General features: G+C 43.9%; 2 protein-coding genes and 1 long non-coding RNA gene across 14 annotated transcripts in view; 1 reads left to right on the forward strand and 2 right to left on the reverse strand.

Moving 5' to 3' along the window:
* Positions 1-14728: 14728 nt before the first annotated feature.
* Positions 14729-26796, reverse strand: LOC309540940. The gene is made up of 2 exons (XR_014223549.1): positions 26732-26796; positions 14729-14955 (listed from the first exon to the last, which is right to left on the reverse strand). It is a non-coding gene; the product is annotated as an uncharacterized lncRNA (long non-coding RNA).
* On the forward strand, positions 14902-108043 carry RBM47 (RNA binding motif protein 47). 9 transcript variants are annotated; one of them, XM_082238196.1, is made up of 6 exons: positions 14902-15038; positions 16264-16379; positions 93262-94407; positions 97646-97846; positions 106475-106671; positions 107777-108043. In XM_082238196.1, exons 3-6 carry the CDS (start codon positions 93285-93287, stop codon positions 108020-108022), a joined length of 1767 nt encoding a protein of 588 aa, XP_082094322.1. In that variant the 5' UTR covers positions 14902-15038; positions 16264-16379; positions 93262-93284; the 3' UTR covers positions 108023-108043. The 9 variants fall into 9 exon arrangements, with proteins under 9 accessions (XP_082094322.1, XP_082094323.1, XP_082094315.1 ...); XM_082238192.1 differs by lacking the exons at positions 14902-15038; positions 16264-16379 and adding exons at positions 58599-58796; positions 87804-87893 and having other exon boundaries at positions 97646-97852; XM_082238197.1 differs by lacking the exon at positions 97646-97846.
* A 28253-nt stretch (positions 108044-136296) lies between these two features.
* Positions 136297-144179, reverse strand: part of CHRNA9 (cholinergic receptor nicotinic alpha 9 subunit) — a 14855-nt gene continuing 6972 nt past the window's right edge. For 3 of the 4 annotated variants that reach the window (XM_082238239.1, XM_082238237.1, XM_082238238.1), the window contains 3 exons: positions 141357-141511; positions 139295-139827; positions 136297-138487 (listed from right to left, as the gene is read on the reverse strand). In XM_082238239.1, coding sequence (XP_082094365.1) covers positions 137916-138487; positions 139295-139827; positions 141357-141511 — 1260 coding nt within the window. In that variant the 3' untranslated portion in view covers positions 136297-137915. The remainder of the gene's footprint in view (positions 138488-139294; positions 139828-141356; positions 141512-144179) is intronic. The other variant, XM_082238240.1, reaches the window with a different exon arrangement.

Below are 144179 nucleotides of genomic sequence, written 5' to 3' on the forward strand. Positions count from 1 at the left end.
AACAGCGCTTTCCTTACAATGTGATTTTTAAAGGCACTATGCACTTTAATTTTATCATACCATAAATATGCATGCCAACCAAATGCATTATTAAAACCTTCTAAGTCCAAGATATCTGTATTCTCGAGGAGCATCCACTCTTTCAACCAGCAGAATGCTGCTGCTTCATAATACAATTTTAAGTCCGGCAGGGCAAATCCCCCTCTTTCTTTTGCATCTGTTAATATTTTATATTTTATCCTGGGCTTTTTGCCCTGCCAGACAAATTTCGCGATATCTTTCTGCCACCTCTTGAAACAGTCCATCTTGTCAAGTATTTGCAAAGTTTGAAACAAAAATAACATTCTAGGCAATACATTCATCTTAATTACTGCAATTCGGCCTAACATTGATAATCTCAAGTTTGACCATATTTCTAGATCTTTTTTGATTTCTGTCCAACATTTTTCATAGTTGTCCTTATACAAATTCAAATTTTTAGATGTTAGGTTAACCCCTAGGTATTTCACCTTCTTAGTCACCGTCAAACCCGTCTCTTGCAGTATCGCAAGCCCTTCTCAAGATAAACCAATCCCTGGAGAATTTGACAAAGCAAACGGCAGAGAATACTAAGAAATTGACAGAGAATTCACAGAAATTGACAGACTTGACAGCTAGACTTGACTTGAACACAGAATCTATAAACAAGCTTACGCAAGAGAACTCTGCCACACGTCAAATTGCGGAGGAAGCTAGAACTATTGCTGGAGAGACGCAGGAAAAATTAGAACCGATTGCCAAAAAGGTTTATGATCACGACGAAACTCTGGCATTGTGGGAACTACAAAGAAAAGAAAGGAATTTGAAATTACGATCAATTCCAGAGGATGAAGGAGATAACCTTACAGACTTTTTAATGAAGGAGTTTGCAGATGCCTGGGAAGATCTAGAGGAAGACGAAATCCAAATTACAACGGCTTTCAGATTGGGCAGAAGACAAAATAGAAAGGTACCGAGAGACTGCTTGATTACCTTGAGATCAAAGGAGGAAAGAGATAAAATACTAAGACTGCATTTTGAAAAAGCCCTACAAATTGGAAATTCACCGATACAGATTTTTAAAGATATCCCCAAACATATCCTGGACTTGAGAGCTTTTTATAAGGACCTGGTCTACTTGCTCAAGAAGAACGATATTCGTTTTAGGTGGGAATTCCCACAGGGACTGTCCTTTGACTACAGGGGAAAGAAGGTTAAAATAAAGACGATACAGGATAAAGACAGGTTCTTGCATAAAAATCAAGAAGATTTACAGAAAGGAACTGTAGACCCAATTGCTGAGCAAAAGGGTGTAATAGACATCTTGAACCTTTCGTTTGGACAGAACCTTCCACTACCAACAGAGGAGGAACAACAATTGGGAGCAGTTGGAGGAATACCAGAAAAATAACAAGATGGCCCTGCAATTCCTCAGTTGGAATTGTAATGGGATGAACATACCTTTGAAGAGACGACAAGTATTCCATATTTTGTACAGAGAACAACTGGACGTGACTTGCTTACAGGAAACTCACATAACTAGAGCCCACAGGAGACTACTTATGAATAAAAAATTGGGACAAGAATTTATCTCGTCGGATAAAGTGAAAAAAAGAGGAGTTGTGATCTATGTAAAAGAGAAATGGGCTCCAAAAATGATTTTTAAAGATGAAGAGGGAAGATATTTAGCGGTGGAGATACAAGTACAAGGAGAAAAATTTTTGATAATTGGGATTTACGCACCAAATGAAGGTAAAGCGGAATTCTTTAAAAAACTTCATGAAACTTTGATGGACTATTTGGATTACAATATGATAATTATGGGAGATATGAATGGTGTAGTTTCTACAAATATGGACAAGACACAAAGACTGACACTCACTAAAGATGGGAGACTCCCTAAGACTTTTTTTGAAATGACCGAGAACATGGACCTAATAGACATTTGGAGAACAGGGAACCCTCTTGAAAGAGAGGGAACCTTTTTCTCCCAAGCACAGATGACCTGGACCAGAATTGATCAAATTTGGATCACTAGTGGAATGGCTCCGAGGATTAAGACGGTAGAGATCTGCCCAAAAACCTGCTCCGACCATAACGCCGTGAAGATGGAAATGAAACTTACAACAACTGGTCAGTTTAGGTGGAGAATGAATGACACCCTGTTTCGAGATAGAGAATTCCACTTGAAGGCCCAAAAAACTTTAAAGGACTATTTCGAAATCAATCTAAGGGGCAATGTGGAAAAAAGAGTGGTCTGGGACGCAAGCAAAGCTGTGATGCGAGGGTTTTTGATTCAACAAAACTCAATAAAGAGGAGAAGACAGAATGAGAAAAGAGAAAAAATTTTGGAAAAGATAAAAGAAGGAGAGAGAAAATTAAGGTCAAAACCAAAGTCCCAGGAGATTTTGAGGGAGATTAAATTATATCAAACACAATATATGGAATTGATGAACCAAGAGATAGAGTGGAAAATAAAGCAAATGAGACAAAAGTCATTTGAGTCGGCAGACAAATGTGGCAAGCTTTTGGCATGGCAACTTAAGAAAAGACAGAAATTAAATACAGTTACAAGTTTAGAAGTGGATGGAAGGACTATATCTAAACCAAATGAAATAAGAAACTGTTTCGTGAGTTATTTTAAAAAACTCTATTCTCAAGGAGCACAAAATGAAGAAGATATAGATAAATTCCTTAACAAATATGGATTACAAAAAATCTCCCCTCAAAGTAAGGTGGACTTAAACCAGAGAATATCAGAACAAGAGATAGAGGGTGCCATTCAGGACATGCAATTGGGCAAATCTCCAGGACCAGATGGCTTGACTTCCAGATATTACAAATCGCTAAAGGAATGGTTGATTCAACCGTTAAAGGACGTCTGTAATGAGATCTTAGAGGGAAAAAAGGCACCCGAATCGTGGAAGGAAGCATATATTTCACTCATACCAAAGACAGAGACTGAAAAGACTCAATTGAAGAACTACCGCCCAATCTCGTTACTCAATGTGGATTACAAAATTTTTGCAGACATTTTAGCAAAAAGATTTAAAAGAGTATTGATGGAAAAGATCCACAGAGACCAAGCAGGCTTTCTCCCAAAGAGACACCTCTCAGACAATGTTAGGATTATAATAGACATTTTGGAAAAGTTAGAGGTGAATATAAACACCAAAGCAGTTTTGATATTTGTGGACGCGGAGAAAGCCTTTGACAACATTTCTTGGAGTTTTATGAAAAAGAATCTTCATGGGATGGGGGTAGGACAAGGTTTTGAGAATGGTGTGGGTGCAATATACTCTGAACAAAAAGCTAAGTTGATTGTAAATAATGTGATAACGGAGGAACTTAAGATAGAAAAAGGAACACGACAGGGATGCCCAATTTCCCCATTGCTTTTTATTTCTGTCCTGGAGGTTTTGCTGAATATGATTAGAAATGACCAGCAGGTTAAAGGGGTACAGGTCGGAGCAAAACATTACAAGTTAAGGGCTTTCGCAGATGATTTAGTCCTGACTTTACAAGAGCCATACACTAGTACGAAAAAGGTGTTGGAGATAATCCAACAATTTGGCCAGGTAGCCGGATTTAAGTTGAATAAACAAAAAACTAAAGTCCTAGGGAAAAATTTGACAGATATAGAAAAGAATAAGTTTCAAGAAGAGACGGGTTTGACGGTGACTGGAATGCCAGTTTAAAAGGCATGTTTTTCCAGCCTACAGAACTGACAAATTGGTGCAGCTGAGAGATTGGAGCTCCTTGTGGCCCGCTGTCAAGATGTCTTAACTGGAAAGTCTGACTGTAGGCCTTCTTGGCCTAAAGGAGTGGTGAAAATAAAAACAAAGCCCTGCATGGCAAATGCCTATTCTGCCTCCGAGCAAAAGCCAGAAGTGGCATTTCTGGTTTCGCTAGAGCCTTGCTGGCGGTACTCCTTAGTAGGAAATTGATGTTGGTGGTTGCATCGTCAAATAGCAGCAACCGTTGCTCACAGCCTAAATGTGGTGCACTAATGCAAGGTACAATTTATATCAGTGCATCTCCTAAGATTTGATAAAATGTGCCAATTGTACGGCGTTTGGCATATTTACTGTGCAAAGACTTCAAAGATGTGCAGGTTAGATGCTTTTTGAGCACAGGGCTGGGACATGATAGTTCTCCAGATTATGCACATCCTCCAACATTTCTCCAATGAAAAAAGGGGTGCTCCATTCAATCAAAATACAGTGGTACCTCGGTTTTCGAACGTAATCCATTCCGGAAGACCATTCGTGTTCTGAAACGTTCAAAAACCAAAAGCTCAACAGCTGACGGCTAGGCCTCAGGACATTGCACTCAGTGGAAGCCATGAGGCGTGTTCAACTTCCGAGGCATGTTCGAAAACCGAAACATTTGCTTCCGGGTTTACGGTGTTCAAAAACCAAAATGTTCGTCAATGGAAACGTTCGAAAACCGAGATATCACTGTAATAATAATAATATTTATAAGCTGGGAGCCTTCGTTAAGACTTCATTAACTTCATTGGGTCCCGGCACTGAGGAGGATAAAATAAGATGTTCAAAAGCACAGCGAGATAATGAAAAGAAATAAAATCCAAAGGAAGGAGGGGAGTCGGCAACAAAGGGCATTTAGTTAAAAGAGTTCTTTGAGCTCCGATAAGAGCGTCTTACCTCGGCGCCATCTTGAACCATTTTCCACTTAAAGGTTGGATACTTAAACATAGCGCTAGCCCCTGGTTTGACGATGAATGTTTCCAGCTAAAAAGAAAACTGCGTCAAACATTTAAAAATAATCGCACTAAACTAGAGCCCTCTTATCTTGATGAAAAAAGAAAATATCATTACATTCTGGCCGAAAAGAAACAGAAATATGCAACCCAAAAATGGCTACAACTATTTGACTCAATTCAGAGTAAAAACAACAAAGCGTTCTGGAACCTAGTGTACGGAGGACTGAAAGCCGAAAATCAACTAACCCAACCACCAATTGCAGAATCCAAATGGTCCCAATACTTTACATCTGTATTTAACAATCTACACAGTGAACTTAAAGGAAATGAGACCGCTATAAATAAAATCAATAAACTCCAGGAGTGGCCAAGGGTAGAAGAAGTGGAAATTAGAGAGATAGTTAAAAATTTCAAATCGGGGAAATCGCCTGGGCCAGACGGTCTACCAATAGAATTATTTAAGACCTATATAGATTGGTGGGCAGAACCCCTAGCTCAATTGTTTACTCTCATAGACAAAGATGGGATCATACTGGAGATATGGTTAAGATCAATAATTATCCCAATCTTTAAAAATGGCGACCCAAAAGAACCAAAGAATTACAGACCGATAAGCTTACTATCAGTGATAGGGAAAATCTACGCTAAGCACCTCCTATCTAAACTCCTTATATGGATGAAAAATTTAAATTTACCAGGGAAAGAACAAATAGGTTTCTCTAAAGGTTGCTCTACATTAGACCACTGCCTTATACTTATGCATTTGGTTGAAAAATATAGATCCCAAAGGCAATCTAAGATATATGCTGCTTTTGTAGATTTTCGTGGTGCATTCGACTCAATTGACCGCCCAAAGCTGTGGAGGAAACTCGCAGAACTAAAAATTGATCAGCGCTTATTGATTCTAATACAAAATCTATACTCTTCCAATGTCTGTCAAGTCAAACTTAACACCATAGGTCATCTTTCATCAGACATCCCAATCTCGAAAGGGGTAAAACAAGGATGTATTCTTGCCCCCTTTCTATTTAACTTATTCTTATCAGACTTGCCAGATCACCTTCAAAAAATAGAATCACATGCCCCTAAACTTAATCAGAAACCAGTTCCTCTCTTATTATACGCAGACGATGCAGTCCTACTATCATTAACGAGCTTGGGTCTGAAACGTCTTATATCTTCTCTGACCCTTTACTGCGAATGTAATAAACTCTCTATAAATTACGAGAAGACAAAAATTTTGGTCTTCTCAAATGGTTGGAAACTAGAGAAATGGAAAATAAGAGGGCAAGAAATCCAACAAGTAAAAATCTATAGGTATCTGGGAATCTTATTCCAGAGCAATCTAGGGTGGGCAAGTCATCGCACAAATGCCATAAAACAGGCAAAGTGCACCTCATCAGCAGTTGCCCGTTTTTATTATCAGAAAGGTAATCAATTTATTCCTGCGGCCAATCAGATTTTTCAAACAAAAGTGCAAGCCCAGATATTCTATGGAATCCCGCTATGGATTCAAGCATATAACAGTGATTTAAATAAGATTCACTCCAGCTTTCTGAGACGTATTCTTGGACTCCCAGCTGCGATCAAATATGAAACAATGTGTGCAGAAATAGGCATACACACAATGGAATATTGGGCCTGGTCCACCTCAATAAAGTACTGGTTACGCTGCCATTTTCGCTGCTCTCCATCAAGCCTGCTCGCTGATCTGCTCAAAGACCCCTATAAATCAAGATGGTATCAGTACCTCGAAAAAAAGATTGAATCTTTAGGCATCGAGCTGGAGCCCCTGTATAATTCTAATGAGCAATACATTTTCCATAATATCCTAGCTAGACTAAAGGATGTGGAGAGACAAAATATTATGGCAGCTGTAAATAAAATTTGCTCCCCCATATTCTATGATTTAAATATCTTAGATAGCAGAGTCAATTACGTCACTAAATTAATAATCCCAGCCCAACGTAGGGCTTTTATGCTGGCCCGGTTGAATGTCTTTCCCTCAGCATTTGTCTGGGGAAGATATCAAAACATCCCTAGAAACAAGAGATTCTGCAGATGCTTTATGAATGTCCCGGACACTGTAGAGCATATTCTCTTTCATTGCCCATTGTACAGTACGCTCCGTCAACGCATGCTGTCCCCTCTTTTGGGTGGTCTGGAACCCCAGCAAGGTGAATGTGCGGGATTCTGCCTATCCGACGTTGACCAAAGGGTAACGGCGGGGGTAGCCGAGTTTTTGGCTGCAGTCCTCCAAGGAGCAGGATAACAAGGAAAACCACTGATTTTATATGTATATATATATATATGATTGTAGCCAACTGCTGCCTTTTTATATATATTTCAAGGCTTTTACATGTTATTTTCCTTCTTACGGTTTTTATTTGCATAATGCCTAATAAAGGTTTGATTTCATTTCAATATTTATAAGCCACCCATCTGATTGGGTTGCCCCGGCTATGCTGGGAACCTTCCAACATATATAAAAACGAAATAAAACATTTAAAAACTTCACTACGTAGGGCTGCCTTCAGGTGGTACAGGGGTTGGGCAATTCCATACCCTCCAACAGTTCTCTGATGAAAAGGGAGACGTCCTAAGGAGAAGCAGGAAATTCTTGGATCAGATCAGAAATGGGAACAGCTTCTGTAAATTCCAGTCCCTGGAAAATCAGGAGGCTCCTTCCTCTGTTAATCTCTCCTTATTTAATGACAGGTAAAGGCAAGTTGTTGGCTCAGTGGATCCTTGGACGCAAATCAAAATTGGCGTCATGTTTAGAATGTTAAGACAGCAACAGAAGAAATTGCCTTCTACTGAATTGGGCCATTGTCCAACTTCTTCTTTGGCGATCACTCGTAGCCAAATAAGATTGTCTTCCATAAGCACAGTTTTAAAAGTGAGTCCGTAAGTGACTGTGGAGACCAATTGTGGATACACACGTCCTTCCACAGTGGGGACATAGGCTTCCAGGCGGGAGTTGATCCTGGTGAGAGTTTGCCAAACATGCTTTCCTCTTAGCTTGTTTCTCCCTTTTGTCCTGAGTTCGAGTGTCTTCAAAGCCCATGACACCTTTGGTAAAAGGTGTTCTCCAATTGGAGCGCTCGCAGGCCAGTATTTCCCAGTTGTTGGTGTTTATACTACTTTTTTTTTAGATTTGCCTTGAGAGAGTCTTTAAACATCTTTTGTTGATCACCAGCATTATGCTTACCATTCCTAAGTTGGGAATAGAGTAGTTGCTCTGGAAGACGATCATCAGGCGTCCGAACAGCATGACCAGTCCAACAAATTTGATGTTGAAGAATTATTGCTTTGACACTGGGGATATTTGCTTCTTCCAGTACACTGGCATTAGTTTGCCAAGTGTCTTCCCAAGTGATGTATAAAATTTTTCAGAGACACTGCCAATGGAATCTTTCAAGGAGTTGGAGATGGTGTTTATAAGCGGTCCATGTTTCACAAGCGTACAGCAAGGTTGGTAGTGCAATAGCTTTGTGAACAAGCATTTTGGTTTCCCTGCAAATGTCCCGGTTCTCAAACACTCTGCACTTCAGTCGGGAGAAACCTGCACTCACAGAGCTCAGGCAATGCTGGATTTCAGCTCAGTGCTGTCTGTACTGACTTACTGGCAGCATCTGTCCAGGATTTCAGACCAGGTTTTCTTCCAGCCTGCCTGCAGATGCTGCAGGTTGAACCTGAGACCTTCTGCACAGAAAAAAGATGCTCTAGCCGCCAAGCTGAGGCTAAAGAGCCTGTTTCCTTACAGCTTCTTATTTTTACAATATGCAGCTCGCAAGGAGAATAATAGGCCAAGTTTTATAGGTCTTGTAATGTTTTTGTTTTATTGCATTGCATTAGAGCAACATCATAATTAGAGGCTTGTTATTGGTGTTACCAAGGTACTCTTGAATAGCTCCGCCTAATATAAGAACCGGTTTATCTCTGACATTTCTAAACTGCTCACCTGGAGCTGACATGATTACAGAAACATGCCCTCTAACTGTACCTAGAGGTTACAGTTTCATGTGGGTGGGGTAGAAAATGATGCCAAAGATAGTATTTAAACTTTGAGGACGGTCACATTCTTACAGTTTTCAAGGCGAGGCGAGGCTGCTTTACCTGTAAATATGAGGTGGCTGAGCAACCCCCTCTCTTTTATCTTTTTTTTTTACTTCCTTCTTTTAGCAAACAGTTTCCCGGAACATTCTGTCCAAGCAACTGGGCTATTGTGAGCGGCCAAAGCAGGGCATGAAATGGCAGCAATGCATTTGCGCTGGCAGCCCGGAAACGCTGTTCCAGCTATGTGATTGCACTCCGAACTTAAGCCTTAATGTTGTGCATTTCTTTTTATGTTGCAAACAGCTGCAGGTTACGATTTTGGATTAAAGTCTCCTTTTATTCCCTGTCGTCCATTGTAAAGGCCTTTGGCGATACACAGAAAAAATCGATTGATCTAGGAAATGCCCATCTCCTTATAGGGAAGCCACAGAGAATTGTGCTTGCACCAAGGGCAAGGTCTGTGCCCTGTCTCATCCAAACAGGGTGACTTTTAGAAAAGCAACAGCAGAGGGCTTGGGAATCTTGGACTGGTCATGTTGTTTGGATGTCTGATTATCGTCTTCCAAAGCAACTACTCTATTCCGAACTTAAAAATGGAAATCATAATGCTGGTGGTCAACAAAAGAGGTTTAAGGACTCTCTCAAAGCAATTCTTTAGAAATGTAACATAAGCACGGACAACTGGGAAACACTTGCCTGCAAGCGCTTCAATTGGAGAACAGCTTTTACCAAAGGTGTTGTGGGCTTTGAAGATGCTAGAACTGAGGACAAAAGGAGAAATGTGCTAAGAGGAAGACACGCTTAGCAAACCCTCACCGTGATCAACTCCTGCCTGGAAACCTATGTCCCCACTGTGGAAGAATGTGTGGATCCAGAATTGGCCCCCACAGTCACATACAGACTCACTCTTAAGACCGTGTTAATGGAAGACAATCTTACTCGGCTACGAGGGATCGCCAAAGAAGAAGACCTGCAGCCAATATCAAGGCATACCTCATAGCATTTGAATGAACAAATGGCTAAGGTGAGGTCAGATGTGATCTATGATCGGAGCCTGGAAGAAGCCCAGTGTAAAAATCAGGAGGACCCAGAGCTGTAGCTAGGGAGTGGGGCTAGCTGGGGTTTCTTTTGCCCCAGGTGAAGTCTCCAGAGGGGCTCCATTGAGGCTCCCAGCCTGCGCAGGTGTGTGCCAAACTGGATCTTTGACCCAAGTGAAATAAAGCCTCATTTTGCCCTGAGGAGGACCTATGCCTTGGATTCATGTTTTTGTGGCACCGTCTTCCTTCTCCACCCAAACGCTTTCTCAGAATCCCACGTGTGTTCCTCAAACTAGGACCCCTAGGCTGCCACCTAAGTCTACAATTTTCTGCTCAAATGCTTCCGTTGTACTGGGTCTCAGTTTCACTTCCCTAATGGAAGATATTACTCAGCAGGAGCTGCCAAACACAGAGGAGCATTAAATGCCCATTTCCCCCTCTGAACTGGCCAGACTTCTCTGTGGATTTCATTAGCAGGCTGCTGCACACCTGAAAAAGAATGCACTCAGAAGCCACCTCCTCCATAGAAGTCAATGGGTATTTCTGGTGCACAAAGATCTTCTGCATCAGTCTGAAAATGATTGCGGGAGAGACGGAGGGGTTTCCATTAGAAAAAAAGTATGAACATTGCTAAAGTGTAACCAGGCTGATTGCAGAATGGTTATTCCTAAATCTCAAACTGGAATGAAAACATGTTCAAAATACAATGGAGGAAATATGACTTTATATTAATTTGTACTCAAATCTGCCATCAGTTCAGAGAAACTAGATGTTAGGGAAAATCCTTGATGCCCTAGCCCAAACAATCGTTAATAGTTATTATTGCTAGTTGGTATTCCAACAATTTGTTATTAATCAATAAGTGGTTTCTTCAGTTTTGTACAGGAATCTTGGTTTCACTTTGGCTACCTCTGTCCTCAACGAAAATATATCAAATCCAAAGCGTTTCAATGCTATTCCAAGTCAAAAAAATAGAAAAGAGTAAGGAAGGCAAGGGTTGCTTCAGACCTCTTCATTGTTGCACAAATGTGCCCTTGCTGAAAACTTAATTCTCTGATTTCTCGTCTTTCACAGAGAGAAATGTTGTAATCTGCAAACTACCAGGGGCTTATCTGCATTACAGACTTAATCTGGTTCAACAGCTATGCCTTCTCCTCAAGGAGCAGTAGCTCTGGACAAGAGTCTAAAGATCTCTTGAACCCCTCTCACAAACTACAGTTCCCAGGATTCTTGGAGGGGGGGGAGCATATGTGTATGCAAACTACAGAAATTTTGAGCATAGCACACAGGCCCCTGCGCTCATACGAATGATAAAGCAATTTTATGTAATCTCTGCTCACTCAAAAATTCACTGCGGATTATTCCCAGGTAAATACAATCTCATGAATTTGTTGTAGGGATTACTATAGTAATATATGTGAAAGTCCTTGAACGCTCCAAAGTACCATACAGTACAATCCTATGCCACCTGGGATAGCTCACTCAGCAGAGCACAAGACCGTTATTCTCAGGGTAGTGAGTTTGAGACCCATGTTGGGCAAAAGATTCCTGCTTTGACGGGGGTTGGAATAGATGATCCTTACGATTCTTTCCAACTCTACAATCCTATGATTCCCCTGTATTCATAAGGAATCTGTACAGCTAACTGCGGAGTATATTAATAATAATAATAATAATAATAATAATAATAATAATAATAATAGCAACATCGTTATTGATGATGATGATGATGATATTCTTACAATTTCATATTGGGAAAGCAGGCAGAGTGGGGGGAGACTAAGGCTCCAGCTCAACGAGCTGCCTCCTCCTAAGGCTGCTTTGAGCCTGTTTCCTCTTTCCCTTACCAGATCATCTGGCAAAGTTCTCCTGAAGTTTAGGGGACTTTCAAAAGCAGCTTGCTGTTCAAAGCGGGTAGGCAGAGAGTCCGAGATCCCCACAGGCATGGCCAAACTTGCATGCCATACATCTGGGTCTCCCGGACATGTTCTGGAATCAGCCAGCAAAAGGGCGTCCGGGTGGATTTTCGGCAAAACGTCTGGGAAAACCTCAGACATATGGCAAGTAGGGTGATTTTTTTATTTTAAAATTCCCAAAGTCCCAAAATGATTTTTTGGGGGGAACTGTTCCCTCAAAAAAGCTCAACAACTTTTAGACCCCCCCAAAAAAGCACAACAATTTTGTCTGGATTTTCCCTTTGGGGAATATGGCAACCCTAGAAGACACTGAAAAGTCGCCCTATTGGTCCCCACTGATAGAACCAACCAATGCTTTTTTTCTGAGGGTACGCAGGGGTACGCATACCCCTAAACAGTTTGTGAATCTTTGTACTTTTGTCCATTTACTGTATTTATTTCCCCCGATGTGAACTATAAAATGGTGATTTTCTTGAGTCAAAATGAGAGCACTGTACCCCTAAACATTCTTTTAGAAAAAAGAACCAGAACCAGTCATTCAAAAGAATGAAGCCGTAGCATTTCTCCCTCCCCCCGGCCCTGACCTCCGTTGCATAATAATGCAAGCAGGAATTACTGCTTTCAGAAATATTTCTGATGGTGGCTGCTTCCTCTTCTGCAGCAGTTTTGGTTTTGAGTCACGGATTCCGTTGAACAAGATGCACGGGGCGGGATGTGATTTTGTGCTTTCCACAAACTCATCAGGTCAGATTCACCTCGAAACAGCGGGGTGGGTGGGTGTGTAATGTCAGATGGATGGAGTATACCTGGATTTCTATAACCCTCGGTGTTTTGTTTGGAGCTCTCCAAGCAACTGTCAAGGGAGATCAGAAGGACTTACTTATTGTTTCTCAACTAGTTTCCCTTTTTGTTTCTTTCCCCAAAAACTGGAAGTAGCTTTAGACTGAGGGGTGGGGTGCATTTATTTTTATTTAGCCAGATAAACAGTTGAAAGTGGACAGAAACAATCAAATTGTAACAATCTCTGCCCCAACCTCCAATGGCACCAATGACTTCAGATGTGCTATAACACCAGGTGAGTACAACAAAATCATTACCGCCCCCCGGGTTGGAATTCATGACATTCTAAGGGTGGGTACTCTAGATTGCATAGGTAAAAATGTGAAGGTGAAGGACCCCTGGACGGTTAAGTCCAGTCAAAGGTGACCATGGGGTTGCAGCGCTCATCTCGCTTTCAGGTTGAGGGAGCCGGCGTTTGTCCACAGACAGCTTTCCGGGTCATGTGGCCAGCATGACTAAATCACTTCTGGCGCAACGGAACACTGTGACAGAAGCCAGGGTGCATGGAAATGCCATTTACCTTCCCGCACTGGTGTGCTTTCAAACTGCTAGGTTGGCAGGAGCTGGGAAAGAGCAATGGGAGCTCACCCTGTCATGGAGATTTGAACCATCAACCTTCTGATCAGCAAACCCAAGAGGCTCAGTGGTTTGGACACAGTGCCACTCGTGCATAAAGTGAGCTTGTCAACAATCCTGGAAACCAGGGGTGCCAACTTGAATAAAATAAAATATTCAACTCCCCTTAATAATTTTATAGGGGGAGCTGAAGACACCTCAGCCCTTAGGAGTTGGCTCCTAGGCTGGCAGCAGTTCCCACTGAACTATCTGTGGCCATATTTCAAACAGTGAAAATCTAGACGGAAAAGTTGTTGAGCTTGCTTTGACAAAATCACAATAAAAAAAAATTGTCGTTACGTCCGGATTTTCCTGGACATTTTCCCACACAGACTAGACTATTTAACTACTCTACCTGCTTCACACATCCTGAGTGCAGACATTTAAGACCCTTATGTTGAATAACCTATATGCCTTTGCTACGGTCTGAGGTCGAACCTGCATTTGTGATTTCCCAGAATGCGAAAAGTGGCATGAAATTGTCGCAGTCAGGGTTGCCATATTTCGAAAACCAGGACGCCCCGAAAGTTGTCAAGCTTCTTTTAGGAGACCCCCAAAGTTGTCGAGCTTTTTTAAGGAGCAACGCCTTTTGGAAATCCATCCCCACCCCCGGATGTCAATTCCACCTTTGAAATCCTGATAATGTCCGAGGAAAGACATCCTCGCCCCCTCTCTGGTGCGTACAGGAAATAAAAAAAAGGCAATGAGAAACAGCGAGGGGAGCAATGACCTCACTGTGTTTTAAGCAGCTAAGGCATACATAGACCAAGATTTTTCACCAATTGCTACACACCGAATTCCCCATGCAGTGGTCAGGGATGATGCGAACTGTGGTCCAAAATATCTGGAATGCACCAGGTCGGGGAAACCTCTCATGGAAGCAAGGTCATGTGGAAAAGATCCTCAGAATATGCCCTTAGTATTCTGGTGTGTTCTTCTATGGTCCAAGTTTTATTTAATCTATATATCATCTATCTATCTATCTATCTATCTATCTATCTATCTATCTATCTATCTATCTATCTATCTATTATTAAGGGAAACCCCCAGAGTTTTTTTAGACAACCCCCAAAGTCATGGAGCTTTCTTTAGTACAAAAGCTTTCGAGTTACAGAGCTTTTCTTCTTCTGGCCTTTTTGGCACAATTGCCGCTTTCCCGGGACACTTGCCCGATTTCGGGGAAATTGTCCAGGACGCCGTTTTTGGGGACGTCTTCTGGAAAATAGGGATGCCCAGCAGCCCTAGTGCACGGTTATCTACCTCGCTGAAACAGCAAGGACGATAAACTGGCCTTCGGGCAGCTAGCCGAACAGGATAAAATTTCAGTTCAGATTTATGGGAAGTTGTTGTTGGGGGGGGGGGTGGAATCTGGTTTGGTGAGTTTGAAGGCTGGGAGTAGACAAGAGACAACCTCGCTACTGTGAAGAAAGGGAACTGTCGGGGCGGAGAAGGCCTGAGACCGACATTTCCCACAGCTTCAGCAAAAGAGGCAGAAGACTTAAGTTCTGGAAGCGGAATAGCTTAACTTTAAGGCTTTATGCCCAGTCAGGAATTTGGTCTAACCGATTAGCGCTCCTTTTCGCCTTTCTGGAATGCGTCTTTCAGGCCCATGAGAAGGGAGGGTGTTTTTTTTCCTTTTTGGGTTGGCTCATTACAACTTTTTCGCCTTTCCAGTCTCCAGAAAATTGCCAAAGGACGAGGCGAGTGGTATCTCAACACTTCTCGTCTGAACAGGCCAGCACACCTGCAAATGCAAAAAGATGCATTAACTCGCGGTCCAGATTTTCCGGATTCCTGCAAAGGCTGCTAAGCTGACTTTCCATGCAGGTAGGCAGACTTCTTGGTGCCGTTGTGTGGGCTTTGAGGCTCCTGTCTTCTCCTCAACCTACGCTTTCCATTCTTTTATTTTTAAGTTTCCAGTTTTGCATTCTTTTGCATTCTTCTGCAGCTGTTCTTTGAGACTTCCCTGACAGCTCTTTGGACATCTTGCTTAGCTGCATATACCTTAATTCCTTCCCCTTATTTCCCATGTTCCCGCAAGTTTAATATTATCAGCTGCTGGTCACAAGGTATCGTCTACCTGGAATTTGTATCCGAGATCAAATTTCTGCAAGGTATTCCCTCCTCGTCAGCTTGTCAGCTTGATTTCTTATTTTCGATGCCATACTTGCAAGCTCTGCATGTTCCGTTAGTCTGCTTCTTAAGCTATGTTATTGGGATGGTAAACTGCTTTTTCTTTTTTCTTTCTTTGTGTGTGTGTGAGAGAGAGAGAGAGAGAGAGAAGGTCGTGTTCTTTCTTTTGTTTTAAGAGCAGAATTGGCTGACCTGCTCGTCCAGTGGCGTAGCGTGGGTTGTCAGCACCCGGGGCAAGGCAAGTAATTTGCGCCCCCTAACCCGTGGATTTGCGCCCCCTAATCCTAACCCCCAGATGCTGCGCCCGGTGCGCCCGGCCCCCCCTGCACCCCCCACGCTTCGCCACTGTGCTCGTCTCAAACTTTAAGAATTCCTAAGTGAATAAACCCACCTTTGTGCCCTCCTCAGGAATAAAGGGTTGCTGTAGCTCAAAAAGTAAAAACCAGGACACCCCCAAAATGGTTGAGGTTTTTATTTTTTTGGAAACCACCAAAATTGTCGAGCTTCTTTTAGACAAACACCAAAGTTGCTGAGATTTATTTTTTTTAACAAAAATGACCAAAGTCCGGATGAGTAGCAACCTTAAATTAGATCTGAATGACAACGTATCTATAGCATTGTATTATAAGAAGAAAAACACCCCCCAAATTGTTGAGATTTTTTTTTTTTAAGGAAAACTCGCAATTTTCTGATTGGCTTGCCTGAGATCCAGGACAAAGCTCCGTAAATTCCCCCCATACGTCAATTGCACCTTTGAAATCTCGGTAATGTCCGGGAAAATCCGGACGTATGGCAGCCCAAACAAACAAACAAACAAAAACAAATCCCTTTAGATCAGTACTAAACCCCGATATTAAATCAACACTGAAAATAAAGTAATGCTTGGCATGTTAACAAGATAATGAATATCCTTTCTCAGGGTTAACAAAAGACTTAGCAGCGTGTTTCATAGAACAAAATAGCCTTGAAGCTTATCTGAGATCCTAAACCCAGCTTGGCTGCAACTATGCCCCATTGAATTCAACAGGACTGCATGTGAGTAAATGTGGTTATTAGTACTGCACTGTGATTTTAAAGGGGGGGTGGATTTTTTATTTTTTATTACCAGCGGGCTTGCTCTGACTGATCCATTTGGTTAGAAGTGACTTTGGCTGCAATCCTGCACAGTATTAGACTGTAATATTTCCATATTATGCAAGCTTATTACCAAGTAAATATTTATAGGATGGTCCTATAAAATCCCAAGGACTCCAGTGTGACCAGGGTAGGAACTGGGCTATCCTTATGTAGATGAATTGTATCATTTATTTCCAGTTTCCTGAATTAAAATCCTAACAGGAGGAAGGCAAGGCAATGATAAAATCTCAATAATGAGCATTATTTCATCTCAAAACATGCCCTTAATTCTACCCCATCTGTTAATTGAGGTCATCTAAGTGGTGTTTCTGTACAGAAATGTCGGCTCTAGGAATGTTTTGGATCTCATAGCAGAGTGAGCCTTCCTGCTTTCCCCCCTTTCTTTAAAGTTATCTTGGACAGTTGCACAGCAAGTGCCCTTTTTTTGTTTTAAAGAGAAGGAGACCGGCATTGAGCTTACTTGATTTCAAGGGGGAAAGAAAACTATTTGGTCTGTTGCAACAAATATGTAGCAAGTCGTTCTGCTGTTATGAGTCCTGTGATTTCCCGAGTTTTTGCAACCTTCTTTTCCCTTGGTATGCAAGTGTGGGATACAGGTGCCAGAATGCAAGGGTGGAAAGATCATGCGCGGTTTAAGCAGAAACTTAAAAACCAAATTCAGCTTACACTGTGGGAGAGGAAAACAAGATAAGAGCAGAAACATGCTGTTTCTTCTACTCCCCCCCCTTTCCTGGGAGAGCTTTATGGGCAAAATGAAAATGCTGTCTAATTATAAATGGAGAAGGAAATGTTCCTGTGTGTTTGTAATTCCCCCCACACACTCGTATTTTCCATACAAGTTAACACAGAAGTGGTAGCAGCAGCCCAATCTACCATCATTGTGTGATTTCAACCCACTGCACTTTTCACTTGTGATGAAAACATTACAAAAGTCATGCATTCGTCTCAATTTGGACAGGGTGCTGTTGACTAAGGCCGATTGGATTCTGGTTAAGTGTCCGCTTGTGAAAGCTTCTGCGTGCAATTGTTTCACCTCCTCAATATGACTTTGGGACTGTCTGTCTTGTGAACCAAAGAGGCTTTGGATTGAGCCCATTTTGTGGAGCGTATGCCTGGCGAATTTCTTAACAAGAAGTTCTGCGTGCGTCTCCGTGACCTTCTGGTGTGAGGCCGGGTCCTTGGAAAGGAGCCCGCTCACCCCAAGAGCAACGTCATGTGTTTGAAAAATGGCATGCAGAATGAGATGCCTTGATTCCTGTGTCCCGTGCAAAAAGGACAGAGTGTCCTTTGGGGTTTTCTAAATTGTGTTTCACAAAGCACTGCTGCAAAAACAGCTACTGCTTCTCCTCCGAAAAGTATTTTTGCTTAAAAACCCATTTTTTAATGGCGTGACCTCTCCCCCCCCCCAAATACCTAATAGATTAAAAATCTGATGGAAGATACACTCATTTCATGCATCTGGACTTCTTGCATATGTTTTTCCATACTCTGGCAAGTTTTAGAGACAATACCTGTGACCCCCTCTTTCCAGGCAATGATTTCAACAGCAGATTCACCTAAGAGTTTGTTCTGCCATGACCTGAGCAATCGTAGGAAGCCACGTTGTAGTACGAGATTGTTTTATTGGCTTTGGGTTTTCCAGTATCACATGGTCATATCATAGTGCTGCAAACCCATTAATCATTTTCAGCCTGTCATTATAAAAGATGTGGTTTTTATCATAATAAGGCTGAAATCAGTAGGCATTTCAAGTAAGACAAGGTTAGCCTCACATGTTTCTGGGATAAGGCCCCAATGAATATAGTGGAACATCTCGTGAGCAAGGGCAGAATTGCACTGCATATTAAAATGAAATCAATGCGACTTAATGTGATTAAAATATGTTTTATTAGTGGGTTGCGCCTCCCCCTCTGTGCTGAAAGCTTTCATCCATTTACAGCATTATCAATATGTGATTTTTATGTAGCAATAAGCCTGGAATCCTAAAGACACATATTAGGAAATAAATCCCCTATGCTCAGTCATGCTTAAGCACCCTTCATTCAGGCTGTAAGTCTGACAAGTCATTCAGGAGCTTATGAATGGCCTTTCTGCCATACTTTATGCTTGCATTTTATATCATAAGAGTCTGTATCTTTGTATTTGGATGCTCGCTTCACATTTTTCCATATACAACATGGGAAGAGGGACTGTCCTTTTATTGGTTTCCAGTCAAAAGGACTCTCTTAAGAATTTTTTTCCCCTTAGACTTTCTCCCCTTCCATAATAACATGGTTCATGGTACACCTAGCTCTTGCCAAGATCAAACACATCTTCTCAGTATCTTTGTCAAGATAAAGTCAGTTTTGTGTAGCTGGAACCTAAGTGGTTTGGGTGACACAACATCTTCAAACAAGCACAATAGCTTCTTATTAATTGCAAGGACAACAGACATGCTAAGATCTGGAGGTAGTTTTTATAAGAGTACAGTAAGCTCTCTTATTCAGTTTTCTTGATTATCTTAATTGATAGTGCCCTATCATGTTTATTTGTGTAACAATTCTAAGCCGTTTTTCATGCTGATGGATTCCAGGGAGATATACTGCAATCATCATCATCATACCATATAATAAATAATCATATCACACATCCTTCATAAAAATAAAACTGAGAAGTAATAAAACTATCAGTAAGGTGGAAGCTTACTGACAGATTGGGTTGGTCAGGGTTGGTTGAAAGACAGATCATTGGCCAATTCTCAGTCAATGATCAAAGATTGCTGGAATTTTTACTAACAATTTGCTAAGCAAGACCTTTCTTATTTTCTTCTGTATGAGGGGAGACCCAGGATCGCTTAATATGTGTGAGTTACGCCTTAAAACAATTTAGAGATCCTGCGGGTTTTCTTTTGTTTTGTTTTTGGTAAAATCAAATCACATTGGTAGATCATGGGATACTAGAAAATAACTAGAGCCTACAAGACTGAAATCACCACACATGTAGTGATTAGCTATTATTCTGCAAGCATTTTATCAGTCTCATTTTTGTATTTTAAACAGCTTTATTTGCATATAATTAGTAATGGACTTGCAACAATCCATGGCTGGTCTATTAAACAGAACTCCTGTTCATCCAGACTCCCAAAGAGCCAAATAATCTGTGTGTCTCCTTCTCCTACCCATCTCCCCTTACTTCAGTCCTGTGGTCGGAAAAGGTTGTACATCTTTCATTTTACCTTTGATCTGGCTGGGTGGGTGGCATGTTCTGCTGGAATTGTCCTGCCTCTGCTGGAGGCAGGAGAAAACCGATAAATTCCTCCCAGCTGCCCTGTTCTCCAGCTACAATGCAACCATCAGATAACAAACCCCTTAAATCTCTCCCCTTTCAGTTGTAATTTCAAGCCGGAGGTAGGCGGGTCTAGATCCTATTTACCAAACCCAACAGCATTCCAGCAGAAGCTCACCTTGCCAAATCGGCTCTGAGTCCTAAGTTATAATGTATAGAACTAACATTCCTTTAGAAACCGTAGAGGTGCATGGAGCTAAAATGGAATGTTAGTGCTCTTCAACATGCACAAGCAATGCTGCTTTAAGCTTGCTTGTAAAAGGTAAAAAAAGAAGAAGAGTTTGGATTTGATATCCCCCTTTATCACTACCCTAAGGAGTCTCAAAGCGGCTAACAATCTCCTTTTCCCTTCCTCCCCCACAACAAGCACTCTGTGAGGTGAGTGGGGCTGAGACTTCAGAGAAGTGTGACTAGCCCAAGGTCACCCAGCAGCTGCATGTGGAGGAGCGGGGACGTGAACCCGGTTCACCAGATTGTGAGTCCACTGCTCTTAACCACTACACCACACTGGCTAAAGGACTTGGACAGTTAAGTCCAATCAAAGGTGACTATGGGATTGCAGCGCTCATCTCGCTTTCAGGCCGAGGGAGCCAGTGTTTGTCCACAGACAGCTTTCCGGGTCATGTGGTCAGCATGACTAAACCGCTTCTGGCGCAACAGGACACCATGACGGAAGTCAGCGTGCACAGAAACACCATTTACCTTCCCGCTGCAGTGGTACCTATTTATTTACTTGCACTGGCATGCTTTCGAACTGCTAAGTTGGCAGGAGCTGGGACAGAGCAACGGGAGCTCACCCCATCGCAGGATTTTCAACCACCAACATTCTGATCAGCAAGCCCAAGAGGCTCAGTGGTTGAGACCACAGCGCCACCTGCTTGCCTGTATTACTTTGAGCCAATAGGGGATCCTGCAAAGCAGTTGGGGAGAGCAGAGTCTGTATAAACCAGGTCTTGTTCCCTTTCACCAGGTTTTGTGTAATCTGCGTGAGCGAGACACTTTTGGCACCTTTGTAAAAAGTACGGCAATCTGACACACTGACTACAAAATATAATTCGCAATCTAATTTAAAACAATGATGATAGCACCATGGAGGAAGTGAAAACTAGGAGGGAAACTTCCATTCCCATCAGAGAAGGAGGATTGTGCAAGCAGGGTGAAAGAATGCACTTGGTTTTCAGTTTCGTGGCCTCTAAATGAACTGCCCAGGGCGCATAATGCAAAGAAAAAAGCTGGAGGGTGGGGAAATGCAGAGTGAATCCTGAAGCACATGGAGATGGCACGCCTTCTTTCAGAACAGGTCTTTCTGACTCCTCTAGAGCTCCAAACTGGGTAGGAGACTCCTCCCAGTAGAGGCTAGTTTTTTGGGGCAAGCAGGCCACTACCCTCCCAGTTCAGTCTATCCTCCTACCAGCTTGTCTTTTTACCTACAACCAATCCAGAACAGGGCAACCTGCCAGCTACTCCCTCCTTAGGGTTGCCCTGTAGACTTCTTCTTCTTCTCTGGCGATCCCTCATAGCCGAGTAAGATTGTCTTCCATAAACACGGTCTTAACAGTGAGTCCGTAAGTGACTGTGGAGGCCAATTCTGGATTCACACATCCTTCCACAGTGGGGACATAGGTTTCCGGGTGGGAGTTGATCACGGTGAGGGTTTGCCAAAGGTGCCTTCCTCTTAGCTCATTTCTCCCTTTTGTCTTGAGTTTGAGCGTCTTCAAAGTCCATGACACCTTTAGTAAAGGCTGTTCTCTAACTGAAAAGCTCGCATGCCTGTGTTTCCCAGTTGTCGGTGTTCACACTACATTTTTTTAGATTTGCCTCGAGAGAGTCTTTAAACCTCTTTTGTTGACCACCAACATTACGCTTTCCATTTTTAAGTTCGGAATAGAGTAGTTGCTTTGGAAGACGATCAACAGGCATCCGAACAGCATGACCAGTCCAGCGAAGTGGATGTTGAAGAATCATTGCTTTGACACTGGTGATCTTTGCTTCTTCCAGTACACTGGCATTAGTTCGTCTGTCTTCCCAAGTGATGTGTAAAAATTTTTAGAGACACCCGTTGATGGAAGTAGTACTCATCAGGGAAGAAGATGGAGACAAAACTAGAATTAGCTGGCTCCTACCTATCCTCAGCTCTTGGGTCCACATACCGTTGGACTCCCTGGCTTCTGTCCCACCAGTGCCAAGCGGCATCAGCCACCACTGCCACCCCACCCATTTCTTTTCAAGTGGACATATCTGAGACTGTCCTCCGTTACAAGGGGTTGGACTCTTAAGGCCCTCGTGACCCCTTCTGACTGCATGATTCTACGATTCTGTGATTCCTCCCACTTTGAAACGATCTCCTTCTCCCCTCACACAGGTCACCGGTCTGTTCTCTGGGTAGAGTAAGTAAGGTCTGAGTTCAGGTTAGCACTCACTTAGAACAACTTCTAGAGCCTTGCATGGTAGAACCCTTTGCTCCCAGTGAGTATGGAGCACGGAAATAACCCTATCAGCACTTACCTGGAATTAAGACCAGTTGGTCCCATAGGGTTTACTTCTTAGCAGACATGTTTGGGATTGCCCTGTAAAAGGATGCTTACTGTCGTGCAATAAAATATCCCCTTCTCAAAGAACTCTGAACTGGTTGCAAGCCCAATACATACATACATACATACATACTATACCGCCCAATACCCTGGGGTCTCAGGGCGGTTCACAGAATAAAATCAAGATGTAAAACCACAAAATACATAATAAAAATAAAAACAACAACCCAATAGCCGCCCCCATAAAAACACATTTTAAAAGGGCATAGGATGTTGATAGGATCAACCAGGTTTGCCTGGTTAAAATGCAGCGTTTTGCACCTAAAGGTGTCTAATGAAGGCACCAGGCAAACTTCCCTGGGGAGAGCGTTCCACAGATGGGGGGGGGCACTGCAGAGAAGGCCTGTTCTCATGTTGCTACCCTCCAGACCTCTTGTGGAGGGGGTACATGAAGGAGAGCCTCAGAAGATGATCTCAGGGTCCGGGTAGGTTCATATGGAAAGAGGCGGTCCTAGAGGTATTGCGGTCTTGAGCCGTTTAAGGCTTTATAGGTCAAAACCAGCACATTGAATTGGGTCAGGAAACTAATTGGTGGCCCATGCAATTGGACCAGGATCGGTGTAATATGCTCAAACCATCTTGCTCCAGTGAGCAACCTGGCCGCTGAATTCTGCACCAGCTGAAGTTTCCGAACCGTCTTCAGAGGCAGCCCTACATATAACGCCTTGCAGTAATCTAACCTTGAGGTTTCTTTTACATGGGTTGCGGAATCTGCATTTAGAGCTGATGTAGTTTGCTTCATAGCAGATGCCCATTTCTTGTGGAAGGGGCTTCTTGCCGGGTAGGGGCAGAGCCACTGTGCTAGCTCCCCAGCAAGTAGGTTGGCATAGCTTCCCAGGAGGGGGCAGATGACGAGGAAGTTGGCGTGGTGCAAACACATTGCAGAGCCAATCTGGTGCTCCCGCTGGCACTTTTTCACCATGCCAACCTCCCTGCTCCCAGTCAGCTGCACTGACTCACCTGTAAGCTAGCGTAGCCGCTTCTGATTCTTGGGATATATTAAAATCTCTGAAGCACAATGATTTGTGGATTCTGCTCCTTCTCTTGTAGGGTTTGGTGCTTCTTCTACTTAGCTGCAATATTTTTGTACATTCGCTATTGTAATTTGGGGACCACTTGCCACTGTAGCTTCTCACTCACAAAACTTGCAGTTGGTTGCCTGTTGACCCATCTACCTGTCTGCCACAAGCTGCTTTCATGGTCTACTCTGCTGTGATTGCAAAGGGCTGAGAAATTAAATGGTTCAATACGGGTAATGATATATTTTTAACCGTTATTTTTTATTTTTAAGAGTTATTTTATTTTTAAGAGTTATTTTTCCAAATAATTATGGTTGTAATGGTTGGAGTCAGATGCCAAGGCTTGTCTGCTTCCCTGATTTCCAGTGTGCTTTAAAAGACAGCTGAAATATATTGCATACATTTCTAAGGTATTTCCCCATGTAAACTCCCACCATTATTCTTTGGCAAATAATAGGGGGTTTAAATGCTTTCAAAATGGAGAATAGGTTCTGTTTTCCTCCTGCTTAGTCAATGCAGTCGATGAGCCATTTGAGTCATGCCTGTACACATTTGAATAGTCTCTCCACAAAACCACGTTTTTATTTTTTGTTTTTAATTTCCTTTTGCTCTTAATTTATTCTTGACTTTTTATAATGTTATTGTTTGGTTTTATGTGCTTCTGTTGTTGTAAACCGCTATATTTTAATGATGTTGTTGTTTAGGCGTTTAGTTGTGTCCGACTCTTAGTGACCCTATGGACCAGAGCACGCCAGGCACTCCTATCTTCCACTGCCTCCCACAGTTTGGTCAAACTCATGTTCATAGCCATCTCGTCCTCTGTCGTCTCCTTCTCCTTGTACCCTCCATCTTTCCCAACATCAGGGTCTTTTCCAGGGAGTCTTCTCTTCTCTTGAGGTGGCCAAAGTATTGGAGCACTCAGGGCTGATTTCCTTCAGAATGGATAGGTTTGATCTTCTTGCAGTCCATGGGACTCTCAAGAGTTTCCTCCAGCACCATAATTCAAAAGCATCATTTCTTCGGCGATCAGCCTTCTTTATGGTCCAGCTCTCATTCCCATACACCACTACTGGGAAAACCATAGCTTTAACTATATGGACCTTTGTCGGCAAGGTGATGTCTCTGCTTTTTAAGATGCTGTCTAGGTTTGTCATTGCTTTTCCCCAAAGAAACAGGCATCTTTTAATTTTGTGACTGCTGTCACCATCTGCAGTGATCATGGAACCCAAGAAAGTAAAATCTCTCACTGCCTCCATTTCTTCCCCTTCTATTTGCCAGGAGGTGATGGGACCGGTGACCATGATCTTAGTTTTTATGATGTTGAGCTTCAGACCATATTTTGTGCTCTCCTCTTTCACCCTCATTAAAAGGTTCTTTAATTCCTCCTCACTTTCTGCTATCAAGGTTGTGTCATCTGCATATCTGAGGTTGTTGATATTTCTTCCGGCAATCTTAATTCCGTCTTGGGATTCATCCAGCCCAGCCTTTCGCATTATGAATTCTGCGTATAAGTTAAATAAACAGGGAGACAATATACAGCCTTATACTCATTTCTCAATTTTGAACCAATCAGTTGTTCCGTATTCAGTTCTAACTGTAGCTTATTGTTGCACATAGAGATTTCTCAGGAGACAGATGAGGTGATCAGGCACTCCCATTTCTTTAAGAACTTGCCATAGTTTGCTGTGGTCGACACAGTCAAAGGCTTTTGCGTAGTCAGTGAAGCAGAAGTAGATGTTTTTCTGGAACTCTCTAGCTTTCTCCATAATCCAGCACATGTCTCTGGTTCCTTTACCCCTTCGAAATCCAGCTTGCACTTCTGGGAGTTCTTGGTCCACATACTGCTTAAGCCTTCCTTGTAGAATTTTAAGCATAGCCTTGCTAGCATGTGAAATGAGAGCAATTGTGCGGTAGTTGGAGCATTCTTTAATGATACTGCAGTATATAAATATTTTTTTCTATAAATTAAAAAAATGGCTAAAGCTTGGAAGGGCTTTGCTTTCTGCCATTGCAGAGAATTTGAAGTTTTCCTGTACAGTATTTGTATCTAGCTCCAACTTCCATGGGAGAGTGGATAACCTGTTTCCATAAATGTTTTGAAATGCAGCCGTTTCTGAACTTCTCTCTGAAGACTGAACAATTTGACAGAAGCAAAGACAAACCAGCTCAAAGAGCTGTTAATGCCCTTGTCCCCATTTTTCGCTTTAAGAAATAGAAGCAAAACTTGTTTTCCACTTATATACTGGATCCCATCCAAGAGAAGCATCAGGTCTGCAGCTGCTGAGCTGTACCAATAATGTACCAATAATTCACCCGGGTTGCCCACTGGCCCGAAGATACTCTTTATTGAGCATTCGTCTTGACTGACTTTCAAGGAGATGGTTGGCTATTTAGTTCAGATTTAAATAGTGTGGCATCAAAGCAAATGTTCTCCCACCCTTTCCAGGGCATTTCCCTATCACTCTCCTTATTGCAAAAGGTCCATTGTTTGGGGTTTTTTTGGGTGTGTGTGTACATTTATTGCACAAGACTTCTAACCAACTATATCTGTGCAACCTGAATTTGTGACCCCATCCGAAAACTGAGACAGGCCAGAAGTGCCCACTTTGTTCTGCTTTGACCTCACTGCTCCGATGGCAATATAAGAGAGGAAAAATAAACAGAATCGAATAGAGTCGTTGAGCTGGAAGGGACCGCAGGGATCATCTAGTCCAGCCCCCTGCAATGCAGGGATCGTTTCCCAAATGCAGGGATCGAACTCACAGCCCTGAGATTAAGAGTCTCATGCTCTACTGACTGAGCTATCCCTGATGGAATGTGGAGGCATAGTTTTGCCTTTGGACTCATTTACAATTTAAGCAACTAAAAATATTCCAACATAATTGCCAACAAACCTAAGGTAAGACCTTATTCTCCATAATGCTTTTGCAGTACAAATCAGAAACCCCCATAGCTAGTCAAGAACTACTTTGAACTGAAGTACAGCATGCTTTTTCCTGAAGGGGACCTCTTGTTTTTGCTATTCCGTGGGGTGCTGGGAGCGAGACGGTGGGCCTATGCTCCAAAGTGGAACAGAAGCAATTTTAAAAATAATAAGCCTAGCGCTTGATTTAGTGACTGCCTTGGCAGGGAAATGATTGTGTCAGAAGAGATAGTACTCAAAGCTGCCCTTAACTCTGTAAGATTTGCATGGTTTCTTGGTACGAATAAGACTAACAAACAGGGAAGGGGGACTGGAATTAAATTCAGCATAACAACCCCCCACCAGACTAAAAAAAATAATTATCCATATACTAAGAATCTTAAAAATATTCACCGAATGGGAAGCATATCATATTCACTGCCTCCTGCAGCAGCAAAATTGCAAGTTTAGACTTTGGAGGCTTAGGAAACTTTGTTTTGCCTCATTAACCGTTCGACTTTGGAGTTTGTTCCTACCCTGTCGAGGAACATATGGGTATTTGTCTGGGTCTTAACACTGAGTACACTCACTGCTATTTACACTAGTATTAGAGCTCATGGTGGCTTATGCCAAGGTGCAGAATAATATAGATTTTAAAAGGGCCACGTTGTATTTGGACACAAGAATGGGTGGAGGGAGAAGGCAGGAGAAACCTTCCTGTATACTGAAAATGTTGGTGTTCAAAAAGAAAGAAAGGGAAAGTTTGCCTCCTCCGAAACAGGAGTCAAATCCACAACATACATTGAAAGCACATTCCGTGTGCATTCCTTCTCCTCAAAGAATCAAAGGAACTGTCATTTGTGCTGAGCAGGATCCTAGGATTCCTTGGGGTAAACCATGACTGCAAAAGTGATATAAATGTGTTTTAAAGCAGGCATCTTCAACCTTCTAAGACCCAGGACCCACTTTTAACCGAAATATACAATTGAGATCCGCTTCTTAAACTTTAACCCTACATTTGCACAGTGGCAGAGTTCCTGCTGCCACCCAGACTGGATCAGGCCGCAACACACTCGTAGCTTCTCCTGAGCCACCAGTTTATTATAAGAAAAGCTGCTCCCTTTCCCTTATGGGGTATTCCGGAGCCCGTATAGAGTCCTTAAGTAGGTTCCCTATCGGCAGGAGAAAGTAATAGAGGCCAACCAGAGTATATTGAGAAGCAAAGCAGCTAGTAAGCCTGATCTTTATCCAAGGAACTATTGCAACAGGGTCCCCACTCACCACACACAGCAGGGAGGAGAGAACCCTGAACAATGGTGTACAAGCCCTTATATATAGACTTTTGAAATTGCCCGCCCTGTAGCCCAAGGCTACCTCCGAAAACATCATACATACATCACAGAAGGAGGTGGCCTACAGCAGAAATCCTGTTTGCCAGGATGCCTGATAATGGTCACTGATTGCATTACCTGGGCAGCCTGGCCATTCTTATTACTTAGTTCCTGAGTCCAGGTCACAAGCTCACCCTATTCATACACAAACATGCCCTTAAGACAGGATTTGCAAGCAAAAAGACAATAGGAAGGCTTTCCCCATTTGCCCCACTTACTGCAGAGGAATATCTGAGGTCATTGGGAGAGTCAAAATGGCTTCAGGATTGCTCTCCCATGCTATTTCAGACACACATGGTTCATATATTTAGGTCTGTGTGCATTTATGAGCATTTATTCCATATTTGCGACCTTAAAATTCTTATAACAAGTTGAAGACCAGCGCTTTAAAGGTGGTGTGCATGGGACCTTGATCCATCCATAAGCATTTTGAGGGATGTGAAATGGCATCTGAGAACAGTCCCTGCGTTCAAAAAGAGCTGGGATGAGAAGTTGCGGTGAATGTGAGCATTTACCGCAGCTTCACATGCCAGCTTCATCTCTTAAAATGCTTACAGATGGATCAAGGTAGGTTGGTAGGTCAGCAGGTTGGCTTGCAAGCAAAGGGAGTCAACTCCAGAAATCCTGACCTATGCAAACCAAGTGTTTGAGAAGCAAGCAAACAAAATGTCTTAAAGTGTGTGTGTGTGTGTGTGTGTGTGTGTGTTTAGGGGCTTAGAAAATCAGAATTCTTTGTGCCCATACTCCTGGACATGCCGAGAAGGATAAACTGAATTCGAGAGTTACAGGAATGTGGAGGGGAAGGAAAAACACAAGAAACAAAAATGCTGGAAGCAATGTAGGAACTGCAAGTTTTTTAAAAATAAAAATATGCAAGTTGTGAAAGCTGGGGGTTCTGGGCTCAGAGCAGCTGGCATGAAGAGAGGAATTCACTATTTTCTTCCCTGCTTTGATTGCGAGGAAATCCCACCCGCAAAAGCTGGTTTGTGCATTGGGAAGAAATGCTGCTTTGGTTTGGCACCAAAAGAAGGGCCAAGTCTCAGGGGCAAAACACATCAGGCTCAATACTCTGATCTATATCCCTTTGAAACCCTAATGAGCCGCTGTTAGGGATTGTGGGATATTCACTTAAGTCAGTCAGGGATGTGATTTGGTATAAGGCAGCTTCCTGCACTCCCGAAAGATGGAGGGAAGTGTGCTAAAATATTACAGTGGGCATTTGAGGAGATGGAAAATTGCAACAACATGTTCTCCACCAAGGAACAGTGCAACTCGAGAAAAATAAACACAGTAAGAATGAGTGCTGAAATACAATAGCAGTGCAACCTTGCTTATTTTGAAGCAAGCTCCACGGATAATAAACAACCAGACTTCAGCATCATTAAAATTGCAACCTGACTGTCCAGCTTTTCCATGCCATGCTGAACTGGGTGTGAGAAGATTGTTAATGGCCATTTCTTTTTCTTTGGGGGGTAAATGCATTTTATTAACTTATTATTATAGCACATACACACATGACACTTAGAAAACAAACTACAAAAGAAAACACAAAACAAATGTTAAACATATATCCATAAATCTGCAAGCATCTGCATATGGACTTATGTTAATGGCTATGCCGCAGACTCGGTCAAAATATATCTCGTTGATGCACAGAATATAAAAAAAACCAAGCAGAATAAATCAAAGAAAGAGAAATGGGAAAAAAAATTAAAATGGCTCATCTAAGGAGGTTATAAAGCAATAACTTATTTCCATAAGAAGGCTTGCTGAAATAACCAAATCTTAAGTTGGTGCCTGACACTCATTGCAGATCATGCCAATTTGGTTTCACTAAATCAAGAGATTCGGGGCCACCACACTAAATGCACCATTTCTTGTTGAAGATAGTCTTAACAGTGCCAGGCTCCGTCAGACATGCCACAGTGGCGGATCACAAAGACTGGGCAGGGGTGTAAGGAATAAGGTGATCTTTTAAGTAAATGTTAACTCTCTATGCTAACAGTAGGACTATGAAGACAGACCAGTAGCATACCAAGGTGCTTTGTGTTGTCAGTGGCTAATGTCTGACAACACCCGTTCTCCAGAATTCTGTTCAAGGGCAGCCCCACATGGAGTCCATTGCAGCCATCTATTCTCAAGGATACTAGTAGTTGAACCACCCTAGACGAACTATCATGATCCAAGAACCGTGCAGCTGGCAAATGAGCTGCAACCGTGTTTAGCAGTGTCCGCATTATTCTGAGCATCGTCAGCAATTTTAGCAATTTTTGTGAATGCCTTTAGCAGATAGAATTTATGCTCTGCATCTTACATCCCAGACTCTGCCCATGTATGACTGCTTCTGTCTGTGCTTACGAAGGAAAAATTCAGCAGAACCATTTTACGGCTGTGCTTCCTTTTTTGTCTGAACTGCCTGGCCTTTTAATGAAGGCTTTCTTATAACCGTAAGCAAACCCATTGTCCTTTGCCAATTCTGAGCTGAAGGAGTTAAATGAAAACATGTCTAATCTCTTTATCCTTGTCACACCACTCTGCTATGCAGTAATACACCAAAGAATTTTTCAGAAAGCAAAGGTTGGGGACATGGAATTGCTCTCTCTGTGGCTAAGGGGAGAAAGAAAATATGGAACAAACGCCTGTCTAATTTCAGTGTTACCCAGTGAAGTATTTTAGGCTTACAGGGTTAGGCAGGGAGGGAGGCCAGCGTCTCAAAAACATCAGCAACTGATGGCTGATTCTGTATTGTCCATTTTTAAAAGACAGAACTGCGAGACAATTTAGGAGAACTAGTAACAGCTTCTTGCAAATCCTTGGCATGGTAGTAAACCTGTGCAAACAACAGCTGAACGGCTGCAAAACTTGCAGAAGGAGTTAATTGGGCAGGGCTTTTCAATTTCCTTATGCAATACCTGCAGAGACACAGTGACACGTAGCACAGAGATTTTGCTTTCAATATATGTTTGTTCCTGCTTTCTGCAAATAAATTCTCAGGTGTGTCAATGGCACTTTGCGAATGGATGGCTCTCAAATCCAGCCTGTGTTTTATTCTAGAACAAGGGTGGCTGACAACAATTTCATGTGGGTGGCCCTGCCAAATGATAAGTCAGAGTTTGGTGGTATAAACGCCTTATGATTTCACCTGTGGCAGAGCGCATGTGCGCAAAACCTGTGAAGCTCTTACTGCAAGGTGGAACCTGTTTGTTCTGGAGCATGATCCCTCTGGACCATGATGCGGGTGGTGCTGTGGTCTAAACCACAGAGCCTAGGACTTGCCGATCCGATCAGAAGGTCGGCGGTTCGAATCCCTGCGATGGGGTGAGCTCCCGTTGCTCAGTCCCTGCTCCTGCCAACCTAGCAGTTCGAAAGCATGTCAAAGTGCAAGTAGATAAATAGGTACTGCTCCGGTGGGAAGGTAAACGGTGTTTCTGTGCACTGCTCTGGTTCGCCAGAAGCGGCTTAGTCATGCTGGCCACATGGCCCAGAAGCTGTACGCCGGCTCCCTCGGCCAATAAAGTGAGATGAGCGCCACAACCCCAGAGTCGGTCACAAGTGGACCTAATGGTCAGCGGTCCCTTTACCTTTACCACTGTAGTGGCCACAGAAATTGATCACCCCTTGTCCTATAATTCAGTCCACTCTACAGCACCAATACAATGGTACCTTGGGTTAAGTACTTTATTCGTTCCGGAGGTCCGTTCTTAACCTAAAACTGTTCTAGACCTGAAGCACCACTTTAGCTAATGGGGCCTCCTGCTGCCGCCGCGCCGCCAGAGCACAATTTCTGTTCTCATCCTGAAGCAAAGTTCTTAACCTGAGGTACTATTTCTGGGTTAGTGGAGTCTGTAACCTGAAGCGTATGTAACCTGAAGCGTTTGTAACCTGAAGCGTATGTAACCTGAGGTACCACTGTAATAGTGAATGCAGGTATTGAGTGTTGGCAGAATTGCAGCCAGAATGAGGCAAAGAGCATGCTCAAGACTTTCCAAAGTGCAACATGTGGGGCTTACTCCACCCCAAAACCAGTCCACGCACATTAGCCACAGAATATTGAGTGCCAGTTATGGGGGAAATAGGGAAAGGTGTGGAAGGGTGAGTGGACAACAGAATCTCAGAGGATAGAATGGATGGCAGGAAGCCTGGACAGGACAGGATAGGATACACAGATGAATTTTGTTGCAAGCTCCATTTCCCCACTCTTAATTCAGAGTTCTGGAAACTCTGTCCCTGTAAGAGAAGTTTTTTCCATTAAAGTGTGAAACAAAAGGGTGTGAAGACTTATTTCCACATCTCTAGAGAGCTTCTATTTAAAGTTCCAGTTGTGGCGGATGACTAAGGTTTCTCAATCTTTTCAGCTATAGCATTATTTTACTCAAAAAGGAAACAGTTTGATTTTTCTGTGCGTTTCGGTGTCTGTCTTCGCAAGACTGCCAATTGGCAATTGTGGCGAGCTTTCCTCTTCCCTCCTTTAGCTTAAGGAGATATCATATAAATTTCTGGTTGCTGAATAATACTTTTCTTTTGGATTAAATGGGAGGCAGACTTCAAGGCCCCACCCCTGAGTCACTTCGCTGGGCCCACATCTTTTGAGGGCAGGTCATTGAAGTGCATCTATCTCTTGAGGAGTGGCCGATCCAATTGCACTTTCTGCAGGCAAGGCAGAACTATCCATTCCAGCAGACGCAGACTGGAAGGAGGCAAGATCAGAACAGTAAATCCCAGTGAGATACAGCAGGCGGCCTCCCCTGGGGTGTGTGTGTGTGTGCTGTGGGTACACAGAAAACAGACTTGTTAAAATCAATATATTTCGCATGGAACGTTATCTATTGTGTCCTATTGTGCCCAGAACCAAACTCTGAGAATGACTAGTCTATGGTTTGATGATGATGATTTCCCAGAAACAATTTAGAAGAGGAGGTCCACCATCATCCGTGTGGTTCATTCAGAAAAGGATTAGTTCATTTAAGAGAAGGAATGATGGGGGACATAATCCCATTTAGGTAGCAGCCGCACTCCTGTTGCCTTCAAAAGCTTCCCTGGATTTCCTGAGGTCTCCCCCTCCCCCAGTCCTTTATCTTGCAAGGAAACAAAAGGAAGTGGAAATAACTCTGAGCAGAAAGTAATGCTGGAATAAGACATGTGGGGCATCGTGGTTTTGTTAGTCATTGCCTGTAAAAAATAATAATTAATCACCACTTCAGGTTTTATAACTGCAGAGATACTTTTTAAATTGTCGGCTCAGTTCTTGCTCTTTGTTTGGAAGTGGGAAGGCAACCTTGTTTAGGGAAGTTTTTAATATTGGGTGTTTTAACGTGTTTTTAATATTCTGTTGCGAGCCGCCCAGAGTGACTGGGAAAACCCAGCCAGGTGGTTGGGGTATAAATAATAAATTGTTGTTGTTACAGTATTATTATTATGAGATAAATTAAAAGATGATATGCCAGTTGCGGAGATGTTCATTTGCAGCACAGTCCTGTGTATGTTTACTCGGCAGCAAGTTTGGCAACATTCAATGGGACCAATTATTACCAGGTAAATATGCATAGTATCACAACTTTCTTAGCACAGTGGTACCTTGGGTTACATACGCTTCAGGTTACATACGCTTCAGGTTCCAGACTCCGCTAACCCAGAAATAGTGCTTCAGGTTAAGAACTTTGCTTCAGGATAAGAACAGAAATCGGGCTCCGGTGGCGCGGTGGCAGCAGGAAGCCCAATTAGCTAAAGTGGTGCTTCAGGTTAAAACAGTTTCAGGTTAAGAACGGACCTCTGGAACAAATTAAGTACTTAACCCGAGGTACCACTGTATCTCCTGAGCTGCGGTTCTTTTAAAGCACTTATTCAAAATCATCTCTCTGTGTATACAATAGTTCCTCATGCTTTAGTGTAATCAACAGAACGCAGGGCAAGGCTATGCAGATAGAAGCATCCTTGACTCTTAGGGACACCAAGGGCAGGGAGCACATTGAATTCTTAGAAAAATAAAACACTGTACTTGGGGGATGATGTTGCACTGAGAACAAACTCTCCCGAATAATCAGTGACCCAGTAGGGAATGTAGGCCATTCCTTTCAGGGTTCCTTGCCATATACCTTCTGTAAATATATACATTTTGGGGACTGCATGCCCACAATTGGAAAACAGCCTTTACCAAAGGTTTCATGGGCTTTGAAGATGCTCGAACTCAGGACAAAAGGGAGAAATGTGCTAAGAGGAAGGCATGCTTGGCAAACCCTCACCGTGATCAACTCCCGCCTGGAAGCCTATGTCCCCACTGTGGAAGGACGTGTGGATCCAGAACTGGCCTCCACAGTCACTGACGGACTCACTGTTAAGACTGTGTTCGCAGAAGACAATCTTACTTGGCTACGAGGGATTGCCAAAGATGAAGAAGACTCCCCCCATTAACCTCCCAATTAATTTCCAAGGTGTCCCCTTTCTTCCCCATTCAACTACTAAACTCACTTTTCACCTTCCCAATCTCATTTTTAAGCCACCCCTCTCTTCTGTTTTCTCCTTCAGCCCCATGTCCATCACTCTTCATCCCCCTCCTGTTGTGCAACCCCAAACTTGCAACCCCAACCCCCCTCCATGGAAACATTCTGCATCTTCGTCCTCCCGTACTTTGCAAATACTAGGCATCCTTTTCACCTTTTGACCAATGATGCCCTCCTATTCTGCAAAACCCTGGCTTTCATCTCCCTCCTTTTCTGAAAACTCCTTTGCACCCCCATTTTCAGCTTCACTCTGTTTTCCCCTCCCCTCACAAGCAGATCAGCCCTGTTTTCATGTCTTCACCTCTGTCCGTTCTGTGAAGACAAAGGATGCAGACCCCTCAAATATTCCATCATATTTTACCCCAACCTCTGCCATCATTCAAAACCTCTGTTTTCCCGTTTCATTGAAACTTCTGCCATTGTTTTAAACCCCCCACTTTCCCCCTTTCTCACTTCTACTCTCTGGTCCCTGCTATTGTGTAACCAGCCATCGCTTTTGCTTCCCTACCTTGCTCAGATTTCATGCAAATTCAGGTTTGTTGATAAGGCACTACAGGGGTTAAATATACCAGTTGTGGGGAGGGAGGAGGGTCGCGACTCAGGCAGAGTCAAAGGGAATGTATGGTGTTATTACAATTTGTTGGGAAAGAATACGTAAGGAAAACAATAAAAATTTACTTTTTTTAAAAAAAAAGATAAGGCACTACAGATCTTCCAATGCTGCATGGTGACGTTCTTACTTTTTTATTATATAAACAGACAGGCACCTCCCATCATCGTAACAGGAGTGCTTGTGAATTTTCAGATATTTTAGCATGTTCACAACATTCCCACCAGGGTAGAGAAATTCCTGTTTCTGGTTTGCAGGATGGGGGTGGTGAAATAAATTGGCAGGCAGCCTGCAGTCCTCTCAAATTTAAATTGCCATTAGAGTAAGTGACTAATCCAAAGTTGTTTGGACAACCCTGGAATGCTTCCCAAAGTGAACATTTTATGTTCTGCATGCAAATGTGTGATACCAGAAGTATTAAGTAAAGAGCTTTGTTTTGAAAAATATACTACTTGATTTAGATATTAGCTTTGAAACAAGGGTGGCCTAGGATTCCATTGTGGGAATTCTTGTTTGACAACTTAATTAATTTCCAGCAAAAGTATTTTCTTACCTTTCTGTTCTGGAATTGAAAAGTTCCAATGCCAGCCATAACTAGTTTAATTAAACATAGAAATCTATAATCCTGGCTACAGTTTCCCAAAGCAAGCAAGGTGCTTGTATGTGGCTGTTGTTTCTTTTAAAGAAACTGCAAGATTAGTAGGCATGCATGTAAAATATTCACTTTAAAAACCTACAGAAAAACCTGTAAGACATCTTCCTCACTCATGTCCATTTTATGGCACTTTCTCTTAGGATCCCCACGTCAAAGGCTGTAGAACTGGAATCATGGAGAGCTATAAACTGCTAACCCAGTTTTTCCTGAAAAGTGGGCAACAATTTGTTGCAGTGGGGGGGTGTTCAATGTGAACAAACCTTTAGGCATTTCTTTTTAAATTCCATTCCCCTCAGGCACCTCTCAGTAAGCAGGGATAGAGACAACTGCAGGCTAGGTTGAATCCTGTTTGCTAGTACAGTGGTACCTTGGTTTGCAACCGCTTTGGATTGCAACTGTTTTGGATTACAACCACGTCAAACCCGGAAGTGCGTGTCCCTTTTTAAAAAAAATTACAACCAATTTTTTTTTGGAGGCCCCATTGGCGAAGGGGGGCTTGGGTTACAACCTGTTTTGGTTTACAACCGGACCTCTGTAACGGATTATGGTTGTAAACCAAGATACCACTGTATTGGACAAATGTGCATGCATAAATTGGCGATTTTGTGCCAGCTGCCTGTACACATCAGTTATGGGTGTTTTGTCACAGTAAAAAACAAAACTCAACAACTTGGGAGTTTGTAAAAAAAAAAAAAAAGCTCCACAGTTTCAGTAGTTTCCTTTTCCAATTACATCAACCCTAATAGCAGCTAATTTAACTTTTAGAAGGGCACCCCCATCACCTCACCAAAAGGCAAAACAAGGAAGTGTATTATGCCCCCAGTAAATGGAAAATATTAAAATCCATCATAAAGCCTTTTAAACTTAAAAATCATTGTAGATGTGTTGACCCATAAGAAAAGTGTCAGAATCTATACCTATATAAGCCCAACGAAAAGTCACAAAATAATGCGCAAGGTTTAATGTTCCACAGAAATATGCATAAAGCTAAAGGGTAAACAGAGTGGAGTGGAGACCGGGGAGAGCTAGTTTGCGGTAAAGATATATGTCTGCATCTTGCAAGAGTCTTAAGATGGTATGTGGGCAGAAGCTGCAGACATTCAAATGAGGTTTCCCCTGATTTTTCACCTACCAAGGAATCTGCCTGTTTTGCCTGAGGGTGGAGGCAAACTAGTCTGTCTGTATATTTCCAAGGATGAGCAATTTTCTTCCCCAAAGTGTAACTCGAAACCTCAAAAGCACCTGCAGAGTTTCATTGAGAGCCAGTGTGGTGTAGTGGTTAAGAGAGGTAGTCTCGTAATCTGGGGAACCAGGTTCGCATCTCTGCTCCTCCACATGCAGCTACTGGGTGACCTTGGGCCAGTCACACTTCTGTGAAGTCTCTCAGCCCCACTCACCTCACAGAGTGTTTGTTGTGGGGGAGGAAGGGAAAGGAGAATGTGAGCCGCTTTGAGACTCCTTAAAGGGAGTGAAAGGCGGGATATCAAATCCAAACTCTTCCTCTTCTTCTTCTTCATTTTAATGACTGCTACGTACTCTGATGTTACATCTTAAACAACCAAGAGTTTTGCGACATCTCAGCAGCTATGGGTTGCATGCAATGACTGTCCTCCTCAAAACAGATCTGTTGAAATTCATGTTAATGTCTAAAAAGGTAAAGGTAAAGGACTCCTGACAGTTAAGTTCAGTCGCAGACGACTCTGGGGTTGCGGCACTCATCTTGCTTTTTACAGGCCGAGGGAGCCGGCGTTTGTCTGCAGACAGTTTTTCCGGGTCATGTGGCCAGCATGACTAAGCCGCTTCTGGCGCAACGGAACACCAAAGCCAGAGCAGCGCACGGAAATGCCATTTACCTTCCCGTTGGAGTGGTACCTATTTATCTACTTGCACTGTTTGGTGTGCTTTCGAATTGCTAGGGTGGCAGGAGCTGGGACCAAGCAAAGGGAGCTCACCCCGTCGCGGGAATTTGAACCGCCAACCTTCTGATCGGCAAGCCCAAGAGGATCAGTGGTTTAGACCACAGCACCGCCCGCGTCCCTTTGTTAATGTCTAAGTACGTCTATTAATTTCAATGGGTCCATTCTGAATATCTTAGCTAGAAAACATCCCTAAAATAAGGTTTCATGGACTACAGTCTACTTCATCTGTTTCATGGTATATTTTAGGCAGAGTTACAGGTACATATATACAAATTTTGGAATACGGGTGACGCTGTGGGTTAAACCACAGAGCCTCGGGCTTGCTGATCAGAAGGTCGCGGTTCAAATCCCCGCGACGGGATGAGCTCCCGTTCCTCGGTCCCTTCTCCTGCCAACCTAGCAGTTCAAAAGGACGTCAAAGTGCAAGTAGATAAATAGGTACCGCTCCGGCGGGAAGGTAAACGGCATTTCCGTGCACTGCTCTGGTGTTTCCGTGCCCTGCTCTGGTTCGCCACATGACCCGGAAGCTGTACGCTGGCTCCCTCGGCCAATAAAGCGAGATGAGCGCTGCAACCCCAGAGTCGGCCACGACTGGGCCTAATGGTCAGGGGTCCCTTTACCTTTACCTATATACAAATTTAATCAATCAATTAGTAATACAAGGGGGAGGGGACCGGAAACAGTGAGGTAAGAAGGAAATGAAAGGCAGGGAAGTTCAGCTGGTGAGGGACATAGGTAGGGATTTCAAAGACAGAATTGACATATCCCAAATGTGGCGCTTTGTCCTGGATCATGGGCAAGTCAATCGGAAAAAAATCTCAGCGGTTTTTTTTTTGGCGTTTTCCCTAAAAATGTTCAACCCTAGACATAGTTTCCAACTCTATGGGGCTGAGGACAGAGCTCAGCCCCCCAAAGTGTGCAGGGACGGGGCTGAGTCCCCTCAATCGTGAGGGGGCTGGACCTTGGCGGGCCTTGCAGCTCCTTCCCAACACACATGACATCACATGTGTGTTGTGTCACATATATGATGTCACTTTTGTACAATGAGTCTTCCCAATGTTGGGTGGAATTCGTTGCCTCTGCCTGGTGATAATCACCTTTATTAAACTGTGACCATTCATGCAAAGAAGTTATTTATAACACAGACATCCTGGCATGGGCAAGCCATTAACATTCACCTTCAGATTTCAGCTCATTGCATTAAGAGGTTCAGTGCTGGTCTGAATAGGCACCATGGGTTTTAATCACACTAAATGTGTTAATTGACTTACCTAAGACAAAATGCATTGTGTTACCAGGGACTTTTCTGTATTTCATTTCCTTCTCTTCACTGTTTACACCACCCATTTAGGTATCTTTCATCTATCTATCATCTATCTATCTATCTATCTATCTATCTATCTATCTATCTATCTATCTATCATCTATCTATCATCTGTCTGTCTATCTATATCTATCTATCTATCTATCTATCTATCTATCTATCTATCTATCTATCGGGATGGAGGTAGTGCTGTGGTTTAAACCATTGAGTCTCTCGGGCTTGCCAAAAGGTTGGTGGTTTGAATCCCCGTGATGGGGTTAGTTCCTGTTGTTCTGTCCCAGCTCCTGCCAACCTAGCAGTTTGAAAGCACACTAGTGCAAGTAGAGAAATAGGTACCGCTGTGGCGGGAAGGTCAATGGTGTTTCCATGCACTCTGGCACTCGTCACAGTGTTCCATTGTGCCAGAAGCGGTTTAGTCATGCTGGCCACATGACCCGGAAAGCTGTCTGTGGGCAAACACCGGCTGCCTTGGCCTGAAAGCGAGATGAGCGCTGCAACCCCATAGCTACCTTTGACTGGACTTAACCGTCCAGGGGTACTTTTATCTTTTTTTTACATCTATCTATCTGTCTGTCTATATCTATCTATTATCTATCATCTATCTATCTATCTATCTATCTATCTATCTATCTATCTATCTATCTATCATCTATCTATCTATCTATCTATCTACCTATCTACCTATCTATCTATCTATCTATCATCTCACTCAGAATAACACTTCATGCATCTGATGAAGCTGGGCTGTAGCCCATTATTTATACCATAATGGGTTTTCTAGCCTTGAAGGTACCTCAAGACTATTTTGTTAGTCTCCACCAGGAACAAACAAACCTGGCTACCTCTCTCAAAATCCCATCTTCGGACCCTTACAAGATGCAGAGACTTATCTTGTCTTCCCAATCATGCGAGTGTTTTGCTTCTCCCTTCTGTTACTTTGTTTGCCATCTAGCCTGATTAAGAGTTCTAGAGATCTGGAAAGCTTGCAATCTATTAAACCCCTCAGATGTGGTTGTTCAAATGTGAATTATCTCCAAGGAGCTGAATGTTGAACCCAATACTACGCCATGCACTTTCCCCCTCTTTTTCTCTTAAAAAGTTGTGGCGGTCCTTTCAAAGCCCAGTAGTTCTGCTTGTACTCACAAAAAGCCACTTTATGGAACACAGCATTGACAACCCGCATGTTCTCAGTATAACTCTCCAGGTCTCTTCCAGAAAGCTGGTTTGCTTTCTTCTGACTTTGTTTTCCTACGTCTGACAACTCACGTTTGAACCAAGGTTGGGCGTTGAAATTTGCCACTGCCTGAAGCATAGGTATAACAATGAGAGGAACGTTCCTGGGAGATAATCCATTAAATTAGGGAGTACTGCAAATCCAATTTAACACTCATCGCTAGGAAGATGAAACAAATTGTGACAGCAAGGATGTGGCACTGGAATGGATACCAAAATTAACTGGAGATCAAAAAGCAAAACCCTGAAGATAGATTGATTGTCAACTCAATCCCCACATATAACATAACAAAAGCAAGTCTACCTGTGAGTTAGTAAAGTAAGAATTGCTTTGCAGTTACAAAAACAGTCTACAATGGTGATGGTGAATACCGTATTTATCGCTCTATAACACGCACCCAACCATAACACACACATAGTTTTTAGAGGAGGAAAACAAGAAAAAAAATATTCTAAACGAAACAGTGGATGTATGTTCTTTGTGGTTCATGCTGTGGCCACAGACATGTGATCTGACGGTGAGTTTGGGGTAGCTCAATGCAAAAATCCTGAGGATCCATGTGGATCCATGCTTTGTAACCACGTTTTTGCACCACTGCGGCCCCAGGCAACAGTGGGTGCGTGATTTTTTTGGTGCAAGCTGTAGCCATGGATATGCTATGTGATCTGATGGTGAATTTGGGGTGACCCAGTGCAAAAATCCTGAGGATCCATGTGGATCCGTGCTTTGTAACCATGTTTTAAGTGGGGAGGGAAGGAAAAGCACTCAAGGGAAAAGGAACACGTGTGGGGTGGGTGGAGAAGGATGCTGCTAATAATGAAGAAGAGGGGTATAAGAGGAGAAGGCTCCTCTCCTCTCCCGCTTTGCTCCTTTAAAGGCTCTGCTTCTCTCCCTCCTCCCCACTCAGCGACTCTTCTCCCGCTTTGCTGTTTCAAAGCAAGCCACGGAGGAGGGAAGGAAGGGGAACCATGGATCCTCTGCTCACGACTGCATTCGCTCCATAACACGCACAGACATTTCCCCTTACTTTCTCGGAGGAAAAAAGTGAGTGTTATGGTGCAAAAAATACGGTACATTCCTAAATGGTGAAGGGGGGTACTGAGGTGACTACTAGCCAATATGCCTATGTCCTGTGGAGGGGAAATCGATCTGACGTGTGTGCGTGAATTCAAAAATGGCCTGGATTCAAAATGCAGGGCTTTGCACACCTTCCAGTAGGAGAGAGCCCCCAGGAGAATTCAAAACACCCTCTAATAATAATAATAATATAATAATAATTTATTATTTATACCCCGCCCATCTGGCTGGGTTTCCCCAGCCACTCTGGGCGGCTTCTAACTGAATATTAAAAACAGTACAGCATCAGACATTAAAAACTTCCCTAAAGAGGGCTGCCTTCAGTTGTCTTTTAAAAGTAAAATAGTTATTTATTGCTTTGACATCTGCTGGGAGGGCGTTCCACAGGGCGGGCGCCACTACCGAGAAGGCCCTCTGCCTGGTTCCCTGTAACCTTACTTCTCGCAATGAGGGAACCGCCAGAAGGCCCTCGGTGCTGGATCTCAGTGTCTGGGCTGAACGATGGGGGTGGAGACGCTCCTTCAGGTATACAGGACCGAGGCCGTTTAGGGCTTTAAAGGTCAGCACCAACACTTTGAATTGTGCTCGGAAACGTACTGGGAGCCAATGCAGATCTCTCAGAACCGGTGTTATGTGGTCCCGGCGGCCACTCCCAGTCACCAGTCTAGCTGCCGCATTCTGGATTAATTGCAGTTTCCGGGTCACCTTCAAAGGTAGCCCCACGTAGAGCGTGTTGCAGTAGTCCAAGCGGGAGATAACTAGAGCATGCACCACTCTGGCAAGACAGTCCACGGCAGGTAGGGACTTAGCCTGCGTACCAGGTGGAGCTGGTAGACAGCTGCCCTGGACACAGAGTTAACCTGCGCCTCCATGGACAGCTGTGAGTCCAAAACAACTCCCAGGCTACGCACCTGGTCCTTCAGGGGCACAGTCACCCCATTCAGGACCAGGGAATCCCCCACACCCACCCGCCCCCTGTCCCCCCAAAACAGTACTTCTGTCTTGTCAGGATTCAACCTCAATCTGTTAGCCGCCATCCATCCTCCAACAGCCTCCAGGCACTCACACAGGACCTTCACCTCCTTCACTGGTTCTGATTTAAAGGAGAGGTAGAGCTGGGTATCATCCGCATACTGATAAACCCCCAGCCCAAACCCCCTGATGATCTCTCCCAGCGGCTTCATATAGATATTAAAAAGCATGGGCGAGAGGACGGAACCCTGAGGCACCCCACAAGTGAGAGCCCAGGGGTCTGAACACTCATCCCCCCCCCACTTTCTGGACACGGCCCAGTAGAAAGGAGCGGAACCACTGTATGACAGTGCCCCCAGCTCCCAGCCCCTCAAGACGGTCCAGAAGGATGTTATGGTCGATGGTGTCAAAGGCCGCTAAGAGATCCAGCAGAACTAGGAAACAGTTCTCACCTTTGTCCCTAGCCCGCCAGAGATCATCAACCAGCGCGACCAAGGCAGTTTCAGTCCCATGGTGAGGCCTGAATCCCGATTGGAAGGGATCCAAATGGTCCGCATCCTCCAGGCGTGCTTGGAGTTGTTTGGCAACCACCCGCTCAATCACCTTGCCCAAGAATGATAAATTTGAGACTGGGCGATAGTTGGCCAAATTGGCTGGGTCTAAAGATGTTTTTTAAGAAGCGGTTTAATGACCGCCTCTTTCAGCGAGTCTGGGAAGGCTCCCTCACAGAGGGAAGCATTCACCACCCCGCAGAGCCCATCGCCCAGCCCTTCCCGGCTCGCTTTTATCAGTCAGGATGGGCAAGGATCAAGGAGACAGGTGGTCGGTTTCACTTGTCCAAGCAGCCTGTCCACATCCTCGGAGGCAACAGATTGAAATTGATCCCATGTAACAGGACTAGACAGAACTCTAGCACTCTCCCACCCTGGCCCTGCTCCCACGGTGGAGTCTACCTCCCTCTGAATCTGAGCGACTTTATCTGCAAAAAACTTTGCAAAAGCATTGCAGGAGATCTTGGGGTCCCTACCAGGCCCCGGTGGTGCAGGTGGTTCTGATAGATTGTGAACCACCTGAAAAAGTCTCCTGCTGCTGTTTTCTGCAGATGCAATGGAGGCGGTGAAGAAGGCCCTCTTCGCCATCGCCATCGCCACTTGTTAGGCTCGATGTTGAGCTCTAACCTGTGTCCGGTCTGATTCAGAATGAGTTTTCCGCCACCGGCGCTCTAACCGTCTCAACGATTGTTTCATCACCCTCAGCTCTGGGGAAAACCACGGGGCTGTCCAGGCTCCATGCAATCGGAGAGGGCGCTTCAGAGCCAGACAGTCAATAGCCCTGGTTAACTCCGCATTCCAGCGGGCCACCAGGGAATCAGCTGAAAGGCCATCAACTTGGGATAAAACATCCCCTACCACTCTCTGGAAGCCAATTGGATCCATTAAGTGGCGGGGGCGGATCATCCGAATCGGTCCCACCTCCCTGCAAAGGGGATGGGTCGCAGAGAAGTCCAGTTGCACCAGGAAGTGATCTGACCATGGCACTTCTTTTGTTTCGCTTTTAGTTAATGTCAGATCACCAACATCCGTAGAGGTAAACACCAAGTCTAAGGCATGTCCGCGGCTATGAGTTGGGCCAAACCTATTCAGGGACAGCCCCATGGAGGCCATGCTTTCCAGGAAGTCCCGAGCGGCCTCTTGTAAGGTTGTGTCGGCATAGATGTTAAAATCCCCTAGGACGACCAAACTAGGTGTCTCCAGGAGGACATCCGCCACGACCTGAAGCAGCTCAGGCAGGGAATCCTTGGTGCAGCGGGGAGGTCGGTACACCAATAGGAATCCTGTACTGCCCCTATTGCCCAACTTCCAGAACATGCACTCAGAAAACTGAGTCTTCCCAATAGGACGCCTGGTGCAGACTAATGACTTCCTAAAAATCATTGCAACCCCCCCTCCCCGCCCACATGACCTGGGTTGCTGTGTGTAAGAGAAACCTGGTGGGCAAGCAGTGGCAAGGACAGGCCCATCTGCTTCATCCAACCAGGTCTCTGTCACACATGCCAGGTCAAATCCTCCATCCATGATCAGGTCGTGGATGGCAGTGGTTTTATTCATCATTTACCTGGCATTGCACAGCAACACTTTCAGGTCATGTGGGTATCCCTTGCTGATTCCAGTATCCTTCCGGTCAGGACCAGACCTGGAGGCAGGGATAGTCCTCAAACAACGACTAAACCTGCCTCCTCAGTAATGACATGGTCTGGTCTTAGCGTAACTCCTCCTCCTGCCCGTGATCACTGAGATCGGGTGTCCCAACACATTCCCTCCTGTGGAACCTGCTCCAGCCATTCTATTGGCTGAGGCCCACTCCCAGGCAGCCCTGACCATTCCCCTTAAAAGGCAAAATATAAACTATATAATAACTTAACAGAATAATAAAAATAGAAGCACAGCAAAAAACAATAGTGCTAAAATTAAACTACTCCCCACCCTAACTAAATACTTAACCAACCACAAGCAGAAATAAAATTATAAAATTATAAAACATTATAAAAAACAACAACCACCATTTAAGGTGCAGCAAATTAAAAGCAGTTATAACATTTAAATCATTTTGTCACTTGCTGCAGGTAGCTTGCTCAGGCCTCTAAACTGTAGTGGTAAGTGCAGGCCCCGCCCCCTAGGCCAGATGGAATTGGCAGGAGAGGGAGCGGCCCTCCCAACACTCACGCAGGCAGCAACAGCAGTTAGCCAGCAACAAAGCAACAAAGCTCTGAGTTAGCCAGCAACAAAGCATGGAATATAAGTTCCATTTTGCATATCCCATTTAGTCTGTCTCAAAACACTTCCCCCCACCCTCTAGTAACGAACTTACCACACACTGTTAAGTAAGTTTAAAATGCTTTACTTACTAAATCCAAAGGTCTGTTTCATGTGTTATTCTATGCAGCAGCAAGGAGAACACAGGTCAATTGCTCCTGGGTGCAGAATACATCATATAGTTTCAAATATATGGTTTTATGGTTTTATATCTTGATTTTATTCTGTGAACAGCTCTGAGACCCCCAGGTAAAGGGTGGTATATAAATTCAATAAATAAATAAATAAATCAAATAAGTGATCTGAATTTTAAGCAAGTTCAGACACGTCCGTCCTGGTGCGAAGAGAAAGAAAGGAAAAGAAGCATCTTCACTTCCTCTCTCGTGGAAGCAAGGGGCCGTGGCCTTGCCGAGTTTAGGAACAGAACTTTGTGGTCTTAACTGTTTCACACTCTAACTAGGAGCAATTTCCCACATGTCCTGCCCTCCCTTGTCAGTGGCCTCTGTTTATCAGTTGAGTGGAGTCACCAGTGGGGAGAATAGAGGGGTCATCTATAGGGGATTCCCATAGGCTTCTGGTAGACCCCTATTGAGAACAGGATGCCAGCCTATATGGGCCATTGGTCCAATCCAGAAGGGCTTTTCTTATTGTCTTAAAGTGGTGGACAATCCACCATTTGCAACACCCCTCTGGGAACAAAGGGAAATTGGATCCAGTCGATCAGAGGCCATCTTAGTTCATGCCTGCCGTGCCCTCAGAACACCCTGGTTCAGGGCCAAACACTTGCTGCTACAGGTTTGACCGTCACAGGTTTCTAAAGTATAGGTAAAAGGTAGAGGATCCCTGAATGGTTAGGTCCAGTCAAAGGTGACTATGGGGTTGCAGCGCTCATCAGACCCAATGGAACGTGGGTACTGCTGTGGTCTAAACCACTGAGCCTCTTGGGCTTGCCAATCAGAAGGTCGGTGGTTCAAATCCCCGCGACGGTGTTGAGCTCCCATAGCTATGTCCCAGCTCCTGCCAACCTAGCAGTTCAAAAGCACACCAATGCAAGTAGATAAATAGGTACCACTGTGGCGGGGAGATAAACGGTGTTTCCATGCACTCTGGTTTCTGTCATGGTGTTCCGTTGCGCCAGAAGCGGTTTAGTCATGCTACCACATGACCCGGAAAGCTGTCTGTGGACAAAATGCCAGCTCTTTCGGCTTGAAAAGTGAGATGAGCGCCGCAACCTCATAGTCACCTTTGACTGGACTTAACCGTCCTGGGGTTCTTTACCTTTTTTCTAAAGTATAGCAGGGCTTCTATGGGAGCCAGAGGGTTTCCATGGCCTAACAAAACTCTAATCCATCAGCAGAGAGGAATTTCATTCCTAGCCACTTCCAGACAGTAGATTTGGACATGAGGATTTCTCAGTGTGTGTCCCTGCGCCCAATATTGATCCCTTTTCTTTGTTACTAAGTGGAAGAGCTAGTTGTTAGAAGGGTTTGTGGCTCGACTCCGGATAACAGACAGGCTTCTAAAACACCTTGGGTATAGAAAAGGGTGTGTCATTGTTTTTGCATTGCAATTATCTGTGATAATTGGGAAGCTTTAGATTGCAGGAGTGATGTGATTTAGAACATGTGTTTCAATGAACTCCAAGTACTAAGCTCTGGTGCTGTTTACTCAGAGACATTATGATTGACAGCTCAGAGCTGCTTACCTTGACAAGGTGAGAACTGGCAAAGGCACATCTCACGTTTTCCTACTGGAGAGACTTATGGATGCATGAAATGGGGCTTCTATTCCAGTCAAGTTACTTCATAGTGGAATTCACAAGACATAAAATCTATCAACCATCCCAACCACCGACAGTCACATCCTTTACTGCCAACCTGACTGCTCTTAGCTGTCAATCACCATCACTCTGAGTAATGCATTATACGTAGGGCTGCCTCTGAAGATGGATTGGAAACTTCAGCTAGTGCAGAATTCAGCGGCCAGGTTGCTCACCAGAGCAAGACAGTTTGAGCATATTACACCCATCCTGGTCTGACTGCACTGGCTACCAATTAGTTTCCAGGCCCAATTCAAAGTGCTGGTTTTGACCTATAAAGCCTTAAACGGCTCAGGACTGCAATACCTCAAGGACCGCCTCTTTCCATATGAACCTACCCGGACCCTAAGATCATCTTTTGAGGCCCTTCTTCATATGCCTCCTCCTCAAGAGGTCCAGAGGGTGGCAACACGAGAACGGGGCCTTCTCTGCAGTGGCTCCCCGTCTGTGGAATGCTCTCCCCAGGGAAGTTCACCTGGTGCCTTCATTATGCACCTTTAGGCGCCAGGCAAAAACACTCTGTTTTAACCAGGCCTTTGTTGATCCGATTTACATCCTATGCCCTATGCGGTATATTATTATTATTATTATTATTATTATTATTATTATTATTATTAATAATAACAACAACAGCGTGGGAGCTTGGAGTTGCCAGAGGGTAGAAAGCTCAGTAGATAGCTCAGGTCCCAGCTTCAGCCCCCTAAAGTCTGTTGTGAAAATCCTTGAAGAACCGCTGTCAATTAGTGTAGAAAATACAGAGTCCAGAAAAGTCTGTCTCTGTATTAAGGCCAGCTTCTGCCCATTCTCAGACGCACTTCACCTCAGGTGTCAAAGGTTTCAAAACCCAAAGTTGTCAACCCTAGACTCTATTAATTTTTTTTATTTTTTTTTAAAGAACATCAAATTAAATGACTCTAAGCCACGACTCATAAGTGTAACTGATACCTTGGGTTTCTTGCTATAGAATTAAGAACCGGTTTTGTGGCATATTTGATAGGCACATGTGATACACCCTCTTACCGGGTGCTTTTATTGGTCTTCAGCTTTCCCTTTTGCATGGAAAGTTTTTAATAAGGCTGCTCTGGGCAGAGCCTCTCTTAATAAACAGCAAAAAGAGTCCACATTGTTCTCCTGGGCGGGGGGAGGAGGAAGGCTCCCTTTTATTCAGCGAAGAAGCAAACAATGTTTTGGTCTCTTCTGCAAGTCTGTCTTGCGGTTGCCAGACCTCAGGCCCGGGAACCTGTCTCAGGCTGTCTCAGTTCCACCGTGGCAACTCTAGCATATGCCACACCAATTCCACCCGGTCATTTTGATACATTGGCACCCTATTTGCAAAATTTAACCATTCCCAAATACAGACGCGCTTTCACTTACGTGAGATTGAATATGCGACCTTCGGCTGTACTTGAGGGTCGATTTCCAAAAATCTCGCTGGGAAAACACTTCTGTCCATGTGGAGATGGCAGCATTAAATCGGTAGCCCATTTGCTTCTAGCTTGCACTCTTTATAAAGATTTGAGGAGTGAGGTTACAGTGGTACCTCGGGTTAAGTACTTAATTCGTTCCGGAGGTCCGTTCTTAACCTGAAATGGTTCTTAACCTGAAGCACCTCTTAAGCTAATGGGGCCTCCCGCTGCTGTCGTGCCGCAAGAGCACGATTTCTGTTCTCATCCTGAAGCAAAGTTCTTAACCAGAGGTACTATTTCTGGGTTAGAGGAATCTGTAACCTGAAGCGTATGTAACCTGAAGCGTATGTAACCCGAGGTGCCACTGTATTATTACTTCTCTACTACTGTCCATAGGGACACGGGTGGCGCTGTGGGTTAAACCACAGAGCCTAGGACTTGCCGATCAGAAGGTCGGCAGTTCAAATCCCCACGACGGGGTGAACTCCCGTTGCTCGGTCCCTGCTCCAGCCAACCTAGCAGTTCGAAAGCACGTCAAAGTGCAAGTAGATAAATAGGTACCACTCTGGCGGGAAGGTAAACGGCGTTTCCATGTGCTGCTCTGGTTTGCCAGAAGCGGCTTAGTCATGCTGGCCACATGACCCGGAAGCTGTACGCTAGCTCCCTCGGCCAATAAAGCGAGATGAGCACCGCAACCCCAGAGTCAGTCATGACTGGACCTGATGGTCAGTGGTCACTTTACCCTTTACTACCCTTTACTACTGTCCATGCCGGGTCGCTCAGCCATTGCTATTGTGTCCTTCCTTCTGGCAGATCAAGATAACCAGGCAACAGCAAAAACTGCAAAAATTTTAGTAGGGGCAATCAGAACAAGATCTATTAACCGGTTATTGATGTAAACCTTCAGAGTGCATTTTGCATAGTAAAGTTTTTACCTCTATCTTCAGCACATTGTATTTTATTTTATTCCCAGGGCTAGGGACTGGTGCAAATAAAGATTCTTCCAATTCTGCTACATCCATCCCAGTCGTGCCCCCCAGCAGCTGCTATTTGCACACATATATGTTTAAGACATATTCAATGTGACCATGCTTTTAACATAATGGGTAGAAGAGGCCCTTTTAGAAGGAGAGAGGTGCACCACACCTCTGCAATCCTTGGACTTGCTAATCTCCAGGGGACCAAAACTTCTTTTAAGAATTTTCACCTAGCAGGCAGAGCTGGGAACAACCTCTGCATCCCCTTCCTCTGGAGACAAGTATGGTTCAGCAGAAACTTTCATGCATCCTTGCAAAACACACAGGCGCAAATACTCTACCCCCTAAAGTGTTAATCTTCAAAACAGAAATATTTCTTTTCTCCTATGGTTAAGTTATGACAACTTGCTGAGGCAGGCAACATTATGGTACGAGAGAATTACAAATGTTTGACAAAGAGCAGCTAGCATGTAACCTTTAGGCATCTAAGGAATTTGCTGTTTCCAGTTTACACTTTCTAAATCGGTGGGGTCTAGTCGCACTTTCTGCACATCGGGGTATCAAAATTAAATGAGGTTGTATTCAGACTGGTGGCACAATCTCAACCATGTCTGCTCATCTTGGTTGCTCCCAGAGCATCTTGGTTGCTGCAGAGCACCATTATTATTATTATTATTATTATTATTATTATTATTATTATTATTATTATACCACCCTACACCTGGGGGTCTCAGGGCAGTTCACAGAATAAAATCAAGATATAAAACCACAAAATACATGTGGGATGGGAGAGCCATCCTGTGGCCAGCTCATACAACATATTCCCTAAGCTCAGATCCACGCCACTATCTAAATGCCTTGCAATCTATCCTCCCTTCTGCCATATAGTGGTATCTCTGGTCTTGGCAATGGAAACTACAAGTAAGTCAACGATTCTGAAATCATAGAGTTTAATATTTCTGTTTCTGTCCAGAGGAACATTAGGGGGTTTAATATCTCTGTGAAGGATTTTCAAGTTTTCTTTTGTGTAGTGCTTTTGAAGTTGTTAAAGTGATTTTGCCAAGAATGCTAGACTGACAATTCATCCTAATACACTATGTATATCTTTTCAAACTCTAGCAAACAGGTAGCTATGAGCTCCATACACAAGAGTGCTCTATAAAATTGAACGATAGACAGCCACAACTTTGCAAAACTACATCCAAATCTATTAAAACTCTTTCTATTCCCTTTTCATTGGCTGTTAATTGCATTCTTCTAATGACCCTAATTTTGCCCACTTTGAAACTTTTACAGGACAGCCAGGAGCCTTAGTTATAAAAGGGGTGCACTTTTTCATAACCTACGGCAACTTTTAATAGCTACGCTGGAGCATTAACAAGCAATGCACACATTAGGTATCATTCAGTTCCAAGTTAATAAAAAGAGAGTGTGGAAATAACCATGTATTCCCAAAAGGCAAGGTTCTAGATAAAATTATTGGGACGAATATTACAATTTTGGGGGCGAAGCAATTTTCTTCATTTTGTCTGAGCAACCTGTATCATCTGGATTTGGCAAATTTTAGAAAATCCATTTTTAAATTTCCAATTCTTCCTTTCTGCTTCCAGTGAAAATACTCTTGGCAATTCATGTTCCATTCTGATTGTTCTTAAAGTTAAGCCTATCCAAACACCCTTTCCTAATCTATTTAGGAATCCCTGAAAGCTTGTCATTGACACCCAAGCATGGCTTCCAGACTGTCACTATTTTGGGGTGGGATTCAATCAATCACGTACCTATACCAGGAAATTCAGACTGTGCAATTACAGTTGGTTGGGACAACAAGCTCTTGCGCAACAAACTCGTTTCATCCAGAAGATCGAACTTTTTTGTGATAAGGAGAGAGATTGGGGAATACACTGGGAATTGTAGATAGATAGCACTTGCTTTGAGGCAATGGTGTCTAGCCTTCTTGCAAACAAGTCAAGACGAATGCTCAATAAACATGTCTCCTGGAAGCACCCAAAATGTGTGGCAGAAGATTCTGGGGCATGATCTGGAGCACTCACTATAAATAAAAACTTAGTAAGCTTTTGTCTGTGCTGCAGTGGTATTCCCAAGTGCACCTCTGGCTTTCTCCAATATATTTTAAAGGTAAAAAGGTAAACGACCCCTGGACGGTTAAGTCCAATCAAAGGCGACTATGGGGTTGTGGTGCTCATCTTGCTTTCAGGCAGAGGGACAACTTTCACAGACAGCTTTCCAGGTCATCGCTTCTGGTGCAAAGAGACACCGTGACAGAAACCAGAGCACACGGAAACGCTGTTTACCTTCCCACTGCAGTGGTACCTATTTATCTACTTGCACTGGCGTGCTTTCGAACTGCTAGGTTGGCAGGAGCTGGGACAGAGGAATGGGAGCTCACTCTGTTGTGGGGATTCGAACGGCTGACCTTCTGATCAGCAAGCCCAAGAGACTCTGTGGTTTAGACCACAGTGTTGCAATGAACCCGGCAGAAAAAATGCAAAGCATTTGCACGGGGGCAAAACCTGATCATTGCCAACAGAAGCTGTTAGGTGGACTGCAACATGCCTCTGTATACAAGAAGCCAAAGACCACTGTTCATTCCTCTGCAATGTAAGACACTTCCCATTAGCGCCTCCCACTTGAGCATTTTGCTAGAAATGCAACATTTCTGCATGCTCAAAAACTTTAGCATTTTCTCCACATAGCACAGTGGGGTGCCCGAGTGAATGTCTTGACTGAGGGCCATTTGATGAATTCAAATGTCCAAGTCTCTTAACAAGTATGCTGCACCAGCTCCATACTGATCAATGTGTAATCTAAGCATCGTTTGGGGATGCGGGTGGCGCTGTGGTCTAATCCACTGAGCCTCTTGGGCTTGCTGATCAGAAGGTCCGTGGTTCGGATCCCCATGACAGGGTGAGCTTCTGTTGCTCTGTCCCAGCTCCTGCCAACCTAGCAGTTCGAAAGCATACCAGTGCAAGTAGATAGATAAGGTACCGTTGTGGCGGGAAGGTAAACAGCATTTCTGTGCGCTCTGGTTTCTGTCACGGTGTCCTGTTGCCCCAGAAGCAGTTTAGCCATGCTGGCCACATGACCTGGAAAGCTGTCTGCAGACAAACGCTGGCTCCCTCGACCTAAAAAGCGAGATGAGTGCAGCAACCCATAGTTACCTTTGACTGGACTTAACCACCTAGGGGTCCTTTTTTACCAGAAGCGGTTTAGTCATACTGGTCACACGACCTCAAAAGCTGTCTGTGAAAGCTGTCCCTCTGCCTGAAAGCAAGATGAGCGCCACAACCCCATAGTCGCCTTTGACCGGACTTAACCGTCCAGGGGGTCCTTTGCCTTTTTACCTAAGCATTGTTTATATATTCAACCACACAAAAATGTAGTTGTGCATGTGTTTCCCCCCTCCTCCCGTTTTTAAAAGCCCGTGTGCACCACAAAAAATACAGCAAGCCCATTGTATCAGTTTAAATAGACAATCTTAAAAGTGTTCACCTTGGGGAAAGCAGTAAGTGGCATTTGTTGCCATAATACTTCCCAAACTAGAAACAACACTGTTACTGTGCCCTTCGTGCCTCCCAGGCAACCTGGGCTTGGCAAGCTATAAACTCTCCTGGAAACTCAAAGGTGTTCTCCCCTCACCCACCCCCAAGTTCCTTTACTTCCAGGTTGTGATCTTCCAATAAGGAACCGCTGCTCTAAATGTGCCCCCTCCCTCCCAATGGCAATATGGTGCAACACAGCAGCGCATGTCGGAACCGGTTGGACAGCTTCAAGGAAGGAGATATTGTGAAATGAACTTTTCTGCAGCCGCCAGATATGTGAAGATCAAACTGCAAGACAGCAACTGTTGAGAGAGAACCTAGATCTCTGAATTAGATTCTGATACTTTCTTTGAGTGCGACCATTAAAATATGCTAGAGGAGTGAATGCAAACAGATACTTCACATTTTAAATATTTCGCCGTCGCAGGAGCTTGAATCATCAAATGGCAGAGTTGGAAGGGACCCCAAGGGTCATCTAGTCCAACCCCCTGCAATGCAGGAATCTTTTTGCCCAATGTGGGACTTGAGCCCACAACCCTGAGATTTAGAGGTTCCTGCTTTACCAACTGTGCTAGGAATGTTCCCTTAAGAGAGCAGGCTAAAGGGATGTGGGTGGCACTGTGGGTTAAACCACAGAGCCTAGGACTTGCCGATCAGAAGGTCAGTGGTTCAAATCCCCACGACAGAGTGAGCTCCCATTGCTCGGTCCCTGCTCCTGCCAACCTAGCAGTTCAAAAGCACATCAAAGTGCAAGTAGATAAATAGGTACCGCTCCGGCGGGAAGGTAAACAGCGTTTCCATGCGCTGCTGTGGTTCGCCAGAAGCGGCTTAGTCATGCTGGCCACATGACCCGGAAGCTGTACGCCGGCTCCCTCGGCCAATAAAGCGAGATGAGCGCCGCAACCCCAGAGTCGGCCATGACTGGATCTAATGGTCAGGGGTCCCTTTACCTTTACCTTAGAGAAGGCTAACGTTTTACTTTGCTATCCAGGTTTGGATTTAATTCCCTGCTTTTGGTTTTCACTGTGCTGGGCAGGATCTGTAAAAAGTGGAGGAAATTTAAACCAAAGTGGGCGAGAGTGAGTCGCTGCCAAAAGCACCGTACCCAGTTGTCATAATGCTCATGAAACTTGAGAATAGTCATCTACACATTTTCTTACTTTTGCTGCTTTAAGCTACCCGACTTTTGTTTTCACATTTCCCTACTGGGAGCCCAGACCCAAATGTCCCAAATATGTTTGCAATCCCCCTTGCCTCCACAGCCAGATTTCAAGGTACGTCTTACCTGTAACTTCTTTGGGGGGGGGGCAGGAATCTGCTGTATCTTATTCAAACCTCATCCAATAAAAAACTGGCTATTACTGATCATTGGCTAGAGGTTTTCCTGTCAAGGACTTGGTTGACGGGGCAGAAGGAACCAATCGCCAGCAAGCGGGTAGAGGCTGTCTCAGCCCTAAAACTCAGACACAACTTCTGTAATCTTATAGGCAAGAGCTGCCCTTTTATCTGCAATTGTGAAGGCCATTGGGACAAAAACCATGCAGGGGAACACGAGAGAAGACAGCTTGGAGAGCTCTGAAGGCTTCAGCAGAAAAACAACTCACGTCAGGGTGGAGGAGACACAAAGTCCAGGGGTAGTCTTGACCTGAGCCGACCCAGGAGCTGTTTATAGGATCGGCAGCCAGTCAAAAATGGGAAGATTGTTGCAACAGCAAAAAGAGGATCTGTCAGGACTCAAGCCCAAAGAGGTCCTGATCCTAGGACCTAGTGGGTTGTTTGGCAGGGACGGAGACCAGAGTATAGCAAAGGCACATGACATGGCAATGTTTATGCATATTGTTAGGCTGTAATTTTATTTTCATTTTTGACCTCGCTTCATTATGATTACTGGAGAATTGTCACAGTCAATTCCTATTCTTTTCAGAGTGGCTTGGTTAGATGAGTTTGGTGTGAAAATCCTCTTCTAGCACCAAGACACTGGAATTCCATGCTGAATGCGTCCCGTTCAAAATGCTTTCCATTTAAACAGTAGTCACACTGAGCAAAAGTTTTTCGGGGAGGTGAAAAGCACATGTGTCCCAAGAGGTAGAAAATATACATCTGGACTCAAAGCATGCAATTGAAGGTGATCCCCAAGGAAACCAAAACAATGTTAGCGTGCACATTAAACCTTATTTCTTGCTCAGCCACACAGCTGCAGATAAAATGTTTTAAGCGTGTTGCAAAGTGCAATACACAAATGTGACACTAGATGGCGACGGTGAGCTATGGTAAATCCAGTGTATTTTTCAAAACATTTTTTAAAAAGCATTTTGGCACGTTTTTTTATATGTGCTTGGATTCCACCACTGTTTCCTGATTTATCTGCATTTGTTTGAAAAAGCCACTTCCATTAAGCGTGGGGACTTTTCAGATTTTCACAGCTGTTTCACCACAACACCAGCGCACACACTACCAAGCTTTCAATACTGAATTATTGCAGGATATCGGTCGTAGCCTTGTGCTGCCAGCCATGGCAGAGCTCAATGGAGGGAGAAGCCAGCCAACCAGCCAAGTCTCAGGGGGTACATGCTTGGAGGCAGAGTCCGTATGCAAGATTCAGCCCAGTCCTAAGGTCAGGAGTATTTCAGTTCACGTAGTCAGATTATCCGGGGGGTCAAGAAAGCTAAGGGTCCAAGGTCACGAGAAGCAACAAACAGCAAGGTTTAGTCAGGAATGACGAATGTTGTTTCCAGAAACTGACTGAGACTGCAAACCCTGCTTAAGAAAGCTGGAGCTGGCTGGTTCTCATCAGGAGCAAGAAGGCTGATCCACAGCAGGTAGAGTTCCTTCACCTTCTGCTCCTTCAGGCTGCTGCTCAGCAGGTGAAGCCGACTCGTGGCCCATGACAATATCCCAAACACTGCAAGGGGACTCCGCATCTCTTCTCGGCAATGAATAAACATTGGCGTGCCAAGCTGCCCTTGAATATCTATGCACTCTTGACAGAGGTTGATCTCTGAGGCTGTGTCATGGGGGTCAGAGTACTCTCTGCCATTGGCATGCAAATGACAAAAATACCTTTTATTTATTTGTGTCCGTATGATAATGGAGAACTTTGCAACACACAGGGCGTGTCATTTTGCCTGGACAACAGTTTTGTCTCTTTATATATGTGGCTCATCGGAAGTGGAAACAAGTCTGCATGTATTGCTGCACTGTAGTTACTACGGGGATCTACGTTTGACCTTTATTGCCCCAGTTCTACAAAAGCTTAAAAATGAACCAGAACTCCAACGTATGAGAGCCTTGGTAGAAGATAAGGTTCCTGAAATTACGATCAATGTGGCCAAATTTTGTGTAGCCGCTATTAGGCGCAGGAAACAAGAGCTTTCCAATGTCAATATGCAGGCGAAGGCAAATACTTAATTTTATTTATGCTGTCTAATTTTAAATTGCAGTTATGTATCGAAATTGTTCTTTGTTTTTCCCGGTGTTATGCTTCGCTGGCTAGCTGTACGAGTTAATCTGGTCTGTGACCGTTTAATAATATATATATATATATATATATATGCTTTCGTAGATTTTCACGGGTACAGGAATGCAGGTTTTGGTGTCTTCGGGTGTCTTCCCGTGTAAGAGTCGGGGTGTCTGTGCGACGTTTCGATGAGGTCTCACTCATCATCTTCAGGCTGGTGCTTTCGGCTTCTGAGAACAGAGCTCTGTTCCAGTAACAAGAAGCCGAAAGCACCAGCCTGAAGATGACGAGTGAGACCTCGTCGAAACGTCGCCCAGACACCCCGACTCTTACACGGGAAGACACCCGAAGACACCAAAACCTGCATTCCTGTACCCGTGAAAATCTACGAAAGCATATATATATATATATATATATATATATATATATATATATATGAATGAACCATATTTTTGGAGAGATGGGGAGATATAAGCTCAAAAGAAGATGGAGAGACACTTGTAACAATCTAAAGCTTTGCCATATGTCCCATTGCTTCCAAGTAAATATGATCAATATTGAGCTTCAAGACATATTTACCACGACATATCTTGTTGAAGGTCATTCAATGTTCACACAACACACTTAAATGGGGTTGCCATATTTTCAGAAAGTGGAAATCTGAACACAAAAGTTGTTAAGCAAAGGTTTTAAAGCTATTTTAAAGGAAAATAAGCAAAAACGTCACTGCCAACATTGATTGCCATTCGTCTGGAACTTTCCGGACATTTTCCCCATTTTCGCCTGGCACTGCTTCCAGCTGCAGTATTCCGGGTATGTCTGGGAAATTCTGGGTGTATGACACCCCTAACTTAAAGCAGCATGATGCTGCTTTAAATGGTTACAGCTTCCATCGAAGAATTCTGGGAGCCTGTCTAAATAATATATACGCTGTTGGAAAGGCCTTGCTTCTAGCCATCTTGAAAATGGGTACAACTTGAGTTTGACTTTGAACTTGAAAATATAACATGTGTGTTCTGAAGGCATGAACCAACCGTCAAGCTTTTCTCTTTTCTTTTGCAAAAAAATCTCCAAAAAAAGAAGTTTTTTAAAAAAAAATTTAGGGAAATGGCCAAAAAATTCAATGCTTCTGATATGGGCTGCAGTGTGCCCAAATTTTAACCGATTTTTAAAAAATCTGCCGTGATGTCATTTTTGACGGATGAATCCCGGCTATGTCTGGGAAATTACAAGATGTATGGCAGCCATGCACACTTTCTCAAGCTCGCAAACTGGCAGTTGCTGGCACTCTAGGCTCTCTTCGCCCCTCATAATAAACATAGATGAAGACTGTAAATGTGCAATGTTCCCTTGCTTTCAGGTTCCTTGCTATAAAAGCAACTATATGTATATCTGTAATGGAGAGGGTCTGAGGCTTGGACTTAGGCTAGTGAGTTACCTGGGAATGGGTGGGTTGAAGCCGCAGAGGACTGGGAGAGTTGCAGGGAAACCAAAATGCTTGTTTAAAAAGCTATTGTACTCCCAGCCTTACTGTACGCTTGTGAAACATGGATCACTTATAAACGCTAACTCCTCAAAAGACCCCATCAATGGTGTCTCCAAAAAATGTTACACATCACTTGGGAAGACAGGAGAACTAATGCCAGCATACTGGAAGAAGCAAAGATCACCAGTGTCAGAGCATTGATTCTTCAACATTCACTTCGTTGGACTGGTCATGTTGTTTAGATGCCTGATTATCATCTTCCAAAGCAACTACTCTATTCCAAACTTAAAAATTGAAAATGTAATGCTGGTGGTCAACAAAAGAGGCAAATCTAACAAAATGTAAAGGCAAATCTAACAAAATGTAGCATAAACACCGACAATTGGGAAACACTGGCATGTGAACGCTCCAATTGGAGCACAGCCTTTACCAAAGGTATCATGGGCTTTGAAGACACTCAAGCTCGGAACGAAAGGGAGAAGCGTGCTAAGAGGAAGGCACACTTGCCAAACCTTCACCATGATCAACTCCTGCCTGGAAACCTATGTCCCCACTGTGGATCCAGAACTGGCCTCCACTGTCACTTACGAGCTCACTGTTAAAACTGTGTTCATGGAAGACAATCTTACTCAGCTAGGATTGATCGCCAAAGTAGAAGCAGCTACCTGAAAGTGGGTGTGCTCAGAGCCCTAAGGCAACATGAAGCCCGGACAGTCCAGACTGACCAGTCCTGGCCTTCTGACCTTACGTGGTCAACAGAGCAGGAACGCCTACCTGCAGCATTTCCAGGCTTTCCTCTGGCTCGAGAACATAGGCTCCAGTTTGGGATTTGGGCATGTCTATCCCTGGCCTGCCTCTGGCAATGAGCTGAGATCTGCATGTTCATTTGCTGTGATTTCCTATCTGCTTTTCGGCTTGCCGTGTTTCATTCCTGTTCTCCACTGTTCTAACGCCAATCTCTGTGTACTCGACAATTGCAATTAATTTACGAGGGAATTATTCTCTCTCTCATTCTCTCTCTCTCTCTCTCTCTCTAAGCCTTATTTTCAAGTCTTGCGCAATTCCCGGATTTAGAAAGGTCTGTTCGTTTTGGTAACTGCTGGGGAGTACCTTGTCCGCTCAAATGCTCTCACTGTGTTAGTGCCAGTTCCTGCTCTCATCCTTCTGTAATTGTTAACTTGAATGGAATGCAAAAACTCTGGTTTGGGGCTAGTAGAACTTTAACTTTTGGTAGATGGCGAAAAGCAGGAATGGAGGGAGGTAGACTTTTGCTGCTTGAAAGGTAAGTCCGTATGTGCGTTTATATCCATTCATGTTGCATGGGACAGTTTTGTGGTTCTCTGCTTTTCCTCTTTTTCCTTTCCTTGCGTTCAATGTGCTACGTATCGTCTGCTCTTCTTCTTTTTTAAAAAAACGCAGCTGTCAATGAAATGTCTTTGTTTCGTTCCAAAGATTTATTTTGAAATCGAATACTGTTCCTTTCCTAACTGTTCCTTGTCGGGTTTTTGCAGTTAAACACGCCTAGGCTTGAGTACAGATTAGAAGTTAACAATAAGGGGAAAGGTTGTTGCGATTTATGCCCCACAATTACACGCGAATAGTCTTGACTGATATATCTATGGAGGGGTTTTTTTCTCCCCCCTGCCCCCCGCAAGGCAGATAAAGTTGCAGTGGCCAGGGAGAGACACACACTGGGATTAAATCTCGAATCTGCTGCCCTTGCTGCATTTGTGGTTACCTGAATACTACCTGTAAGTGCTTTGTTACCATTGTACCCTGTTCTCAGCGGTGTTTGCATGGAGGGTGGAACTGAAGGTTGTTTAGTGTCTTGTAAAACATTTACCAAAAGCAGCCAGCCATAGATTTGAAGGGCATTCCATTGCCAGTGAGGGAGCGAAGTTGCACGAAAGAGGGCGAACGCCAGGTACTTGCCAGGTACAGTTTCATATTTTTCATCTTCTCCTTATCCAAGAGGCTTTCGGCAGAGGGGCACCGTTTGTGATGACGTGGAATGAAAACGAAACGGGTCCCAGATAGTTCTGTTAAATAGCACCCACGTAGTATTCATTTCCATACGTGACTTGCAGGCGTGAACATTCAGTGACTGTTTGTGGATGGATTTGGGTGGTTTTGCACTAAACAAAAAAACAAAAAAACCCACCCCAGTGTTAGTTATGAAATGGTTTCAATGTGACTCAGCAGCAGGCAAATAACCCATGAGTTTAGGGTTTGCAACATTAACAATGTGCAATTCAGTGATTTGCAACTTGGATGTTAGAGGCTGATTTTCTGTGCAAGGTTCTGCTCAGTGTTTTCTTTGTAAAACAGATATTAGAAAGAAGGCTAGCTTACTCTTGTGGCTTTCCCCCCGAACAGTGACATGTGTGTTAACATGTTCTGGCATAAACACGGATAGTTTCGGATTTAGAGAGAGTGTTAAAAATGGAGGATTTTACTGGCAGTTAGAAGCTACACAGTATACAATTAGAGGTTAATTATATAGGGATCCCCAATCTTGCTTGCACGCAAAACTTCACATTTTGTGAACAGCTTGAGAAAGTCACATACCAACTTTTTGCGCATGGGGAATGCAAAGTGTATGGTTTGTTGGCAAATGGGCTATTCTGTACACTGCAAAATGTAACAATGCAAAAGAGGCTTGCTTTTCTGTGCGCTGCTCTTTCGTGGCGTAAAAGTGTCAGAGTTTTGTGTCGCCCAGAAAAACCAATTGTGCCACCTTTCTCAAAGCAACGGATACTTTTTGAATCGTGGCCGCATTTACCTGTTGAGCCTATGTGCTCTCCAATTTACGCTAAATGGATAGTGCCGGAATACAACAGTTCCTAAACAACATTAATATGAATATGAATTAAATTATCTTGAGCCGCTCGCCATTGCTATTTGTGTATAAAGGACACAACACATTTCAACCATTCTTTTGGGGGTAGCTGTTCCCTTCCTAATCGCTGTATCCTAAAGACTAAAGATCAGCATGACTGTAATCCAATGACTCTGTACCTGAATCGGTTTTTTGAATAAATGCTTTACCAAAAAGAGCAGTCTCCAATTTGCAGCTTTTGTAAACAGGCCTGCCTGTAATACAGTGGTACCTCAGGTTAAGTACTTAATTCGTTCCGGAGGTCTGTTCGTAACCTGAAACACCACTTTAGCTAATGGGGGCTCCTGCTGCTGCCATGCCGCCGGAGCACAATTTCTGTTCTTATCCTGAAGCAAAGTTCTTAACCTGAAGCACTATATCTGGGTTAGAGGAGTGTGTAACCTGAAGCGTATGTAACCCAAGGTACCACTGTAGTGCTTTAGTTTTCCTCATTTGCTAGGACAACTATGTGGTGGACTTCATTTGTCTTATACACTTCGCAATACAGTATGTAGTTGTTTGTGTGGCTAAATGGTCAGTTTTCATGTTCTCGGTGGGCAGAAGACAGATCAGGATTTACTGGAAGACGTCTGGGAAATTTGCAAGTGATCTGCAATGGCAGAAGGGCTTTTCCCAACTAAATAAGCCTACTGAAAAGTAGAACAGAACAGAACAGTATGCTGTCTTTTGTGGGGAAGGACCAAAAGCTCAGTTCTGCTACCAGCCAAAAACAAATTCTTTGGCTCCGAACATGCTCAGAAGCACACTTTAATCATTTAATTCTGACTGTATGTATTTTACACCTGGCTGCGGTTGATCAGTCTAGGGTTTCTAGTAAAAAAACAAAGACGATCTAACAAGCCTGCCACTTTCTAAGTTTTATAGCTTCTCTTGGGTCACAAGGGCCTCAATTTGAAGCTAAAAGAGAGGTGACAATGTTATCTATTGTCATGTGATGACATTTTTCTTTTACAAAAACTGATCACCATAAGAATTGGCAGCTTAAGACAGATGGTACACAGTGCATGTTTACTTGGAAGTAAATCCCAGTGTGGCTTATTCCCAAATCAGGGTATGTAGAACTGGCAGCCTCAGACTTTAATGCTACTGTTATAGAAAAATAGGAACGCCTACATACTCACACATAAGTCCCATTTTCTTCCAAGTATATGCTTGTCTTGCCCTCTTGCATGTTCCCCAAGAGGCTAATTTAGTCCTTGAGTGACTAGGCTTTCTTGAACTCGCTCCCAAATGAAATGGCCCCATATAGGTTGGTTGGATGGAGAGACAGAAGGAGGAGGGGAACCCCAGCTTTGGAAGTAGTCACAAAAGCAAAAATCCATATGTCATGCGTAGAGTGTTGGGCGAGGATCAGGAAGACACGAGTTCTACTCAGGCCATTAAGTTCAGTGGGGGACCTTGGTTGGGGGCCAGTCACCCTCTCCCGGCCTGACCCAATTCCAGGGACTTTTGTGAGGGAGGAAATGGTGGTGGGGTGGAACATCTGAGTTCCTTGGAGAAAAAGCACCATTAACACAGTAGCAATCGGAATAAAATGGGGAAAGCGAGCTTTCCATTTTATACTGAATGTGCATTTGTAGACAGAGGTATTGCACTTTCTGCCTTCCAAAATGTCCATCTTTAATCACTTAATCCTCAAGCACACTCTCAAATTTCAGGAGCGCTTGCTCCAAAATACAGTGGTACCTCGGGTTACATACGCTTCAGGTTACAAACACTTCAGGTTACAGACTCCGCTAACCCAGAAATAGTGCTTCAGGTTAAGAACTTTGCTTCAGGATGAGAACAGAAATTGTGCTCCGGTGGCGTGGCAGCAGCAGGAGGCCCCATTAGCTAAAGTGGTGCTTCAGGTTAAGAACAGTTTCAGGTTAAGTACAGACCTCCGGAACGAATTAAGTACTTAACCCGAGGTACCACTGTAAGTGTGCAACCTTAAGGCATTTGAAATCTTAGGATAAAACAGATAAACTGGATATCTTTTTTTAATTTATTTTTTGCTGTTTTAACTTTGAAGAATGACAGAACAATAAGCTGCCCAGGTTTCCAGAATGATCTGCCTGCAAATCAATATCATAGATATAAAAATGGGCATTGGACATATTTTTTTCCTGTAGCTAGTGGGCGGGAAATGGACATCTCCCCTGACTCTCTGTGTAGCAAGGGAAACTGAATTGGGAAAATGGCCTTAGCAACTTGCTTAGATTTAGTGGGGGATAAGCTAAGGATACAAGTGAGTGGATTTTATCCCATGTTTAGTCATCAGCTGCATCCTTGTTTACTAAGTTCCAGTCAGTTACACCTGAGCAAATACAGTAAAGGTAAAGGGTCGGAACACAAGTCTCAGAGAGAAAATTAACAGCAGAAACTTCTGTTGGAATGGGGATGCTGAGGTGGCAAGAACGTCGGGTCTTCTGTATTTATTTGCAGGGCTCAGATCTTTTTATAAACTAATTTTTAATGGGCATTTTGCATGGTGCCCTGATTATGTGCAAACACACACAAATGCAGCCGGAGTATTGGAAAGCCAAAAACATTTTAAAAATAAATAGAACCATTCTTTTAAAATGATATAGAAACAATACAGAGTGAGGGCATGGGTAGTACACACTAAGGAGCAGCTCCAGAGCCTTCCTTTCCCCTAGTTTGTAGGGGGATTTTTGTGGTCTTCACAGTCTTGGAATTTGCAGACCTGCCAAGATAGGTGGCAAGCTCCCAAATACAGTGGAACCTTGGTTCTTAAACACCTTGGTACTCAAACAACTTGGAACCCAAACCCAGAAGTAAGTGTTCAAGTTTGCAAACTTTTTTTTTGGAAGCTGAACGTGCTCCGTTTTGAGTGTTACACTTCCATTTTGAGTGCCACGCTTCCGATTTTAGTGCCACACTTCCGTTTTGAGTGTTACGCTTCCGATTTGAGTGCCACGCTTCCATTTGGAGTGTTATGCCAATGTCTGTCTGTTTTTGCTATTTATTTTGCGTTTTTGTGGCTCTTTTTTGTGTGGCTGTGTGGAACCCAGTTCAGCTACTGATTGATTGATTGATTGATTGTGTGACTGCAGTTCATTGTTTATTGCTTTCATTTTATGGATCAATGGTCTCGTTAGATAGTAAAATTCATGTTAAATTGCTGTTTTTTTTAAAAAAAATGGCTGTTTTTAAAAGTCTGGAACGGATTAATCCATTTTCCATAACTTTCTATGGGAAAGGGCGCCTTGGTTTTGGAACACTTTGGTTTTTGGAATAGACGTCCGGAATGGATTAAGTTTGAGAACCAAGGTACCACTGAACTCCCCATTGAGAGATGCAGTTCCCTGGGGACTGTGGCTGCTCAGGAATTACAATTTCCCATTTCATAGAAGCCTTTGGATCTGTGATTTTGTGTTGCAGATGCCCAAAGCCATCTCTGGTCTTGGGCCACCGGAAGCACCTTGCGTATTTGGTTGTGTTGACGGATCCAGTTGGGTCCTTTTTTTCTTTTTTCTTTTTTGCAGAGCAATAAGCAATTTGGGAGGACAGCAAGCTGTTATTGTCTTCCCTTCCAGAAGCTACTTTGTTTCTGGGGTTGCTAGTTGGAGAGATGGATATTGGGCATGCAGCGGACTCGCTTCTCGCAGAGAAAACTCCCGTGTGCGTTCTTGCCTAGACGTCTCTCATGGCTTTCTGCAAAGCTGAAAGGAGCCTTAAAACAAAATCCCTGACCTTCAGGAGTTAGTTGGTTTTCTGGTCTGTTGGGCAAAAAAATGCTCTCAGCACACACAACCATTGTCTGCTCAGCATAGCAGAGACAAACGCAGGAGGAGGGGAGTCCTGCAATGTGTAGTGCAAAAAGTTTGAACTTTGTACAGATAACCCTGATGCAAGATTGAAATACACCAGAAAAAAGTTTTTAAATGTATGCAGTATGTCGAACAATATCAAAATATGCTTACAACAGTGCTGGCAGTATTAATAGATCTATAAATGGCTATAAACTGCCACCCATAACAAAGAGAAATGCATATTTGCAGCATTAATCTCCATTTACCCCTTCTTCTCCTGGAGCTACTATTTAAATGCCAGGGAAAAGAACTAATTAATCTCCAATTAAACACCAATAAGAATAAAAACAAAAGCTAGAATTATCTTGTAATTACAAACTCATCAGAATGACCTCTATAAGGCAGCCAACGTATCCATGGCTGAAATCTGCATATCAGGATTTCTGTTTTCAAAAACCACAAGCAAAAGCCATTCTTAAGTAACAGAAAACACTGGACGGGATTCAGCTAAGTTTTACTCAGGCTAGACATGTTGGAATTAATGAACATGACTAAGATTGTGTGCGCCTTGCTGTTTAGTCTAGTTCCAGGCTTTCGGATGCATGTGCACATGATGTTAAAGAACGTGGGCGGCACTGTGGTCTAAACCACTGAGTCTCTTGGGCTTGCCTATCGGAAGGTCGGCGGTTCGAATCCGCACTATGGTGGTGAGCTCCCTTTGCTCTGTCCCAGCTCCTGCCAACCCAACAGTTCAAAAGCACACCAGTGCAAGTAGATAAATAGGTACCGCTGTGGCGGGAAGGTAAATGGCGTTTCCATGAGGTCTGGTTTCCGTCACGGTGTCCCATTGCGCCAGAAGCGGTTTAGTCATGCTGGCCACATGACCCAGAAAGCTGTCAAATGGTGTTGGGGGTTCCGTTCCCTTCCCTGTGTGCCCCAAATATCTGCTCCAAGGGGGTTCCCTGGAGAAGACCGGAGGGAAAAAAGAACTGCTGTGTGCTCAGAAGTTCATTGTGTTGGTGGAGCTGCGACATTGGATACCGTCCTCGGCGTTCAGGTCTTGACCCTGCTTCAAGGTCTCGTGAAAGCCCATGAGGAGTCTGACAAGTGCTCTTTGATGTGGGGATGGGAAGACACCTTAAAGTCCAGTCCGTCCCAGTTCTGCATTGGGCAAGGGACTAACTTGGTTCCTCGTTGTCGTTTCTGTGTGAATCTGAAAGCACTGAAAAGCTTATTTCTGAGTAAACATGCCAAACATTGACGCCACACAATTTCACGCTCGCTACATGTGTTAGGAAGGAGTCAGAATCCTTGGGGGGAGAATTTCACTTCCTGAAAAATACATGTGAAAAATATGTAGAGCAGTATCCGTTCTGAGCTAGTTTAATGAGCTGTATGAGAACAAACAGGGGAAACAAAATGCTTGTGTTACATACTGTGATATGTGCATTACATATATCCCTGTGATCTTGTTTTATCATGTTGGTATGCTGCCCATAAAGTTCATTAGATGGAGTACATTTCTGGTCCCCACAGTATATTGGAAGGAAAAAATACACGTATAATTTTAAGCCAGAGTGCATTTTAAACTATTACCCTTGGGGAGGGGGTTGTTTATTACTATGCAGTTCTGTTGAACCAAGGGCTTAATGGTTTTCAGGATGAAGTTTCAAGCCCCATGCAATCAAGTACTTGGCATCAGACTTTTAAATGGGAGATATGGTTGTGTAGAAGGTCCCAAACTTCCATAAGAACTAGAAACTTAGCTTCTCACCCCCTTTTAAGTGAAGATAGAAAACCTTGGGATTCTTTTCAAGTTGCCTAGCAATAGTCTGCAACCTTTCTTGATCTGGGGTCCACCTTTAACTGAAACAAGAATTAAGGTCCCATTTCTTCATTCTTTTCACCATGCATCTTTCTGATGGTGCTGCTGTTGTGACCCATAGCTTGATCTCAACCCATCCCTCAACCCACCAGTTGAAGACTAGTGGCCTAATTTTTCAGTAACAGGAAATGCTGTCTTATGTTCTACTTTATGGTCAAGTTTGAGAATGGAGAGGAGGTTCCCAGCTTGCCATCAGGAAGGTTTATTGCTTGCAATAAATTGACTGACATACAATCATCTACCCAGCAATTGACTTAAGCCCACATTCTGTCGGTAGCCATAGATATAGTTGACCAAGCACTTTAAATGGAGTTTCTCATATGCTTATGTTAAAAGAGTCACATGGGCTTAGAATGGCATCTGTTATGTATAACATATTTTAAAAGCATATACCGTATTTTTTGCACCATAACACTCACTTTTTTCCTCCTAGAAAGTAAGGGGAAATGTCTGTGCGTGTTATGGAGGGAATGCCTACGGGTGGCGGGGGGGATCTGCTGCAATCGTGAACAGAGGATCCATGGTTCCCCTTCCTTCCCTCCTCCGTGGCTTGCTTTGAAACAGCAAAGCGGGAGAAGAGCCTTAAACCCCTCTTCTGCATAGAGGGAGAAGAGCCTTAAACCCCTCCCCTTAAACCCCTCTTCTGCATTATTAGCAGCATCCTTCTCCACCCACCCCACGCGTGCTCCTTGTCCCTTGAGTGCTTTTTCTTCCCTCCCCACTTAAAACGTGGTTACAAAGCGTGGATCCACATGGATCCTCAGGATTTTTGCATTGGGCTACTCCAAACTCACTGTCAGATCACATGTCTGTGGCCACAGCATGAACCACAAAAATCATACATCCACTGTTTCGTTTAGAATATTTTTTTTCTTGTTTTCCTCCTCTAAAAACTACGTGTGTGTTATGGTCGGGTGCGTGTTATAGAGTGAAAAATACGGGTAAGTGATCAGTATTAGAGCCTTCATATGCTTAGTGCATCTATATTGATTAGGATGTCATCTCAAGTGTAAAATAATGTTGACATTCAATGTTGGTGGTCTGCTTCTAAGATTATGATTATTATTAATACACTTTCAAGCCAAATCAGTACAATCCAGTAATAAGATGCATTGCATGTTCTAGCATACCACAGATACATTCAGTTTTCTTTTCAATATCTTGCGTCAGTTTCTCTTGCTGTATTTGGACACTTCTCAGATATTACTGAACAGGATTACCCACACGTTTCTCTTCTCGATAAAGCAGGTAGTTAGTGTTTCATTTCAAAGTCTTCATGCTATCAGCCGTTTCATAAATGGCATCACACCTAAAGTGGGAATGCAACCCACATTTCCAAACACAAAGTGCTCAACAGAGAGGCCAAATGGAGGGCAACTCTCTGTTAACTGAGTGCTTGATGGCAAATTCAGATTTCCTTGACACATGTGAAGTGGCTTTGTCATTCATCCTGGGTCAATTATACTGTACAATTGAAGTTTCACAGCCAAACAATAGGAGTTTGTTGCTCTTTTTGTTTTACCATTACAATATTATTTTGACAGCGACAACGTAGCGAAGGATGAAAAGAGGTTTGTTTCCTTAGCTGATCAGTTCTGAGGCCAACTTTGAAAAAACTCTCTTGCTTGATTCTGGCTTACCTGAATACTTGCAGGAGTTGGAGCATACCAACCAAGAGCCTGAGTACCATAGCTGTCAACCTTCCCTTTTTTTTGCAGGAAATTCCCTTATTCCAGCGCCGTTTCCCGATGCTATCCCAGATTGTTAGATATCCCATAGACTGTCCCCGGGACAGGTGAGGCTGCTGATCCCTTACTTTCAAATCTGAAAGTTGACAGCTATGCTGAGTACCAGGGGACAAAGGGAGCACTCACTGCATTGTAGCATTGACCTAGGGGCATTTACTCCTGACCTGAGTGGATCACCCCTATGGTTAATGCCAGGGGTCAGCAACCTTTTTCAGCCATGGGCTGGTCCACCGTCCCTCAGACCATGTGGTGGGCCGGACTATATTTTTTGGGGGGGAAATGAACGAATTCCTATGCTCCACAAATAACCCAGAGATGCATTTCAAATAAAAGCACACTTTCTACTCATGCAAAAACACGCTGATTCCCGGACTGTCCGTAGGCCGGATTGAGAAGGCAATTGGGCCGCATCCAGCCCATGGGCCTTAGGGTGCCTATCCCTGGTTAATGCCATTTCACTTCACTGAGAAGCTACATGCTGCCCTGGGATTCTGGTCAAAAGTAATTTATGCAGGAGAACACTGTCAGGGCTTGGATGGATCTGCAGGGAGTTTTGAACTGGTAATCTGAGAGATCTCAAATGGAGGGTCCAGTCTCTGCATCAGCACCCACTTATGTACGGAATAAGGAATTGCAAGGAGACCACCTTTCTTACAGCAATAGACCAGTGCACCCAACCAGAGACAATGGCAGATCAAGTCGATGGATTATGCCGAAATGGCTAAAATGACCAGAATAATCAGAAACCAGGAAGACCAAAATTTGAATAAGGAATGGGGAAAATTTATAATTTATCTTAAAAACCATTGCAAACAGCTACAATTGTTAGTAGGGTTGAAATAACACTTGTAGTCTAATGGTGAATTTTGGATACAATGGAGAGGTAAAAAATATGGATATGGATTATCATAAAATGCTTATTTTCCTGATTTCTGATTCTTCTGGTCATTTTAGATATTTTGGCATAAACCATCAACCTGATCTGCCATTCCCACTTCGGTATTTTCTGCTTCAGTTAGAGCCAACTCCTCTTAGATTTACACTGAGCCTGAAGCGTGGTACAAGAAATGTAGGCTAGCAAACTTGTGAAGTAACCTCTTGCTAAAAAGTCTGACTGCATTTGGCATTTGCTCCCATCACTTCCTTATCCATCCGTTTTTATACGGGTTAAGCCAGGGGTAAATTGGAGAAGTGAAAGACGCCGTGTTTGCACTTCTCAGGCCCTGGAGACGACAATATGGCACGACAATTAGCAGGCATGCAATTTCTTGCGCTGTTCGAAATCCACCCTCCCCAGTGCCTGCAAGCAGGACGGAGACGGGGAAAGAGAGTTTACAAAATGGGCGAGTCTCCCAGAAGAAGGGCACAGGTTTTCCATGGGCAGGGCTGGAGCTTTATCGGAAGACAAAGCAAGGGAGGGGAAGGTGGAGTACAGGTCTGGGCTCTCAGTGCAGTACATAAGACTTAGCAAATAGGCTGCTGGAGACGATGTCGGGCTGGGCAGAGGAGGAGGAAACGTGGTGGAGACAGCCTCCCCATCCTGACCTTTCCAAGGAGGAGGAGGAAGAAGAAGATGACTGTACAGTGGTACCTTGATTCTCAAACGCCTTGGTACTCAAACAACTTGGAACCCAAGCACTGCAAACCCGGAAGTAAGCGTTCCGGTTTGCGAACTTTTTTTGGAAGCCTAACATGCTCCGTTTTGAGTGTTACACTTCCAATTTGAGTGCCACACTTCCGTTTTGAGTGTTATGCTGACAATTTAAGTGTTACGCTTCCGATTTGAGTGCCACAATTCCTTAGCTGCCAGGGATGATGGGAGTTGTAGTCCATCAATAGCCAGGGACCCGAGTTTAAGAAATACAGCCTTAGAGGTTAGAAGCTTTTTATCCAGATTCCTGTGTTTCTATAAATCATACCTACGCCACCCAGAGTTTCTGAGTTCCAAGATTTCTTATGCTGCCATTAACTCTTTATAGATGGCCTTCTTACTAGTTGGTGGAAGGTCAATTCTCAGTATAGCCAAGTAGCCAGAGAAGCATGAACAATTTTTAGAAAGTGTCATCTCCGCCCCCCAGGCTGATAATAGTGCTTTATTATGATGCTGATTATGATGATCATTATTTAAAAATTATGTTATTTTGACAAACTAATAATCATAAATAAATAAAAATAAGAAGTCCCCCAAAATTTCAACACCTCTTGCAATGGTTTGAGCCCTTTCCGTTTTAACGGTACAAATTCTACAAACACCCTTCATATCTCCTCAAAATCATTTCTCCTGCATATTCCCTGTCTTACCTTAATGGCATGTGAATTTATCCCACACCTCTTTATACCATTCTTCCATTTTATAGTCCACTTGCCCCTTCCGCTTCCTAGCTATAATAACTCGTGCAGCTGTCAATATATTTGTGAGCAAGTCCTTCATAGCCTGCAAACCTTCCACCCCATTGTAAATTGATAATAATGCTACCTCTGGACTTTCAGTCAGCTTTAACCCAGTGATTCCTGTTATCTCCTTAAACACCCTTTGCCCCACAAAACGTACATATTTACACCCCCACCACATGTGAGCATAATTCCCTGTTTCCTGGCATCCCCTCCAACATAACACCGAATATTCCTTGTTTATTTGATTTAATCTGGCTGGTGTATTGAATACCAGAAACAGTGTTAAAGAACTGGTTTAACTACCAAACTGAAAGGAAGAAACCTGTTCAGCCTTTGAGGATGGACTCCTTTGCATATAAGAGAATTTCCTTGGGATTGGTTCACCCTTGCTATTCAATAAGATTTCACTGGTGTATGAAATCTGAGCCTGGCAGTAGAATGAGCATTTAGGTGGCTGTAGCCATTCTGCAATCACTGGGATCCTCCAGGTGTCCAATTTGCTGAGCTCTCATCCTGATTAACTTACACAAAGCTTGCTCAGAGTCAGTGGCGTAGCGTGGTTTGTCAGCACCCGGGGCAAGGCAAGTAATTTGCGCCCCCTAACCCGTGGATTTGCGCCCCCTAACCCTAACCCCCAGATGTTGCGCCTGGTGCGGCCGGCCCCCCCTGCACCCCCCCTGCTCAGAGTTTTGGTTATATCCAGCCTTTACCAAGCATCTCTTCCGACTTGTTTGCAGGGCTGTTACATGACAACCAAGCATCCACCCTGATTCACTTGCTGGGTGTTTACATGTATTCCTCTTATTCATTCATCTCATACTTTTCCATGTCACTTTCCTATCTGCAGAGAGTCGGTCGTTTGCTTGTTTTAAGGAAATGGGTGGTGGACTCTTGTGGGCCGCAGAACTTTATCCACAAGCAGAAAGGTTTAAGTTGCATTGTGCACTTAAATCCCTGCCGCGAGGTACTGACAGTTTGCAAGTGTCTGCTGTTAGACACTTTTCGGAGATGATACCTCGGGGCAGTAGGCGAGTCCTGGCCCTCACTGGTTTGCCCGCCCTGAGCAGAAGAACGGTAGCTGGAGGAGGCAAGGCTAGAATCATAGAATCATAGAATCATAGAATCATAGAATCATAGAGTTGGAAGAGACCACAAGGGTCATCGAGTCCAACCCCCTGCCAGCAGGAAACACCATCAGAGCACTCCTGCCATATGGTTGTCAAGCCTCTGCTTAAAGACCTCCAAAGAAGGAGACTCCACCACACTCCTTGGCAGCAAATTCCACTGTCGAACAGCTCTTACTGTCAGGAAGTTCTTCCTAATGTTTAGGTGGAATCTTCTTTCTTGTAGTTTGGATCCATTGCTCCGTGTCCGCTTCTCCGGAGCACCAGAAAACAACCTTTCTCCCTCCTCTATGTGACATCCTTTTATATATTTGAACATGGCTATCATATCACCCCTTAACCTCCTCTTCTCCAAGCTAAACATGCCCAGCTCCCTTAGCCGTTCCTCATAAGGCATCGTTTCCAGGCCCTTGACCATTTTGGTTGCCCTCCTCTGGACACGTTCCAGTTTGTCAGTGTCCTTTTTGAATTGTGGTGCCCAGAACTGGACACAGTACTCCAGGTGTGGTCTGACCAGAGCAGAATACAGTGGCACTATTACAGTGGCTGCAAAGGCTGTTGCTGCTGCCATTGCAAGGACTGTTGCTGTGCCATTGCACAGACCCTACTGTGCCCTTCAGTGGATTCCCTTTGCTTACAGATTAGCAGGCAAACTGTATCCTATTAACCGTATTAGATATTTGTCTACAGCTTTTGCTCCTGCTTGCTATGAGGTGGTGGTGACATAACTGGAACAGCCAGGCATGTGTTTTGAGTATACCTGCATATATGTCCATGTTATAGTGCAGTTTGTTTTCTGCAGGGTTCTACCTGATTTATTTATTTTTTTATAATAATTTTTATTAGTTTTCAATTAGAATCCAATAATAGCCTCATTATAACAATACCAATTTATAATACAATTACTAATACCAGTCGTTCAAACACTGAATTATATAATTTAGGTGGCCCCCACGTGCTGTAATTGATGGGTTGATTATTTTCTTTATTTCTGTGTTCCAAATTCTTACTAGTTTCAATTACATTCCAGTCATAATAATAATAATCCCTTGCACAACAATTGCCATATTAATAACTTGGTGTTATGTACTGAAGTTCTCACCCTGGGCCAGCAGGGGGATACTGTAGATAGTTATGCAAGTAAGGGATCGAAAGTGACGTTCAGTGATTGGATAGTTTTAGAAAATTGTTACAGTTACAGTGTACTGGAGCTCTATATAAGCAGGCTGACTGAACCCTTCAGTTCAGTTCTGTTCTGGCCTGTGAATAAACAAGAGCTGTTTGAAGAATCGCTGTGCCGTCTGATATGTTCAGCCACAACTTAACACTTCTATTTGTGTTGACACATTAAATAATTTATAGAACTACAAGTGAGGAACTCAAACTATATCCTTGTTCTTCCTGTGTGTGGTAATTATTCTGTCCGTGGTGTTTCTTCCTGTCCTTGTAAGATGTTGTGTCTATCTTTTTTCGCTTGTTGCTGTTGTCCAATATGCCTTCCTCCTCCTCCTCCTCCTCCTTCTTCTTCGTTCTTAAGATTATGCATTCATCACACTAATGCGAGCAGAAGGAGCCACAGATCATTGTGGTTCTTTTAACTAAAATAAAGTTGTTTCCATTGTGAAAAGCAGGACAGCGGGATAGCTCCGTTGGTAATGGCATGAAAGCCTTCATTTCAGGGTTGTGGGTTTGAACCCCACGTTGTGCAAAAAAAGAGAGATTTTAAAGGGTTGGGCTAGATGACCCTTGGGGTCCTTTCCACACAGTTCTATGATTGTCTAAAAATTGAGAAAATCTAAAGCAATTAACATGTCTTCCATCAGAGCATACAGATTAATGTCAGAGTTTCTGTATCCTGACCCTCCAAGATACCTGGGGGGTGGGGGACGACTTGTTTTTACAATCATAGAGTAGGGAGGAGCCTAGCCCCCAGCTTGATATAAAAATATATATCTTCAATGCATTGTTATCAAGTCACTTACAAACTGTCCTTTTTTGACATTTGTTCTGGTATCTTCCCTGTTATCAAAGTTAGACTGAGCGGTCTGCAGTTTCCCAGATGCCCCTTTTTGAAGGACACTGAAATATACTATTGGCCACTCCTTTCCCCCCAGGGATTCTCAAAGATGATAGCCAGAGGTCCTTAGAGTAGACCAGAACATTCCTTTCGCTCCCTGGCATGTGATGGATCTGCTTTGAAAACTTCAACTTCTTTAATGTTGATTGGGATCTCCTAACCAAGTCCTTGCAGGACCAGGCTTCCGGCTCCCCATACCCTAACCCAGGGGTCAGCAAACTTTTTTAGCAGGGGGCCTGTCCACTGTCCCTCAGACCTTGGGAGGGGGGGCGACTATATTTTGAAGGGGGGAAAATGAACGAATTCCTATGCCCCACAAATAACCCAGAGATGCATTTTAAATAAAAGCACACATTCTACTCATGTAAAAACACGCTGATTCCCGGACTGTCTGTGGGCTGGATTTAGAAGGCGATTGGGCTGGATCCAGTCCCTGGGCCTTAACATGCCTACCCATGCCCTAACCCATATAAATAAGAGACCAATAAGACTGGTTTTGGGTCAAAACAGGCCACAACATTATTGAATACAGATGAAAGAGGTTTGGCTTGGGCATGGAGCAATCAAAATACTTCTGGCCCACCAACCAGAAGTGACACGTGGTCAATCCAGGCGGGGGTTCCTAAGACTGACATCAAATAGGGAGACCCCCGCAGGGACCGCTGTTTGGGGGAGTGCCTTCAGCCCTGGCCCTGCCAGGACATGGAGACATAGCCATTCCCCCCATATCCCTTTAACAGGATACCCCAGCGTTTGGAGGGGCAAGCAGAGACTACAACCATCCAAAACAAAGGATTGCCCCAATGCCCAACCAGTTGTGATGATTGCTATGAGGCAGGCAAAACCACCGGCTGGGTGCCAATTAGCCCAGTGGGCAAATTCCTACCCAGCCCCTTAAAAGATGGTGACCACTTTAGCCACAGCAAAGTCATTGACTATCAGCTTAAACCGAGGGTGGGTGAGCAGGGAAAGGAGTGAACAGGTAATGCCCAAGGTGTGGGCTGCTTAAATGGGCAAGAGGTGGATCTGAGGGAAGCCTACCTACTCCATTAGCTCCGCCCCCTGGCACAGCCCGAGTCCCCAGCCTGCATCCCCATTTGCCAAAGCCAGGCGCAGGCTAGGATCCAGTTCCTGATAGGTGGAGGGGCTTAAGCCCTATCAGGAGGGGCACCTCTGTTCCAGTTCCCTCGTCGGGGCCCTGGTGAAGCCTCTGCCATCCTGCAACAACGCCACACCAAGAGGGGTGAGCGGACTTGTTGTGAATCCTCCGCACTCCTCGCCTTATGATGTGAGGTTGCACGCAGTTCACCTTTGGGAAGAAGGCAGGAGCAAAAGGGGAGGTGAATAATTCCATTTTCTCTTTGTCACTTGTTAAGATTTCAGCACCCTTGGTCAACACTGGGCATACTAGAATTCCCTTCCTCTTGCTTCCAATGTACAGTGGTACCTCGGGTTACAGACGCTTCAGGTTACAGATGCTTCAGGTTACAGACTCTGCTAACCCAGAAATAGTACCTTGGGTTAAGAACTTTGCTTCAGGATGAGAACAGAAATTGTGTGGTGGTGGCGCGGTGGCAGTGGGAGGCCCCATTAGCTAAAGTGGTACCTCAGGTTAAGAACAGTTTCAGGTTTAGAACAGACCTCCAGAACGAATTAAGTTCTTAACCCGAGGTACCACTGTACCTGAAAAGCCGCTTTTGTTGCTTTTGGTATCCCTCACCAGTCTCTGCTCATTCTGAACTTTAGCTTTCCTTACACCTGTTACTCAGTGACCTGCCCTTCCTTTGTCAGTTCATCGGTGATCACGCCTGTTGTGCCGCAACATGGACTTTAAAAGACGTCTCTCCTTTTTCATTCCCATTAGCATTGCCTGCAATTGCGCCTTTCTTTCGCAAACTCTCATTTAGTTCAAGCGCCCTTTGCCACTGCTATATCTAGCCATGAAATCTGTCTGCAATTTTCTGACCTTATCAAAATCATATTTCCTGAAATCCAAGGTCCATATTAAGTGCTCTCATCTTTAGCTTTCCATAAGATCAGAATTGTGTGGTCCCTTTCCCCCAAAGGTCCTGCTACTCTTGACTAAACTTACATTCAGATGTGGGGGTTTTGTTGGTTTTCCCAGCACTTCTGTCCCGATTTCTAATGTTCCTTTTGCACTGCATTACCTGCATTGTTATGGACCTGAGGCGTTCTGATCAATATAATGCAATGTTGTGTCAAATTTTAAATAGCAGGAAAGAACTGTATGTCAGGGTACTACCCCAAATTTCATTGTGTGAGTGGCACGATCATGAAAACCTGTTTCTGTGAACCGCCCTGAGACCTCTGGGTATAGGGCAGTATAAAGATAAAGGGACCCCTGACCGTTAGGTCCAGTCATGGCTGACTCTGGGGTTGCGGTGCTCACCTCGCTTTATTGGCTGAGGGAGCCGGCATACAGGTCATGTGGCCAGCATAACTAAGCCGCTTCTGGAGAACCAGAGCAGTGCACGGAAACACCATTTACCTTCCCACTGGAGTGGTACCTATTTATCTACTTGAACTTTGATGTGCTTTTGAGCTGCTAGGTTGGCAGGAGCAGGGACCAAGCTACGGGAGCTCACCCCGTCATAGGGATTTGAACCACCAACCTTCTGATCAGCAAGTCCTAGGCTCTGTGGTTTAACCCACAGCGCCACCTGTGTCCCTTATAAGTCAGTATATAAACTCAATAAATAATAATGATAAGAATAAGAATGAAAAATAACACCGCCAAATTCCCACAATTTTCTGAGTGTAAAGGTTTAAAGTGGATTTCCCCCCTGGAAAAAAAACACTAAAATAAACCTATTAGATTTCCAGAAGTGGCTTTTATACTATGTGAAAATGCAAACAGTATCAGGTAAGGAAACCTCAGAAAAATGGAATAAAGTGCAGTCTTAGTACCGCCTAACTTTTACCCTATTGGCTGGGTAAAAAAATAAATACAGGAATTCACCTGGTGGAGCTTTTCCCCTTCACTGCACCCAGTGCTGGATTTATGTATAAGCTAAACAGGCTATAGCTTAGGGCCCCACTTTCTTGGGCCCCCGCAAAAAAATATAAAGGGGAAAAAAACCCTGCATGTAGATTTCCAAAATATAAGATAAAAAACAAATAAAATAAAACCTACCTACAGCAACAGTGTTTTGTGTTGCGTAGGTCCATAAATTACCATATAGCATATATTCAACACAAAAAACAGCGACAATTTGTTGTTGACAAAGGACAGCTGGACATAGAAAGGGCCCTATTACCTTCAGTAGCTTAGGGCCTCATCAAACCTAAATCTGGCCCTGACTGCACCCATATGTGGGAGAAACTTGCACTTGCTGATTTTCTGCCGGTCGCATAGCTATTGAAAAGGCACAGAAGCCCTGCTGGAAATGTGGCTCCTGCAACATGAAGACTGGGGTAGATGGTGGGTGGGAAAGGTAAAGGGAAGAGTGCTTGAGTTGCATGTTTCAGGCCTATAAATCAATTTAACTCCCCTCTTTTTGATGCATTCTCTCCGTCTCAGCTAAAGTTTAAGCAAGAGCTGACCTTAAAGGTCCTGAGAAGATTAGCGAGAGGTTCCCTTCCTCCCAGACCGATGTTTAGTTCCCCTGGTTTAGTAATGGATTTGTCAGCTGATTTGTCAGCTGACGAGCTGCAGAAATGAGAACGTGACCTTGTAAATATCTAATATTTCATCCTGATCTCATTAGGAGGCTCTTCCAGCTCACTCCTTCCTCAGAATATAGATTGGGTTTATGCCTATTAAAAACGGAATAAGTTTCTACGTAAATAGTGCAAGGCGCTAGACTGGGCAAAGGTTGGGCACCATGTTACCTAAGAAAAGATGATGAAGCATTTGTTAAAATCTGTGTATTTTTTAAAGAGTGTGTTTGTTGTCTTTTCGTTAATTTGTGCATGTGAATGATGGCACAACTGAGAGAGGGAGAAAGATACTGCAAACGTTTATTCATTCTAGCTGTAGGACTTAAATGGCTTCTCTTCATGCAATACAGTGGTACCTCGGGCTAAGTACTTAATTTGTTCCGGAGGTCCGTTCTTAACTTGAAACTGTTCTTAACCTGAAGCACCACTTTAGCTAATGGGGCCTCCTGCTGCCGCCACGCCGCCGGAGCACGATTTCTGTTCTCATCCTGAAGCAAAGTTCTTAACCTGAAGCACTATTTCTGGGTTAGCAGAGTCTGTAACCTGAAGCGTATGTAACCTGAAGCGTATGTAACCCGAGGTACCACTGTATACTTACATGTGTTCTCGCTGGAAGGAGCGGTTTTTAGTGGATACACATCTCTAAACGACAACAAGATAAGTAACTGGAGTCACAGATGCAACCAGAACCATCAGCCAACCATGCAAGAAAACATCAACGTTTGGCTGGCGCTGTTTATTAGTAAGATCCAAAGGGCAGTTTTGTGTAGCAAAATGCTGCAGGCTATAGGATAACTCAAGATAAAAAATGCATGATAAATACATGGTAGGTATACCGTAAATACAGTATATTTTCACAGCCCAAATCTGCTTGATGTTTCATTAACACACAAGAGGTGTTATGTACTGAAGTTCTCACCCTGGGCCAACAGGGGGATACTGTAGATAGTTTTCACTCAGGTCCACATATGCAAATAAGGGATTGAAAGTGACATTCAGTGATTGGATAGTTACAGAAAGTTGTTACAGTTGCGCTGTACTGGAGCTCTCTATAAACAGGCTGGCTGAACCCTTCAGTTCAATTCTGTTCTGGCCTGTGAATAAACAAGAGCTGTTTGAAGAATCGCTGTGTTCTCCATTTTAATGCAAATACTTACCTAGATAACAAATGATGCATTGGTATTTTGGGGAGCAGGAAAGCTGCTAAAGCACACTTTCCTGAAACAAAAAAAAGTTTCCTTCATCTTCCATACTTGCTCTGCATGTGATATTGAGGCTATGGCAGTATGGCGAAGAGGGCCCAACGACATGTGCATATCGTCCCAACTTCCTTAGATTAAAAAAATGGGATGCACGTCTTCCGAGATGTTCTCCCGAGTGAGTCACATGACCCACACTGAGATCTAAAGGTAAAGGGACCCCTGACCAATAGGTCCAGTCGTGGCCGACTCTGGGGTTGCCGCGCTCATCTCGCTTTACTGGCCGAGGGAGCCGGCGTACAGCTTCCGGGTCATGTGGCCAGCATGACTAAGCTGCTTCTGGCGAACCAGAGCAGCGCACTGTTTACCTTCCCACCGGATTGGTACCTATTTATCTACTTGCACTTTGACGTGCTTTTGAACTGCTAGGTTGGCAGGAGCAGGGACCAAGCAACAGGAGCTCACCCCATCGCGGGGATTCGAACCGCCGACCTTCTGATCAGCAAGCCCTAGGCTCTGTGGTTTAACCCACAGCGCCACCCATGTCCCAACACTGAGATCTACCCCCCAAGCACATTTTGGGGTGTGTGATCTCGCATGGTGTCCCAAAACCCGTGTTTCTGGGTGCTGCGCAAGATCGTGGCACTGGGGGGGGGCCAACACTTTTTCGACGAGAGATTGCAGCATGCAAGCGCATGAGATAGCATCGTCCAAAACGACCAATGCAATCTCATGTAAAAAAAATTTTGGGGGTACTGTTTTTCCCAGCACCCTTGGTGGGTATGTGTGTACCTTTGCCCTGAAACACAGTATTTTTCGTTCACAAATAGGCAGCAGGAGGGCCTTGGAGGACCTTCACAGGGGTTGTAGGGGGGCCTTTAACACTTTACCTCCTGTTGCAGTTTTAGTCTGGACTGGGGGTTCCATAGTTGCTATTTGCAGGGTGGGGAAGCTCCCATTAAAGGAACAAAAGGAGCAGGTGATGTACAAACTAGACAGCATACCTAACAGAGTCAGTGCAGTGTACTGTCTCCTTCCATTGTACTGAGATCACATCTTACCAAAAGAAACGCTTCCCTGCTAATCTTATCAAGAGTGAACCCTGCAGCTTCTGTGGAAGATTTTAATAAGGACCCTGGGAATTCCTGGGTGTCTAAAAAGGTTATATACATAGGCCACTACTAGGGCCCGTGTTTTGTTAGCCCAAAAAATGGAAAACGAGCGAGGTCCCAACCAAAGAAGAATGGCAGCTTAAGTTGTCAGAATATGCACAACTCGCAGCCTTAACATATAGAATAAGAGAACAAGAAGAACATACGTTTAAAGAAGATTGGAAAACGTTTATTGAATATATGGGAAATAACTGTGTACAGCTGAAAACGTAGGCGGCATTAAGATAAATTCAACAGCGTAAATAAGTTTTGATGGATGCAATAATGGTATAGTTTTTGTAAAATATGCAGGGATTTATGGTCTGACCCATGGAAGGAGAAGAAAAGAAGTCATTGATATCTTAAGGATGTAAAAGGAGTATTTTAAATTGTAAAACGAAACAAAAAATTATATATAAAAAGATTTTAATAAGGACACTTTTACCTTTAAGATAGTAGCTGCATGTGGTTCAAAAGCTCTACTTCAGACCACAGCAGAAATGAAATCATGTTTGCATTGCACTGACCTCCTGCAAAATATGTGTTTTGTGCTGTCCCCGGTTCCGTGCAATACTACCTTGCACTCTCATTTCCACCTGGCATATCAAAAGAGGCTGCTGTTTTCTTTGGCCCTTGAAGTCTTAGGATGGCTCAGTGATCCTCTGAGTAGTTTTGAAGACGACAAGCCTCATTTGATTTCTAAGAGAACGGCCGAGAAGCAGGTGTTGTCCCACAGCACCAGTCTTCATCTGGGTTGCTCTTTTAATGAGCTAACTCTAAGTGTTTCCCCCCAGATGTGAATTATTAACATTGTGGAATAAGTCCCCGTTTTTGCTTCTGTACTCTGGTTCTTTACTATATATAACTTAAAGTGAAAGAAGAGCTGAACCCCCCTTAAGCCTAAGGACATGATTCTCAAATACTTGAATCCAAACAGCATTTTAGAAACCTCTAGGCCAGGGGTGGGGAATCTGTTGCCTTTCAGAGAGGATGTCCCTATTTTAATCGGAGAGGTGCTGGAGGATATGACATTGTTAGGGACATTCCAACTCTCTTCTGCACCAGCCAACGTTTCCAATGCTCAGAGATTATTGGAGTTGTTGTCCCAAACATCAAGGGCGCCTTATAGAGAGTTACTCAAGAGTAAACAGTCAGAGCCCTATGTATCCTGAAACAGCGAGCGTTCTCAGTGTTTTCAGTTACAATTTTGGAAGCAGAAGTATGTATTCTGCATTAACGAGTAAAAATAAATAGCACTGATACTGGAGAAAAAAACAAAACAAAACTTTCCACTTGAAAATTAAAAACATATTATTATTATTATTATTATTATCATCATCATCATCATTATACTGCCCTATACCCAGGGGTCTCAGGGCAGTTCACAGAATAAAATAAAGATATAAAACCACAAAAATAAAACCACAAAATACCTAATAAAAATAAAAACAACAACCCAATAGCTTCCCCCAAAAAACACATTTTAAAAGGGCATAGGATGTAAATTCGTAAGTAAATGAAAGAGTTCTTTGGAATCCAATTTTCACTATCAAGCATTTCCTTAAAATGCATTCAGACTCTTAACATGTTCCTTGAAGATTTCAAAAAGTGGCTGTTGTATGAACTTAACCTTCATCAGTCAAAAGTGCTTGTACATTTCCACAAGATTTTTGGAAGGTGTGCTTTATGCTCTCTCATGTTAAAATTGAAACACTCCAACTTCTCTTTACTTTCAGTTCTGCCTCTCTCTCAATTCATTTTTTTGGGGGGGTAAAGTGTTGTGATTGGTCCAATGGCAGTGTTCCCATGGAGGCTAGCCCATTGACGGACCCCCTGCTTGGCACAATATTTTGCCCAGTTCGGGATTCGAACCCATAACCCTGAGATTAAGAGTCTCATGCTGTACTGACTGAGCTATCTCTCTGTGTAATCAGCTCAGTCCTTTCCTATGTCCTTGGAAGTAAGAGTTCGTACACACTTCCACTTTTCTTGTGCCGATAAAGCACGGGCCTGAGCAGTTTTTCCCTTGCCCTGCTCCTTTCCCAGGGAAAACCCACTCTTGGCTATGAAATCAGAGCAAATGTCAATCTGGACAAAACCCAGATTCCCTTTTGCTCTGCTTGATTGCTAAAGAGTGCCCCCCCCCAAGAGGAAAGCAGCAGGGAAAGAGAAAAGGGGATGAGCCCAAAGTCATGCTCCATTCAGTAGGATTTGTTTCTTCTTTTTTTCTTGGTGTGTTTTTTTAAATTAAAGATTTTCTTGTTTTACAGAAGTAAGTGTAATGTCTCTCGTATTTTTTCCATGTAACATTTTTACAAATCTGTTTCATTTGTTGAGACATTATGGGGAGGGGGGAAAGGGGTGGAGGGAGGGAAGATGGGTGGGGGCGGGTGGCGATGTTTCTATTATGCTCAATGTATGTAGGGTTTGGTGCCAGCGTTGCTCGTGCTGTTCACTTGTGTTCCTTTGGTGGTGAGAGAGGTTGGGGTTGGCCTAGGGTGTGGCTGTTCAATTGTGGTTGGCTGTGGTGGTCTTTGTTGTCATGTGTGTGTGAGTGGGGTGGGTGGGTGTTTTGGATCAGGTTAGCCATATTGATTTGTATGCTGTTGGTGGATTATTGTCACTGTCCTGTTGGGCTGTGTATGTGGTAAAGGGGAGCCATACCGGGGTGAAGGCATCTTCTTCTGTTTGTCCCCGTGTCAGTTTCAGTTTATTAGTTAATTTTTCTAGTAGGGCTGTTTCCCATACTATTTGGTACCATTGGTCCATGCTTACTCCTGACAGGTCTCTCCAGTGTCTGGTTATGGTGTTTCTGGCTGCTGAAAGTAGGTGGGATTTGTTTCTGAAAATAAGATAAATACCTTAGCTACATAATATGATAATACAAACCAGGCTTTAGAATTAGCAGGATGCCAGCCACATTTTGCACCTAAAGATTCTCCATTAGCGAATGACTCAAAAAGTCTGGGTGCCATTTTTTTGTGGCTGGTTGATGCTAAAGGATTACTGAAATGTGCGTGCTTTGAAGCCTGGAAGTACTGTATATCTTAAGGGTAGGCAATATGTTAAGGGGTTTAACAATAGAAAGCAGTGTTTTGAATACTGAAGTTTGGTACCAGTATTTTTATTGTAAACACCAAATTAAACATGTAGTAACAATTTTTGCTTAAATTGTGATATTAACAATGTGTCACTTATGTGAATTGTATATTAGTTCATGCTTATCAAAATAATATATAAAAAGTGTTTCCAGACACCTCCCCCCTAAAAAATGGCGACTAGACATTCTGTTTTGGCACCTGCAACCCAGGTCCCAGCAGCCATTTGGCTCCTAGCTTTTCTATCCCACTTTCAAACACTGATACAATCTACGTTTAATTTTTCTGAAAAAGCAAAATAGTTTTAAACTGAATTTCTACATAAGCACATAGCTGTCATAATTTAAAAGCTTGCTAAATATGACTGCAGAATCAAGACGGCTGAATAACCTCTGTCGCGATGGTTGATGGTTGTACCTTAGGAAGAAAGAAAAAGCGCTTGAAAATTTCAGAGGAGGGAGATAAACCTTCAGATAGTCTTATCAGAATGTGTCATATGGCTACATTTGTATGAAGTGTCATTTTGAAAGGCTGCAGCCAGTGTGGTGTAGTGGTTAAGAGCGGTAGTCTTGCAATCTGGGGAACCGGGTTCGCATCTCCGCTCCTCCACATGCAGCTGCTGGGTGACCTTGGGCCAGTCACACTTCTGTGAAGTCTCTCAGCCCCACTCACCTCACAGAGTGTTTGTTGTGGGGAGGAAGGGAAAGGAGAATGTTAGCCGCTTTGAGACTCATTAAAGGGAGTGAAAGGCGGGATATCAAATCCAAACTCTTCTTCTTATTTATTAAAAAGGTTGCAAAGGGAGGTACGTCTTTATGTAAAGAGATGTATTTTTTTGTAAAAGCCTGTTCTGCAGAATCCGAAAGGAATTGTCAGTCTTCTTTTGGATTCTAAGAATAGAATCCCCAAAATGTGACATTGAGGGCGCAACTCAAAATCTTGCCTTTGGAAACAAACAAGCCTTTCCTCATTATGGCTGTGAAGACAATTTCTAATGGATAATCTGCCGAAATCTCGGAAAGTAGAAGGAATGCCATGAGTTGCTTGCTGGGATTTCAACGTCTTGCATAGCTCCTTGTCTCCTCCCCGTGAACTACAACAAAGTATCCCAATAAAAGCATATTTGAACACGATTGAGTTGTTTGACTAATTTGCGTAATGGATACAGGTTGCAGAATTCAGCTTTTCTTAACATAATATTTGGATTATTTTGGCCACACAGGTGGGTAGCCTGTGATCCTTGACCTAATTTCGCAAGTCAGTTTTCCCATTGTTCTAGGCAGATTTTGCGACCGGGAATTTCATCCACTTGAGCAGTTTCTGAGCTCTGGACGCAGTACTGCGCCTAATATTTAACTGCCACTGCTGGAATGAAAGGAAGACCTTTTTCTGCCTCTCAGCTTCCAGCCACTCTCTGAAGACTGGAGAAGAGACCCTCTTAAGAATATCAGTGGGGTAGGCAGGGGAAGGACTAGACCATGTGCAAAAATGATTTTAGCTGCAGTTCATTCATTTTCAGCTTTGTATTCTTGTTATTAAAAAAGCGCACCTAGATATTCCATTGCGGCACCCATAACTTAGGTTTAAGGTGCCATGTAGCTCCTAGTTTTCATATCACAGTTTCTAATACTGCCCTGGGTATACTATCAGTTCAGACCTATTGCGAAGGTGATCTGTCCCGCTTCTTGCATCCCACTGGGCAAAAAAAGGAAAAAGAGAAGTCAGTGGGTAGCAGAGAGAGGGGGCAGAAAGAGGGAAAAGGTCCCTTCGCCACTGCTGCCTTTGGCTCATCAACCCACCACAACCACATGGCCTCTGACAAGTTACCACGAAATGAATGTAGCCCTGGACAGATAAAAAGTTGCCTGCACTTTCCATGATGGGTACAGTCTACATACCATTGCAAACTGTTATGTACTGAGTTGAATAGGATCCAAAATGCAGCAGTCTGATTGGTCCTAGAACAATAGGATTCAGAATGCAGCAGTCTGATTGGTCCTAAAACAATAGGATTCAGAATGCAGCAGTCTGATTGGTCCACAGGAGCCACCCAATCCAGCTCCAGGTGGACGTGAATCTGCAACCTGATTGGCCTACAGGAGAATCCCAGAATTAGCCGATCATGTGGGGCCCATTGTGTAAATAATGTATATAAAGCAGACGTTCTAGGGGAACTTCCATTCCTCCTCACCACTATGAGCTGAATAAAGAGCATGAAATCCACTCTCGACTCCGAATATATTTCACAGACCCTCCAAGTGCCCTTTTTCCAGGGACATCCCGAATTTACAGAAGCCATCCCAGTTTTTGATTCAATCCCAGAAGGTTCCACTTTTCCTTTCGGATGTCCCTATTTTCATTGGAGAAATTGTGGAGGGGATGGAGTTATGTGAACCCCAGAGCCAAGGAGATAAGTAACTAGACAACCTTTGGAAGACATCTGAAGGCAGCGCTATATAACTTCATTATGTTTTTATATGCATTGGAGGCTGCTCAGAGTATTATCATCACCAACATCATCATTATTATTACAGAATAAGACATCCCTATTTTCATTGATAAATGTTCTTGGGTATGCTATTGAAGTCAACGGCAGACCTCTCATGGTAACCAGAGCAAAAAGAAATTGTGTGGGGCTGAACATGAAAGAGACTTGATGCTTTTGGACTTTTGTGGAATTCAACTCCAGTGCCTTCTGGTACCTTCTGCCAGAATCTTTAAAATCTCACTGTCATCATGTGTTCTGCAAACTGCATTGTATTACGTTACCTTCTTCTTCTTCTTTGGCGATCACTCAGAGCTGAGTAAGATTGTCTTCCATGAACATGGTTTTAACAGTGAGTCCATAAGTGACTGTGGAGGCCAATTCTGGATCCACACATCCTTCCACAGTAGGAACAAAGGTTTCCAGGCGGGAGTTGATCACGGTGAGGGTTTGCCAAGCTTGCCTTCCTCCTAGCTTTCTCCCTTTTGTCCTGAGTTCAAGCATCAAGCCCATGACACCTTTGGTAAAAGCTGTTCTCCAACTGGAGCGCTCGCAGGCCAGTGTTTTCCCAGTTGTCGGTGTTTATACTACATTTTCTAAGATTTGCCTTGAGTCTTTAAATCTCTTTTGTTGACCACCAGCATTACTCTTTCCATTTTTAAGTTCAAAGTAGAGCAGCTGGTTTGGAAGATGATAATCAGGCTTCCGAACAACATGACCCAGACCAACAAAGTTGATGTTGAAGAATCATTGCTTCGACACTGGTGATCTTTGCTTCTTCCAGTATACTGGTATTAGTTTGCCTGTCTTCCCAAGTGATGTGTAAAAATTTCCAGAGACACTGTTGATGGAATCTTTCGAGAGTTGGAGACGGTGTTTATAAGTGGTCCATGTTTCACAAACATACAGTAAGGTTGGTATTATGTTACCACATAAGACTCGGCAGGTCTCCCCAAAGGAAGAAAAAAGCCCTTATTTTTGTCAACGTATGCAATAACGAAATGCATGAGGGTGAGGGCGTTTTTTGAGGGGAGGGAGCTAACTTTGGACCACACAGCAAAGATCCCCATTTGAGCATAATAGTTACCGTGCTGAGATCTTCCAGTAGCTGAGCTGCCATAGAAGTGACCTACGAAACCAGTTTCCTCCGATGGTTATAGCAAGTATCCCGAACGTGTTTCAAGCTAGCCTTCTGAAAAATCAGCTATTGTGAAGCAGAGGCCAAAAAATGGTAGATCACTTTCTGGGAAGAATTGTTACTTCCTTGTACTAGAAGGGAGGTCAGATTGTAATTTCTACTGTGTTCGCTTTTAACCTTGTGTAGGAGGACACAGAATCTCTGATAATTCATTATATCCTGGAGAAAAGCCTTTTTCTCGCTCCCGCTGGCTGTTTTTAGCTTGCTGAACTGGCAAATTCAGCCCCCAAAGAGCCTTTCAGTTTAACTGACTGAAAAAGGTGTGGTGTTTGCTTTACCTAAGTGCTTGTGGGACCGAGTGTTATGTACAGACCGTATTTATGCCGTGAATCATGTTTCACCCCTCCCCCTTGCTTTTTACTATGGTATCAACGTACCGTCCTACATTTCTCTAATGGAAATAGGGACGTCCCATTCCATAAGGACAATTTTACTATTTATACCCCACACATATGACTGGGTTGCCCCAGCCACTCTGGGCAGCTTCCAACATAATAAACATTAAACTTTTTTATAAAAAAGAAGTCCCTATGCTGTACAGGATTGCCTTCAGGCAGCTCGGAGGTCAGATAACTCCATACCTTCCAAAATTTATCCAATGACAAGAGGGACATCCTATGGAAAAGTGGGACATTCCGGGATCAAATCAGAAACCGGGATGGCTTCTCTAAATTAGGGATGCCCCTGGAAAACAGGGACACTTGGAGGGTCTGTATCTGTCTGTCTGTCTGTCTGTCTGTCTGTCTGTCTGTCTGTCTATATCTAGTCAATTACCGTATTTTTGCACCATAACACTCACTTTTTTCCTCCTAGAAAGTAAGGGGAAATGTCTGTGCGTGTTATGGAGGAAATGCCTACGGGTGGCATGCCTACGGATTTTCCTCTAAAAACTACGCGCGTGTTATGGTCGGGTGCGTGTTATAGAGCGAAAAATACGGTACTTATTTGCTACAGAAACAGCAAACACCTGGTAGATAACCATGCACAATTCTGTATTTTTGGGGGGGGAATCTTGTTTACTCTGCCTCTCTTGCATTGAAGAATTGTGGCTCTCTCTTTCTTCTTCTTCATAATTGAAGAATCCTGACAAGTAGCCTAAATTCTGATCCGTTGGCATAAAGATAGAATTCACTCCCCCCTCTCCCTCCCCAGAAAGCCCTACTGTCAAGCAAAATTTGCCCTTCCTCCTTATCTTATCTGTTTTGAGTCACACAAACTATTTGCACAACGCCTTGTGCTGGGAAGAAGTTGTTTGTATATGAATCACTCCCTTTTTGCCAATTTCGGAGCCTCAGCTAAGTCTTTCTTTCTTCTGTTTGACATTTTCCTCCAGGAGTAGGAATTTAAACTGTGCGTCTCCTATTCTTTCTCTTTAAGCTTCAGATCAGCCTCATATAAATCCATTAGCTACAGGTGGGGGTTTTCAATTAATTTTTCGAACCGCTGGCATGAGCTCCCTGCCTCCACATCTCCTTTCCTTCTGCGTCCCACCCATTCCGACTGCTTCGAGGTGCCTTTAGCAAATTACTGCCATGGAATTTAAATAGCCAAAGCTCATTGACCAATAAAACCATATGTGTACTGTATAACAGAGAGTTATGTAGACCTCGTGACTCGGAGGAAAGGTTATTCAATCAAAGGTGGAAGCAGAACTAACCTGTTGTGACTGCAAGGCTAGAAAGGTAAGAGGGAAACTGGATTTTATGCGAGATTTTGTTTGATTTTATGTCCAATAGCTAAAGTTTAAGAGTGCAGCCGGTCTCTGCTCTCCTCTGGACTGTGGGTTTTAAAAATGAAATGAAATAATTATAAACATACAACACAGGAACGCCTCGAAGACTTTCCCGTTCAGGCGACATGTACAGATTTCATAGATGTAATAAGAGTTGACATAGTCAAACGTCATATTTAAACCCAGCATTAAAAATGTGTTCCATTGTTTTAAGACTTAAAAACCGAGCAGGCAAAAGGGTTGCCATTCTTTTAAATCAACCAAGCAAAGCAAGATTAATTTATCTTTGTATTTTTCTTGGATCCGGTTCTGCCGACCTTGTGGATTAGGTCATTCTTCAGGTAGATATGATGAATTTGGCTCTGGGATCTGAAAGAAAGAAGTTTTGGCTTCAGGGGTTTCTTAGTACAGTGAAAAGCACTAATTACTGTTCGTCTACACTAAGAAGCATTGCTGTATTATGCAAACATAATTTTAAGCAGAATGCTTCCATATTGTGCTTATACGATGCATGTTTCAGCGGTGTAGTTTGTGCAGCATTTTGTGTAGTATTTTCACTTTTCAAAGGGCTGAGTAATGGAAGTTTCACACAAGGAAAAGCTCGTGCTGACAACGGAGAATTGTGCTTGTGTTTCATTAAATAAATGGGGAAATTGTTTAATTTCCCCCCAGGTTCAATCTTTATGTATTTTGTGATATGAAAATACCAAAAACGCATTCTAGGTTTGCATCGTATTCCTGAACTGCAGTCCTGAAATAGAAAAAATGGGTTTCAGGTGTTTAAGAGAGATGGTTTAGATGCACTTCTTGTGACATTGGCATCAGTTCAAACTAGGGCTGGTTTGTTTTGCGTAGTTTTCTAACACAGTTTCACGTTTATAATGGTGGCATTTAAATCTTCAGAAAAAGCAACTGAATTCCAGTTTTACTGGGGAGAAAAGGTATAAGGACTATTTTGGAGCCAATTTAACGAGCTTTCGTGTGCTTGTTCTGATAGAAATACAGGTGTATTGTGCGTTAAATAGTTGGGGCAAATCCTCTCTAACTTATTTCCCCAGTGTAAATCTATATGAATCTTTCAGAGCCTACCCTTTGGCTTAGGTAGAGCAACATCAGTGGGGTGCAACAAAGGGAAGATTTCAAATTTTGTGTCTCATTCCACTTCTTTCAGAATGGAATAAAAAAACTCTAGGTGAACTTTCAACCAGAATTAAACTTTGAACCCGAGTGTAAATTGCACCGGTTCCTGCCCCTCACTTAAATACCACAATACCCTACGAAGTCCCCCTGTCCTAGTTAAACATTTAAAACACACACAAAACTCCCCACAAAAACAATGTTACATTAACACTGAGCAGAGGTAACTTAATCTGGCACTTGCTGAGCCAAGACTAGTTATTGTGTCTTTCCATTTCAGCAAAAGGTTCAAAGTTTTGCACGGCCTTCACAGTTCAGAGATCAGGCACAAATTGCTGCACTTTGCAGTTCAGTTCCGCAGATATGATAAATTTGCGCAGCCGTAATGATTGCTTTCCCTCTCGCTTCTCCGTCCCCCCTCCCTCTCTCCCCTTCCACACAGAGGTGATGCAGTTAAAGGCATGTGCAAGTTGGTCATTGGCACCTGGGTTTAATGAATAACTAAATGATACCTTAAGCTTTCATGGGCGCAAGGTGGAGATTATGAAAGAGTCCAAACTGCGAATTGGGGGTGGGGTGGGGGGTGTTATGACGCTTTGCGTGCAAGAGCAGGAAAGTTGAAACACTACCATTCCTAATGGCATTTCCTTGGAAGGAGGTGCCACTGAATTTAGTTTTCGTGCAAATCTGCCAGATCTTTTAATTTCAGACAGAAACTACTCGTGCAACATTTTCGTGGATATTATAAGTCCTGTGAACCTAAGATTTGCATGGTGTTTAAACTTTTGCCCAGAACAAGAACGGCTGGGGAAACCCAGCTAGATGGCTGGGGCATAAATAATTATTATTAATAATAATTCTTATTTTAGTCCGATTTGCAGGTTTGCTTTCTCCTCCACCGACTTTGTAATTTTTCAAAGGCTAGCATGATAATACAATGCTGTGAGAACAACTCCTAGGGACCATGGGGGCTTCAGCTCCGCCAATAAATAAACACGGCACAAACTTTTATGTACCTCCAGGTATAGGGCGGTATATAAATTCAAATAATACTATCTCGCCAGAGTGGTGCATGCTCTAGTTATCTCCCGCTTGGACTACTGCAATGCGCTCTACGTGGGGCTACCTTTGAAGGTGACTCAAAAACTGCAATTAATCCAGAATGCGGCAGCTAGACTGGTGACTGGGAGTAGCCACCAAGACCATATAACACCGGTCCTGAAAGATCTTCATTGGCTCCCAGTATGTTTCCAAGCACAATTCAAAGTGTTGGTGCTGACCTTTAAAGCTCTAAACTGCCTCAGTCCTGTGTACCTGAAGGAGCATCTCCACCCCCATCATTCTGCCCGGACACTGAGGTCCAGCGCCGAGGGCCTTCTGGCGGTTCCCTCGCTGCGAGAAGTGAGGTTATAGGGCACCAGGCAGAGGGCCTTCTCGGTAGTGGCGCCTGCCTTGTGGAACACCCTCCCAGCAGATGTCAAGGCAATAAACAACTATTTTACTTTTAAAAAACAACTGAAGGTGGCCCTGTTTAGGGAAGTTTTTAATGTCTGACACTGTATTGTTTTTAATATTCTGTTGGAAACTGCCCAGAGTAGCTGGGGAAACCCAGCCAGATGGGCGGGGTATAAATGATTAATATTTATTTATTTAATATTAATAATAATAATGCAGTAAAACAATATGTGTTTTTAAACCAAGCAGGCAGCTGCATATTGACTGCGGTGTATATGTTGCATTTAAATTGAAAACAATTCTTAGACTGCAGCTCAAAAAAACAGCAGGAGGGAAATCTCTACACCCCAACCTTCTTAGCCCAGGATCACATTTATAAACATAAGAAACCCTGTGGGTCCCACAAAATATTCATTTCATAGTAGTAAAGCTAGAGATGCTCTGCCTTACACAGTGATATCATTGGACCAGCTGAGTGTGTTCCACTTTGACTGGCAGCTGCTCTGTTTGGTTTCAGACAGTGGCATTTCCTTTTGCCCGGGCATGAACTTGCGGTACCCTTTAAATACAAAAAAAGATGCCTCCACATTTGTATGCATCTTTTTCTTTTCTTTTCTTTCTTTTCTTTTCTTTTCTTTTCTTTTTTGGTCATAAACCAACAACCCAGTCCGGGAGAGGTGAGGGCGGGGGATGCCTTCTGCTCCATAATCACGTTATGCTTTGCTGCGAAGTAGGTGGGTATCGCATTATGATCCGACTTAATTTTATTTACGGCTATTAGCCCATAAACTTATTTATTTATGATTATTACTTTGTCAAAATAAAAAATAAAATAAAGAAATGCTCCACCTTGTCAACATTATATCACCTCTTTTTTTGGGGGGGGGTGTCAGTTGCCTTTTATTGACACACTGTGTGTCGGAGAAAGCATAACAGCAACAGAGGAATAAAAGTGATCTTCAGGGGTATAGATTGAAGATTTTGACTTGTGTGTATGCATGTGTGAGTTGAGCTTGTGGCTAAGATTCTCATGACTGTTAAGGACAATATGCGATTATATGAAATCCGTCCCAAGTTTCCATATCAAAAGTACCCTGATCAAAATGCCCCTTGGAAAAATAATTGGAGTCTAATAAGATTCATCCTGGGATGTTGTAACTTTTTTGTGTCTGCGCATCAGATCACTAATCCCTTTCCGTCCTCCACATCTTCGCATCATCTGTTCTAGTCATCTCGTTTTCAAATGTTAAATAGTATTTTAATATTTCTTTTTTAAGTGAGAGTTTGGCTGCATTAAATCATTGCGGGAGGAGGCATGCTTTCATAAATCAGGGTGGGGCGGCTCTGCACATCTTTGCTGACTGGGGCTACAGGGACTTGTAGTTCAAAACATTATTATTATTATTATTATTATTATTATTATTATTATTATTTATACCCCGCCCATCTGGCTGGGTTTCCCCAGCCACTCTGGGTGGCTCCCAAAATAATATTAAAAACACAATAAAACATCAAACATTAAAAACTTCCCTAAACAGCACTGCCTTCAGATGTCTTCTAAGAGTCAGATAGTTGCTTATTTCCTTGACATCTGATGGGATGCGGGCGCCACTGCCAAGGAGGTTCCCTGTAACCTCACTTCTTGCATTGAGGAAACCACCAGAAGGCCCTTGGACCTGGACTTCAGTGTCTGGGCTGAACAATGAGGGTGGAGATGCTCCTTCAGGTATACTGGGCCAAGGCCGTTTAGGACTTTAAAGGTCAGCACCAACACTTTTAATTGTGCTTGGAAACGTACTGGGAGGCAATGTAGGTCTTTCAGGACCAGTATTATATGGTCTCAGCGGCCACTTAGACTGCATCGCATTGGGAAAGACTGTTCTACAGAGAGGATCTGGGTTGTAAACATTCCTGAATGTGTTCTATGTTAGCATCTTTTTTGCCATGTGAGGAAACAGTATCCTTTTAAGCAGCAACTCTGCAACCTTGCAAGCCAAACCAGTAAGCAACGTGGAAAACTGCTTCATGGCGACTTTTATAGAAATCGCATAGATAGACCAATTTTCGAACTTGTGTTATTAATGCCCAACAATTCCTAAGAACCTTCACCCCACATCTTGTTCCAAGCGGTACCTTGGTAGTCGAACGGCTTGGCCGCCTAACAAATCGGCTCCCAAACGCTGCAAACCCCAAAGTGAATGTTCCGGTTTGCGAACGTTTTTCGAAAGCTGAACATCCGATGCGGCTTCCGCTTGAGTGCAGGAAGCTCCTGCAGCCAATCGGAAGCTGTGCCTCAGTTTTCGAACCGTTTCAGGACTCAAAACAGAGTCCCAGAACCAGAATGTGAGAACCAAGGTATTGCTGTACGTTGAACCGTGGTTTGGCAGTGCTGCCTGGACCAACCTGAGCAAGCCCAGCCAAGTGTGGGGCTCGCGTCCCCTACTTCCGTGTAGATGGGAGAAGGATCTTGGCAGGGTATTGTTTTACTTTCACATAGGCCTTGTTACAGAACCCATCTTCAGACCACGTGTCGTGCTTTGTCGAGAAGAGTTTGTTTGCATGTCAGCGTTGCCATATACGAACCGAGCCAAATCTTGTTGCTAGGTGTATGTTTGCCTCTTCGTAATCGCACTTCCCTTCCAAGAACTACCCAGATCTCATGCGATAGAAACGTTCCCATGTTGCCGACTGCATCTAACGTCCTCCTTTCTGACCTCTTTGTTCAGGTACTTTGAATGATCAGGACATAATGACAGCTGAAGACTCCGCTGCCAGGATGAATAACGATTCTTCCAACATGCAGTCAAATAAGGTCCCCGAAGGTGTGGCCGGTGCACCGAACGAAGCTGCGCTTCTGCAACTAATAGAACGTACGGGTTACGCCATGGTGCAGGAGAACGGGCAGCGCAAGTATGGCGGACCCCCACCGGGCTGGGAAGGGCTTCACCCTCCCCGCGGATGCGAAGTCTTTGTGGGCAAAATCCCTCGCGACGTCTACGAGGACGAGTTAGTGCCCGTCTTCGAAACCGCGGGGAGAATCTACGAAATGCGCCTGATGATGGACTTTGACGGGAAAAACCGTGGCTACGCCTTTGTGATGTACACCCAAAAATATGAAGCCAAGCGTGCCGTCAAAGAGCTGAACAACTACGAAATCCGTCCAGGGAGGCTGTTAGGGGTGTGCTGCAGCGTGGACAACTGTAGGCTGTTCATCGGAGGGATCCCCAAAATGAAAAAGAGAGAAGAAATTCTAGAAGAGATCTCCAAGGTGACGGAAGGCGTGCTCGACGTCATTGTGTACGCCAGCGCAGCGGATAAGATGAAAAACAGAGGGTTTGCCTTCGTGGAGTACGAAAGCCACAGGGCAGCTGCCATGGCGAGGAGGAAACTGATGCCTGGCCGAATCCAGCTTTGGGGTCACCAGATTGCAGTTGACTGGGCCGAGCCGGAAATCGATGTCGACGAAGATGTCATGGAGACGGTCAAAATCCTGTACGTGAGGAATTTGATGATTGAAACCACCGAGGATACAATTAAGAAAGTGTTTGGGCAGTTCAACCCCGGATGTGTGGAACGGGTTAAAAAAATACGAGATTATGCCTTTGTACACTTCACGAGTCGGGAAGATGCTGTTCATGCCATGAATAATCTCAATGGGACTGAACTCGAAGGGTCGTGCCTGGAAGTTACCTTAGCCAAGCCAGTAGACAAGGAACAGTACACCCGCTACCAGAAAGCAGCGAAAGGAGGAGCAACACCTGAAGTCACTCAGCAGCCGAACTACGTTTACTCATGTGATCCGTACACCTTGGCATATTATGGATATCCGTATAATGCTCTGATTGGCCCAAATCGAGAATATTTTGTGAAAGGTTAGTAGACAACTTTTGGCCCCCTTTGGGGTTATCTGGGACAGCTTTCCTTAAGTACACCAGCGGCATGGAAATTCTAGTTGTTATTGATCCAGAGCAGATTCCAGCATATCGTTAGCAGAGTAAAAGCCTAAACATGTTGCAGGATTCCCCAAAAATAGACCAGAGGCAATTGTATTTCATCCAGCAGAGCTTTACTGCTGCTGAAGGCAAATGAGCATAATGATCACAAATCCAATACATTCAGGATTGGCACTGTCCATAAGAAATCCAGTTGCTGTGGACTAGGGGCACTAGGCTAGTCCCTGAAATATTCCCAGTAAATTAGAGTATTGAAATATTAAGGCCTTGTGCCTCCTTCCCAAATCCTGGGAAGCTTCTACCCGGCTTAGGGAGGCATGTGTGATGCTCCCAAGAGGGTCAAAGAGCCCTCCTGCCATCTGCCCAACTTTGGGAAGGAGGCATCAGGGCTCCAGCATTCTGACCAAGGCCGGGAGCCTACGTCCTGTATTGTTACCTTCTCGTGATACTAAACTTGTGTATCTCCATGCTTGTTGGTTCAGAAACGAAACAGGGCTTCCCAACACTACGGTAGGGGTTTTGGCAAATTTATGCGACTCTAGACATGGATATGTGCATACGTAATTTCATTTGTCGCGGCTTACAACATGAAAAATATACCCAACTACAACTTGACGAAAGTAGTCATAAACAATAAATAAAACATTTAAAAGTACACAGCCCAACAGGCATGTCTATTAAATCACAAATTTAAAAAGAAATGGGGGTGGGGGAGGCAAAAACAGTCTGAGGAAGACGGAGAATGCTCAAAGAGCTCCAGGAGAAAACAGTCTCCTGAGCTTAGTGGTTAAGGTTTTCTTTTTTTCAAAGGACCATGGGTGGAAGGTGAATTCACCTGCTTCGAGGCAGGGTTCTACAAAGCTGAAAGGTGAATAAATAATCCCTACCTTTCAGGTAGAAAGAAAAGGAACATTTCCATTTGCTGCTTCCTTTAAGCCTTTTCACTGCCCACCCCTGCGTTTGGACCTGCCAATTTGAGGGCTATATACTGGGATGGAGGTTTCTAGGGAATGCGAAAGCAAATAGCACTTTCTTAAAATATCTTCCCTCCCATGTCTCAACCCGCCCCCCCAAGAACACCCAAAAGTACAGTTGGTTGATTGCATTTACTGTATTTTTTGCTCTATAAGACTCACTTTTTCCCTCCTAAAAAGTAAGGGGAAATTTGTGTGCGTCTTATGGAGCGAATGCAGGCTGCGCAGCTATCCCAGAAGCCAGAACAGCAAGAGGGATTGCTGCTTTCACTGCGCAGCGACCCCTCTTGCTGTTCTGGCTTCTGAGATTCAGGATATTTTTTTTCTTGTTTTCTTCCTCCAAAAATTAGGTGCGTCTTGTGGTCTGGTGCATCTTATAGAGCAAAAAATACGGTGTATCCCTTAGTTTTTTCCCCACCCCTCACAACAACCCTGTCTGTAGATCAGTCTGAGTACTATTGATTCTCCCAGTGAGCTTCACAGCTGAGTCACGGCTATAATGATGGAATTCTATTGTGGTTTTAAATGTAGATTTCATTGCATTACATTTATAGATTGTTAACTGCTCTGGTATCATTTAGATGAAGAGCAGTTCCATGCCAGTTGCAGCCCTTAACCGGAGCACTCCAATGCACTGCAACATTTTGCCGTGGGCCCCTAGTTGTCTTCGCCTTTAGGCCAATTTCCAGCATTCAAACTCCCTTAAACGCACAGGCAATTTCCCTTGCCTGGTGTTCTGCAGGAGTGTGCAGAGAGCACAGAGATGAACTGTACTCTCCGGAGGTCCTTGCAGAGAAGGCCTCTGACCACATGGACCCTGCCCATTAAGAACGAAGCACATTTTGCTAGCTTTTAGTAGAAGCTGCCATCGTTCTTTCCCTGTGACCAACAGCATCTCCAAAACCATTCCATTAATTTCTTTCGACAAAGTGACACTTCAAAGATGCCAGTATGCCCAAGGATACGTTTTTTCCAAATTACATCCTTGCATAAAAATGAACGACTCCCATTGATTTCTAAAGGCATTTATCAACTATTATCTGTTGGTTGTTTTGCATAAATCAAACCCTTGATTAAAAACAAAAAAACCTTGCAAAACTGAATGGCTTGTGGTCATATCATTTTATCGTATGTACTATTGTGCTGTGATCTAAACCACTGAGCCTCTTGGGCTGGCCGATTGGAAGGTCGGCGGTTCAAATCCCCACAATGGAGTGAGCTCCTGTTGCTCTGTCCCAGCTCCTGCCAACCTAGCAGCTCGAAAGCATGCCAGTGCCAGTAGATAAATAGGTACCACTGCAGCAGGAAGATAAACAGCGTTTCTGTGCGCTCTGGTTTCCGTTACAGTGTCCCGTTGCACAAGAAGTGATTTAGTCCTGCTGGCCACATGACCTGGAAAGCTGTCTGCGGACAAATGCCGGCTCCCTCGGCCTGAAAAAGTGATGAGTGCCGCAACCCCATAGTCGCCTTTGACTGGATGTAACCATCCAGGGATCCTTTAGCTTTTAGCTTTTACCTTATTATCATTATTGCAAGCAGTAATCAGTTTTAGCAACTGAGATCAGCAAAAAAATGTTGCTGTGTAGAGTGTTCAGATCACACTCAGTACTCCTTGGTCTGTTTAGGTCCCCCCCCCCCTTAGGCAGTCGGCCAGCTTTAATCACAAAAATGAAATGCCTGCAGGGTTTTCCTGCTGCAGAAAGCTCATGTGAGAGCGTCTCAGAGCCCTTGAAGTTTTCTACCTTGCTTGGGGATGAGGACCAAGGCCTGCTTAGGTCCAGAAAGAACGAGATGATGGTGCAGGGGCAGTTCTGGGGTTGTCCTGGTTATATGCAATTTTATTTTACAATCCTTGGAACCGAAGTCCCCACGCAAGTTGTGAGTCACCTGTATCTCAGACATCTAAAGCAGTGTTAGAAAATCTTGCTAGGACACTCAACCGATGAGACAAGAAGATAGCAAAATACTAAAATACTCCTTAAGCTAAAATAAAAACATGTACCAATCCTAATAGCTAATGTCTGGGCTTTACATTCAAGGCAAAAAGCTCTTGCACTCTTTGTAAACCTTTCGTTGCTTCCTCCTTCCAGCATTAGATTGTAGACTTTCCAGTCTAGTGGATGCTAATGCTTCCTTGTGAGTTTAGCGGATCCATTGTATGGTGTGTGTTTTCTATTCCCAAGCAGGCAGCGTTCGAGGCAGAGGACGAGGTGCAGCAGGGAACAGACTCCCCGGCCCGAGAGGCTCGTACCTGGGGGGCTATTCTGCAGGCCGCGGCATATATAGCCGATACCATGAAGGGAAAGGGAAACAGCAAGAAAAAGGATACGAACTTGTGCCTAATTTGGAATTGTCTGCTGTCAACCCCGTGGCCATTAAACCCGGCACTGGTCAGTATGATTTATTGAGATGGGGAGCGAAATGTGTTCTCCCTTTCAGGGTGCTTTTAGATATCAGCTTTCCCTGCAAACCTATACAGTAGCTGTCAGAGTGCTATCAGTGGCTCCCGCCTGGTTGCCCAGGGAAGTATAAATACGAGGAAAAGATTATTACAGTCCTTAAAAGGGAGAGGCTATAGAACCCAGCCTCGTGGATGATGGCGTCTTTGAGCTCTTTGCTCTCCTACAGGGGAGACGCAAGTTCTGCCGATTAAGGTTGGACATATTCCATGGGACTCTTAAACTCAGCATCGTGGGTTTGAACCCCGCATTGGGCAGAAGAGTCCTGCCTTGCAATGGTCGGACCCTGGTGGTCCCTTCCAACTCTACAATTCTGTGATTCCATGGTTCTAATTTCAGTTTCTCCCTGTTTCTCATTTTTTCCAATCTTAAATCCATTTCCACATCAGTCTGTGAAATAAGCCCTCCTGGAAATTCATCAGGATTTAAGTGCATTTCTCCCCCTAACATTCACATGTTCATATGCAATTTCCCCTAATATACACATTTTTGCAGAGCAATTTCCCCCTAACAGAATGCGTTTTTTGTATACCGTTTTCAACAACATATGCATTTGTTAATGCGCCCTTTACAACAGTGTTCCATTTTTGTACGCATTTCTTGGAGGCAGAACTTCACTGCAAAGTTTGGAAAAGAGCACATTTCAAAGGGTGGCTGTGTTGCAGTTCTAGTTTCAGAAAGGAGGTTTGACTTCAAATGTGAACTGAATTGAATTCCTCCCACACCCCGAGTGCCAATTCTCTTTCATCCCTAGTGCCAATTCCCCCTATCCTCCTCAGCCCTTGAAGATCAGCTTCTGAGATCTGGGGGACCCTCCAAACCAAAGTGAAGGGTGGTGTGAGGGGCTTCAGGAAGCAGAGCGAATGGGCGAAAACGGCCTCCCCTCCTCCTCTCTTGGTGGAGGCATCTGCTAAAGCAAAAGCCCTTCTGTGTACACCAGAGCTTTTGCAAACTGCGTGTCGCGACACTTTACTGTGTCACCTGCAGTACGTTGGTGTGTCGTGCAAACGCTCCCCACATTCTTCCTGAGATTGGAAAGTTAGTTTAATCTCCGGTTTGCTAGCAAAACTGAATTACTGCATCGCAAAATGATGCGTGTCTAGAAAGTGCATCGCCAACATGAAAAGTTTGGAAAGCTCTGTGCACACAAAGTCATCAAACTGGATTGCATCCTAGGTCTGCCTAGGTCCAGCATGTTGGAAATTGCAAGTAATGTTGCGTCCTGCTCGTGTGAGCAAATAAGCACATATCAGAGAGAGAAGCAGCTTTCATGTGCATCTGTCAGGGACTGGGCAGAGGAGGAATGGTGGAGACCGCTTTCCCAGCCTGACCCTTCCAGAGAAGAAGAAGACAGTTCAGAAATACAACAGAGGTTTGAGAGAGGTCACAGCTCAGAGGCAGATGAAGGGGAAAGCAGGGAAATAATGGGAGAGGAAGAAGAAGCACCAGAGGGGGGACAGCTGACGGACACAGTGTCTTTAGAAAACATTCCAGACCCCCCTCCCAGAACCTGGTGGGCATTGAAAGTAGGAGAGCAGAGAGCTCATGTGCTGGTCCCAGGGGCTAACTGAGAGGCAAGGTCCGGGTCCAGTCCGAGGTCAGTGGTGCGGTATGGAGGCTGTCCGTCAAAGCTGAGTCAGGGTCCAAGGCGGGGAGCCAGGTGGGGTCAGGAACTCTGGCAAAAGACACTTCCGGTTCGGCGCCAGCGCTAATGGCTGCTCTCTCTCCGAGCTCCGGAGAGAGGACGGCTCTGCGAGTTCGGGTCTGACCCGCTTCGGCAAGCGGGGGACCCCTAAAATCACAGGAACGGATCCTGTGAACAAGGAGATTCGGTGGGCACCCGAAGCGCCCCCTCTTTACCGCAGAAAGAGCCTTTTTAAAGGCTCCGGAACGACAACGGGGGAGCGCGGTGCTGAGAATCGCTACCCAGCCCGCAGAGTGAAGCCGCGTCGCCATTAGTGGAGAGCGCCGATTCCCTTCCTGAATAATCTGGACAAAAAAGACCCGTGAGTAAGACTGAACCTCTATTCGAATTAAAACTACCTGAAATTAGGCTGAAAACGGGAAAGGCAAAAATTAAGGAAGTCTGCCTTCCCCCGACTGCATGATAATCAAAGCAACGAAAGTTACTAAGCTGCATCCGTAAGGGAAAATCGTTTTTAAATGCTTGAACCCGACATTTGGACTTTGACTATCCCCTCCAGCTTGCAGGGCAGAGGGGAGGAAAAAGTGACTTTATAAGCTGCATGACTAATTTAAAGGAAAAGGAAACTTTCTGCAGCCTCCAACCTGGTACGAACTGCTCATAAAACAAAGGAACACTGAACTGACTTCAGATTCCTGTGAAAGTAACAAAGTGGAAGCTTTATTGTTTATTTGTTACAAAGTTTTGGGACTTTGTGGATACATTATATCAGGGAAGGCTGGGACTCTATTTACTGGGAAAGTGTTGCATTATACTTATAGAAGCCTCCTGATAAATTTGCTTTTTAACACTCTTTATTTCGGTTTGCGGACATTCTGATTTGCTCCCTCTAGAGGGTAAACTAAAAGTTGCTACGCTTTGGGACAGTGGAATTTTCTTAGGAGAAGGCTCTTGTGGGAAACGACCTTGGGATATGAGTGGCCCAGCAGACGAGATAAGCACGAGAGCCAAGACAAGGCAATATCAACAACAGCTGCAGCAACACAAGAAAAGAGGCTCGATCTCAGGAATAACTTCTACAGTGACAACAGGACAAGAAAGAGGTACAGCAGTCTCCATGGATGCAGTATCGCAAGCCCTCCTTAAGATAAATCAATCCCTGGAGAATTTAACAAAGCAAACGGCAGAGAATACTAAGAAATTGACAGAGAACTCACAGAAATTGACAGACTTGACAGCAAGACTTGATTTGAATACAGAATCTATAAATAAGCTTACGCAAGAGAACTCTGCCACACGTCAAATTGCGGAGGAAGCCAGAACTATTGCTGGAGAGACTCAGGAAAAATTAGAACCGATTGCCAGCAAGGTCTATGACCACGATGCAACTCTGGCACTGTGGGAACTACAAAGAAAAGAAAGGAATCTGAAATTACGATCAATTCCAGAGGACGAAGGAGACAATCTCACGGACTTTTTAACGAAGGAGTTTGCTGATGCTTGGGAAGACCTAGAGGAAGACGAAATCAAAATCACAACGGCATTCAGACTGGGCAGAAGACAGAATAGAAAGGTACCGAGAGACTGCTTGATCACCTTGAGATCGAAGGAGGAAAGAGACAAAATATTAAGACTGCATTTTGAAAAGGCCTTACAAATTGGGAATTCACCGATACAGATCTTTAAAGATATCCCTAAACATATTCTGGACTTGAGAGCTTCTTATAAGGACCTGGTTTACCTGCTCAAGAAGAACAACATTCGTTTTAGGTGGGAATTTCCACAGGGACTGTCCTTTGACTATAGGGGGAAGAAGGTGAAAATAAAGACGACACAGGATAAAGACAGCTTCCTGCATAAAAATCAAGAAGATCTACAGAAAGGAACTGTAGACCCAATTGCTGAGCAAAGGAGTGTAATAGATATCTTGAACCTCTCATTTGGACAGAACCTTCCACCACCAACAGAGGAGGAACAACAATTGGGAGCAGTTGGAGGAATACCAGAAAAATAACAAGATGGCCCTGCAATTCCTTAGCTGGAATTGTAATGGGATGAACATGCCTTTGAAGAGACGACAAGTATTCCACATTTTGTACAGAGAACAACTGGACGTGATTTGTTTACAGGAAACTCACATAACCAGAGCCCACAGGAGACTGCTTATGAATAAAAAATTGGGACAAGAATTTATCTCGTCGGACAAAGTGAAAAAAAGAGGAGTTGTGATTTATGTAAAAGAGAAGTGGGCCCCAAAAATGATTTTTAAAGATGAAGAAGGAAGATATTTAGCGGTGGAGATTCAAGCACAAGGAGAAAAATTCTTGATAATTGGGATTTATGCACCAAATGAAGGTAAAGCAGAATTCTTCAAAAAACTTCATGAAACCCTGATGGACTATTTGGAATATAACATGATAATCATGGGAGATATGAATGGTGTAGTTTCTACAAACATGGACAAGACACAAAGACTGACACTCACTAAAGAAGGGAGACTCCCGAAGACTTTTTTTGAAATGACTGAAAATATGGACTTAATAGACATTTGGAGAACAAGGAACCCTCTTGAAAGAGAGGGAACCTTTTTCTCCCAAGCAAAGATGACCTGGACCAGAATCGACCAAATCTGGATTACTAGTGGAATGGCTCCGAAGATTAAGAAGGTAGAAATCTGCCCAAAAACCTGCTCCGACCATAACGCCGTGAAGATGGAAATGAAACTTACAACAACTGGTCAGTTTAGATGGAGAATGAATGACACCCTGTTTCGAGATAGAGAGTTCCACTTGAAGGCCCAAAAAACCTTAAAGGACTATTTTGAAATCAATCTAAGGGGCGATGTGGAAAGAAGAGTGATCTGGGACGCAAGTAAAGCTGTGATGCGAGGGTTTTTGATTCAACAAAACTCAATAAAGAAGAGAAAGCAGAAGGAGAAAAGAGAAAAAATTTTGGAAAAGATAAAAGAAGGAGAGAAAAAATTAAGGTCAAAACCAAAGTCCCAGGAGATTTTGAGGGAGATTAAATTGTATCAAACACAATATATGGAATTGATGAACCAAGAGATAGAGTGGAAAATAAAGCAAATGAGACAAAAGACATTTGAGTCGGCAGACAAATGTGGCAAACTCTTGGCATGGCAACTTAAGAAAAGACAGAAATTAAATACAGTTTCAAGTTTGGAAGTGGATGGAAGGACCATATCTAAACCAAATGAGATAAGAAACTGTTTTGTGAGTTATTTCAAAAAACTTTATTCCCAAGGATTACAAAATGAAGAAGACATAGATAAATTCCTTAATAAACATGGATTACAAAAAATCTCTCCTCAAAGTAAGGTGGATCTAAACCAGAGAATAACAGAACAAGAGATAGAGGGTGCCATTCAGGACATGCAATTGGGCAAATCTCCAGGGCCAGATGGACTGACTTCCAGATATTACAAATCGTTAAAGGAATGGTTGATACAACCGTTAAAGGATGTCTGTAATGAGATCTTAGAGGGAAAAAAGGCACCTGAATCGTGGAAAGAAGCATATATTTCACTCATACCAAAGACAGAGACTGAAAAGACTCAATTGAAGAACTACCGCCCAATCTCGTTACTCAATGTGGATTACAAAATTTTTGCAGACATTTTAGCAAAAAGATTCAAAAGAGTATTGATGGAAAAGACTCATAGAGACCAAGCAGGCTTTCTCCCAAAGAGACACCTCTTAGACAATGTTAGGAATATAATAGACATTTTGGAAAAGTTAGAGGTGAACATAAATACTAAAGCAGTTTTGATATTTGTGGATGCGGAGAAAGCCTTTGACAACATTTCTTGGAGTTTTATGAAAAAGAACCTTCATGGGATGGGGGTAGGACAAGGTTTTGAGAATGGTATGGGTGCAATATATTCCGAACAAAAAGCTAAGTTGATTGTAAACAATGTAATAACTGAGGAACTTAAGATAGAAAAAGGAACACGACAGGGGTGCCCAATTTCCCCATTGCTTTTTATTTCGGTCCTGGAGGTGTTGCTGAATATGATTAGAGAGGACCAGCAAGTTAAAGGTGTACAGGTCGGAGCAAAACATTACAAGTTAAGGGCTTTCGCAGATGACTTAGTTCTGACTTTACAAGAGCCATACACTAGCACGAAAAAGGTGTTGGAGATAATTCAACAATTTGGCCAGGTAGCTGGATTTAAATTGAATAAACAAAAAACTAAAGTCTTAGGGAAAAACCTGACAGATATGGAGAAGAATAAGTTTCAAGAAGAGACGGGTTTGATGGTGGTTAAGAAGGTGAAATACCTAGGGGTTAATTTAACATCTAAAAATTTGAATTTATATAAGGACAATTATGAAAAATGTTGGTTAGAAATTAAAAAAGACTTAGAAATATGGTCAAATTTGAGATTATCAATGTTAGGCCGAATTGCAGTAATTAAGATGAATGTATTGCCTAGAATGTTATTTTTGTTTCAAACTTTGCAGATTATTGACAAGATGGACTGTTTCAAGAGGTGGCAGAAAGATATTGCGAAATTTGTCTGGCAGGGCAAAAAGCCCAGAATAAAATATAAAATATTAACAGATGCAAGAGAAAGAGGGGGATTTGCCCTGCCGGACTTAAAATTGTACTATGAGGCAGCAGCATTCTGCTGGCTGAAAGAGTGGATGCTCCTCGAGAATACAGATATCTTGGACTTAGAAGGTTTCAATAACGCATTCGGTTGGCATGCATATTTATGGTATGACAAAATCAAAGTGCATAGTGCCTTTAAAAATCACATTGTAAGGAAAGCGTTGTTCAATGTTTGGATGAGATATAAAGACCTGTTGGAAAACAAAACCCCTAGATGGTTGTCACCCTTAGAGGCGAAGGCCCATAAGAAAGTTAATATGGAGGTCGGATGGCCAAAGTATTGTGAGATTTTAGAACAGGATGGAGAGAAACTGAAATTAAAGAGCCATGAAAAACTAAAACCCAAAGTACAAGATTGGCTCCACTATTATCAAATAACGGAGGTTTTTAAACAAGACAGGAAAATTGGCTTCCAGGTGGAAAAATCAAAACTCGAGACAGAACTGCTAGAACCCAATACTAAGATTTTGTCAAGAATGTATAACTTGCTGTTGAAATGGAACACACAAGATGAAATAGTTAAATCAGCTATGATTAAGTGGGCACAGGACATTGGTCATAATATTATGTCTGCTGACTGGGAAAGGTTGTGGAACACCGGAATTAAATTTACGGCATGTAGTGCCTTAAAGGAAAATGTGATGAAAATGGTATACAGGTGGTACATGACCCCAGTTAAGCTAGCAAAAATTTACCATTTGCCTGACAATAAATGCTGGAAATGTAAGGAAACTGAAGGTACTTTTTATCATCTTTGGTGGACATGCCCGAAGATTAAGGTCTTCTGGGAGATGATATATAATGAAATGAAAAAGGTATTTAAATATACCTTTCTTAAGAAACCAGAGGCCTTTCTCTTGGGCATTGTCGGCCAATTGGTGCAAAAAAAGGATAGAACTTTCTTTATGTACGCAACAACAGCAGCAAGAATACTGATCGCAAAGTATTGGAAGACACAAGATCTACCCACCGTGGAAGAATGGCAGATGAAAGTGATTGACTATATGACATTGGCGGAAATGACGAGCAGAATTCGAGACCAGGGAAAGGAGACTGCGGAAGAAGATTGGAAGAAATTCAAGATTTATCTTAAGGACTACTATAAACTTGATGAAGTTTAGAATGTCGAGATTCTATAGAGAGAAAGGGTTGCAGTAATATAAGATTAGAATAAGAAAGGACTATGACGAATTAGAGTTGGAAAAAACATTTATAAGTTGCTATAAAATTTGGACATGAGGATGCAGAAAGGGGAGGTATGGGGAAGTCCGAGGAAAGAAGTTTATGAAATGACATTATGAAATTATACTTGTTTGTTTGTTTGTTTTCTTTTTTGTGTTTGTCTGTTATAAAAACTTTTGTAAAACTAATAAAAAATATTATATATAAAAAAAAAGGAACTCTGGCAAAAGAGCAGGACAGGGTGCAGGCAGGAACAGGCTAGCAACAACAATGCTCCCGCAACCTGGGACTGGGGCTGGCTGGCTTTTATCTGCCCCGAGGCATAGGGCGGCCCCAGTCCACAGGTGACTTGCCTCTCCTGGCCTGGAGGCGAGCACTCCTCCTGCAGGAACTTAGTTCCTTCCGCCTCTCTGCCCTAAGCCTCTGCAGCTCAGGAGAGGCTGGAGGGTTACCAGATTACCAGACCCAGAGGCAACCTCAGCTTCCCCTGACGGGGCTGAGAGTGGAGCACCTGCAGGCAATGGGTCCTCCATCGTCTCAGGAGCCAGAGCAGACTCAGCTGGTGCCTGCACCTGAGGATCCAGCACAGGTGAGGACCCTTCAGGCTCAAGCCCCAGCCCCGGCTCAGCTGGTTCTGGAGGCGGGGACTCCTGTGCAGGCTGGGATTCCTCAGGTTCAGCCTCTGAGTCCGAATCCCAGGCCATCACAGCTCAGAGGCAGAAGGCGCAAGCCAGGCACCGTAGGGATGACACATAATGGGAGAGGCAGATGGGTGGGTTTTCACTCAGAGCAACACCATTACTCTAAGAGGCTGCATTTCTAAGCCTCTCTCTGTGAATATTGAATAAAAGCATTGGTAAGAGCTTTCCTTGTCATATCCGTTCCTGGCAACCTACCATGGGGATTGGAACCTCTGACACCTGACAGCATCCGAGGAAAGGGATGCGTTCCATGACATTCCACAATGTGCTCCGCAACCCATACGTATCACGCTAGATTAAAAGCTACAACAACAAATGCCGAGTTAAGAGTGCCAGGATTATAATTGTCTCAAGCGTAGACTGAAAATATCCCGTTCTGGTCTATTTCAGTGGCTATCCCAACTATTGGTACCCAGTATTCCGTGTTTCAAGCAGCGCCAACAGCAAAGATGATCGAAGATGGGAAAATCCACGCCGTTGAGCATATCATCAGCCCCATTGCTGTCCAGCAGGATCCTGCTAGTGCGGCGGCGGCAGCTGCAGCAGCCGCCGTATTACCTTCAGTTTCAACCCCTCCTCCTTTTCAGGTAAATTTTGATCAAGGTGGTTCTACTGGATTATCCCTCCTTGTACATAGAAAGCCTGGCTTCTTGCCATTCTGCTGTTGAGAGAGTGTCCTTGTTGAGAAAACAAGACCCCTGTCTCCAAGTTCGTTCATTTGCGCTGCATTTGGGATCTGGCGGGAGCATATTGTTGTTATTTATCAAATTTGTACACCGCCCTTCATCCATAGCTCACAGCATAAAAATACAAGGGGAAAGCACAAAATACATAATAAAAATACAAACAGCACAAAAAAATAATCTCCCTGCCCTGTGTGTGCAGGATAGATGTGCCAAACCAACACATTTTCAGGGCCCAATCAAATACCTGGCATATCCAATTGTGCGAAGATAGATAATCTGAACATAAATTATTTCAAAGGTTTTTCGGGGGGGGTAGGCGGTGATTAGGGATGCCATGTGTCCTCTTTTCCCAAGACACATCCTCTTTTTCAGGGGTAAAATTTCCATCTGGGTGGATTAAATTTGTCAAAATGTCTCTGGTTATACTTTCTGGTTGAGACATAGACATAACTGGTGGTTGCTTTCCTCTTCCCTTTCTCCTCCCCCCCTCAGCAATATATCACAGCTTCTATAACCTACATATAGTAGGGGTATTTAAAATGAGAGTCGTCATAGTGTCCTCCTTTTCTCTCTCTCTTCAAAATATGACAACCCTTGCAATGATCATCAGAACATGTCCCTATTTCTAAAGCATCCCTCACAGTGAAGTATGAAGTCCTCTTATAACATTCTCCAAATGTTATAAAATCTGAGGGTGTTTGGGAGACGCTGGTGTGGGGAAGGCAGAAAGTGACCAAGTTACAGACAGCAAATTCTCACTGTTCCAAGAAAAAGGATGCGGCCTGGTTTCTAAAATATGCTTTGGCATGCAGGCTATAGAGTGTGAGACTCTTCATCTCACGGTCGTGGGTTCGAGTCCTACATGGGGGTCGGACTGCATGACCCTCGTGGCTCCTTCCGACTCGACAGTTCTACGATTCTATGTTGCAGCAGACCTTTTTCTTTCTTTTCTTGGGGAGGGGGGAACCTATTTCAGGGATTGAGATTTCACCGTTGTCGTTTCCAGGGCCGGCCCTTAACTCCCGTGTACACGATGGCTCCCAACGTGCAGAGAATCCCAGCTGCGGGGATTTATGGCGCAAGTTACGTTCCCTTCGCTGCCCCAGCCACGGCGACGATAGCCACACTACAGAAGAATGCCGCTGCTGCAGCCGCTGCAGCCGCTTACGGCGGCTATGCCAGTTATATCCCTCAGGCATTCCCAGCTGCAACATTTCAGGTTCCGATCCATGATGTCTATCAAACCTATTGAAACAGCTGGCCGTTTTTTTTGGGGGGGGGTTAGAGGGTCTGGGGTGTGAGGGGTGGGATGCGATTGCATTGAAGGAACATTTTACTATTTATGAAGAAAGAACCTACTGCAGATGACTTACATTTGGATGCCAGAAAACTGCTGATGAAACCTGAAAGTGAAGTTCATATCAACGATATCATCGAGTTTGAAATCTTTTATACATATGAAGTTTTTACTAACTTTTTAGGCTGTTTTTTTAAAAAAATTAATATGCCTGTATTCCTACATTTCTAAAACGGCTCGTTTTTCCAATGCCCATTCTTCTATGCAGGTTTATTACACAGCGGTAGGTTTTTAGCAATTATTTTCACCATATTTGTGGTATGAAGGTTATTTTTTAGCACGTTCTGCACTCCAGAGATTTCTATTTTGTAGTGCCTTTAATAATATATCAACTAAATATTGAAAAAGCGCATCTGAGCAGCTAGGGAAAAGTTTTTAAACAATATATTTTGAAGAATATATTCATATTTAAAGAATACATGCAATAGATTTTTTTTTAAAGAAAGAAATTATATACAAACGTGTGTCTTATTTAAAAAGTTAAACTGGAAAGTGCAATTTGAAAGTGACTGAGACCTCTGCATTACGTCCTGGCATTTGTATGGTTTCTTTGTTATCTGGAGCCACAACGAAGCCCCTCTTTGTTGATATAAAGATGCTCCCATGAATTAGCTCGGTTAAACTATGCTTAATTTTGAGAATAACCTGCTCCATAGAGCCACCTTAGATATTTATCAGCATTCTTTAATATTTTCCAGGCTCCGAGCATAAGCAATAAGCAAGTCTATTATATTTCATGGAGGGAAAATATCCTTCCAATTTGCTCATTTACTACAGAAACAGTTGCCCTAGGATTTTTATTTTTAAGGGTTTATGGAACCCAACGGCATCGCTGCACATGTGAGTACAGCCATACCTCGAGTTACAGACACTTCAGGTTGCGCATTTTCGGGTTGCGCACCATGCCAAACCCGTAAGTACCGCAGAAGCGCCGAATCACGACCCACGCGTGAGCAGACGCGGCAGTGAGGGTTGCGAACGTGCCTCCCACACGGATCACGTTCGCAACCCGAGTGTCCACTGTAGTATGTAGATTGCTCCAAACTCCATCTGCAAACTTCTGTCTTCGGTGTTGCTCCTTCATGAGAAAGTAGGCCTACAGATGTCATGAAACCAAGTTCTCTTGTGGGAGGAACTATTTCTCAGTGACTCTGCATGCAGGAAATCTCACGTTCAGTCCCTGGCATCTACACAAAATGGATTGGGTAGCAAGTGACCTCTGTGCCAGTCCATAGTAGTCGATACCAGCCTGACCCAGTGCACTTCCTGTCTTATAGCAACTGTACCTTGGTTTCATTTATACAAGCACAGAAACCATGGTTAAACTTTGTGGTAGAGTTAGTTGGCACCCGAGAATCAGTGGTGTTGTATCCCAAGGTGCAAATGGCAGCGTTTACTCTAGATACTCATATTCTGTGCCTTTAGCTTCCATTTTTAAATAGAGGTTAAGCCAAAACTTGAATCTAAGTGAGAATGAACTAAAGGGCTGTTTGTCTCACGATGTGAATACCGGCCATTTTGCCCCTGAGTCAAGAGGTTTTTAATATCTTTCTCAGATTTTTTTAGACATGGTATTTGACTCGTAACCAGTGGTCTTCGATGCCCGCTTCCATAGTTTCAGCTTTGGATAACTTTTTGTTTGTCCTAAATCCTTACCAATTTGACCTCTTTGGGTTGGCTGAATTTTGGCCTCGCACAAGGCGCCGCTGGAATTTGAAATTGCCCTGCTGCCATGCACTAAGGTGTCCGTGTAAGAGGGTAAAAGTAACTGTCTGTGCTGGTACTTCTGCATCAAACCCAAACAAGTCAGGATTCCCTGATAAGGAAATATCAATTCTGCACCAACGCAAGTCAACCTTTGTGACCTGCACATAAAATCTAGTCCTTAGGAAAGTTGAGGAGCTATGTAGGGCATTGAAGTGCCACAGCTTTCATAGGCTGCTGGGAGTCTTATTCAACCACCTCTATGACACTAGACTTTCAATCTTCACGCTTTTCATGTGAACTAAAGTCCCTTTATTTTTTAAGGACAAAAATAAAAGGCTCCAGAACTGAGCTTCCTAAGTATCTCTTAGCTACTTTCTAAGTTTTATAACAGATCGAGAGGAAAATCTGCAGATACGTGGGAGCTCGCTACATACACTGGTTACTCACATGTGCAGAGATTCAAAGGGGATAGTAGATTCCCTTTCCTACTTTGGGTTTTCTCATGTCCTGCTTTAGCGCTTTATACATGAATAACTTCTTTGAACTCCATAATGTGAACAAGCCCTGCATCCCAGTATAGTCTCAAACCTTCGTTCTTTTTCTAGTGTATGCTGTAGAGACAAAAGAATGTACGCTAGTGTAGTCCAGGACGAAACATGCTCTTGTTCACCATAAATATTGCTTATTAAAGTAGCTGCGTCAGTTTCTTGCTGAGGTTAAGGGGCATAGTAATACAGTACTTAAGTGGGTTTTGTTCTCTCGCCTTATTCTCCTTTCCACACATGGTTCCCAGTACCATTTAATGGGACTTGTGCATGTACACCGGAGAAGGAAGTTATATGGACCACTTTTTGTTTTTTTAAGCCTGTAAATATATTTGCAGTACATTTTAAGAGTCGTTTTATTTCTCTGTATTACACGGCAATACGGTGTGCCACAAAGTCAATGTTTTATTTCAACGGTTATTAAAGAAGGTTAAGTAATATTATTGCAGTGTTTTGTGGCCTGTTTCAAGGCTTTTTTGTAGTAGTGCAGTGAATGTAAAATACAGTAAGCTTTGCAATGAGTGGTTCGGTCGGCTTTAGGCGACGTGGCCCAGTACCACTTGAAACTTAAGTGTCTTAGATGAATCTACAGATGATGAGTGGATTCCAAGGGGTCATGAAGGGAGCCCTTTCGCACTCAACCACACTGCTGCTTCAGCAGACCCTCCCACCGATTTGCCCCAAAGAGATGCTCCCACAAATCTGGGAATCTGCTGGAGCTAGAAGCAACCACAGAAACCCTAGTGATTTGAGTAGGATTCCTTGGGCCACATAGACAGCATGCTGGGATCCCAACCTGGGCATTCAGTATGTACAGATGCCTAAGGCAACAGCTAAATTCAGAAGCTTAGGTAATGCTTAGAATTAAAGAAGAGCTTTGTGTGCAGTTTTCAGAATCCAGACAGCCCTCCTCGGCAAACTTTTCCAGAATTTAAATCCTAAATGAAAATATTCTCAAGGGTATCCTTCCCGCACCCCCATCTTACAGGAGAACTGGAAAGCATTTTGCTATAGAAATAAGTAGCAGAAATTATTTTTATTTTTAAAAATGGGTGGTCCTTTAAAATATCCACAACTGGAGGGCTTACTGGTGTACCCTACCTCAAAGGGCCACCGTTAACTACTGATTTTATTTATTTTTTCACAAGCTGCATTGCTTTCACGTGGCTATCCAAAAACCCCTGCCACACTTGAAATACATTTGCTTCAAAGCCTGGATCCTAAACATAGTCCAGTCGCCCCTGGTGCGTTAAATTTGAATTTGAACAGTACTACCACAATTCAGGCAGGGTGGCGCTGTGGGTTAAACCACAGAGCCTAGGACTTGCCGATCAGAAGGCTGGCGGTTCGAATCCATTGCGATGGGTGAGCTCCCATTGCTCAGTCCCTGCTCCTGTCAACCTAGCAGTTCGAAAGCACGTCAAAGTACAAGTAGATAAATAGGTACCGCTCCGGCGGGAAGGTAAACGGCGTTTCCGTGCGCTGCTCTGGTTCGCCAGAAGCGGCTTAGTCATGCTGGCCACATGGCCCAGAAGCTGTACGCCGGCTCCCTCGGCCAATAAAGTGAGATGAGCGCTGCAACCCCAGAGTTGGTCACGACTGGACCTAATGGTCAGGGGTCCCTTTACCTTTACCACAATTCAGGCAGGGTGGCAAATAATTGAACAAAAAGGTAGCCTAGCCCTCATTTAAAAACCTAGTATTTTGGATGGCCAGCTGGGCTAGAATTCCCCCCCCCAACACCTAGTGTTTGGGGAGGTTTTGCGTTTCGCTGTGCTCTTTTTGAATCGGGGAGCATTCTAGCCGTACGAATTGTTACGGTATGATGTGAAGCAGGGCAGTCAAGACACAGGTTTTTCCACTACAACAGAAACTTAAGAATGTAAGACAAGTCCCGCTAGCTCACACCAAAGCCCCATCTAGTCCACCATCCTTTTTTCACAGTGGCCAACCAGATGGGGAAACCATAAGTAGGACCTTAGGCCTCTTTCATGGGCTACAGCTATGGGGAAACTCAACACAAGTTGGGGCAACCTTTGAGTGCAACTTTCTGAATCAATCTTTATTTAACCCATGTTAGTCAAGCATCTCCCGCCATCTCCCATTCCGCTATCTTCTGTGAAATCTCTCGTAAAACCGGTTGCTGGTGGCAAAAGCTGCAGGTTACCATGCTCAAACGAAGCACCACTATCTCCTTAATTTTTCATCTCCCACGTGGGAGACCCAATCTTTGAAACCTTTATTCAAACAGGACTGCTTGTGCCAACCTACCCGAGTACTTGAACAGAAGGGAAGCTCTTACTGTATTTTACATATACGCATATAGCATCTGTAAGAAAGGCAGATCCCCAACAAATAACCGAGTGGATGTTCTTTGAAATGCCCATAGGAACTCCGGACAGGTGCAAAGGTGCTGGCTTGCAACACCAGGTAGCAGGGATCACCGAGGCCATTTAAGCGTCAATGAACCACCCCTCAGTGGTCTGACTACACAAACCATTTCATTTATACACTACTGAGGCAAGTTTATGACTTGAAATGTGAACTTTTCTTAGGTTAAGAACAAACTATAGAAAAAGATATTATTATGTATGTTTGCCTTGTTTTCAAATGTGCTATTTACTTTAGGCGTTGTTGTTTTTTTGCTGTATTTCCTGTCCTTTTGTGAATGTCGGTGTTGCTGCTGTTCCATGAAAAGTACTTTCCTAGGAGGTAGTAAATAAAACATTCCTTAAAAACAGATGGTTATCCATATGAGAGTTGTCTTTTAACAACGGGGTCTCTCCGGCTGTTTCCTCGGTGTTTCAGACAGTGGAACCATAAGGGTGGGACTCTTCTCAGAAGAATGATCGGAAGCGGTGGCGGAGCTTAGGTAAATATCACCCAAAGAGGTGGGGCACAGAGGGAGCCCACCGCGGCAGCAGCACAGGGGCACACTTGCATGCCCAGGTCCAACATTGCCACACACTCTCCTCTCGCTGCCAGAGCTGCCGAACCACCTGCAAGAAAGCAGGAGCTTTCTCCAGCACCACAGCCATTCTCCGACCCATGGGTCAACCTTGACCCTGCGAAGGGGGAGCCACAACTGGGTGCATCAGATGGGACATGCAGAGAGCGATCTTCACCCTCCGTGCTCTCCAGCCCCCGCTGCCGGCAGGGCATGAGGGGGATCTCAGGGTGTGAGTGCCTGGTACACACCCAGATTGTGTGCCCAGGGTCACACGCCCCTAAGCTACACCACTGGTCAGGAGGTCCTCCAATTGCAGAGCGGTCTCCTTCTCACATGTTCAAGTCATTGAAGGCCTACACATTACCATCCAAAGAGGGCAGGGAACTCAGAGTCTAAAACTGCTTAACGGCATTGCTGTTTTCAGATGAGGCCAGGAATAGACTCTGTTTTGAGGCATGTAAAAACAGATGCCTGCTTCCTCCACTCGCTCCAGAAGGCCAAGCCAAGTTTCCCGTGGTATTATAGGCTGGCTGGTGATATTGATAGAGTGTGTGCGTGCCATACTGGACCATCCACACATTATTCCACTTTATTACTGATAGTTGTGTGATGCTTTCCCCCAGGACCCAAGCACACCCAGCCCCAATGAGGATATCTAGTTCTTTATTGGAAAAACACTCAATTGCATCAGCTCCAGAGCTGCTACTCTCAGCGCTGTGGTCTAAACCACTGAGCCCCTTGGGCTTGCCGATCAGAAGGTCAGCGGCTTGAATCCCCACGATGGAGTGAGCTCCCGTTGCTCTGTCCCAGCTCCTGCCAACCTAGCAGTTCGAAAGCACGGCAGTGCAAGTAGATAAATAGGTACCGTTGTGGCGGGAAGGTAAACGGCGTTTCTGTGTACTCTGGTTTCCGTCATGGTGTCCCGTTGTGCCAGGAGTGGTTTAGTCATGCTGGCCACATGACCCAGAAAGCTGTCTGTGGACAAACGCTGGCTCCCTTGGCCTGAAAGCAAGATGAGCACAACCCTATAGTTAAATTTGACTGGACTCAACTGTCTCGGGGTCCTTTACCTTTACCTTTTTACTCCTGCTAAGGAGCTAATTAGGTGTCTACCTCTTCAGACTTGTGCAAAAACCTGGACTCGTTGGCACAACAGCATGGCCATGCCCCTTTCAGCTCACTTAAACCCCCTTGTCCAACACAAGGCCCCGTAAGCCACCAGAGACTACTGTGCTGCAACTCCCGCAGCCCCTGTTGCTTTAAGTCCCTCCTTGTCCTCTGGCAGAGGGGACAGAGGAGATTCTGGTGGGGCGCAAGGAACCTGGTCTATATATTTGCAACATCCAACATTGTGTTCTCAGCTGTCATCGGACTCCAAATCCCATCCTGCTTTGCCATTGGGCATGCTGGCTGGGACTGGTGGGAGCATCGGTTAAAAGGATTACACACAAATGTGGGAAGATCAATGACCAGCATCTAAGCCACACTGAACGATTAATTTATTTTGAAAAGATTGGTGGGAGTTTTAACCCAACGTGCTCTCGACCCAGCTTCTCTGTTTACATCTCTGAGGATCCTTTTTGTGTTCAATGCCATTGCCTTTGTGGTTGGGATTTGCAAAAGGAACAGGAGGTTTTCTAAAGAGGATTTTATTTAACAGGAGACGACGCTGCTTTTAACTCTCTCTCCTTTCGGTCAAATCCACCTCCCAAGGAACACAAACTTCCTTGTTACGCTGTTTTGTCCTTGTAGCTAGTACACAGAGGAGAAGGAGGAAACAGTCGGTAGTTGGCACTTAGTCCATCTCAAACTCGTTTTCCAACATTTCGCAAGTAGCTCGGATCATGTGGTCTGTGGGGAAAGAAACTGAGACTTATAATCACTTTTTCCCACAAAGGAAGGTGTGTTTAGAAAAAAAACACCATATATGTGGCTTTTAAACTACTACGCATTTAGTGGTTTGATCCCAAACAAAGAAGTTTAAGATCATTTTGGGTTTTGTTTTGTTTTTTAAACCTGCTTAGTGGGAACCTATTATTTTAAATTCCACATTTAATTTTCTAGCCCTGCCTCTGAGGCACAATTCCTTTTTTTGATACATACTAAGTTAATTTGTTTTTTCCAGGCTGATGTGTCATGGGCAGTTTTCTGTAGAGGGCATGGAGCCATTACATGCATAGACCACATATGACAACACCCCTGATCTCTATATGTCTGCTGGGGACGGCTCAGTTGGTAAAGCATGAGACTCTTAATCGGAGGGTCGTGGGTTCGAATCCCACATCGGGCAAGAGATTATTGCATTACAGGGGGTTGAACTAGATGGCTCTTGTGGTCCCTTCTTACTAGACAATTCTATAATTCTATGTCTTTAGGGTGGGAATACATGGATAGCGTGGGTGGCTCCATGTTTGTGCATGCAATGGTGGCAGAGAGGAAGGAATATGCAGGGCTGGCTTTCTCCTTCCTCTGCCCTCTCCCCATCCGTGAATCTCAGGAAAGGTGAAGGCCAATCCAACATAATTCACCCACTCAGTATATTTTGCTGCCTGAGGCAAAAGTTGGTGCCCTCCCTCCTTCTGTAAGCTGACCGGATCAAGTGTTGGATCTTATTTCAATGCTGGAGATGGGGCAGTGGGCTCATCTACACAGCTGCAAATAAAATGCTTTAAATGCGTTGTAAAGTGCAATATACAAACGTGACACTAGATGGTGCTGGCGAGCTATGCAAAATTCCATGCATTTTTCAAAAGTTTTTTTTAAAAAAAGTATTTTCGAAGCGTTTTTTTATATGTGTGTAGATTCCACCAGTGTCCGCCACCCCAACCGAAGACAGCAGGCTAGCTCTGGAGTGGTGTGGCAAGCGGGGCACGTTGATCTGTCCTCTGACACTGGGCTGCCATCCCCCTCAAAATCCACTATCTGAAGTGGCTGCGTCACTCTGGGTGATGGTAGAGCCGGTGCTGTTGCCCAGCTTCCGACCCACTGGTCTTCCTATTGAGGGCAGAAAACAGTGTCGCCTACAGGACTTAATACCCTGAGAAGGAAGTGCATAGAAGAGGTCTAGGAATGTCCAAGCTCTTGCAGGAGACAAATTGAGCCTCCAGTTGCTCTCCATGCACAGGAAAGACCACATTTCAAACAGTATTTTCTTCAGAAACAGTGGCCTCTGTTAATAACTGCTGCACTTTATGATCATCCCACACTTCTAAGTTTCTGTGACAACGAAGGAACAAAGTACTACATTGCAACTGTTACTTGCATTACTGGTTTTTGTTTTTAAGTTCATTTTTGAATATATATAAAAAATTATTTATTTGGTCTTTCAGATTAAAGTTTTACAATCACATATCCAACATCCATCATAAAAATAAGATTCCAAAGGATCTCCTGGACTTCCCTCCTCCTCTTTGCAGCTTCTATTGTTAGTCATTTCCTCCTGCATCTTTTATAATAATCCAGATCTTTTACATCTCCATTATATTCAAAATTCACCATTAGACTACAAGTGTTATTCCAATCCTGCTAACTATTTTAGCTGTTTACAATGGTTTTTAAGATAAATTATAAATTTCCCCCATTCCTTATTCAAATTTTGGTCTTCCTGGTTTCTGATTCTTCCGGTCATTTTAGCCATTTCAGCATAATCCATCAACTTGATCTGCCATTCTTCTCTGGTCGGGTGCACTGGTCTATTGCTGTAAGGAAGGTGGTCTCCTTGCAATTCCTTATTCCGTACATAAGTGGGTGCTGATGTACAGACTGGATCCTCCATTTGAGAACATTTTGAGAATGTGAGATCAACAATAACAACAAAGAGCCATTATTAATTATTACATTCATATACTGCCCTATACCCACAGATCTCAACATATACAATGTACGTACAGTATGTACAATGTTGAACATATTTTCATTCATGTTGTAAATTACGGTAGCTGTACAGTATCCATGATAATCATAATATTTTTCACTACATTCCAAGGATTGCTGTTCCCGAAATATGTAAGGGCTGCAAAAATGATATCTGAGGGGTTAGGAAACCGAGAGCATCCTTCATCTTCGGTCACATCCGTGCCATACCTTTCAAGTATGAGGCTTTCCCCCCAAAGAAGAAGAAGAAGAAGAGAAGAGCCAGTGTGGTGTAGTAGTTAAGAGCGGTAGTCACATAATCTGGGAAACCGGGTTCGTGTCTCCGCTCCTCCACATGCAGCTGCTGGGTGACCTTGGGCCAGTCACACTTCTGTGAAGTCTCTCAGCCCCACTCACCTCACAGAGTGTTTGTTGTGGGGGAGGAAGGGAAAGGAGAATGTTAGCTGCTTTGAGACTCCTTAAAGGGAGTGAAAGGCGGGATATCAAATCCAAACTCTTCTTCTTCTTCTTTGGATTTGATATCCCGCTTCATCACTACCCGAAGGAGCCTCAAAACGGCTAGCATTCTCCTTTCCCTCCCTCCGCCACAACAAACACTCTGTGAGGTGAGTGAGGCTGAGAGACTTCAGAGAAGTGTGACTGGCCCAAGGTCACCAAGCAGCTGCATGTGGAGGAGCAGGGAATCAAACCCGGTTCACCAGATTACGAGTCCACCGCTCTTAACCACTACACCACACTGGCAGTCCTGGGAACTGTAGTTCACACCTCACAGAGCTAGAATTCCCAGCATCTTTAGAGTTCCGTTCCCAGGATTCTTTGGGGGAAAGATATGTGCTTGAAAGGCGTGCTGTGGACATGACCATGTATCTGTGGGTTACACCGGCAGTTGTCACACCTTATTTTGGCGAGAAGGAAGATAACCGAGAGTACAAAAGCAGGGGGAAGGGGGACGTACGCCTCTGGGTAATTATAAAGACATAAATCATGGTTATTTATTTATCCACTCTTGCGTATCCAACCTTTCTTCCATTATAATGGCGCATGGTGAAAAGGAAGACTTGCTTGTGGAGTCAGAGTCTCACATGTCTCCTCCGAGGCTTAGTTACCCTGGATTCATTTCCTCCTTGGGAGTTGCATAATTGCACAATTCTCTGGAATTGCAAAGCTTAGCAAATACCACCGCAGTGTTTTGTTTTTTGGTAAAGCACAGACACCAAATTACCGGAATCCAGCTACCTTTTGTCTTGCTGGAGTGCTTGCCCTACCCCCCCCTTCCCCAATCCCTTTGCTTTACAGGGTGTTGTTAAAAAGGCTGTGTGACAGCTAATCAAAGCCGCCCTGTTTGTCACGATAACCTGTTGTTTGCTTTATGTTTGGTCCAGGGCTGGGCCCAGGCATTGTAGAGCTTTGGACAGAGACTGCTCTGAAACGGTCTTTTTGGCCGTTCATTCGATGGGTGAGACACAAAACCTAGGGCTACTCTATGCGCAGAATTTCCCGGACGTCGCCGGGATTTCAAAGGTGGAATGTGGCACTTTGTCCTGGATCTTTGGCAAGTCAATCAAAATATTGTGGTTTTTTGGCGTTTTTGTTATAAAACAAAACTCAACTATTTGGGGGTCTTAATACCATCATGAGCACAAATCATTATGAATGCACAATAATAAGGGTATCTGGACAGTTTTGTGGTTAATTAATGTGTGGTCCAAACACTTTTTATTCCAACCTGGATTGAGCAATGCATGTGGCAAATTGCATGTCCAAGGAGCAGATCAGAAATCCTAATTCCATTCCTTCCCACTGCTACAGACTCAGGCTGCCTTACATCCTGATTGTCCAGGACATGTCCTGGAATTCTCCCACGAAAATGGCATCCTGGATTATTTTTTGAACATCAGGCAAATATCCTGGAAAACCGGCAATGGGGGTTAAATCTTGCCCAATATGCCTAAAACAGCTCCAAAACTCAAAAATTTTCTGAAGAAAGCTCAACAACTTTGAGGTTTGTCTTTAAAAAGCTCAACAACTTTCGGGGTGTCCTGGTTTTTACTTTTTGAAATATGGCAGCCCTACAAAACATAACTCTCCTGAAAGACCACAGGAGGGGGTGGGGAGTAATTTCTTTCTGAAATTTTAAGGAGGCGGCTGCCGATTTACCTTTATGTATCTTACAAGGTAGACAAAGGTTTCTCATTTCTTCCCTGCTTTTCTAACTTAACAAAAATGCTGTGCTGCTCACAGGCCTCTCAGTTGCACTTCCTGGAACGTTTTGGGAGCATCGCCATCATCTCACGTGGCACTGAGTCGCTCTCAAGACATTCAAAGCAATGTGCCCATGCAGAGTGGCACAGCTTCCTGCAGCCAAACTTCCTGGTGGGACCCAGTAAGATCAGTAACAGCCCCCTCCCAAAACATTCAGAGATCAGGGTTTAAATCCCAGTGAGCTTGGCGGGTATTTGAACCCTGGTCTCTCAGCTTTATTAACCATGAACTCATACCCTCCAACATTTTTCAGATGAAGATAGGGACGTCCCATTCCATAATGATAATTTTACTATTTATACCCCACACATCTTATTGGGTTGCCCCAGGTTTGATGTGTCAATTACTCAGGTTCCGGGAAGGTACAAGATTCAGGGTTCATAGCACAAAACAAGGTACAAAACTTTAGCACCGGTTTGGAAGTGATCCCAAATTTCGGGGTTCGTAGTCAATAAAGCTTGATGTCTTAACGTTTCTCTGAAAGGATTTTTTTTTGGTGGGAGGGAGTGGGGATATTGCTATTGCTTACTAGGGTTTTATAAAGCTCACTGGGTGATCTTTGGTGAAACAGTGTCTTTCAGCCTATCCTTCATTGCAGTGCAATCTCACTTTAAACTTGATGGAATGAAGGAAAAAGCTAGGAAGTCCCCTTCCTCTGAGTGTGTCTTTCTGATGGCAACTTTGTTCCAGGGTGTGCCTTTTGCTGCATGATTATTCAGCAGAAATAATCAGCTACATTATCTTCTGAATTTCCAACTAATCTTGGGAGGGAAAATTCTAAATAAACTAATAACCTTTTTTCTCTTTTTTCCTTTTTTCTTTTTATGCCAAAGAATGTAAAGCAATTGTGGTGTCAAAGTCAGGGTGTTACTGAAAGGTGGGGTGGCAGGGTACAGGATAATCCTTCACTTCATTTATATAGCACTTTTCACATATATATATAGCACTTTTCACATTGGCATTGTCATCCGCTTTAAAGAAGAGAAAGAATAAAAGTGTTAAGACAAGATTTAGACCCATCAAACCTCTCCACAAACAAATCAGAATGAATGTCAATTAAACAGCAAATGTTGTTTTGTACTGAGTTGAATAGGATCCAAAATGCAGCAGTCTGATTGGTCCTAGAACAATAGGATCCAAAATGCAGCAGTCTGACTGGTCCTAGAACAATAGGATTCAGAATGCAGCAGTCTGATTGGTCCTAGAACAATGCAGCAGTATGATTGGTCCACAGGAGCCACCCAATCCAGCTTCAGCTGGAAGTGAATCCGCAACTTGATTGGCCTACAGGAGAATCCTGGAATTAGCCAATCACGTGCGACCCATTGTGTAAATAATGTACATAAAGCAGATATTTTGGGGGAACTTTCATTCCTCACTACTATGAGTTGAATAAAGAGCATGAAATCCACACTCGACTCCGAGTATATTTCAGTTGTCTAATCTTCCTGCAAGCAAATCAGGATGAATGTTCAAAAAGCAGGTCATCCTGATGTACCCTGAGTGCAATGTCTAATATTGTATCTAGGTGTGAATAATTGGGGCAGAAAGAGAAAGAGCCCAGCCTGCGGTCTTAAATGCCCCTAGAACCAGGATTTAATAATTTCCTCTACAATGGATGAAATGGTTCAAAGGGTTGAGATACTTTGTGGAAAAAACTGTAGAATGCCCCAACACGTCCCTCCAAAATAGACTTATGATTCCGCAGGTCTGTTCCTCAATATTTGATCAAGTGTTCCCATATTGATTCCTGATGCTCACTAATGTCAGCCACAGTTATTCTTGTGCCCAGCAAAACAAGTCTCTTCTTCATGCACAAGTCACCAATAGTCAAGGGACAGGAATGCAAGAGACACGGAGTGAATGAACGAAATTAAAAGCACATTAAAAGGTGTTTGTATTAATGAAACCAGAAAGAAATAATATGGTGTGGAGGAAACTGGAAAAACCCGCAAGGGGACGATTTAGTAAATAAAAGTAACAAAGGGCAGCTTTGTAGAGCCAATAATTTCATTCTCGATACCCAAGGAGCGTAACAGGCAGCTAGCATGGAAGCCAAGTCAGCTTAACAGAAAACCAGGGAGCAGTTTAATCACATCAAAGGTCATGATTAAAGGTAAAGGACCCCTGGATGGTTAAGTCCAGTCAAAGGCGACTCTGGGGTTGCGGCGCTCATCTTCTTTTCAGGCTGAGGGAGCCGGCATTTGTCTGCAGAAAGCTTTCCGGGTCATGTGGCCAGCATGACTAAACTGCTTTTGGCGCAATGGGACACTGTGACGGAAACCAGAGCACACAGAAACGCCGTTCACCTTCCCGCCACAGCGGTACCTATTTATCTACTTGCACTGGCGTGATTTCGAACTGCTAGGTTGGCAGGAACTAGGACAGAGCAATGGGAGCCCACTGCTTCGTGGGGATTTGAACCGCTGACCTTCTGATTGGCAAGTCCAAGAGGCTCAGTGGTTTAGACCACAGCAAAGGTCGTGCCACATACAGACTGACGTAGCAATCAGACCTCTGGGAATTGTAGTTCAGAGAGGGAGACTGGGGACCTCCAACGGACATTTTCAGCAATCTCACCAAATGACAACTTCCAGTGTAGCTCCGTTGGTTAGAGCGTGGTGCTGATAGCACCAAGGTTGCAGGTTTTATCCCCATATTTTATCCAAATATACAAAGGCCAAATCTAAACAAAGCTAAGGGAGAACACCAGGAATTTTGGGAAGGAAACTGATATCGCTAAACTGATACAAGACAGCTACAGATTTGTAGAATAGATATTCCTTCATTCAGACAGACACAAATCCACTGAGGTCAGGGTTGGCTACCCCAGGAATTGGATAGATTACCGCAAATTAATCTTCTGAGGGTAATCCTAACCCTGTCTATTGAGAAGTCAATTCTATTCAATTGTTGCTGCTCACTTTCAGGTAAATGGGGTAAATATGGCAGTGTGATAAACCTATCTGGATTCAGAAACTCTAGTACAGTGGTACCTTGGTTGTCAAACTTAATCCGTTCCGGGAGTCCGTTCAACTTCCGGAACAGTTCGAAAACCAGGTCGCAGCTTCCGATTGGCTGCAGGAGCTTCCTGCAGCCAATCGGAAGCCACGGAAGCCGCATTGGACATTCGGCTTCCAAAAAACGTTCGCAAACCAGAACACTCACTTCCGGGTTTGTGGCGTTTGGGAGCCAAAACGTCTGAGAGCCAAGGCATTCAACAATCAAGATCTGACTGTATTTAACATCTTGGCTCCACCAACGCTCTCAGATTACCAGTCCCACCACCTTCCAATCATTGGGGCTCAACATCATCAGCAGGCAGCCTGCTGCATTCCTCCTTTTCTAAAAGTGTTGACTATCAACCAAATGTTTGGAGAGCTAGTCCTTTTACTACACTGGTACAATTCAGACTGCTTGTATTTACCGTATTTTTCGCTCTATAAGACGCACCAGACCACAAGACGCACCTAGTTTTTGGAGGAGGAAAACAAGAAAAAAAATATTCTGAATCTCAGAAGCCAGAACAGCAAGAGGGATCGCTGCACAGCGAAAGCAGCAATCCCTCTTGCTGTTCTGGCTTCTGGGATAGCTGTGCAGCCTGCATTCGCTCCATAAGACGCACACACATTTCCCCTTACTTTTCAGGAGGGAAAAAGTGAGTCTTATAGAGCAAAAAATACGGTATATCACTAAGAATTTAGTAGCTCATTGCTTCCTCATGTCCCCGTCTAAGACTCTGGAAGAGGTCTGGGTGGGGCTCAGGCCAGTTTGTCAACGTGTCCCTGAATTTGCTTTTCAAAAGGAACATCTAGTTCAGCCACCCTGGGGCACAAGGCTACCTTCCCAGATGCGAGACATCAGAAACCCAAGACTGATTACAAAGTACAACCGTAATAGAGGAAACACAGATAAATTGCCCAAAGAGTCCAAAGTCTAAAGATTCCTCGGCTTGACTGCATGGGAGACCACAAATCTCTGGGTGCAGCTTTGTGTAAAAGGAATGAGAAACAGCTTCCCTTTCTGTAAGAATGAGACAGAAGGTTTAAGGGCAATTCATATACTACCATCAATTGCAGAATTAATGGGCACACTGTACTACACACCTTTCTAAAGGTAAGCCCCATTGATCACCTAAAAATATGCCTACACAGATTTAGTGCAGTGCATTTGGGGAATTTATTAACATATCTGCTTAAAGGTAAAAAGGTAAAGGTAAAGGACCCCTGGACGGTTAAGTCCGGTCAAAGGCGACTATGGGGTTGCGGTGCTCATCTCGCTTTCAGGCCAAGTGAGCCAGCGTTTGTCGACAGATAACTTTCCGGGTCATGTGGTCAGCATGACTAAACCACTCCTGGCACAACAGAACACTGTAAGGGAAGACAGAGCACACAGAAACGCCATTTACCTTCCTGCCACAGTGGTACCTATTTATCTACTTGCAGTGGCGTGCTTTCGAATTGCTAGGTTGGCAGAAGCTGGGGCAGAGCAACGGAAGCTCACCCCGACATGGGGATTCGAACCGCCGACATTCCGATTGGCAAGCCCAAGGGGCTCGGTGCTTTAGACAACAGTGCCACCCGTGTCCCATTGATCACCTCAAAGTATGTCCTACACAGACTTAGGGCAATTCATTAACATATCTGGTTAAAACAATTGGTTAGGTAGGTAATGTGGTTTTTGTTTCAGTGTTTACTGCCTCACTGAGCAAAGGTAATAGCTGGAAAAGGGCTATTAAATGATTACATTATTTCATCTGGTCTGCAGTAGATTCTGTGCCCCGACAGTATTGTCCCAGGTCAGATGAAAAGCGAGCCCCAGAACTGCTAACCGAAAGGAGCGATCTTATTTATCACATTTGCATCCGTTCCATCCTCCAAACATAGGCTGGCAGATACTGGATTATCTTTGCAAGAACCTCTGGGTCCAAAAGAGATGCTGACCCACCCACAGCCATACAATAAGCTTCATGGCTGAGCTTGGATTTAAGGGAAATCTGGAAAGTCCAGCTCTCCATCACTCTTGCTTTCCTTTCATTCATTCATTTGTCTTCCCCGGTTTAGAGTTCTCATGATCAGCTGGAGAAGCGCCAGATCTGGACGAATGGGCAATGATACCTCTGACGCAAAACCTTTGAGAGCGGAAGCAGTCTTGAAAGTGGGATTGTGTATAACCACCCTGATACCATCATGAGCACAAATCACCATGATTGCATGATAATAAGGATATATGGACAGTTTTGTGGTTAATTAATGTGTAGTCCAAACACTTTTTATTCCAACCTGGATTGAGCTATGCATGTAGCAAAGTGGTTATCCAAGCAGGAAATCAGAAATCCTAACTCCATTCTTCCCACTGCTACAGACTCGGGCTGTCATACGTCCTGATTGTCCAGGACATGACCTGGAATTCTCCCCCCAAAATAGCACCCTGGATTACAGTGGTACCTCGGATTACATACACTTCAGGTTACAGACTCCGCTAACCCAGAAATAGTGCTTCAGGTTAAGAACTTTGCTTCAGGATGAGAACAGAAACCGGGCTCCAGCGGTGCGGCAGCAGCAGGAGGCCCCATTAGCTAAAGTGGTGCTTCAGGTTAAGAACAGTTTCAGGTTAAGTACGGACCTCCGGAATGAATTAAGTACTTAACCCGAGGTACCACTGTATTTCTCGGAAATCGGGCAAATGTCCCGGAAAACCGGCAACGGGGATTAAATCATGCCAAAAATGCCAAAAACAGCTGCAGAACTCAAAATTCTCGTAGCTTTTGCTCAACACTTTCAGGGTGTCCTGGTTTTTACTTGGCCCCCTACAAAACATAACTCTCCTGAAAGAACACAGGAGGGGGTGAGGAGCAATTTCTTTCTGAAATCTTAAGGAGGCAGCTGCTGATTTACTTTTATGAATCTTACGAGCTAGACAAAGGTTTCTCATTTCTTCCCCGCTTTTCTAACTTAACAAAAATGCTGTGCTGCTCACAGGCCTCTCAGTTGCAATTCCTGGAACGTTTTGGGAGCAACGCTATTATCTCACATGGCACTGAGTTGCTCGCAAGACGTTTAAAGCAATGTGCCCACGCAGAGTGGCACAGCTTCCTGCCAGCCAAACTTCCTGGTGGGACCCAGTAAGATCAGTAACAGCCCCCTCCCAAAACTTTCAGAGATCAGACTCTCTTGGCACTAAGGAACCCTTGTTAATTCTATTGGGGAAACATGCACGTTTGAGCAGGAGTTCCGCAATCAAAATTTCAGGGATGGCTTCATGCTATAAAGCAGGGTTGTTTAATGCGTGGCCCAAGGGCCACATGCGGCCCTTGAGGCCTTTTTTTGGAGGCCCTTGACAACATTGCACACACCCCATAGCCCTTGCGTTGCCTTCCCAAAGCCTATGCATCTGGGTGAGGAAACTTTAAAAGCAGCTTTTGATATAGCATTGTGGGGATCCAAGGGGGGGGGGAATGCTGGATCCCAGCCAGTATTAAGAGAGCGAGTGTTACTTGTAGTTCTGAAAATATGAAACCTAGATTCTTTGTTGCACAACACAGAATCTGTTGAGCTTTCATGCGGCAGAGTGAAACGAAACTTCAAACTGTCCTACAGATCGCCGATAAGATTTTCACCTAATTTCTTTCACACACATACACACACAAAAACCCCAACCACCTACAACTTTGAACCTTGGAGCTTTGTACTCGAACTGGAATCTCTTATTTTAATAGCATGCAATTAAGTAATTTGCACACTAGAGATAAAATTGCTCTTAAGGAGATGTAGCTTCGGGAGAAAAAGTCGACGTATGCAAAGCTGGAAATGCTCCCAGAGCAAGCTGGCGATAAAAGTCTGACAAGGCTGTTTTTGTTAATCTCTCATGGCCACGATCCAGCACTTAAACCCATCAAACTTAATGGACTGGCTTGTGCTTAACCGTGTGATGGACTGTGGCATTTGTATGTGAGAAAGATTTCTAGTTTCTAACTCTCACAATGGATTAGCCTTTATGTTAGATGATAGGTAGATAGATAGATAGATAGATAGATAGATAGAGAGATGATAGATAGATACATACATACATACATACATAGATGATAGATAGATAGATAGATAGATAGATAGATAGATAGATATGAGATTCTATTCCATCAACGATGTCTCCAAAAAAGTTTACACATCACTTGGGAAGCCAGGCCAACTAATGCCAGTGTACTGAAAGAAGCAAAGATCACCAGTGTCAAAGCGATGATTCTTCAACATCCATTTTGTTGGACTACTCATGTTGTTCGGATGCCTGATTATCGTCTGCCAAAGCAACTACTCTATTCTGAACTTAAAAATGGACAGCGTAATGCTAGTGGTCAACAAAAGAGTTTTAAAGACTCTCTCAAGGCAAATCTTTAAAATGTAGTATAAACACCGACAACTGGGAAACATTGGCCTGTGAGAGCTCCAATTGAAGAACAGCCTTTACCAAAGGTGTCATGGGCTTTGAAGACACTTGAACTCAGGACAAAAGGGAGAAATATGCTAAGAGGAAGGCACACTTGCCAAATCCTCACCATGATCAAGTCCCACCCAGAAACCTATGTTTCTACTTTGTGGCTCCAGAATTGGCCTCCACAGTCACTTACAGACTCACTGTTAAAACCGTGTTCATGGAAGACAATCTTACTTGGCTATGGTGATCGCCAAAGAAGATATGAAACTGCCTTACGTTATACTGAGACTAGTTCAGTGGTTCATCTAGTTCAGTACAGTGGTACCTCGGGTTACACATGCTTCAGGTTACATACGCTTCAGGTTTCAGACTCCGCTAACCCAGAAATAGTACCTCGGGTTAAGAACTTTGATTCAGGATGAGAACAGAAATCGTGCTCCGGCAGCGCAGCGGCAGCAGGAGGCTCCATTAGCTAAAGTGATGCTTCAGGTTAAGAACAGACCTCCGGAACGAATTAAGTACGTAACCAGAGGTACCACTGTAGTGCCTTCTCTGACTGGCAACAGCTTACCAGTCTCTTAGGCAGCCATCTTCACCTGTTCTCCCCTTTAAAATGCATTTTACATAATATAATAATTTGGGAACTTGAGAACCAGTTTTGCAGTTCAACCCTAACCGTTAAGAGTGTCAGACTCGGACCAGAAAGTCCAGATTTCAAATTCTCACTCAGATGCAAAGCTCACTGGGATATTCTCAGCCTAATCTCCCTCACAGGGATGTTGTGAAGATAAAATGAAAAGAGTAGGAACTATGTACATCACCACGAGTCCTTGTATTAATGTGGTAGTGGATGTAGTAAATAGACTCTTTAACCGATCAGACTAATCCACAATCTCTGAAAAACAACATCTCATGTATTGTTTTATCCAATCTTTCCTTTTGCCTTTTACTGTGTCAATCTGAGCATAAAAGAACTTTTGCTCTGCTTATTTATTGCACGATAGCTCTATCAAGCAGATTTTGAAATTCCTCCACCCAGCTCCATTAAAACAGGAACATGTTCGGAAATTATAAGCATCTCACTTTCGTTTAAGCTTTTGATTTTACCACCACAAGATTGCATATGCACCACAGATTTAGAGCACTTTCAAAACATGTCTCTCTCACACACAAACACCACGAAATTATTTTGGGAACGATAGCTTGTTATGGGTGCCGGGAGCTGTAGCTTGGTGTGTGGCAAACTACAGTTCCCAGGATTCGGAGCAGGGTGTATGCTTGAAATGCGCTGCAAATGTGTGCATGCAGCCCAAGACACACACACACACACACACAGAGAGAGAGAGAGAGAGAGAGAGAGAGAGAGAGAGAGAGAGAGAGAGTGTTTAAGATTAACAGAGGAAAGCAAGGCAAATAAAATTACAAGAATGCTTCATTCCGTAAGCAGAGTTCCTCATTCAACTAAACTTGTTTTCTGAGAGTGTCCCAGGGTGAAGAAGATCAGGTCCACGAGGGAGTTTCTAGGAAGACTGATTTCTGCAAAAGAAAGAGATCGAGTGCAAGGGCACTCTGTTGTACGTTGCACAAGGCTCTGTTTGTTTTGGCAGCCTCCCCGGTGTGGGGCAGGCTCTGGGCAGGCTTTTCGCAGCCTTGATTCTAGCAACCGCAACATCAACCTGTTACCAAGTTCGCCTTTCTGCTGACGTGGTTGCTCGGCTGCCCGGCTCGGCCACATGACTTGCTCTGCCTCTCGACAAGCCCAAGAGGGGCTTCTGCTCACCTGCGGCCGGCAAGGCGGATTCTCAAATCCTCCCATCAGCTCACATCAGCTGAAAAGAGCTAGCCAGCGCCTTGGAACCGCCTTGCAGGGAAAAGGGAAATCACTCCATGCTTTTTCCCTCATTCCTCATCTGACACATAATTCAACTTGCGTGTCTCTAGAGCTGTTCGGTGCGGCAGGAAAACAAACTGAGAGCATAGACCATTTGCAGTCGTTGGATTTTAGCCAACACAGTCCTGCCTCCCTGATCCAGGATGGGGTTTTCCTCTCACCCGGGATGAACAGAACAACAACAGCAAAAATACAAAATAAGGCCCAACAAGGAAGTGAAGGGAGGCGTGATTGAAAGCATTCTCCAGTTGCTGTTATTTATAAGGATCAAGCTGCAGAGATCGGGTTATTGGATTAATCTAGCCCAGTGTTTCCCAACCACTGTTTCGCGGCACACTAGTGTGCCGCGAGATGTTGCCTGGTGTGCCGCGGGAAAAATTAAAAAATTCGAAAGATTTTTTTTTTTAAGTCAAATTTTCGATTGGGGCGCCGTCACTAGATGACCCCTGGGGTTCCCTCCCTCCCTCCTGCTCTGCGCCTCCCTCCTCCTCCTCCTCCTCCTCCTCCTCCTCCGGGGAGGCCCTTCCTGGCTCTCGGCCAAGGCTTGGCGGCTGCCACTCACTCACTCGCTCGCCCACCCGTCCCTCCATCCCTGCACCCGGCCTCTCCCCCTCCGTCCCCGGTGTGGGGGCTGCCGGGATCCGTAGTCCCCTCACCCTTGGGCTCCGCGCCCGCACGGGGTGCGCAAACTACGTTTCCCAGCGTGGCCTGGCGGGCCGGGCGTTTTGTTTGAAGCGCTCTTCTCCCGGCCATGGAATGAGCGCAGCGGCGGCGGCCGGGCGGGCAGGGGCTCTTCCGCGCAGACCCTGCGCAGCCTGCCTGTGCCCCCGCGGAGATCGGGCGGCAGGATGGAGCCCGGGGATCCCCGCGGAGGCGGAGCGGCGGAGGCTGCCCCCCAGGTAGGGCTGCGTCGGGGCTTTTTTATTTTTGCAATGCTGCATCCGCGCCGGAGGGGACACATCGGACCGTGGGGAGACCCCTTGGCGGGTGTGCAAGGCAATGCATGTGTGCAGGCGTTGCATGGAGTGCAGTGCAATGCAATGGCAACGCGGCGCCCTGCATGCATGCATGCAACTTCCACCGGCGCTCCGGACTTGGCAGGTGAGGGGGGTCCCCAGTGGGCGGCAGAGAGAGCCGGGAGGGCGAAGGGGAGCCGGGGGGGAGCAGCACTGCTCCCCGAGCCGAGCCCGGGAGGAAACTTCGGCGTCGTTGCGCCGGGTGTTGGAAGCGGAGGCTGGCGGGGGCCCCTCACCTGCAAAACCTGGTCGCCTCTCATATATTTCGTGCATTGCATTCATCGCCCGCTTTCTCCTCCAAGGAGCTCCCGGGGTGCGCGTGGTTCTCCCCGTGTTATCCTCGCAACAACAGCCCTGCGAGGTGGGTCAGGCGAGTGGCCCAAGGGAGCACCCAGGGATTGTCCTGGCCAGGTGGGGTGATTTGAACCCTGCTCTCTGCCCGGTCTTCGTCCTCATTTAGCCCCCACATGTGCATGACTGTGCATGACTGAGGTTTTCCCCCCTCGTCTTGGCTATGGTGTGAGTCTGTCCTGTTAATTAATGGGGTTCTGCCTTCGGAGAAGATGAGCCAGCCCTCAAGGAGGTGATTATGTAATTTGCTAGCAATTCATGTCCTTCCCGGCGTGACGCTGCGCGCTGACGTCACGGGGCTGTAATGGTGGTGTGCCTCGAGATTTTTTTCATGAAACAAGTGTGCCTTTGCCCAAAAAAGGTTGGGAAACACTGATCTAGCCAATCAGATTGGGGTTTTGATTCCACAGCATAGGGATTTCAATTGAATTTTGTCCCATTGACTAGGGGTCTACACACATACAAAAAAGGCTGCGAAAATGCTTAAACAAAAAAAAAAGTTTTGAAAAATACATTGAATTTGCCGTAGCTCACTGTCGCCATCTAGTGTCACATTTGTATATTGCATTTTAAACAGACTTAAAACGTTTTATTTGCAGCTGTGTAGCTGAGTTTAGAGTCAATGGGACCCAAATCACTTTGAATTAAAACCTCCCATCTAAAACGGCTTACAAATACAACACAGGATCCTATGGGGTCATTGGAAGGCTAGGCTCCATTAGGATCTTTGTGTTGGTCCTAACAATGATGTTTACTCAGAAGCACAGTCCACCAAGTTCAGTGGACCTTGTTCCAAGTAACGGCACATAGTATTGTTGCAGCCTTACCCTGGCTGTGTACTCAGTATCCCTTTAAAGCACATCCAAAGCACCTCAAAGAATTGTAGACACTGAAGTTTACCTCTCACAGAGCTTAAATTCCCAGCAGCTCTAGAGAAACTACAGCACCCAGAATTCTTTGAGGGAAGGAACGTGTCTCGAATGTGCTTCAAAAGGTTAATGTGTACGACATGACAACTTCTGGACCTTTTTGTGTCTGGCTGCCATACATCACTGGACATTACAGGATTTTCAAAGGCGTAATTGACGTCCAGGGGGGATTTCCGAAAGGCAGCGCTTTGTCTTGCATCTTAGGTTTTTTTGGTGTTTTGTAGAAAAACCAAAAACTCAACAATTTTGGGGTTTGTCTGAAAAAAGCTCCCGGTTTTTACTTTTTTAAATACAGCCACCCTATTTTTGTGTATGTGTTAGAGAAGATAAAAATTTCAAATGCCACAGTAAAGCTTCTCAAGTGGAGATCACCCTCTCTCTGGGCTGAGGTAGATTCATACTCTTCTTCTTTTCCCTGATTTTCTTTCTTTCTTTCTTTCTTTCTTTTTTAACCATTCCATTGCTCAGTGGCAAGGGAACATGCTTTGAAGGTGCTGTTCTTTTCATTTCCAGTTAAAAGGCTCATGTAGCAGATGATGCAAAAGGCCTCTGCCTTGTACCCTGTGTTGGTGCTGCTCGCCAGAGCACACATTTCTGGGCTACGTGGACAAAAAAAGGCAGCTGACAAGATAAAACAGCTTCGTGTCATCCTACATTCCAAATAAACTGCTAATAAATAAATAACTGCATCTGCCTTGTATATTTAGAAAGACAGAGATTACCAGTGGCTTCCCAATTCAAAACAAAACACTTGAGGACAATTAGTGACAGCATCCACATGTTTTCTAAACTGAGATAAGGATTCAAAACTGTCCTATTCGATGGCGCCATCCAGCAAATACCCAAAATTAAATCCCAAAGGAGTGCATCTTTTTAAAAATTGTTATCTGCAGAGAGAGCATAGTGCACATTCACCCCCTAGTGGCCAAACACATTTTAGAACATGCATTGTTCCGCCTGCACATCAACATTATGCAGCTGACGGAGGGGCAAGGATGGAACCTGTTTAGTTTTCAAAGCGAAAAAGTTTAAACTAAGGAACTAATACAGTGGTACCTCGGGTTACATATGCCTCGGGTTACATACGCTTCAGGTTACAGACTCCACTAACCCAGAAATAGTGCTTCAGGATAAGAACTTTGCTTCAGGATGAGAACAGAAATCGGACTCTGGCAGCACGGCAACAGCAGGAGGCCCCATTAGCTAAAGTGGTGCTTCAGGTTAAGAACAGTTTCAGGTTAAGAACGGACCTCCGGAACGAATTAAGTACTTAACCTGAGGTACCACTGTACATATTTACCCACCAGCAGGCTCTTGCACCTTTGCTAGTGCTATGTACAAACATTTGAAATGCACAATATTATTGTTTCCTGCCCTATCCCCACCCCAGTTGTGTGGCAACTGAAATGTCTGTGGGTACTTCCAGCTGGGAGTGCTTCCTCTCAGCTTCCCCACACGCTGCCCTCACACATGCCTGCCCCCAACAGGACACCTGGGCTATGCCACCCAGAGCCTCTTGGCGGCCTGGTCTCCCTTCCCCTTGTGTATCACAGGCGGTCTTTGCATAGGCAGCGTTCCCTGCCGGCAGCCCCCTGTATAGGCCCCCTGTATAAGCACTATTTCTGGGTTAGCGGAGTCTGTGACCTGAAGCGTATGTAACCTGAAGCATATGTAACCTGAGGTACCACTGTATTGGCAAGTATATGCTTGAGGGCTTTGTATAGGCATCTAGCTGGCCACTGTGAGAAGAGGATTCTGTTCTCGATGGGATTCAGCAGGGCTCTACTCAGCGTCGTAGTTAGCTGCTCAGGTGCCAGGTGCGGCAAGTGCGTCCTGCAGCCAGGGTTGGGGCGAGCTGCCCAAGGGGGCATGGCAAGCCCCACATGGGGGTGGACCAGTAAAAAGGAAGCAGCACATAAGCAGCACACAAAATGCTACCAAACCATTCTACGTTCTAAATCTTACATGAATAATCCAAAAATTGAGAGAGCTACTACAGAAGCCACAAACAGAAGATCTTGTACATAGCTCTCTCAATTTTTGGATTATGAATATAAGATTTAGAATGTAGAACGGTTTGGTAGCGTTTTGTGTGCCGCTTATGTGCTGCTTCCTTTCTACTGGTCTGCTACGAGAATTGGCAGCATAGGTTGATTTCTTCACCACATGGGAGCAGGGCGCGCTGGGTGGCGCCTCTACGCCACCTCCCCCTCAGCTGTAGGGCGACTGAGGGAGAGGTAGAGGGCAGATGCAAGTCCCACGCTGCCGTTTTAGGCAGTGGAGCCCGCAAGCCCCCTAGCCACCATGTCACTCCCAGGAGAGACGCCTGGTTCGGGCACGTTGCAGGCCCCGTGGTAAGTGCCGACCCCACGATGTGGCGCCCAGTGCCACCTGTGTTTCATTACGTTTGTTGACTGAACTAAAAAGTTTTGTGAACCCTTTTTTAAAAACTAAACAAAAACCCGACAACTCATATTTTTGTCATTTTGTTACCTCCCTCAGTAATGACACTTGGGGCAGACGGCACCCCCCGCACCCCCCTTCCTCCGCCACTGGCTCTTCTTGTATTCTAGGTAAGCTCTTCAAGAGTGGGGGCATATCCATAGCTGTCAACCTTTCCCTTTTCCCGTGAGGAATCCTATTCAGAATAAGGGAATTTCCCTTAAAAAAAGGAAAACGTTGATAGCTATGGGCATATCCGCACTGGTGCTTGTTTTTTGCAGTTCTACTCACACAGCACCTCAGCTTCCTGCAGTCCACATCAATAGTAGGCTGCAAAATAGCGAAATTAAGTAAAAAATATTATCATTCATAAGAAATTCCCGTCGTGAAAAATGGTTTTAAGTGCTTATGCTCACAATGTTAAGTAAATAAACCAGCAAATAAGACTTGCAACTGTAAGTATCTTATTTTTCCTTCTTTTAATAATTTCAACGTGGCAGGGAGGTGACAAGAAATTTTCTGCACACCTATGCAGGGATGTTTGGACTTTTCAAGTCTGGCAATGGGCCGTGAGATGTTTGGGGTTGTGGGGGCTCTTAATTTTGGAGGGACTTTGAAACATGTTCTTAAATACCATATGGAGTTTAGTGTGGACTATGGAAAAGGGGCTGATTTGTCGAGAAGGGTCAAAAACATTGTTAAGCTGGAGTTCCCACGAATGAAAGGAGCAGGAGACAAAGGAAAATACAGCTATAAATATGAAGAAGAGCCCGGAAGGGACATGGAAGAGACTTAAGGGCCTCGGATACAAGATTGCCAGGTTAATGCGCTAGATTGATGGGATAAAAAGGACTGACAAAACCCGGGACCAGGAGGAAGGGACGTTGGATGAAGACTGGATTGTTCTTATTTTCTTTTTATTACTAGGATTGTCTTATAAAATTGATGAATGTTAGAAAAATGTTGGAACGAAATTACTTGGCTTTAGCAAAAATGTTTAAAGAATTATGTAAGAATATTATGGTTATGAGAAGTTGGTAAAAATAAGACTTAAGTTTTAAGCTTTAGGGTTTTTTATAGTAAGATAAGATTAAAATAGATTAAGGTAATGTAATGACAGAATATTATGAAATATGGAAAGGATTTGCTGGGACAATTAATAACCAGGATACCAAAAAAGGGAGGAGGAGGTCAAAGAAAGAAGGTAATGACAGTTGAGGATTTGAGAATGATGGATTTGTTTTTGAGTGTTTGTGGTATATTTTTGTTTTTTGAACTTGTATTGTTTGATGCGGTTTGTTTTTTTTCCTTGTTTTTTCCTTTTCTTTTTCTGCTTTGTTTTCTTTTGTAATTCTAAATTTTTTAAAATAAATATCATTTTTTTTAAAAAAAGAAATTTTCCGCACCAAGTACCACCTGACTTTGCTACGCCACTGCAGGGGATGATGGGAGTTGTAGTCCAACAACATCTGGGGACCCAACACTGGACTAAATGACCTGTTAAATGACCTGCAAAGTTCGTTCCAGCTTGGGACCAATGTGACAATTCCCTACTTATCTGAAATCTTATAGACAGTCCCCCAAGAATCATGAACACACAAACCATAGAGTATTCTCCATCCTTTCTGTCCCTTTGGTTTGTCTGCTCCTGTTTGTGCAGTGAGCATGAACCTCCTGGAATCAGAGCTTAGCTGAGGGAAAAGTGACTTTAGGGTAGAGAACATGCCATGAAAGGAAGCTGTGGGGTGGGGCGAAGCAGGGAAACCAAAATGCTTGTTTACAAATCTATTGTACTACCAACCTTACTGTATGCTTGTGAAATGTGGACCACTTATAAATGCCATCTCCAACTCCTCAAAAGATTCCATCAACGGTGTCTCCAAAAAATTGTACACATCACTTGGGAAGACAGGCAAACTAATGCAAGGGTACTGGAAGAAGCAAAGATCACCAGTGTCGAAGCAATGATTCTTCAACATCAACTTCATTGGACTGGTCATGTTGTTTGGATGCCTGATTATCATCTTCCAATGCAACTACTCTATTCCGAACTTAAAAATGGACAGCGTAATGCTGGAGATCAACAAAAGAGTTTTAAAGACTTGAGAGAGTCAAATCTTTAAAAATGTAGTATAAACACTGACAACTGGGAAACACTTGCCTGCAAGAGCTCCAGCTGGAGAACAGCCTTTACCAAAGGTGTCATGGACTTTGAAGATGCTTGATCTGAGGACAAAAGGGAGAAACGTGCTAAGAGGAAGGCATGCTTGGCAAGCCCTCACCATGATCAGCTCCTGCCCAGAAACTATGTCCCCACTGTGGAAGGATGTGTGGATCCAGAATTGGCCCCCACAGTCACGTATGGACTCACTCTTAAAACTGTGTTCATGGAAGACAATCTTACTCGGCTACGAGGAATCGCCAAAGAAGAAGAAGAAGCACCCTGACTCATTTTGTTATAAAAATCAGTATCCTACTGATGCCTCCTGCAGTATTAGGAAGACTGATAGGCTTGCTTTGTACCCACGTGGCCAGTTATAAATGCCTCTTGGTTATGGTATACCCGTTTCAAGGTTCATACCTCTTTGTGAAAGAGGAAAGTGGGTATTTTTCAACCCCTTGTAATCGATAAGTTTGCACTTAATGTGGCCCTTCGCCGCATGCTCCTTTAACATCCGACCTGTCCTTTGGGGCTTGCATTATACATGAGAGTCCCGATACAGTTACATCTTTAATTATTCTGCACAAAAGGCCAAGCCTACCGTTACAAATTCTATGTTTCATTTATACGATCGTCCAAGATTGCCTTCCTCCGAAGAGATCTTGGGTGGGGTGGAAGGGACAAAAGACAATGACAAAGGCATAGCTTTGCAAACTCGGTTGGATTCCATGGCATCTTAAATGACAGCTTTGCCAGCGTGCTCCCCACTAGCTACAACAATTATGAAAATGAGTTTTATCGCATGACCTCTGGACTGCGATCCCTTTTCAGTGCCACCCTGAATTTGTCTGTCTAGAATATCAGGGTTTCCAAACCTACAACACAGGTACCTTACTTGGCTGAATGGAAATTCTTAACAGCATCAGTTTATGACCTAGGCTGCATCTGCAAATTTGCAGCATGCTGCAGTAATAAAACCTGAATTCATTGAATGGGCTCCATGTAATAGGCAAACACACATTTCCAGGTTTTTGTCCTGCAAGTAGCACACGAGGAATTAAAAGCCACACAAAACAAGTTGGACACACACAAAACAAGATTTTAGGAATATGGCACTTCTACAGTCACATTACATAATTCACTTTAAATACTCGTGGGTTGCACCCTCACACATGTTGGGTTGCATATGAGTTGTCACTCTCCGTGATCTGGAGAGAGGCAGAAGGAGAAAAATGAAAAAAGAATAGAGAGAGGGGAGAGGGGAAAGGACAGCAGAGAAAAAAGGAAAAGAATGAAAGAAAGAGCTAGACAAATTTAAGCAGGACCAAAAAAATTTAAAAGGAGTTGATGTTGCAAGCTGTTAGTTTAAAAGTTAACCTTAAATCTATAATTTTTCAAAAGGTTGCTGGTTTAAAAGGCATTGCTTTTTATTATGTTTATTTTTTACATTAACTATACAAACAAGTAACAAGGGGCAAGATACAAGATTAATCAAAGCATCTTTCATAGCTACTGTATCATAATTGGACGATGAGATGTCAAGCTGATGAATGTGGATATGTACAATAATAGAATCATAGAACCCACTCAATGCAAGAATTCATTATGGTATTTATCAGACCTGCTCTCTCCAATGAGCTTGAGCTTAACGTACAGTCATCTAATTTTATCCTGACCACCACCGCGAGAGAGAATGAGATAGGGACTTGCACGAAACCAAGAGAGAATGAGGGATAGAAACTTGCACGAAACCATCTAACAAGCTCAGTGAAGGAGAGAGAGAGAGAGAGAGAGAGAAATAGACAGACAGACAGACAGACAGACAGACAGACAGGTACATATAGAGATCAGCCTCCTTGATCCAGGTCTAAGACTCTGTCCTTGACCAAAGTGGTTTTTGTTGGAGATAATTGGACTTCTATAGTTCCTTTCTTCCTTTCAGGAAATGTCCATCACAGTAGGGAAAACTATAAACATATGCACTTTTGTTTTGTACTCATTTACTTGGAAGGAAGTACCGTGCAGTTTATTTCCAAGTCAGGTGTGGTTCAGATCGCAGACCTTCATCCTGAAAGCACATGTTTTGCCCCCACGTGGAATTGGAGAAGACTCGATAAGAATGAAGTTCTAGGGTTGGGGGAGACACGTCATCCACTTTCATCACGGGCGAAGCTCTTTTAATATAACATGGGGGCATTTGAGGAATATGCGGCCCTGGTTGCATTTCTCCTTAAAGTGCTTTGCCAATGACCAAAACGCTCATGAAAAAGACCATGATGAAAAAGATCCACATGAAGAATCTGTCCATCACTTTGGCTACCTTCTTCCACTCCACTCCTTTGGCGTGGTTGGCTTTGTGGCGTCTCACGCAGCTAGCGATATACTCAATATTCTTTATCAGGATTCTGTAGCAGGAACAGCAACTAACAATATCCCTGGCATTTTCACCCGGGACTCCACTGCCGTCACAAACATCATCTGGGGGCTTCTTTTTGAGGTCACAGCTGCCGTGTTGGATCTTGGCAAGTGGCCTCCTCGTCCCTTCGTATCTGTCTTGGTCTTTTCGACAAGCGCTATTCGTCTTTTCCACCTTTGGGTCCCGCTCTTTGACACGTTGCAAACTTGTGCAGTTTTCGCCAACGTCATAAACGAAGAAGATCTTTGACATGTAGTCCAAGATGACCACCCTTGCCCACTGTGGGACAGGCTTGGCGCCTGATCCACAGTAATGGATATTCATTATAATGATGGTCAGTGCTGTGGATGCTGTGATCATTGTCATAGTAGCAATGTAATATTTACCTATGAGGTGAGGAGAAAAGACGGCTCAAATGCTTGAATTAACAACAACAAGCAATCACGGGAGGAGTTTAACACTGCGCTGTTCTAAATGTTTATTGCTTATTTTATTACGTTTCTGTCCCTTTCCTCCAAGGAGCTCAAAGTGGTTTAACCCACAGTTCCACCCACGTCCCACAATTTTTGCAATGCATTGTACCAAATGTTAGGATTATGTCACATTTGAGGAACTTAAATAAATGCACAGCACAGACTAAATCTTGCTTAAAGTAGAACCATCAGAATCAATGGGACTTAAGCTAAGTTTTGCCACATTGTATCCAATAAGGGGAAATGAATTGGATATATAAGTTTATTTATTGTATGAAAGGTTCGTGACATCTTAGCCCAAAGACTACGTTTGGCTTTGAGTTACAGCAAAGGAAGTGAGTTGGGTGTCATCACATACAGTGGTACCTTTGTTCTCAAACGGCTTAGTTGTCGAACAAATCGGCTCCCAAATGTCGCAAACACGGAAGTAAGTGTTCCAGTTTCTGAACATTTTTCGGAAGCTGAATATCCGCCGCGGCTTCCGCTTGAGCGCAGGAAGCTCCTGCAGCCAATCAGAAGGCACGCCTTGGTTTCTGAACGGTTTCAGGAGCCGAACGGACTCCCGGAACAGATTAAGTTCAAGAAACAAGGTACCACTTTATTCCAGAGGGGCTGGCTTGCTCCATAGCAGGCAACAACATCATCAAATAACGGACCCCTCACAGCTCAATTACATAATCGCTGTTTGCCCGTAAAAAGTATAAACGCTCAGATACCTACCGATCAAGGGCACATTTTCAGAAGGCGGCATGCTCTCCGCAACCATTAGCTGAAACACGGTCAGGGCAAGCAGAACAGTGACCCCCAGAGACACTTTTTCTCCAGAGTCTGCTGGGAGGTAGAATCCCAGTGGAGCCAGAAAAGATATCAACAGACAAGGAAGCAGCAGGTTAAATATATAGAAAGATGATTTCCTTTTCAAAATAAGGGTGAATGTAACATCTGGATAAGGCTCTGAGCAGCAGCCATAGGTTATCACATTCCTAACAGCCGGCATGCCGTGAATCTCCCACTCCACGTCTTCTATAAAGTCTGAGAGGTCGCCGCTGTCTAAAGAATTGAAAATATCTACCTGATTACCATTGTAGGTCCAAGAGCCAAAGGTTAGGTTGCACTCCTGGCTATCGAAGGGGAAGTAAGATACATCCACCACACATGAGCTTTTTGTTATAGCCGGTGAATCCCAAGTAATCTTGCCATCGTGCCTCAATACAATGTTAGTGTTCACAGGCTCGGAAAAGTCATCATCAGCCCTAAAACAACAACAACAACAGCAGCATAAACACATATAAAACAATAAGTATATACAGATAAATCACCTTGTCGCAGGGATTCGAACCGCCGACCTTCGGATCGGCAAGCCCAAGAGGCTCAGTGGTTTAGACCACAGCACCACGCTCCCATAACAGGACAAGGCAGGCTGGATGGAAGCCACAAGCTCCCAGTTCACATCTCAGCTCACCTATAATTTTACTAAAGCAGGCTTCCCACATCTTGCGTAAAGTGCTTCTGAGCCTCTGTCCCACTGTGAGCTGCATGTGTGAAAGGCAGAACCACAGTTTTAAATGTGCTTAATAGCAGATTTTTAAATCGATTGAAGATGTATGAAGCTGAACAAGCAACCACATTTCACTTTTATGTGAGAGGGGTTAAAGCCGTGGTTGGATGGCCATCTGTCATGGATGCATTAGTTGAGATTTCTGCATTGCAGGGGGTTGGACTAGATGACCGTTGGTGTCCCTTCCAACTCTACCATTCTGTGATTCTAATTATGCTTCACAAATACTAAGGATAACATCAACAACATACTGCCCACATAAAAGACAATATATACTTTAAAGGTGTTTAGAGTTTGAATACCTTCTGAATGACTTTACTCAAGAGTCAATATTGGAATGAAATGGCCAGGGTGTGAATTGTCATTGAGCTACCTTAATAAACAGATTCAAAACATGACATTCCTGGATGTCTGCCAGACCATGAGAGAGCTTTTCCTTAGCACTTTTGAAACTGTGGCATTCAAACACCTTTCGGTATAGGCACGTGCAATTTTCACATCCTTTTTCTTACGTAGATGAAAGAGAAAATATTTTATGTGTCAACAACCTATCTGGTGAATAGAGATGTCTGATGGAAGTAACACAAGTGTTGTGAAATAACCTAGATTTGCTACCAAAGGAAATAAAAGCTTGGGGCAAGTGAAGATTTCATGAGTTGATCATTCAACCTGATGAAAGGTGACCGTAGGTGGCTTGTTGGGCCTAAGCTCACAAGATCATTTGAAACCAGAACTACCATATTTTTTGCTCTATAAGACTCACTTTTTCCCTCCTAAAAAGTAAGGGGAAATGTGTGTGCATCTTATGGAGCGAATGCAGGCTGCGCAGCTATCCCAGAAGCCAGAACAGCAAGAGGGATTGCTGCTTTCACTGCGCAGTGATCCCTCTTGCTGTTCTGGCTTCTGAGATTCAGAATTATTATTTTTCTTGTTTTCCTCCGCCAAAAACTAGTTGCGTCTTGTGGTCTGGTGCATCTTATAGAGCGAAAAATACGGTACTTTTTGCCGGCCAATTTGTGTTTCCAAATGCCTGGCAGTCACCTGTTCCCGACTGCAAAAGGGATGCAATTTACACAAAGTACACATCTATCATTTTCCCCAGGCAACTTCTCTCTGCAAGCTGGCCCCTGATCCTTCACTCCCCCCACCAATGAATAGATAAATAAGCATAGCGCTAGATTCTTGCTTGCACATTTGTAAGAAACCTTCCCGGGCCAAACTTACTTGTTATAAAGGACAATGTCCGGTCTCCATACCAGATTGCTGGGGATTCGGATAGAATCCAACCCGTCATATTCATCCTTGTCCCACTTCAAATAGGCATCGTACCATGTTTGTCGAATCCATAGGTAGGCAGTCAAAATTTGGTTTCTCTCATCCTGGAATATGACAGGAGGCCTAAACTTAGGAACATAGGAAGCAGTCTTATACAGAATCAGACCACATATTGTCCACCCCAAAGGTGGGCAACCTGTGGCCCTCCAGGTATTTCTGGACTACAACTCCCATCATCCTTGACAATTGGCGATGCTGGATGAGGATGATGGGAGCTAAGAACCCAGAAACATGTAAGGAGCCATAGGTTGCGCTCCCTTGAAAAACAGTATCTCAAAGTCCTGTCTGGAGATGTATGGGATTAGCAATAGATATCACTCATAACATAGATATGGAAGCATGGGAATGATTGTGGAATATGGATATAAAATTTAGTGACGTATGGAAGTGAGAGCTGGACCATAAAGAAGGCTGATCACCAAAGAATTGATGCTTTTGAATTATGGTGCTGGAGGAGACTCTTGAGAGTCCCATGGACTGCAAGAAGATCAAACCTCTCCATTCTTAAGAAAATCACCCCTGAGTGCTCACTGGAAGGACAGATCCTGAAGCTGAGGCTCCAATACTTTGGCCACCTCAGGAGAAGAGAAGACTCCCTGGAAAAGACCCTGATGTTGGGAAAGATGGAGGGCACAAGGAGAAGGGGATGACAGATGACGAGATGGTTGGACAGTGTTCTCGAAGCTACCAGCATGAGTTTGACCAAAATGTGGGAGGCAGTGGAAGACAGGAGTACCTGGCGTGCTCTGGTCCATGGGGTCACGAAGAGGTGGACACGGCTAAACGACTAAACAACAACAAATATTTTAAGAGAACATTATATGAAAATGCTATATCAATGGTGTATCTATCTCCAAGCAAACTGGCAAAAATGTATAAATCTAAATCAAACCAACACTGGAAATGTAAAGAGAAAGAAGGTTCTTTTTTATCATATGTGGTAGTCTTGTAGTAAGGTTAATGTTTATTGGGAAATGATATATAATGAATTCAAAAGGATGTTCAAAATAACTTTTATAAAAACCACAACCCAGAAACTTTTCTTTGGGGAATTATAGGGACAGAACTACCTAAATTGTATAGAAATTGATTTATGTATGCTACTACAGCAGCAAGAATGTTACTTGCCCCAAAGCGGAAAGAAGCAGAAGTCCCAGAAAAAAAAGAACGGATACAAAAACTTATGGAATATGCAGAAATGGTGAAACTTACTGGAAGAAAAAGAAATCAAGATAACAAACGTTTTATAAAAGAAGGGAAATTGTTTATTGAATATTTACAGATAAATTGTAAACAGATAAGAACATTGGCGGGATTAATGTAATAAGCTGCAGTTTTATAAGCGTATATATTTACAGCAGATAAATAAATGAGCAAGTTAAATGAACTTGGAAATGCAGAAGATATAAATAATAATAATTTAAGGAACCGCTGAAAGAGGGGAAAGGAAGACAAAATTTGGAAATGTTAAATTGATTGTAAAACTAATGAAATGTGTAAAATTGAAAAATATAAATAAAAAACTAATAAAAAAGGAGATGTCCAGAATTAAACCTGGGACATTTTGCATGTGCTTTGACAATCAGCTAAAGCTTCTCACACGAACACGTCTGCAAGTCAACACATCCAGAAGCTTATTTTGGAACATGTTGTAGATCTAAAAGTGAATGTACTGCTCTGTGGCAACACACAGAGCTGATTCACAGAAAAGTTGACATAGTTAGAACCTCGGTGACATAATTATAGATTGTGCTTTCTTTGTCACGTCATGATGGCAATTTTCCATCATGCATCGACACAATGGATGGCTGCAGCAGTCCTAGTTTCCTGGAACTATTAAAATATGCATCTGCAAAGACATTTGTGGTCTTGCATACATTTTTTGGTGTTCATAAAAACGTATCACACAGAGGAGCCAGAGCTCAGCAGTATCTTCAGTCATATATATTGCTTAAGTCAGATTTTGCTTTTTGTTTTGGACTGCGACTGGGGTGAGGCTGATAGGAGTTGTGGTTGAAAACATCTGATAGAGACCAGGTTGGCAAAGTTTGGGCTAGGTTTACTGAGCTCCCCTGACACACTGATTTCAACAGGATGTAGGCATGACTAACTGAGACAAAAGGGAAGGAGTTCCACAATCTGCTCCACCAATAAAATTAGAATACCCATATTCTTCTCAGATTGCACTCCAGGGAAGGAATATGAGGCAAACGGGGCAGAGAGAATCCTCTTTAGATTGTGATCAATATATACCGTATTTTTCGCTCTATAAGACGCACCAGACCACAAGATGCACCTAGTTTTGGGAGGAGGAAAACAAGGAAAAAAATATTCTGAATCTCAGAAGCCAGAACAGCAAGAGGGATCGCTGCACGGTGAAAGCAGCAATCCCTCTAGCTGTTCTGGCTTCTGGGATAGCTGTGCAGCCTGCATTCGCTCCATAAGATGCACACACATTTCCCCTTACTTTTTAGGAGGGAAAAAGTGAGTCTTATAGAGAAAAAAATGCGGTATTTCTGTGTTGGCCTGATATAATCACGTAACAAAAAAAGTAACTCACTTGTAGCTCAACTACTGCTTCTTATCATAAGGAGTAAGTGTCTTAATTGTCTACATGGGAAAATGAAAACCGGAGTGCATTACTAACATTAATACAGGAAATTTTTTTATTCTGTTTCTTAGCCACCCTTTGTCATAAGGTCTCAGGGCGGG

Source organism: Podarcis vaucheri, assembly GCF_965113315.1.
Source record: "Podarcis vaucheri genome assembly, chromosome: 9".
NCBI classification, from domain to species: domain Eukaryota; kingdom Metazoa; phylum Chordata; class Lepidosauria; order Squamata; family Lacertidae; genus Podarcis; species Podarcis vaucheri.

Bases quoted from the DNA above. Each gene is read 5' to 3' on its own strand.
- RBM47 (XM_082238189.1), top strand. From the start codon at position 93,285: ATGACAGCTGAAGACTCCGCTGCCAGGATGAATAACGATTCTTCCAAC. The intron at 94,408-97,645 runs GTTAGTAGACAA...TCTATTCCCAAG, and splicing joins TCGAGAATATTTTGTGAAAG to CAGGCAGCGTTCGAGGCAGA. The intron at 106,672-107,776 runs GTAAATTTTGAT...TGTCGTTTCCAG, and splicing joins CAACCCCTCCTCCTTTTCAG to GGCCGGCCCTTAACTCCCGT.